The 105,865-nt window shown below is 64.8% G+C and overlaps 5 protein-coding genes across 16 annotated transcripts; 3 read left to right on the forward strand and 2 right to left on the reverse strand.

The window, feature by feature from the left end:
• The first annotated feature begins 564 nt into the window (after positions 1–564).
• On the forward strand, positions 565–29,151 carry ADGRB2 (adhesion G protein-coupled receptor B2). Of its 8 annotated transcripts, none has more exons than XM_055706310.1 (32): positions 565–691; positions 7,935–8,739; positions 12,915–12,998; positions 14,016–14,180; positions 15,454–15,618; positions 16,723–16,887; positions 17,697–17,861; positions 17,951–18,052; positions 18,214–18,320; positions 18,702–18,896; positions 18,987–19,055; positions 19,155–19,263; positions 19,338–19,484; positions 20,332–20,407; positions 20,479–20,581; positions 20,816–20,859; positions 21,903–22,029; positions 22,585–22,688; positions 22,982–23,084; positions 23,360–23,510; positions 23,807–23,876; positions 23,996–24,062; positions 24,175–24,260; positions 24,853–24,951; positions 25,865–26,036; positions 26,110–26,205; positions 26,395–26,434; positions 26,611–27,269; positions 27,644–27,679; positions 27,996–28,100; positions 28,252–28,305; positions 28,448–29,151. In XM_055706310.1, the coding sequence occupies exons 2-32, from the start codon at positions 7,950–7,952 to the stop codon at positions 28,658–28,660; spliced, it is 4,668 nt and encodes a 1,555-aa protein (XP_055562285.1). In that variant the 5' UTR covers positions 565–691; positions 7,935–7,949; the 3' UTR covers positions 28,661–29,151. The 8 variants fall into 8 exon arrangements, 7 of the variants coding, with proteins under 7 accessions (XP_055562285.1, XP_055562279.1, XP_055562280.1 ...); XM_055706304.1 differs by having other exon boundaries at positions 585–691; positions 28,466–29,151; XR_008731584.1 differs by lacking the exon at positions 28,448–29,151 and having other exon boundaries at positions 585–691; positions 27,573–27,679; positions 28,252–28,262.
• A 5,631-nt stretch (positions 29,152–34,782) lies between these two features.
• COL16A1 (collagen type XVI alpha 1 chain) lies at positions 34,783–58,096 on the forward strand. 3 transcript variants are annotated; one of them, XM_055705193.1, is made up of 71 exons: positions 34,783–34,914; positions 36,587–36,698; positions 38,757–38,819; positions 38,965–39,082; positions 40,928–41,051; positions 41,140–41,415; positions 41,506–41,586; positions 41,893–42,024; positions 42,455–42,508; positions 43,520–43,555; positions 44,021–44,047; positions 44,227–44,289; positions 44,471–44,512; positions 44,599–44,643; positions 44,860–44,895; positions 45,043–45,105; positions 45,255–45,299; positions 45,376–45,471; positions 45,639–45,677; positions 45,936–45,980; positions 46,245–46,280; positions 46,457–46,573; positions 46,679–46,714; positions 46,821–46,856; positions 46,945–47,055; positions 47,152–47,196; positions 47,336–47,371; positions 47,466–47,519; positions 47,709–47,825; positions 47,900–47,935; positions 48,054–48,161; positions 48,272–48,394; positions 48,471–48,524; positions 48,595–48,636; positions 48,756–48,791; positions 49,022–49,075; positions 49,145–49,213; positions 49,336–49,389; positions 49,533–49,559; positions 49,637–49,702; positions 49,783–49,836; positions 49,931–49,984; positions 50,086–50,139; positions 50,237–50,281; positions 50,377–50,493; positions 50,894–50,929; positions 51,192–51,272; positions 51,445–51,489; positions 51,839–51,883; positions 53,339–53,392; positions 53,497–53,550; positions 53,925–53,978; positions 54,109–54,153; positions 54,264–54,317; positions 54,423–54,458; positions 54,742–54,804; positions 54,954–55,025; positions 55,216–55,269; positions 55,360–55,404; positions 55,659–55,703; positions 55,803–55,856; positions 55,937–55,990; positions 56,126–56,176; positions 56,341–56,430; positions 56,546–56,581; positions 56,723–56,767; positions 56,874–57,062; positions 57,149–57,215; positions 57,303–57,479; positions 57,567–57,644; positions 57,736–58,096. In XM_055705193.1, exons 2-71 carry the CDS (start codon positions 36,623–36,625, stop codon positions 57,936–57,938), a joined length of 4,869 nt encoding a protein of 1,622 aa, XP_055561168.1. In that variant the 5' UTR covers positions 34,783–34,914; positions 36,587–36,622; the 3' UTR covers positions 57,939–58,096. The 3 variants fall into 3 exon arrangements, with proteins under 3 accessions (XP_055561168.1, XP_055561171.1, XP_055561170.1); XM_055705196.1 differs by lacking the exon at positions 51,839–51,883; XM_055705195.1 differs by lacking the exon at positions 50,894–50,929.
• A 978-nt stretch (positions 58,097–59,074) lies between these two features.
• Positions 59,075–62,427, forward strand: PEF1 (penta-EF-hand domain containing 1). The gene is made up of 5 exons (XM_055705210.1): positions 59,075–59,198; positions 59,333–59,507; positions 60,072–60,227; positions 60,761–60,904; positions 61,441–62,427. Exons 1-5 carry the CDS (start codon positions 59,178–59,180, stop codon positions 61,668–61,670), a joined length of 726 nt encoding a protein of 241 aa, XP_055561185.1. The 5' UTR covers positions 59,075–59,177; the 3' UTR covers positions 61,671–62,427.
• Positions 62,428–67,874: 5,447 nt separating this feature from the next.
• On the reverse strand, positions 67,875–76,529 carry TINAGL1 (tubulointerstitial nephritis antigen like 1). The gene is made up of 12 exons (XM_055705200.1): positions 76,411–76,529; positions 75,431–75,762; positions 74,571–74,634; positions 72,660–72,752; positions 72,452–72,566; positions 71,227–71,350; positions 70,910–71,060; positions 70,477–70,660; positions 70,124–70,169; positions 69,502–69,625; positions 69,020–69,065; positions 67,875–68,858 (listed from the first exon to the last, which is right to left on the reverse strand). The coding sequence occupies exons 2-12, from the start codon at positions 75,729–75,731 to the stop codon at positions 68,718–68,720; spliced, it is 1,389 nt and encodes a 462-aa protein (XP_055561175.1). The 5' UTR covers positions 75,732–75,762; positions 76,411–76,529; the 3' UTR covers positions 67,875–68,717.
• A 2,843-nt stretch (positions 76,530–79,372) lies between these two features.
• Positions 79,373–99,400, reverse strand: KCNQ4 (potassium voltage-gated channel subfamily Q member 4). 3 transcript variants are annotated; one of them, XM_055705199.1, is made up of 15 exons: positions 99,098–99,400; positions 89,150–89,240; positions 88,309–88,435; positions 88,024–88,199; positions 87,816–87,941; positions 87,595–87,705; positions 87,341–87,436; positions 86,998–87,086; positions 85,537–85,692; positions 84,360–84,404; positions 82,571–82,788; positions 82,345–82,447; positions 81,924–82,055; positions 81,593–81,728; positions 79,373–81,474 (listed from the first exon to the last, which is right to left on the reverse strand). In XM_055705199.1, exons 1-15 carry the CDS (start codon positions 99,310–99,312, stop codon positions 81,256–81,258), a joined length of 2,040 nt encoding a protein of 679 aa, XP_055561174.1. In that variant the 5' UTR covers positions 99,313–99,400; the 3' UTR covers positions 79,373–81,255. The 3 variants fall into 3 exon arrangements, with proteins under 3 accessions (XP_055561174.1, XP_055561173.1, XP_055561172.1); XM_055705198.1 differs by lacking the exon at positions 85,537–85,692; XM_055705197.1 differs by lacking the exon at positions 84,360–84,404.
• Between the last annotated feature and the right edge of the window lie 6,465 nt (positions 99,401–105,865).

Here is a 105,865-nt window from a genome sequence, read left to right on the forward strand (position 1 = left end):
CAAGCACGAACCGACTGATTGCGTGCATGCACGCGCAACCCAGCCACGCACACGCGGGCACAGCACGCGGGCATGAACCATTTCATGTGTGTGCGGGCATATGCCTGCACACACATGAGGCCTGCACGCACCGCTCCCCCCCCCCCCGCAGCAGCACAACACCCGTGTGCGTGTGCACACCACAGCCACCCCCGTGCATGCACGGCCCCCCCCCGTGCCGCCTGCACACCCCCCCCACCGCTCCCCCAGCGTTGCAGCATCCCGGGGGTCACCTTCCCCCCCACCCCGTTCTCTGAAGCGAGCGGCACGGTACCGGCAGCCGGGGAGGGGGTGCTCACAACCCCCTCCCCCCGTGCCCCCTCCCCCCCCCCCGCCGCCCCCGGTGTCCGTAAGGCGGCCCCGCCGCCGCGCAGGCTCCCCGCCATGCCCGGTGCTGTCACACCGCCCCGCGCCCGGCGCATGCAGCAAGTGCCCGAGCGGCGCGCGCCGCCGCCGCCCCCGCCCCCCGCCGCCGCCGCCGCCGCCACCGGGGCCCCGCGCGCCGCGCGCCCGCTCCCGGCCCCGCGCGCCGCCGCGCTCCCCCGGGCGCGCCCGGGCACCGGCTGCCGCCGCCGCTGCCGCCGCTCGGGGATGGCCAGCCCGCTGCACGCCGCGCCGCGCCGGGGCTACACGCGCTGCTGACGGAGCGCAGGTAAGGGCGGCGGCGGGGGGGGGGAGCGGGGACCCCTCCCCGGTGCACCGGCACCCCCCCCTCCCTTCTGCCTCTGCCTTGCCGGTGCACCGAGGTGCGGTGCGCTCCCCCCCCGCCTCCCGCCGCGGCGCAGCGGGGGCGGCAGCTCGCCGGGGATGCGGGATGCGGCGGCCGGTGCTGCCGGTTGCCAGAGCCCCGGATCCGCCGTGCGGCCCCCCCCGCCCCCCCCCCCCCCCCCCCCCCGTCTTCCCCGCTGCCTCTCCGGCCCCGGCCAACTTTCCTGCCTCGGCGGGCGGGGAGCTGCAGCCACGTCGCCGTACCGGCGGTGCCCCGTGCCCGGTGCCCGGTGCGGGCAGTGGCATCCCCGGGCCCTGCCTGGAAGTTGCGCGGGGCTGCGGCGGCGGCGGCGGGGCGGGCTTGGCACCGGCTAGCGGCGGCATGCCCGGGGCTGCCGGTCCTCCTCCGGGGCTACCGCCAACCCCCGGGGGCTACCAGTCTCGCTCCACGGCTACGGACACCCCCGGGGCTACCAGTCTCCCTCCATGGCTACCGGCCTCCTCCAGGGCTACCAGTCCTCCTTCGGGGCTACCGGACCCCCCACCCGAGCTACCGGTCTCCCTCCAGTGCTACCGGCCCCCCCACGAGCTACTGGTCCCCCTCCGGGGCGACTCCCCCGCCCCCCCCCAAAGCTACCAGTCTCCCTCCGGGGTTACCGGTCCCTCCCCGCAAGCAGTGCCAGGGCTCCGGCAGCCCCACGCGGAGGTGCTGCACGCATGTCGGTGGGCACATGTGTGTTGCTTGGGCACAGGTATGGCATGGCGGTGCTGTGGTGTGTCATACGGCAAAGGCCACGGGTGGCATCTCTGCCAGCCCTAGCGTGGGCACGCGTGTGCTGCCAGCCCGGCACGCGTGGGTGCTCGGTGGGTCAGTCTCCCCACACCGGGGCTGGTGGCCCCACACCGTCACCCCTAGCCGGGGCTGTGGGGAACCGGCACGCACCGGGGTGCGTGGGCAGGCGTGTTGGCGGAGCCCCGGCAGCAGGAGGGGGGTTTCGCAGCTCTCCCCTGCGTGGGGCTTTGTTCGGTGCCAGCGTGGAGGGGCTGCGGGGACCCTCTGTGCCGCGGCCGTGCCATGGGGGCGAGCGGTACCCGGGGACTGTGGGCGTGTGGCGAGGGCACACGTGGGCGCCCAGCGTGTGCCGGCGCGGGCATGTGGGGCGTGCAGGTGGCAGCCAAATCTGGGGGGTGCGGGGGAGCTGCTTCCCTTCCCGAGGGACCTGCGAGCCCTGGGGTTCGTGGCAGGAGCGATGCCACGTGTGCCCACGCAGGTCACTTGTTGAAGCACGGGGAGATTTTTCCGCAGCCCCAGCCGAGGTGGGGGGTGCGCGTGCACCGCGCCTGCACGGTTGGCGCTGGGGGCCCGTGGCAGTGCAGCGTGTGAACAACCCTTTGCTTTTCTAGGTCATGTCACTGCTGCCTGTGCTGGATGGCGCCTGGCAGCCAGGGCTGCCGGTGACGTGGGGGAGGTGGCCCTGGGGTGGCCGGGCTGGGTCATGGCAGAGCCTCTGGTTGGAGTTTCTTGGCCGGGTGCTGCCGATGGTTTGGATGGCGTGCGTGGGGCTGGTGCTGAGTCGTGCCGCTGTGGGAATGCTGCCAGCGGGGCGGTTATTTGGCACTGACCTCTTCCCCCCCCAAAGGTGGTGGCAGCTGAGCTGAGGGGGGGCTCATGGGGAGGGAGCCGTCTCGCATCGGGCGCCTGTGGGGAGGAGCGGGGTGGCGCGGCTGTCATCACCGTCACCATCACCTGGCTGCTGTCCGGCCACCCTCATCGGGGAGGCTCGGCGCCCCGATTCCCAGCGGCATTCATTACCAGTGGCACAGACGGCGGCGGATGCTGGAATTGGCCATAGGGCAGTGCCAGCCCGTCTGTGCCGGAGCCCGGAGCCTGGTGCCTGGCAGCGGCTTCTCTTCGAGGCCTGCCCAGTTGCTTGTCAAGCCTTGTCAGCAGACCCTGCTTTGATCCAGGGAGTTTGCAAGAAGCTGGGATCCTACAAATTTGATCTGTGCTGGAGAGAAAATGGATACGGAGCCGGCACTGCGGTCAGCTTGCTCCCTGACCGGCAGCCACGTGGCAGAGGTGCTCCAGCGCTGGCTGGGACACACTGTCTGCTCTTCCCGGCTGCCTCCGGCTCTTCTCGACGCCTCTAAGGATCTCTGGCAGCGCAGCTCTCCTGCCCGGTGTGACACCTCTGCCGTGCCAGTGCCGGGCGTTGGGCCGGAGGTGCTGAGCTCAGGCTGTGGAGAGCCCTGCCACGGCACCAACCTCCTGCGCAGAGCAGTGGGAATAGATGAGTCTTCCTTCACTCGGGCTGTTCCCATCGGTACCAACTCCCCATGTCCTGGGCTGGGTGCTCTCCAGGCTGGGTGGGGGCTACAGGACAGGCTCCTCACGTCCCCGTGCTCGGAGGAAGATGATGCTCAGCTGGATGGATGCGTGAACCATGGGATGAGCTGCTAGCCCTGGTCCAGCTCGACACAGCCCTTGGGGCTGGGCTGCTGTGATGCTTTGACACTTCTCCACAGGAATTTGGACCGAGGCCCTGCAAACTCATTTTCTACCACGGAGCCATCCTGTAATGGGGACGGGGCTGGCTCTGGGCCACCCAGCTCAGTTGCCAAACGTCAGAGGTTCTGTAGCTCCTTGGTGCTCGTGAGGGCCATCGCATGCCCCCCCGCTCTCGTCCCGTCTGTTCGTTCTTGATGTCCTCCAAGAGCAGGATGAAGCCAGGGCCCTTCTCCTCGGGGCACCTTGGAGGCTCCTGGCAGATCTGGGTCTGGCTGAGAATGGTGTGTGACAAGGAAAAATCCCCCTCCGGCATGAGCACCCATCCGGGCTGCCATCCTCCTGCTGCCACCCCTGTGACTTGGACCCTGCGTTGGAGCCCTCCTGGGGCTCTCAGCCCCCCTGCCCCATCCCTTTGCAGGATGGAGCTGATGGAGAAGAGGGAGCTGCATCCCAGCGACATGGAAACTACTCGGAAGAGGCCATGGGAGAGTGGCAGGAGCAGCTGTGGCTGCTGCAGCCCCTGCGGGTGGCCTGCTGCGGGGGCGGGGGGGCTTGCCTCCAGGGACCCCCACAGCCGTGGAAGGAGAGGCAGCACACACTGTTCCCTGGCAGAGTGTAATCCCTAATCCCGGTGGAGATTTCAGTGTGCTGTCTCTTGGCCTTGCTTTTGGAGTGGAGTTTTACCAACAGCAGTTAAGTAAAATAAATAAAAAGGCCTTTGCTTGCCAGTGCTAGCGAGGCTGAGCCAGTGATTGGCAAAGCGGCACCATTAATTACAGCTCGGCGCTGCTGCCAGCCTGCCTGCTTCAGGAAAGGTGGTGGCAGCGCGCCGGGGAAGCCAGAGGGAGAGGGGGAGTGTGTGGGGAAGGGCAAGACGTGGGAGCGTGGAATGGGGGGGAAATATGGTCCCAGGTGCCAGGGGGATTGTGCCGTGGTAGGTGGGAGCAGCATGGATACCCCTCTCCCCGCTGAGCGCCCGGGCGGGCACGGGAGCCCATGCATGCAGACATGTGTGCACGCACACACTTTGCAGGAAGCCACGTTTTCGGGGGGGCAAGGGCTGGAGGTGGTGATGTCGGTGGATTTTCTCTGGCACCTTCACCCGGTGATGCTCAGAGCGTTAATTAGTTGGCAGAGCGAGGCTGTGTCAGCGCTGTCGAGGGCCGGGCAGGGGCTTGGTGCTGGGGGTCCCTCGCGCCGGGAGGATGGGCGCAGGGTGGCAAGGGCTAAGCGTGGAGGTGGTGCTTTGAAGGTCCCCGATGCCTTTGAACTGCTAGCGAAGATCCTGGAAATCGGAGGGTTGCAGACGTTCCTGGCGGGAAGAGCTCGTTAGGGCACTTTGTTGGCATCACCTCTGGGCAGGCAGGGATATACTCCCGTGGGATGGAGCCTGTTTTGTGGCCACATGGCCGTGCTGTCGGCTAGCCTGCTCCTCCCTAGATACCGTCGCCTTTTGGCATGGACCAAGGCTGTTCCCACCATGGTTCAACACCCTGGGCTGCCTGGCCCTTCCTTACCCTGCTGCCCTTTTTCCAAGCCATCCTTGTGTTAAGAATTCTCACGGATCGCGTATTTTTTACACCCTATTAAAAGAAGACTGTTGGGTTAAAAAGCGTGTCTCTCAAAACCCAAATCTCCTTTACTTTGCTATTAATCGTTTCTCAGATTATTAATGCCAGCAGGGTTTAGTGCCGCCTGTTTATCACTTTGGGGGCTGGTTGGTTGTTTCTGGCTTTGCCTGGTCGGAGAGGGGTGGCCGCGGCCGAGCAGAAGCGCGGTAGTCGGGAGCTGGCCCCCGCTGTGCCGGGAGGATGGAGCTGGACTGCATCCCTGCTGAAATCTCCATTCGGGGGGAGCATCTTCAGGGAAACAACCTGTTTGTGCGGTGTGAGCAGGGCTGGCGTGGAGTGTTGTCTCCTCCCGTTGTGCCGCGGCTGCTGGTGAGGGAGAGACGAGCCCTTGTTGGATCCTGCCGGTTACCGGAGCCGGGAGGGATGTGATGACAGCGATGGAGAGGGACCGTGCTCTGACTGCCGAGGATGGGGAGCCTGGGATGTCGCTTCCGCATGGTTGCTTCCCGGCTCTGTGATGGCTCTTTAAAAGCTTTAATTAAAAACCCACCCTCTTCCCTGTGTCCGGGCAGGGAACAAAAGGCAAATGGAAGGGGCTGGAGCGGGTGCCTGCGGTGGGTGAGCATGCCAGCCTGTGCCAGCCATGCTCCGGGTGCCATCCCCTTCCCGGGGGAGCAGCACCCGCTCCTGCAGCAGCCCAGCGGGGTGGTTGGGTGCGGTGGGTCCCAGGGGGCAGCAGGCATCCCCCATCAGCCGGCTTCGCCAGCGGTGCCACCATGCAGTCACCGACGGTGGGTGGTTTCTCCTGCATGGACCGAAGCCCTTTTGGAGGTGGGGGGGGCGATGACAGCGGGGCCATGCCCTGGTGCCCCGGCAAGGCTGGGCTCCCCCTTGCCGGAGCACACGGGCAGTGATGCTGCAGGCTGTGAGGTCCTCCCCGCGGTGCCAGGTAGGCTGTGACAGTGGCCCCTCCTCGAGCTGCTCGGTAGCTCCCACTGGGTGACTCGGTGCCCCAGATGTTAAATGTTTTCTTGGGCCCAGCTTGCAGCTCAATGAAATATCTTCACTGCAGCAGCAACAGCAAGCGCTGCGGGGAGCGAGGCTGGTGCTGAACGAGCTGTATCAGATTTGATCTGCTCTTAACGAGCCCCGGTCTTCAGTAGCAGCTACAGCATGGTGCTGGGCTCCCTGGCAGCCGCAGCCCTGGCAGGTTTTGGGGCTCGGGGGAGGCTCCCCACGGTCCAGAGCACCTGGGTCTTGCAGGGTGCCGTGTTTAAAAGGCGAGGAGCCCAGGGAGGTGTGGTAGTGGGCTGCCTGGCCGTGCCCGTCCCCACCGAGCTTTCCAGCAGCCGGTTTGCCTCAGCCGTGCAGGCAGGCTGGGCATTGGCAGGAGCCGGGCAGGAGGGATGGGTGGATGGCAGTGCCGAGCATCCCTCCTCGCTGCTCCCAGGTGAGGGAAGCAAGCACCATCTTGTGTCCCTGCCAGGCTGCGGGAGCCCCAGGAGCTCGCTGCAGAGCAGCAGCGTGTCCCTGCCTGACCTCCTCCTCCTCCTCCTCCTCCCCCCATCCCCGGTTCTCCCGGAGCAATGGAGGGCTTGGACTCTCCGGGAGACCTCAGGACCTTGCTGGGCGCTTGAGGAGCATCAGTGGGGGATGCTCATGGGGCTCCCTGCTCTGGCTGCCCCTTGGCTCCCCATTGCTGCTGCCACAGGTGGGGGGTCTCCTGTTGAATTCCCAGGGGTCTCCCAAGGGTGGAAGTGGCTGCAGAAAGTGGGGGTTTCTTTTGACCTAGATCTCTCTGCTTACACTGGGGGGTCCTGCCCAGATCCGGCCCCAGACCTGGCTGCTCCCACTGGCTCCATCCCAGCCCCTTTCTCCCCATGCCTGCGTGCCACTGACAGACACCGGCTGCCGGCACCGAGCCCCGTCACTGCCGGGGCGGCAGGAGCCAGTGCCAGCCTGTTGCATGAGAGCTGGGTTATTTTTAGCTCTTTAATGTGCCCATTATGGCTTCGGCACATGCTCGGCCGAGGCTCAGGCTCCCTCCCTGATGAGCAGGGGGATGCCCTGGTACCGGGGCCTCCGCCAGGGATGATCTGGGAGCAGGAGATGTTGTTTGGGGGTGGAGAAAAGCATCCCTGTGTCACGCTGAGTGCTCGGCATCCCCCACGCATGGCTGGGATGGAGGGGAGCAGGGACCTTGGTGGTTTTGGAAATCAGCCTCTGGAACAGCACCTGTCACTTGTGGCCACCTCCTGACCATCCCCTGCTGTCCCCAGGGCTGTCCCCTCACTGCCGCTGCCCTGGGTGCAGGCTGGCCTGGCACAGCGGTGCCGACACGTGCGCGGTGGCCTTGGCCTCTGTAGAGCCACGCTCCGGTCCCACTTAATAAGGCCACCACGTGCATTATTTTATTAATGAGTTATTAAAAAGCTATCCATGGCGATGCTGCTGTATACCCAGCCTGTTGTCCAAGAAATATGTACTTTAACGATTGCTTGCCCCGTGCTGGGCTTTCCTGGCAGGTCAGGGGGAGAGCTGTTGGGTATCCCTGTTGGGGTGCCTGTGCACCCCAGCACAGGGGTGCCTGTGCACCCCAGCACATCACCCTGGGCTCCTCTGCTGAGCAGCTGGCCTTTCCCCACAGTGCTCTGGGGCACCAGCAATAGCTATGAGGCTTTTTATAGCCCCATCTGGGCAGAAGCTGTTTGGTGACTCCTTGCCCAGGTTGTGCTTGGCTGGCTGCGGTGGGTGAGCCGAGGGCAGGGGGGGTCCCCGCGGTGGGTGTCTGCTGGCTGCGGAGTGGGAGCTGCATCTCTGCTCTGATGGTTTTGGAGTAGAGTCCCCGGTCTGTGCTGCATGGTCCCCAGCCCAGGGGCTGCCTTGGCAGAGCACAGGGAACCAGGCAGGGGTCTCCAATGGCTGTCCCCTGCTTGCAGGGTGACAGCTGGCGATGTGGACCAGCTGGGATGCTGCTCCTGCAGCGGCTGGGGCTTGGTGCAGGGTTTTGACTCCCCTGGCACAGCGGGGAGCCCGCAGTGACTTGCCTGCTGCTAAGCATCTGTCTGTCTGTCTATCCTGTCTGTCTGTGTCTGCCTCTCCCCCAGGGCAAATGCCATAGGATGACCGCTGCTGGTCCCCTCTTACTGGCTGTGATATCTTCTCTCCTGTGGCTCACACGGGGCTTTGACCCGGCTCCCAGTGCCTGCTCCGCTCTGGCCTCCGGCGTCCTCTACGGCTCCTTCTCCCTCAAGGACCTCTTCCCCACCATCTCCTCCGGCTGCTCCTGGACCCTGGAGAACCCTGACCCCACCAAGTACTCGCTCTACCTCCGCTTCAACCGGGAGGAGCAGGTCTGCACCCACTTCTCGCCCATGGTGCTGCCACTTGACCACTACCTGGCCAACTACACCTGCGACCCCCGCGGCGAGGCCGCCAGCCCCCCGCCCGCTCACCAGCGGCCGGAGGAGGAGGAGGAGGAGGAAGAGGAGGAAGCTGAGCTGGAGCTGTGCGAGGACGCAGGGCCCTTCACCTTCCTCCATTTCGACAAGAACTTTGTGCAACTGTGCCTGGCGGCCGAGCCCGAGGCAGCCCCCCGCCTCCTGGCCCCCCAAGCCCTGGAATTCCGTTTCGTGGAGGTGCTGCTCATCAACAACAACAACTCCAGCCAGTTCACCTGCAGCGTGCTCTGCCGCTGGCTGGAGGAGTGTCTGCAGGCTCCTGGCGCTCGCCGCTGCGGCTTCACCCACGCCGGCTGCAGCTGCCAGGCGGAGAGCCCACCGGCACCGCGGCGCAACGGCACGCGGCACGCCACCCGCACGCCTGCCCCACCGCCCACCGCCGGTGACTGCTGCCCCACTGACCTGCATTCTGCGAATGCCAATGATTTCGACCTGCCCGAGGTCCCACACGGTGAGTGGGGTGTGGGGGGAGCCCCGGGGATGGACCCCCTGCTGCATGCGTGCTTCTTAGCAGTGCTGGGCACCGAGCAGGGAGGCTGTGCAATGGATGGATCCTGCCTGTGCACGCTCTCTGGGGCAGGAGGGGTGCAAATCTGGTGCTGTGCACAGAGCGGGGAAGCCATGCAATGGATGAATCCTGCCCATGCACACTCTCTGGGACAGGAGGGGTGTAAACTGGGTGCTGTGCACTGAACAAGGAAGCTGTGCAATAGATGAATCCTGCATGAGCACACTTTCTGGGGTAGGAGGGGTGCAAATTGGGTGCTGTGTACAGACTGGGGAAGCCTTGCAATGGATGAATCCTGTCTGTGCATGCTCTCTGGGGCAGGAGGGATGTAAACTGGGTGCTGTGCACTGAACAAGGAAGCTGTGCAATAGATGAATCCTGCTTATGCACGCTTTCTGGGGTAGGAGGGGTGCAAATCTGGTGCTGTGCACAGAGCAGGGAAGCCATGCAATGCATGAATCCTGCCTGTGCATGCTCTCTGGGGCAGGAGGGGTGCAAACTGCGTGCTGTGCAGAGCAGGGAGGCCTTGCAAAGTGCAAATCCTGTGCATGCTCCTGGGTCCAGCACACCTCGTCCAAGCGACGGCCAGGCTCAGTGGAGCTGCAGCTTGCTCTGCCCTTGCCGTGGCCTGGCTGACCCTGTCAGTGCTGCTCAGCGCCACGCCGGCTCCGCTGTTTGCCATGGCTGCTCTGGCACAGCCTGCACAGCCGCGGGGCCTCGGTCACGGCCTCCCTGGCACAGGGCTGCTGCTCACCTGCCGGTGTGCCCGGAGCGGCAGCCCTATCACTCTGCATTGGTGGAGATGTGGAAAACAATTTGCAGGTAAAATGACCCTTTCCCGTGGCAAATTACCCTTGACTGCTGCAGCCCAGGCGCTTGTTATTCCAGGCAGGATGTCATGGCATGGTGGCACGGCGTGGCCGGGCTATTAACCAGGCGGAATGAAGCCATTTGCTCGTTACGGAATTGCAGAAACCTCGAGTGAAGATAAAGCAGCCGTGCTTACCCGCGCCCTGGGCGCCAGGGTTGGGCTGCCCATGGCAGGGACCTGCCTTGCCCAAGCACTCCCTTCACCTGTGGGGCACCTCTGCCCAGCCCACCGAGGTGATGCAGGGGTTCTGGGCCACATCTGGCCAGATGTTCCCCCTGCGCCAGCTCTGGGTCATGCACGGGGAGGAGCATTCCCAAACTTAGCTGCGTGGGGCCTTTATCCAGCAGATTAGGTGGTGGTGATGGGCTGTGGGTATATATACAATTTCATTGGGCTTTAGCATTTATTTCAGGAGCTAAATGTCATTACGGGCAGATCCCCTGCTTAAATCCCTGGCCTGTTACAGCTGCAGGGTTACAAATCGCCTCATCCCACGGGGAGTTGCTTGAGCTGATTTTGGTTGGTTGGTTTTTTTCCTTCCTATTTTTTTCCTCTCTAAATGCAACTCTGCATGGACAATTAAGAGCTCAGTGCCAGGTTCAGGTGCCATCCCCAAGGTCAGCCTGGCTGACCCTTTGCCCAGGGCCCTGACACCCGCTGTGTCCCAGGGCTGCCTGGGGAGCAGTGGGTGCTGCGGGCTGCCGGCACGGAGCAGGGCTGCAGGATACCCCATCCCCTCACTTCTGGAGGGGATTCTGCATCTCCTCATGGCTGGTTTGGTGGGGTTTAGTAATGCCAAGCATGGCTCAAAGAGAGGATGCTGAGCTGGGTGCTGGAGATGGAGGTCCCTGCAGAGCTGGCACACTCGGGCGTTGAGCCGCTTGCCACCTCTCCGTGGACTGGCACACAGACCAGCTGCAATGGCGAGAGCGCAAACTCCCGCTCCTTCCCCAAATTACATTTGACATTCAATTAAAACCTGGAGGTGCCTGGAGGTACGACGTTATTGCGGTGCCAGAGCCACAAGGGTAATGCGCTGCCTCGGCCGCACCGTGTGTCACGCTGCTGCCAACCGGTGCAGCCCCCGCACCCCGGTCCCCCCCCTGGGCACTCGTGGCTGAACCCTGGGGCTGCGGGGCTGGAGCACAGAGCGCCCTTCATGGCATCGAGGGGGGGTCCTGGGCTCCCACCTGGCCTCCCCCCAGCACCCCACGGAATGGAGAATGGCTGCCTTTCAGGGTGGCGGTGGCAGGCAGGGCCGGGGGGCTGAATGGCGCCTGTGAGCTGAGCTTTGGCGGGCGCCCAGCACTGATCTCACCCTCCTCCGCCGAGCGCCGCAGCCGCGCAGCGATGCGGGGGCTGGCGCCCACCCAGCCGCCCCCCGGGCCCAGCCGCAGCGGTGACCCCAGGGGTCCCCATCCCCTCCGTGGCATGGCTTTCCCATAGGGATGTGGTTGGGACCAGGGGGATGCAGCCCCAGGGCAACGCAGCGCTGGGTCTGCGTGGGTGGAAGTGCGGGTGGGTGTGGGGATGGGGTTGAAACTTTTGTGGGGTGATGGTAGGCACGTTATAGCCATGCGGTGGGGGGGGGGTCTGTGGAGAGGGGACACCCCCACAGAGCCTGCAGTGCAGAGGCTGAGCTGTTTCAGCTCTGGGGGTTGCTCTGGGCTGTGTTTCCCCTTGCTCCAAACCCATCATCCTTTGGAAACCAGCCCCCTCCCCTCCCCCCGCCCCAGGAGGTGATGCCGGGAGGTGATGCTGGGAGGGGGCCACATCTGTCAGCTTGCAGGGTCACAACCAGCCTTGGAGGACTTGCTGAGGTCCCCAGAAAATCACCTCTGCCCTTGCAGCCCAGCAGCCACAATGCAGGGCTCGGGGAGGGGGGACCCCCACGGCAGGACCGGGTGCAGGTGCCGGGGACGGCCCCAGCTGCCCCGCAGTGGTGGCCGGGGATTTAGTGCTCTCCGAAGAAAATTGAATTTGGTGTCTCTGTCGAACACAGCCGGGGAGAGAGCCCTCGTATATCCTCAGGATTTATGGTTTTCCCCGGGCACTTGCCGTGATGCGCGTAATTCTGCCGTGCCGCTCGCGGGGGCGGGCAGCCCTGTGGGAGCTCAGCCCTGCAGCCAGACAGACCCCCTCAGAGCAGCCCCTTGGCCCCCCTGCACCCCACCAATGCCATGGGGCGGGATGCACGGAGAGAGGAGCCAAGGGTGCTGGGCTGCACCGGCAGTGACGGCCAGGAGCCCGCGCAGGGGATGGGTCCGGGCAGGGGTTACGCTGGGTTGAAGGCAAAAGTCAGTAAATTTGGGTCTGGTTTACAGCACTAATAAGTGTCAGTGCAGGCAGCGCTCCCGGCCCTGGGCTCGTATATCACCTCTGTGTTGATATGGGAGCTGCAGCGTGCCCAAAGCATGGCTGGGAGCTGGCCCTGCAGTGCCAGGTGTCCCTATGTCACCTTCCCGCTGTCCCTTGGGGACATCACTGTGCTTGGCTGGCAATGCCGGCGCAGCTCGGTGAGGTGGTGGTGCCACCCCTGGCTGTTCTCCTGGCTGTCACAGCAGCAGGGTGCCCATGGCACTTTTGGGGGCCACGTGCCCGGCGTGGCATCAGTGGTGCCCAGGGAAGTCACAGCATCTGCGGGCAGCAGCAGCCCCGGTGCTGCCATGCTGTGCCCAGGGTGAGTCCACAGGAACTCACCAGCATCTTGCACCCAGGTGTGGGGACAAGGGATCCTGCTGCAGGACAGCGGGATGGCCTGGGGGGTGTGGGGGAGGCCGGGGAAGTCATCCTCCCCTGCGCCTGCCGCCGCACCTCCCGCCGAGCCCTCCACATGCCAGTTAATTTCACGCCAAGCGCTCTTGATGGATCACTTGTTATTTTTGGTGAGCTGAGCCATAAATTTGTGCCACCTCACTGCAGCAAGCTGTTAAGTGGGGACTGGAGAGCACCTCTGCCCAGCGTGGTGGGGGCACAGGCACCCTGGCTGCACCGGGGACACAGCACCCTAGGCCATGCTCCAGCTGCAGCCCCAGTGATGTGGGATGATATGTCTGGGGGAGCTGTGACACATTTTTGGGGATCCGTGAGTGTGCCCAGCAATGCTCAACCAGCTCTTGCCCTTGGGGATGCCATGTGGGGCCAGGCATCCCTGTATCCCCCTGCAATGTCCCATGGTGGCCCGTCTCCATCCCTGTCCCTGTCCCCGCCCCCTGCCTGCTCTCACAGGAGCACTTCTCTCTTCTAGGCAATGCAGTCGAGGAGAACCAGAAGGTGAAGACCCAGTGGCCACGGTCAGCAGACGAACCGGGTGTCTACATGGCCCAGACAGGTACCAGTGCTGCCCCAGCAGGGGCACAGGCACAGGACACTGGTGTCACTGGCTTGGGTACCAGGCAGCGGTGATGGAGAGGGAGTGACTCCTTTTGCTTCCTGCCCACCAACTGACTTAATTTGCTCCATTTATATATTTTTCCTTTACACCTTCCTCTGAGGGTTGTAAAGCAAAAAAACCCACAACCCCAACAAAATCCATTAATTGTTTTGTTCAAATGTATTTATTTGGCAAATCCATCTGGGTAATTTGAGCATACTGCTCCCCCCTCCGCAGCCCCCCCTGATTTATGGTTGGAGGGCTCGGAGGCGAGCGGGAGATGGATGGGCCCTGGCGCCAGGAGAGGAGCTCCGCTCCGTGTGCCTGGCATGCAGATCTCCTCCTGACCATGTTCGCGTACTCGCGGAGGTCCTGCCCCCCTGGGAGCTGCTGGGCAGAGCAGGGGGTGACCCCAGTGGTGACCAGGTCCAGCCTCGGCATCCCCGTGTGATGCGGAGCAGCCACGGGGCATTGTCACCTCCATGGGAGCCCTACTCCCGAGCCTGCATCCTGCCTGTCTCCAGGACAAATCGTCCCCTTCGGAGCCCTCCTCCGTATATTCCTTTTTAATTTAAACTGATGGCCTTTTCTTCTGGCCTGTCCAATAGCTTCAGAGACATCATCAAGCTTAATAAGAGCAGGGCTGTTGTAAATGTCAGTGCTGTGCCTGGGTGGGGAGAAGGAGCTGTGCCGGGCTGCTTGCGCTGCCTGCGCTGCCCAGCTGGACGCTGTCCCTCGTGCTGGGCACGATCCTGTGCCCCGACCCCTTCTCTAGGTGCAGCCGGTGCTAGGTCTGGAGGGCAGCATGGGCTCCTTCGCCCTGCTTACATCCTCCGTGTCACCCCTGTTGCCCAAGCACCTTGTCCTCATTCCAGGTGCTGCCCGGGCACTTTCCCATCCCCTGTGGGTGCTCCATGGGACCTTCCTGGCCCCCTCAGGGAAGTCGCTGGCTCTCAGGCTCCGTGTTTCCCACAGGGGACCCGGCGGCGGAGGAGTGGTCCCAGTGGAGCGTCTGTTCCCTGACATGCGGGCAGGGCTCCCAGGTGCGGACACGCTCCTGCGTCTCCTCGCCCTACGGGACGCTGTGCAGCGGGCTGCTCCGGGAGACACGGACCTGCAATAACACGGCCACCTGCCCAGGTATGGGGAATGCGGGGACACCGGGGGGGTTTCACTGCTGGCTCGGGGTGCCCGCCGCTGGCTGGGCTCTGGTGGGTGCGCAAAGGGCTGAGCAAGCGAGCGGCTGAGGGGAGTGGAGACCTGTTGCTGAGGGGTCTCTCACAGGTGGGGTATTCTGGGGGGATGGATGAGGAAAGTGGCTCTGCGTGGCGGCTGCTGTCATGGAAGCAGGTATTGCGCATCCTGCGCTGGGCTGCTCCAAGCCCCCTTGGCATCCCCACATCATCTTGCCTTCCTGGTTGGACTAGCTCTTGGGAAGCCACGTGGGGAAGCAGCAAGTGGGGGGAGGCGTCTGGAAGGGGTGCCCTGCGCCCCACCACCCCTGCTCTGCCGGGGGTTTTGCTTTGGGAGCAGCTGGGGCGGTGGCACCTCTCCATCCTCCCTCCTGGCAAACTCAGGGCTTCCCCATGGTGCCTCCGAGGCTTTGTGCTGGGAGAGAGGCAGGCGCTGGAGCCTGCACCGGGGGACTTGGGGACCTGGCGTGGTGGGGGTCCCCGCTCGTGGGGGACAGGAGGGGGCCGAGCTGCTCAGTGCATTGAGGCAGGTTGCGGGCAGGCAGGATGCCGGGCGTCTCGCTGGGCCACGTGCTGGCTCCTTTGTCATGGTGGTGTCCATGTGTCTTGTGTGGGACACTGGGGGTCAGAGGGGCCTCGGTGTGCTGCAGTGGCAGCTGGTTGCCCTGTCTAAGCTTGCGATGTTTCAGAGGTTTTGCACCTCAAAACCACACAGGTGCCCGCTCCCCTCCGTACCAGGGAGCACAGCCCTGTCCTGGCACTGCAGGGACATCGAAGCTCACGGAGGAGCATCCTTTAGGATGCTTGTGTGCTGCACAGGTCCCTGCTCCCTTCCCAGTGGGCTGAGCTCCCGTGGGCGCGATGCGTGCGAGGGGCAGCCGTGCCAGTGTGTCGACATGGGGTTGGGGCGAGCTGGGCCATGTGTAGGTGTGGGGGGACGTGCACCGCCGGTGCCAAGACCCGGAGCAGGGCAGGGAGCAGCAGTGGCACCACTGCCTGCTCAGGGCCCTTGGGGGTTTGGGCTCAGGTGTGATGGCGGGGCAGACGGTGCCAGCAGGATGCAGAGGGGAGCTGGGGACCGTCCCCAGCTCTGCCATGAGCCCCAGCCCAGGGCACGAGGGGTCTGCAATGGGCAGGACCCCTCAGTGCCAGGAGGAGGAGGAGGTTGGAGCCCCGCGAGGGCTGGGAGCGTGTGGCAACGGCACTGTGCTGTGTTGCAGTTCACGGCGCGTGGGAAGAGTGGTCCCCGTGGAGCCTGTGCTCGGTGACCTGCGGGCGAGGGGCCAGGACCAGGACGCGGCGGTGCGTGGCCCCGCGGCGCGGAGGGAAAGCCTGCGAGGGCCCCGAGCTGCAGGCCAAGCCCTGCAATATCGCGAGCTGCCCGGGTCAGTACCTCTCTCTCCCCCTGCTCCTCCTTCCCCCTGGGAATGCCAGGAGACAGCACCGGCCAAGAGCCAGGGCTGTGCTCCCGGCACGGGGCTGCGGTGCGGTGAGGGACGGGTGGCACTGCCATGGGGACCTGGGACAGCCCATGGGCACATGGGTGCTGTGACATGGGGTGCACCCTCCTGTCCCCACTGGAAACCCAGATGGAGAGCCAGCTCCATCAGCCATGCTGGGGGGCTCGAGCCCCCACTGTGGGCAGGGGGGTCCAGCCTGGGGACCACGGAAGAGCCGGCTCCTTCCCTGCCCATCTGCTGTGGCTGACTGTCCCCTGCAGCAGGCACGGCGATGGCACTGGTGTGGCATCGGGATGTTGTGGGGCACTGGGGAGGTGGCGAAGGGGGTCGGCTGCAGGGTCTGTCTGCACATGGGTGGAGCAACATCTCTGTCCCTTCTTGTGTGCCTGGAGTGGCTGTGGTGGCGGCTGTGGGGTTTCTGCGATGATGGCCAGGGATGCCACGTCAGGGCCAGCATCCCTGTGAGGACTTGATGTATGGCATGGGGAGTCCAGTGGCCAGCTGGGAGCAGGATGGAGCGTGGGACCTGAGGGGTGCGCAGGGTGCACCGCCCCTGCAGCAGCTCCGGCAGGGGTGTGCCACCCACGGCACATGGCCTTTGCCACAGCAGCCCCATGGAGATGCTGCCGCAGCGAGGAAAGCTCCCAGAAGCTCTTTCCCTGCTGCCCTGGCCCATGCAGCAGTGCTGGGGCTCACAGGTTCAGCGGGGAGCGGTGCCAGGGCTGCTGGGTTTGGCAGGGAGTGATGCCAGGGTCCGGTGAGCATGGCCATGTGGCAGCATTGGCTGTTGTGGTGCAGCGGGGCTGTAGGAGCCACCGCTCAGGGTGTGGGGGCCAGTCCTGGTGACAGTCCCCCCAGCCAGGGCAGGATTTGGCGCTGGCTGCTGAGGTCGGCGCGGGAGGAGCCGGCACATCCGTAGGTTGGACCCGTTGCACCGAGAGCCTGGCGTGGGTCGCGGGGAGCTGGAGCCGTGCGGCCGAGTGGCCGCCGGCCGGTGGAGGCTGACGCCACTCTCGCTTGTCCCCGCAGTGGAAGGGCAGTGGCTGGAGTGGGGCGCCTGGAGCCGCTGCTCCGTCACCTGCGCCAACGGCACGCAGCAGCGGACGCGCAAGTGCAGCGTCTCGGCCCACGGCTGGGCCGAGTGCCGGGGGGCCCACGCCGACGCCCGGGAGTGCTCCAACCCCACCTGTCCCAGTAAGGCCCCGCGCGCTGGGGGGGAGCGGGGGGGAGGCTGCGTGTGCCGCTGGCACGGCGTGTCGGTGCACGGCACATCAGCGCGCATCAGCCATAAAGCCGCTGCAGTGTCACCACCGGTGACACGAGGATGCTGGCAGCTCCCTCTGCTGCGGACGCGGGCGTAAGGGGATCAAGAGCCGAAGGGTGATGCCAGGGATCAGCAGCTGCCCCGCTCGTGCCGCTTGGTCCCGCCAGGCACATCTTGGCTGATGGAGCCAGGGTTTCATACCGTGTCACGCTGCGGGGACCCGTTGGTGCCCGGTGGCTGCAGGTCCCGATGTGCTTTGGGTGTGCAAGCATGTACGAGCTCTTGTGCATTGCACGTGGTGGGGCTGGGGCCAGCTCTGGCGATGGGGGGGACACTGGGCAGCAGGATAGTCAAGCCAAAGGATGCACCCCATCCTCATCCTGTCCTTCGACCCCATCCTCGTCTTGTCCTTCGACCCCCCGGTGTTGGTTGCAGGCGCGGAGGGTGCCGGTTGCTGTGCCATGGCCGCCACGGCAGCCAAAGGGAGGGAGCAGCTGTGCCACGCACCCCAGGGTGCCCTTGGGTTGCCAGCAGGGAGCAGCCAGGTGGCTGCACGGGGATGCCAGGCTTGTCTAAAAGAGATACAAATCACTGATCCATGGATTTCATACCCCACGGGGCTTTCGATTCATGGCGTGGGGGGGACAGCCATTGATGGTGCCCACCAGCCCTGTCCTGTCCCCTTGGGTGCCATTTGCTGTGCAGAACCAGGTGTCCCACAGTGTTCCCATCCCCACAGCCGACAGCAAGTGGGGTCCCTGGAACCACTGGAGCCTCTGCTCCAAGACCTGCGACACCGGCTGGCAGCGCCGCTTCCGCATGTGCGAGGGCACCGGCGTGCAGGGCTACCCCTGCGAGGGCAGCGGCGAGGAGGTGAAGACCTGCAACGAGAAGAAGTGCCCAGGTATGGGGCACACTTTCCCCCCCCTCACACACCCCACTGCCCATCACCCTGCATCCAGGCTCTGCCTGACCCCCCTTTTCGCCCCCCAGCCTACCACGAGATGTGCAAGGATGAGTACGTGATGCTGATGACCTGGAAGAAAACAGCTGCTGGGGACATCATCTACAACAAATGTCCCCCCAATGCCACGGGTGAGGGGCACAGGGCAAGCACCCCCAACCTCCACACCCCACCCCCACCCCCCCCAAGCTCTAGAGCAGGGCAGGGGGCAGTGGGTGACATCAGGATGCTAGGCAGCATCACCCATCCTCGGCGTTCCCGTGCCAGCACCAAACCCGATTGTCCCACACAGGGTCCGCCAGCCGCCGGTGCCTGCTGAGCCCCCATGGGATCGCCTACTGGGGTGTGCCCAGTTTCGCCCGTTGCGTGTCCCACGAGTACCGATACTTGCATCTCTCAGTAGGTGCACGCTCTGGCGCGGCCCCCCCGCTCCCCAACCCTCCCCTCCCTGGCACAGGGGGTTTGCTCCATCCCTGGGCAGGGAAACCCAGCAGCCGTCTTGCTTCACCGGCTGCCTACTGCATGGGGAAACTGAGGCAGGGCTCCCTGGGCAGGGCTGGGGAAGGGGACCCTGGTCTGAGCTGTGCTCTTGTGTCCTTGGGTAGTGGCTCTTGGGATGGGGAGGACCCCCCCTGCGTGACCCCTGTGTCCTGCTGCTGCCCCAACTAGTGCAGTGAGCTCTGTAGTGTCACCACTGCCTGGGCTCTGGCCGTGGCAGGGGACCTGGGGACACGGAGCACTGCTGGGGTCTGAGTGACACCGGTGTTCCCCCCGTACAAGCTGCGGGAGCACCTGGCCAAGGGGCAGCGGGTGCTGGCGGGTGAGGGGATGTCGCAGGTGGTGCGGAGCCTGCTGGAGCTCATGGCCCGCAAGACCTACTACAGCGGGGACCTGCTCTTCTCCGTGGAGATCCTGCGCAATGTCACCGACACCTTCAAGAGGGCCACCTACACCCCGTCCTCTGAGGACGTGCAGGTAGCGGGCAGGGGACGGCGAGGCACGCCCCTGGGGAGGTGGCGGCGGTTGGTCCCCAGCCCCCAGCCCCGCTGAGCCCCGTCCCCGCAGCGCTTCTTCCAGGTGGTGAGCTACATGGTGGATGCGGAGAACCGGGATAAGTGGGAGGATGCCCAGCAGGTGAGTGGCACAGGACACGGGCGGGTGGTGGGGGCAGCTGGGATGTCCCCACCATGGGCACACGTCCCAGCGGCTGCGGAGCTGGTTGCTCGCTTGCAGGTCTCGCCCGGCTCCGTGCACCTGATGAAGGTGGTGGAGGACTTCATCCACCTGGTGGGTGATGCGCTGAAGGCCTTCCAGAGCTCCCTCATTGTCACCGACAACCTGGGTGAGCGGCGGGGTGGGCGCAGAGCCTCGGCAGGCACAGGGAGCTGGCTGGTGACACCCGTTCTGCCCTGCCAGTGATCAGCATCCAGAGGGAACCTGTCTCCGCCGTCTCCAGTGACATCAACTTCCCTATGAAGGGGCGCCGGGGCATGAAGGATTGGGCCCGCAGCTCTGAGGACAAGCTCTTCATCCCCAGGGAGGTGCTCAGCCTCGCCTCGGCTGGTGAGGCAGGGCTGGGGCTGCAGGAGCCAGCACACTCTGCATGTGTGCACACGTGTGGGCATGAGTGTGCTCCTATGGCTGTGCAGGCATGTGCACATGTGTGAGCGTGCACATGGGAGTGCACATGTGTGAGCGTGCACACCTGGGAGTGCGCATGTATGGGCACGTGTGAGCCGGCACATGGGAGTGTGCATCTTCTGTTGTGCACGTGTCAGCATGTCCATCTGGGAGCGTGCATGCATGTGTGTACATGTGTGTGCACATGTGTGAGTGCACATCTGGTGCTATGCACGTGGAGCATGCACATGAGCAGTGCACATTTGCACACATGTATGAGTATGCATATTGGGGAGTGTGCGTGTGTCTGCATGTGAACATGTGTGAGCATACACATCTGGGAGTGTGCATGTGTGTACACGTGTATGAGCATGCACATGTGTGAGTGCACATCTGGTGCTGTGCACATGGAGCATGCACGTACGGTGCAGTACACATTTGTGCACACGTATGAGCATGCATATTGGAGAGTGTGCATGTGTATGCACGTGACGTGTGAGCTTGCATGTCTGAGGCTGTGCATGTGTAAGAGTGCACATCTGGGAGCACAGGTGTGTGTGCATGCACGTCTGGGAGTCCACGTGTGTGGGCGTGAAGGCAGCCTCCTGCCAGCCCACGTGCCTGCATGTGTCAGCGTGTGCTGTGCCTGTGTTGGAGAGGGGATGCATGTTCCCTCACGCGTGTCGGGCGCAGGCTCGTGGGCTCTCACGTGTGCCTATGTGCTTGCTGAGCCCACGCGGGTGCCGGGCGCTGGATCATGGCACTGCTCTCCCTTCCCCTCTCTCTGCAGAAACAGATGAGTCGTCCCACTTCGTCATCGGGGCTGTGCTGTACCGCACGCTGGGGCTGATCCTGCCCCCACCCAGGTGAGTGGGGCTGCCCACTGTCCCCTGCGCCATGTCCCCATCCCTGTGACAGCCAGCACCCCTCCCTGCAGGACCCCCCTGGCCGTCACCTCCAAGGTGCTGACGGTGACAGTGCGCCCGCCAACCAAGCCCGCGGAGCCCCTTGTCCTGGTGGAGCTCTCCCACATCATCAACGTGAGTGTCCCCATCCCGTCACCGTGTCACCTCCCGGTCCCGTGTGGGTCCCAGGCTCTGAGAGCTGGGCAGGGGCCAGCAGCTCCCAGCTGGTAGCCACAAGTACTGGGCTCCATGCCCGTGGTGGGGATGTGCCAGTGCTGGGGAGCCAGGCAGGTCCCCATGGACCCCCCAGTCCCCTGGGGCTGGGAGCAGGGCAGGGCGTGAAGCACTAACCCATCCCTCTGTCCGCAGGGCACATCCCACCCGCAGTGTGTCACCTGGGACTACTCGAGGACGTGAGTGAAGGACAGGGGAATGGGGACACCCCTGGCCATGTCCTTGCTGGCCGATGGGGCTGGGCTGTCCCAACACCCCAGTGGGTCTCTGGGGAGCTGGCAGGAGGGACGGGGAGTGGGGCCAGTCCCTTGCTGTGGCTGAGTGCCTCTGACTGTGGGTGAATCGTGCTGCCACAGGATCGATCTGCCTCTGCGTGACGCTGGGGACGGATGCCGCCAGCCTGCCAGATGCAATTTGTTAGTGTGGAGCCCGCTGCTCTGGCAGGAGCAAGGGAAAGTAGGGCACGGTGGGGGGACAGCAGGGCCAGGTCCCCCCTGCCCTGGTACCTGTGGCTGCTCTGCATCTCGGGGTCACTGGTTCCAGTACAGCTCCTGTGCTGATGGGGAGGTGTGTGGCTGTGATGAGTGTGGCAGGTCTCAGCCTGCCCCCAGGGGAGCGGTGTCCCCAGCTGTCCCACAGACCCAGTTCCCAGTTTTGTCACTTTGCTGGGAGCTGTGGCTGCTCTCCCAGCGTCACCATGGGGCTCTCCCTCCCAGCTCCCTCCCGGGGGAGTCCCCGTGGCAGGAGGGGAGCGTCACCCGCTCCCGGGCAGGTCTGCCTTTGGGGTAGCACAGCTCTGCTGCATGAGCTATGGCTCATGCTGGAGGGGCCACAGGTGCCAGGGTGTCCTGGGACTGCTGCTGCCTGCCCTGGCGCTGCCTTGGTCCCCTCCATCCCTGCCACCCCTCTTCCCAGGCCTGGCCCCCTCCCTCTGTGGTTTGTGCTCCCCCAGACCTGGGTGGGATGGTTAAATTTCGTGTTGCACCGCTCCCCAGCACGATGGGCACCAGGGCGGGCGGGGGCAGCTGGGGGCAGGGATGGCGTCAACCCCCCACGCTGGGCTCAGGGGATTAACCCATCCCCTGGCAGCGCTCCCCCATCTGCCTCCCCCCAGGCAGCGGCCAGCAACGGGTTAACTCAGGAGAGGCGCGAGGGGCTGTGTGTGTGTGTGTGCGTTTGATCATTTCAAATTGCTCTCCCTCGCTTTCGTCCCATTAATCAGGGATGCTGGCTTGGGAAACTGGGACACGGAGAGCTGCCAAACCCTGGAGACCCTCCCAGCACACACCAAATGCCAGTGCCGCCAGCTCGCCACCTTCGCCGTCCTCTCCCAGCTGCCCAGAGACCTGGTAGGGGACAGGATGGGGACAGGGACCAGCCTGCTGGGGAACATGGGTCATGGATGGGGGGGGATCCCCGGGCTGCAGGCCTGGGTAAGGCGGGGGTCCCGAGGGAGGATGAGGAGGGGCGGGGGCTGCATAGCCTGCAGGCACCCTAGTAGGATGGGATGGGCACTGGCGGATAGGGGGGTGTCTCCCACCAGCCAAAGGAAGGGCCCTGGCACCCTGAGGGTGGGCTCGTGCGGGCAGGGGGCTGCTGTAGTCTGTAGGGCTCGATATGGGGCATTGCTGTATGCCAGGAGGGGAGGGGGCAGCCCTGGCCCCAGGCATTCCCCCCACCCCATTGCTATTCCGCCCGCATCCCCCGTCGGCATGGAGATAGGCACGGGTCCCCAGGAAGGCGCCTTGGCTGTGCCACCGCCTCCACCGACCCCCTCCGGCGCCCGGGGGTCCCCAGCCAGGGGGGTGGAGAGGCCCAGTGGGGGGCAGGGGGCGGGCAGGGAGCGGTGATGGGGGTTGAGGAGGGGGGGGCAGGCTCAGCCGCTACCCCCCACTGCTCACCAGGCCATGGACCCCTCGGGCACTCCATCAGTGCCACTGATGATCGGCTGTGCCGTCTCCTGCATGGCCCTGCTGACCCTGCTGGTGATCTACGCGGCCTTCTGGAGGTGACCTGGGGACAACTGGGGACCCGGGGGGCACCTGAGGTGTGAGACTGTGTGGGGAGGGGGCGGCGAAGTGGGGCATGGCACGAGTAAAGTCTCAGCATCAATGTGATTAAATGCAACGTGGCAGGAACAGAATGACCCCCGTGGGAGCCGGGCGGGTGGGAGAGGTGCCCAGGCTGCCTGGCACTGTCCCCAGCCAAGGACAGTGCCCACCCGCCGGCAGCATGCAGGGGACACGGGACAGGGACACTGCACGGGCTGGCGCCCTGGTCCCATGCTGCTCCTGCCCGCAGGTTCATCAAGTCGGAGCGCTCCATCATCCTGCTCAACTTCTGCATCTCCATCCTGGCCTCCAACGTCCTCATCCTCGTGGGCCAGTCCCACATGCTCAGCAAGGTGGGTGCCACCACCCTGCCCCCTCACGGGGTCCCCGGGTGGGCACGGGGGCTGCAGTGGGGTCTGAGCCCTCTTTTCCCAGCTGGTCACCTCGTCCCTGCTGGCTCCCTGCAGCAGATTGGATTTGGATTAACTCGATCTCGGGATTAAATCCTTTGTGCTGGTGGCTTTGACACAAACCTTGCCCGGGTGTGGGAGTTTAACCACGGCGGTGCCGGGCGTGTGGCTGCGGTGGTGCCACGATGTCCCCCCTTGAGGTGCCCACGTCCCCGCAGGGTGTGTGCACCATGACGGCTGCCTTCCTCCACTTCTTCTTCCTCTCGTCCTTCTGCTGGGTGCTGACGGAGGCCTGGCAGTCCTACCTGGCGGTGATCGGCCGGATCCGGACACGCCTGGTCAGGAAACGCTTCCTGTGCTTGGGATGGGGTAAGAGCCCAGCAGGGCTGGTCCCGGGATGGGGTGGAAGGGAGGCACCACACCCCCCTCCCTGGTACCCCCCAGGGTTATCAGAAGGGGAAACTGAGGCACGATGGAGGAAAGCAGACCCAGGTGTCTTGGTCCCTTTGACGTGGCGCACTCTGACCAGCCAGACCATGGGGAGCTGCCAGAAAGGCTCCATCCCAGTCCCCATCCATGGGGGCTGGCAGAGGGGTGGTGCTGGGGTGGGGGGACGGACAGCAATGCCACCCCCCTGCAACCCTGGCCTTATCTCCTCTTTCCAGGGTTGCCAGCCCTCGTGGTCGCAGTCTCCGTTGGCTTCACACGGACTAAAGGCTACGGGACGGCGAGCTAGTATGTGGGGACATGGGGACACAGGGCTGGGCCTGGGGACCGCCCCGGCTGGCCACAGGGGATGGGGACAGGGGCTGTCCCCTCTCCCTCAGCCCCTGACATGCCATGGTCCCCCGCAGCTGCTGGCTCTCGCTGGAGGGCGGTTTGCTCTACGCCTTCGTGGGACCTGCTGCTGTCATTGTGCTGGTGAGCTGACCCCAAGCCCCAAAGGCCACCCCGGTGGTGGCAGCTCCTGGAGCCCCGGCTCGTGGAGGGGCTCTGTGCGCAGCCCCTAACCCCGGCGCCGCTCTCGCCCAAGGTGAACATGCTGGTCGGCATCATCGTGTTCAACAAGCTCATGTCCCGCGATGGCATTTCAGATAAGTCCAAAAAGCAGCGAGCTGGGTAAGTGCCCTGCGCCCCACGGGGCTGTCCCTGGGGCTGGCACGGAGCACCCTGCCCTGCCGCACCGCGGGGCATGGCACGGGGCAGGGGGGCTCCTCCGGGAGCGGGCTGAGGACGGGGCACACTTCACCTCATCAGTGGGCGGCAGGGGCCAAGCCCGGGGCAACCGCAGCCCCTTCTTGGGGGCGGCTGGAAGGGCAGTAGCTGGTGGGGACGGTCACCCCACACCTTCCCCTGGGGAAGGGGGAGCCACACACTGCGGACCCCCCCTCCCTGCCACCAGCGGAGGGGACTGAGCCCTGCCCGCCCCATCCCGCTGCCGCTTGGCCACCCCTGCTCGCCATTAACAACTGCTGCTGCCCTCGACTAACCCGGCTCTCTCTCTCTCTCTCTCTTTCTCTTTCTCTTTTCCTTCTCCCATTTGCTTTTTGCCTGTGTCTGTCCATCCGTCCATCCATCTGTCCATCCATCTGTCCACCCCACCCTTCTCCATCCCCACCATCCTGCTCTCCCACGGCCTTGCTCCCCTCGCCTGCATCCCCGCGTGGCCCGGTCCTGGCCGCGGGGCACCGGGGGGGTGGTGGGCATGTAGCTCCAAGCCCCCGCCCTGCGGCAGCCTGCTGCTGAAATGCACCAAGTGCGGCGTGGTGTCCAGCGCGGCCATGACCTCCGCCACCGCCAGCAGTGCCATGTTAGTGCCCGCCACGCGCCCGCCTCGCCCCCCCACCCCGAGCACAGCCTTGGAGCCCGGGCAGCTGGGCCGGGGGGGGGGGGGAGTCTGGGCATCACCCTGGGTGGGGAGCGGGTTCTGGGTTGGGGGTCCCGTGGGCAGGGCGAAGGCTGTGTGCTCGGGGCGGTCCGGGGCGCGGGGGGCGCGTGCCCCACCGCGGCCATCACGTCTGCATGGCATGGCTTCCCACAGGTCACGTCATCGCTGGGGTTGGGGCGTGGGGGGGCTCAGCTCCTCTTCACCGGGGTGACTTGGGAGCAGGGAGGGCATGAAGGGCACCACGCTGTGGGGCACGGGCCAGTCCTGGCCTTGGGAGTGTCCTCGGGACCCTCTGCCCAGCACCTGAGCCCCCACGGTTGCTGGCTGGGACCACTGCCACCCTGGTCAGCCAAGGTCCCTGCTCCCAGAGGTTTAGTTGCAATAGAAGCAGCCCCCAAACTCACTGTTAAAAAAGAAAGAAATCCCCTTTCTGCTCTTCTTGCGGCTGTGGGAGGGTGACAGTGGCCCCACATGCCCCCAGCACCCTCACTGCCAGCTGTGTTGCCTGTGCGGGGACAGGGACACGTGCAGCTGTGCCCTGCCTGGGCTAGCTGGGCAGTGCCAGTGGCTCAGCCTGGGGGGGGCACAAGGAGCCCACGGGCCCCCTCGCCCTAAGGCAGGCAGTACCCCAAGCGCCTAGCTGGTGCCAGCTTGGAGACACTGAGGAAGAGGGGGGACAACAGGGGGCATGGCATCTGCGCTCGGGTCTCCGTGCCGCGCTGTGCACGCAGTCAGCTCCAGCCAGACTTGCGGGGCTGGGGGCAGTGCTGGGGGGCCTGTTGCGGGGCAGCCCCAGCGCAGCAGGCTCACCCCGGCCCCTCTCTCCCTGCCCCAGGGCATCGCTGTGGAGCTCCTGCGTGGTCCTGCCTCTGCTGGCGCTGACCTGGATGTCGGCCGTGCTCGCCATGACCGACCGGCGCTCCATCCTCTTCCAGGTCCTCTTCGCCGTCTTCAACTCCGTCCAGGGCTTCGTCATCATCACCGTGCACGGGTTCCTGCGCCGAGAGGTGGGGTGGCCCCGGAGGGGTGCCAGTGGGGGGACGCCTGGCCACGGGGCCGTGACCGGCTCTGTTCCCACAGGTCCAGGATGTGGTGAAGTGTCAGATGGGGGGGTGCAGGAGCGAGGAGAATGAAAACTCGCCCGACTCCTGCAAGAATGGGCAGGTGCAGATCCTGGTGAGTGCGGCAGTGCCAGCACGAGCTGCAGTGGGCACTGGCAGGGCTGCTCGCCCCGGCTGGGGCAGGGTCCCCCTTGCAAACCCTGCTGCTCCCCGTGCTGGCCAAGATGCATTCATTTCCCCATCTCTCTCCCTTTCTTTCTCTCTTCTCTCTCTCTCTCTTCCCCCTCTTTCTGTATTTTTATAGACAGATTTTGAAAAGGATGTTGACCTGGCGTGTCAGACAGGTGAGGTCTCCCCTGCCCCCTGCGCTGGGGACGGGGATGTCACTGTGCCACACCTGGGAGGGACAGGCAGCGTGTGCCAGGGCGGGCGCGATGCCAGTGCGCAGGGGGTCAGTCCAGTCCCCCTGCCCTCCTGCGGGATCCCCAGGGCCGGCTCTGACCCCCCTCCCCACCCACAGTGCTGTTCAAGGAGGTGAACACCTGCAACCCTGCCACCATCACGGGCACCTTGTCCCGCATCTCCCTGGATGGGGATGAAGACCCCAAGCTCAACACCACCTCGGAGGGTGGCCTGGGCTTCTCCAGCCTGCCAGGAAACATCCCTCCCTCCAGCATCCTGGTCCAGGTCCCCAAAATGACACCCAATGTGGTGGCGGGCTTGAGCGAGCTGGGAGACCCGCCGGCACAGCAGCTCAGCCTGGAGGCACCGGGTCCCGTCTACCTGTGCACGGAGAGCAGCCTGCGGCCCCTGGAGTACGGCTGGCTGCGGGCCCCCGAGCCCCCGCGGGAGAGCGACTACATGATGCTGCCCCGCCGGACCGGCAGCCTCAAGCCCTTCCCACGGGAGGAGGGCACCCTGGGTCCCAGTGCTGAGGAAGGGGTGCCCGGTGGGACGGGGCGCCCGGTGGCTGAGGGAGACACCTACCCTGGCTTCGTCGCAGTGGACCACATCAACATGAACTTGAACCAGCCCTACGGGACGGTGAAGGCGCCCTACGGCCTCCAGTTCAAGCAGCACCCCACCGTGCGGCAGATCCTGGCCTCGGAGCTGTCGGAGCGCAGCCGCACCATGCCCCGCACTGTCCCCGGCTCCGCCATGAAAGTGGGGTCCCTGGAGGTGAGCCAGGGGGGCTGGCGTGTGTGCCCATGGACGCAGACATGGGGAGGGAGATGCGTGGGTTTGGACAAGTGTGCAAGAGCGTGCACAAGCCCGCATGCACATGCAGGGCTGCATGATTTGCCCCTGTGCTCGCTGCTCGGCATCCCACCCTTTGCTTGGTGCTGCCTTCACCCAGCAGCACGGTGGATAAGCTGCATGTCCTGCAGCTCGGCCGGGACCCCCGCGTCTCCAGCCGGGCTCTCCCCCATGCCAACGGGCATCCCCCCATTTCCCCCCCACCGTGCTCACCCCACATCTCAGCCGTGCAAAGACCTTTCCCTTTTCTTCTCCATCTCCTCCCCCTGCTCTGGGCCCTGTGCGTCCCCTGCTAGAGGAAGAGGTTGCGATACTCTGACCTGGACTTCGAGGTAAGCGCGGCCACGGCAGCCGGTGCCACCGGTGCCTGCTGTGGGGTTGGGTGCCACCCAGGGACTGGACCACCTTGTCCCTGGTCCCCTCTGGCTCGCTGTTGGCAAAGCAGCAGCCGAATTTGGAGGAGTTTTCTACCAGGCAGGAACGAGCGTTGGCTCGTAATTAAAACACCGAGTGGGAGCATTGCAGTGGGCTCAGCCACCCGTCTGGGATGCCCCAAAAAGCAGGGGAGGGTGGGCAAGAGGGGATGATGGGGGTGGGAGCAGGGCTGTGCCGCATCCGACGGCCGCAGGCTCTGCTATTGCCCCGCAGAAGGTGATGCACACGCGGAAACGCCACTCTGAGCTCTACCACGAGCTCAACCAGAAGTTTCACACGCTGGACCGGTACCGGGCCCCAGCTGCCGGCTCCTCCAAGGTGAGGTCTTGGGGGCCCCATCCTGCCCTGGATATGCTCTCCTGCACCCCTCCCACCTCTCCCCTGCATGGACTGGGGCATCCCGGGGAGGATGGGGGAGATGGGGGATCCCCAGGATGATGCTGGGGCTGAGCACTGTTTTTTTCCACAGCGAGAAAAGCGGTGGAGCGTCTCGTCAGGTGGTGGGGAGAAGAGCACGGCCAATGTAAGTGCCTGAGCCCCCCCCGGGGGCTGATCCACCCTCTCTTGGATGGGGCTGGAGGGTGGAGGTGGGTGGCTGTGCCCCAGGGCTGGGTGCCGATGGGACAGAACCACACATCGCCATGCACCCTGGCCATTTGCTGCAGCTCCTCCTCGCCCGGCAGGATGCGGCCAACCCCGAGGAGCAGCAGCCACAGGCGCCGGCTGCGCCACCAAAGCCGTGGAGCACGTTCAAGGCGATGACGCTGGGCGCCCTGCCCAGCGCCCAGCGGGACCGGCTGGAGCTGCGCTGCGCGGACTGGGAGGGCCCCTGCACTGGGCTGGATGCGGCCGATGGCGACTTTCAGACGGAGGTGTGAGCCCCGCGCCCGCTGCCGCTGCCTTCACCCTGGCGCAGGATGAGCCGAGATGCTGGGATTGCTCCGTCCTCCTCAGCTGCTGGGGGGGTCCCTGCCTGGCTGGAGCCGTCCTCGTAGGAGAGACCACGCTCCCCCCTGGCCACAGCCGCCTCCCACCCGTCCTCGCGTGGTTTTCTCCTCCCTGCCACCCTCCGGACGCGGGTGTGGAGGGGACACGCGCACCCCCCCATGCTCACCCACCGATCACACCTGCACCCCCCGGGGCAGGACCGGCCGTTGAGGCCGTCAGATCTTTGTTCTTTTCTACCGGGATGTTTCTTCACGCCGTGCACCGTGTGCACGCGAGCGGCCGTCCCCGGGGCCAGGCTGCCCTCGCCCCCCCCCCCGGGGTCCCATGGCTGCCCCCTCCCAGCCCTCCCCACCGTCCCCACCCCACGGGGCAGGTGCTGTTGTTGTTGGAAATAAAAGTTCACTCTCTGTGGTGCCGTGGGGCCGCGGCCACCGCTTCGTGCTTCGTGTCAAGGGGTCCAGCTGGGTAGAGGGGGGCTGTCACCCAGCGGGGACTCCTGGTCTGTCTGCTCCCCCCGGCCCCCTCCCTGCTCAGAGCCCACAGGGTGCTGCTGGCTGGGGCTGAGCCCACACCCGCGTGCTGCCTCGAAAATGAGCGTCTTATCGCGGGAGCCAAGAGCACTGAATTACATGGTAATTAATCTATAAGCAAATTAGTAACTTCGGAGGCAATTACCATGCAGTCTGCAGAGGCGTGTAACGTGGGGTGCCTCGCACTGCTGGAGCATCCCTGGCGTCAGCACAGCCGGAGCTGGGTGTTGCAGGGTCAGTGTGCTGCCCACGGCATCGGTGCGAGTGGCCCCGGTGCAGGGGGGGCTGGCAGTGCCACCGTGAAGCCAGCAGCCGTGGCCGTGGGTGCCAGGCTCGTGCCGGACCAGGAGCTGCGTTGGGAGAGCAGGGGCAGGTCGGTGCTGGAGAAGAGGATGCCTCTGTCTCGTGGCTCTCAGCACCTCCGGGACTAATGAGGTCTGCGCTAAGCGTTAATCCATGGTGTTGATGAGGTGCCAGGGCAGACCATGGCACTGAAACCCTCCTGCTGCGGCGTGGCGTGGTGTAACGCACCGGTGAGGGCTGTGCAGCCGCTGCGATGTGGGGGAGCGTGCCCTGGTCACGGCTGTCACTCCTCTCTGGGAGAAGCTGCCAGAGCTTCCCCAAGGGCTCGTTTTGGCAAAGGCAGGCTCAGCACGGGCTGTGGACGAGCAGGCAGCACCCTCCAGCACCCACATTTCAGGCAGGCAGCTTCCCACAAGGATGAAGCTGGTGGGAGCTGTGGGGCTGGCAATGACCCCTTGCTCCCGGGGGATGCCAGCGCTGCCGAGACCTCCACGTAAAGGATGCTGCCCAGTTTGGACCAGTGACCTCCAAGGTACTGGTTTGCTCCTCGTCTGCACTGCAGTGCTGTGCAAGGTGCTCAGCACTCTGCAAGCATCGAGCCCACTGGGTGCTGGGGGTCGGGGGCACTGCCAGCCCCCATCAGCTCAGGCAGCTGTGCCTTCCACTGCCACAGCAGCAATTAGTCCTCATCAGTGCAGGCCTGGGGCCACAGAGATGTGATTGCGAGATGAGGCATGAAATTAGGCAGGCTAAAGGGGAGCGTCATTAACCAAACCTGCCTGGGGTGTGCACGGAGCTGCCAGCACCCGCAACGACTCACTCAGCACCGGTGCGGCCAGGAGGGACCGAGCATCCTCACTGGGGGGGTCCCTGGACAGGGAAGAGCCGTGCCTGTGCCCATGGGAGAGGGGACCACCATGGGAGCCAGAAAGGGGCATGGGAAGGTCCTGGTCCAGGGTGCTGCAGGTGAGGACCATGCATTTAGGGATGCTACATCTGGTGGGGGGATGCTACATCTGGTGAGGGGTGGCAAAGCTGAGCTGAGGGAGGGGGGCAGACCCACCCAGGGTCCCGGCTCAGCCTGGCTGGGCTGTCGGTGCCGTGTGGTGATTCCCTCCCTGCTCCCGACGCTCTGCCCGTGCCCAGCAGCGCCAGCCTCGTGGTTTCCCACTGGCTCCCTTGGTCTCCCAGCGTCTTGCCAGAAGCTCACTGGTTCCCACCGGCATGGGGCCCGTGGCAGAGCCGTGGTGGGGGTGGTGCTCATAAGCCCCCACCGGACAGGACAGGAGATGCTGCTCCCAGCCCCAGTGCTGCGTTGCAATGCAATGCTGCATTAGACCATGCTCCCAGCCCCATGCTGGAGCACTGGGACAGGATGCGGCCCCTGGAGTGGGGGGGTCTCTCCCTGCCCCCCTGGGCAGTCCAGTTAAGGCTGAAGTGCTAATTGCATAACCCAGTTCATCCCAGCACTGCCCAGTTTGGTTTTGGGGTGACGGGAGAAGCAGGCTGGCTGCTGCAGCACAGCAATGGGAGTGGGGAGGGGACAACTGCCCTTGGAGCAGGCAAGGGAAGGGGCCAAATTCTTCCTCCCCCCCCATTAGAGCCTTCTCAAACAAAGCAGAAAGGGGAGATGGGGGGTCCTGGGCCCAGCACAGCCGCCCCCAGGTTTGCCACCAGTTGTGCCACGAATGCTGGAGCCGTGGCATGGGGAGGGGGCCAGGCCCGAGCATGGGGGCTTCGGCTGCCCCCCCTGTGGTGGGGACGGGGCTGCAGGAGAGGCTGCGGGCAGGTGGCAGGGTCTGGCACAGCGAGAGGCGGCGGTGGGGCACAGCCAGGGCTCCCCAGCCCCATGCAGGGTGTGGGGTGGGAAGCTGGGCAGTGCTCTGCGGGCGATGCTGTGAGCAGGGGGCACCGTCCCCTCCCCGGGGAGGGTCACCCCACTGCTTTGGCCTGGCTGCTAATTTTGCTGTTAATAGCAGCCGTGTCCTCTCGCTCCAGTTGCTGGGAGCTGCTGCACACTGGGATACCCCCACCCCACATTTTGGGGGACCTGGGGCCGGCTCCAGCTCCCTTCCTGACTCCCTTCCCAGCCAAATGCAGCCGCGAGAAGCAGCGTCAGGGTTTCCTGAGGCATCTGTTGGCAATTAGCAGCTTTTATTACTCATGGAGACGCCATATGCGGTGAGGGAATGGAGCCCAGGCAAGAGGCACCGTGCGGCTTGTGGCATGCCCCAGCATGGGGGGACGAGGGTCCAGCCCCCAATCCTGCTGGTCTGGGCAGCAGCTGGGGGGTAAGGGGCGGGTTGGAGCAGGTTGGAGAGCTTTGGAGCCATTTTCCATCTGCAGCTTCCATCCGAGCCAAGCTGCCCCCCCTCTCCCGTGCCAAAAATGTTCCGTTTGGGGGGCGGAAATGATGGAGAAGCCACTCTGAGGCTGCGCAGCCCGCAGCGGCGTGGGGGGATGGCTTGGCTCCCCGGCTGCTTCTCCCTTTGCTCTTCGGCAAAGTATTTCCTCCAAAAGAGGCAAAACTGTTGTTTAAACACCCACAGAAACAAACGGGTCCCATCAAGCTGGAAAGAATCCCCGCAGGCTCTTTCCTTCCCGGCGAATGCTGGAATTGGCAGGTTTTCACCCAAATTGGTGCAGAAATAAATGCTGAACCACCAAAATCCTTGCCACAGGAATTCCCTCCTGTGTGCTGCCCAGGCCAGCGTGCCGGCAGCTGCCTGCAAGCTGCCAGGGTCCAGCCGGCATTGCCCCAGCCCTCACCCCCCCAGCAGTGGGGGGCTTTTGGGGGGCCCGTGCCGGCAGTGCCCTGGCTGAGCTCCCACGGGAGGTGGGGAGCCCCACAGTAATGCAGCCGCCGCATGACGCTTGAGGTCGGAGGCAAATTGTCTCCAGCCCCAAAATTGCCGTCTCTGCTCCGGCTCGTGTTTCTTGGCAGCCGGAGCGGCTGTTTCTTGGAAGAGCAGCTTGCCTCCGCTTTTTCCGTGCTGGGTTGGTGGGCAGGGGCTGGAGGATCCTGCCTTCCATCCCCCAGCTCAGCATCACTCCAGGGGATGCCGACAGACTGCCCCCCCCATCCCTTAGCAGAGTGCTGGGGGAGCAGGATCTGGCCTCTTCCCCCCCCCCCCCCCCCGAGACACCGATCCCATGCTCTGGCAGAGCAAAGGGAAGCAGGAGCTGCATGGAGCGGTGGTTTCCATGCTGTGGCCGTCCCCATGCTCCTGGGGCCAGCGGGGTCCCTTTGTGCCACTGGGCTGGGGACAACCTGCCCAGGGAATTGTCCTGGCAAATGAGGGAAACTGAGGCACGGGAAGAGCAGCAGGAGGGATAGGTGAAACCCCCCAAAAGTTGGGGGACTTTGCACCCCCAATTCATTCACAGCCAAATTTGAGGGCCCTGGGAGCTGCTGGCCGTGCCAGTGTTAACGAGGGGTCAGGGCTGAGAGGAAGGGACCAGGCTGCACTTTGTCCCTGCTCTGCTGTGGGGTGGCTGGTGGGGCCAGGCTGGGCTAAGGGGCCAGGTTGTGGGGTTGTGCCTCGTGCTGGGGGCAAGGGCAGGTCCCACTCAGCCCAGCTCCCCCCACCTACGAGATGCCAACCCCCCCTCGCGCTCATGCACAGGGTTCGCTGCTGCTGAGTGGCCACAAACAACAGCTTGGGGTGAATAATAAACAGGATATTATCCTGTCCAATAAACAGGAATTATAAAAATAAAAGTTTCGTTATATTTTGTACCCACTTGCTTTAATTACCCTTAATTACTACAGTAGGCAACTCACAGGGGAATCGAGTGCTCTGTCACTGCATCTCGGGGGCTGTCGACTGAATAAATGGCAGAGTCGAGCCGCTCTTCAAAAGCAGTGTCGCTTGGTTTGCCTGCGACAGCTTATTTACTGTGGGCTGAATAAATATCAGTTGTTAATTAGAGCGCGTTTATTGAGATGCATGTGTCCCTAACACACATTTGTAAAGCTTCAGTGTAAATAGATTCATCACAATTTGGGAGAAAAGTGGTTGAACAGGGGCCCGGTAGTGCCGTGCTGTGCTGAGCATCCCTCAGAGAGGGGATGCAGGGGTGGGGAGGCAGAGATACCTGTCGCTGCTTGGCATCCCCCAGACCCACACTTGTAAGGGTCAGCTGCTGCCCTGGGTGGGGGTGCTCGCTGCCTGCTCCCTGCCGCGGGGGGGGTGGGGGTTGGGGTGGCCCAGCTGGCGTGGGCAAAGGATGCTGGAGCAGAGCCAGGCAGCCAGGCCCTGGGGGCAGCAGGGCAGTGTTCAGGGCTGGCACGTCTCCGCAGCGCAGAGGCGGTGTGAGCCAGGATGGGTGCTGGATCCCTCCAGGGCTTGGTGGGGTTGGCAGGACCCTGGCACTGCCGGAGAGGCTGGTTTAGCTCTGGAAAGTCAGCAGCTTTGCTGCTGGGGATGAGGGGGGAGCCCTGCCTGGTGCAGGCAGCGTTCCGTTGCCAGCAGCAGTGCCAGTGGGAGGGATGGCGGCAGAGACCCCACCCCAGGGCTCTGACCCCAGGCACTTCGTCCTGAGCCAGATTGTCCCCAAGCCACCAGGCACCAGGGATGGTGGATCAGCTGTGCGGTGCAGTGGGGTCTGTCCTGCCCAGGGAGGTGGTGGAGTCACCATCCCTGGAGATGTTTAAAAAACAAGCAGATGTGGTGCTTAGGGACAGGGTGTAGTGGTGGCCTTGGTGGTCCTGGGTTAAAGGTTGGACTTGATGACCTCAAAGGTCTTCTCCAAGCTAAACGATGCTGTGATTCTATGTCCCAATGCCACGGGGTCTTGCCACGGGGTCTGCCACAGGGCTGCTCCCACCTCGGCTGGGTGCTGGGCCGGGTGCTGTGCCGGTGCAGGAGCATCCGTGGAGGCACTTACTCCACCCCACAGCGGCAACCATTCTGGCCAAGCACCAGTGCCAGCACCCGGGTCCCCTCCGGTCCCTGGGTGGGGGACAGAGCTCCACGGGGTCGGCAGCCAGGGGCTGGGGTTCAGCCCCATCGCGGGGACAGGGGGTCCCCGCCTCTGGGGGGGGTCCGGGGGGGGGGGTAGGAGGCGAGGGGGGACGGCGCCCGGGGTGTGTTGGGGAGAGGAGGGGGAGGGCGGGATGCGAAGGCGGGCAGTGGCCCGGGCCCCCCCGGGGGCGGGGAGGCGGAGGGCGGGCAGCCGCTGGGGGGCGGCGGGGCCCCCCCGGAGGGAGGCGGGGAAGGCGGCGGGGGCGGCGCGGCGGAGCTCCCGGTGTCCCGCGGCTGCCCCAGCGCCCGGACCGGCCGGACCCGCGGCACCGTCCGCTCCCCGCCAGCCCCGGCCAGCCCCAGGCTCCGCCGAGCCCCGCGCAGGTGAGTCCCGGCCGGCCCCGCCGCCCCCGGCCCCGCCGCCCCCCGCCCCGGGCCCCGGAGCGGGGCACAGCCCGGCCCCGCCGGGGCGGGCGCGGAGTGCGGGATTCCCCGTAAATAATCGTCGTGAACCACCGCCCGCCCGGCCGGGACCGGCGAGCCGGGGCCGGGGGGACCCGCCGGTGCCGAGGGTGCGGGGGTCGGAGAGCCGGGGGGCAGCCGGGGGCCAGAGGGAGCAGGGCAGGGGCGGGAGGGGGAGGGCAGGAGGAGCACGGCGGGGGGCGGGGGGTGCAGGGGAGCAGAGTGGGTGCAGGAGTGGGCACAGGGTGGGTGCAAGGCGGGCGCAGGAGGAGCGGGGTGGGTGCAGGGGAGCAGAGTGGGTGCAGGAGTGGGCACAGAGTGGGTGCAAGGCGGGCGCAGGAGGAGCGGGGTGGGTGCAGGGGGAGCAGAGTGGGTGCAAGGTGGGTGCAGGGGGAGCGGGCTGGGTGCAAGGCGGGCGCAGGAGGAGCGGGGTGGGTGCAGGGGGAGCAGAGTGGGTGCAAGGTGGGTGCAGGGGGAGCGGGCTGGGTACAAGGTGGGCGCAGGGGGAGCGGGGTGGGTGCAAGGTGGGTGCAGGGGGAGCAGAGTGACTGCAGGAGTGGGCACAGGGTGGGTGCAAGGCGGGCACAGGAGGAGCGGGGTGAGTGCAGGGGCAGCAGAGTGGGTGCATGGTGGGTGCAGCGGGAGCAGGGTGGGTGCAGGGGCAGCAGAGTGAGTGCAGAAGTGGGCACAGGGGGAGCGGGGTGGGTGCAAGGTGGGTGCAGGGGGAGTGGGCTGGGTGCAGGAGGAGCAGAGGGGGTGCAGGGGGTGCAGGAGTGGGTGCAGGGGTGGGTGCAGGCGGTGCCGGGCCAGAGCAGCCCAGAGGCAGCAGTGGGGAGCCGGGAGGTGCAGGGGTTGTGCAGGAGGTTCAGGGCAGGGAAGCTGGGGTGCAGGCAGGGAAGAGGTGGAGGGTGCATGAGAGCTGAGCACAGGCAGGGCAGGAGCAGGGCTGCTGGTGACAGGGGTCCCTAATTGCGGGGCGCGGGGATGGAGGCGTGGGATGGAGGCTGGGGTTGGATGGAGGCGTGGGATGGAGGCTGGGGTTGGATGGAGGCGCGGGATGGAGGCTGGGGTTGGATGGAGGCGCAGGGATGCATGTCCCGGAGCTCTGTCCCAGCCTGGCTGTGGCTGCCTGCAGCCCTGTCTTGCCTCGTGGCAGGAAGCAGGCAGGAGGGGGGCCAGGTCGGGGTGACCCGCAGGGCACCCGCAAGGCCTGGATCACCCCTGCATCCACATGGGACCAGGAGATAAAACAGGAGGGATGGAGACCTTCCCGGGGGGCTCTGCACAGGAGGCACCCCGTTCTGCTTGGGGGCACCTCTGCCGCCGTGTTTCCGGATGTTTGGAGTAAATCTGGGTTGTAAATCCCGGGATGCTGGGGCTTGCCCTGTGTACTGTGTGGAGCAGACGTGGATCCAGCAGTGGAGGGGGGCCATGCTGACCCCCAAAACCTTCCCAAGCCATGGCTGAGCCGGTCAGCATCAGCTCTGTGCTGGTGGTTTTGCTGGCAGTGTCCCAGCTTGGGCGAGCTGGTGGGATGCAGGCCGGTGCCCACCATGTGCCTGTCCCACTGCTGCCCGATCTCTCTCCCTTGCAGGCAGCTGCACTGCCCCGAGCCACTGCCGTGGGCACCATGAGGGGTCCCTGGGCCCTCACGCTTGCAGGGCTCATCAGTGTCTGCGGGGGGAAGGAGCTGCTGGCGGTAGAAGGTAAGGGGCACCGGGAGCGAGGGCTTGGGGTCCGCCCAGGAGTGGCCACCTCTTTGCCTGTCCCTGGGTTCCTGGAGAGAGGAGGGGAGGGCTAGGGATTGCCGGACAGAGGTGGCCAGGGGACACCGGGAGCTGTGCTGGGTCCCCACGTGCCAGCACCGCACGCAAGGGCACGCTGGTGGCCCGAGGAGTGGCTGTGGACATCTGCTGCCTGCTGAGCGCCGGCCGCCCAGGCTGTGGGGCTTCACTCAGCATCCCGTGCGGGCAGGGGGCCAGGGAGAGCTGAGCAAGCCCTGCCACGGGGAGCCAGCCCGGGGACACCCCACCATCGCCCCCGCAGCCGCCGAGCGCCGGGAATGCCCCGCAGCCCAGCCTCTGCTCATGGAGGGAGCAGGCTTGGCCGCGCTCCGGCCGCAGGGTGCTGGCTGCCAGCTGGCAGCGAAGGCAGCGCCGTTTGGCAGCGCCGGCGGGAGCAAGCTGTAGGTGAGCTGGGACCACTGGGGCAGCGGCGAGGATGCACGGAGCTCCCCCAAGGGGGTTTTGGCCTCTGCTGTGGGGTGAGAAGAGGTTTGGCCATGGTGCACGCCAACAGTGGACAACAGTGGAGGGCTCGGGGCTGTCCGCTGGCAGCTGGGGCTGGGGGGCCGATGGCTGAGCCCATGAGGGTCTCTGCTGAGGCGCCCCTGGCTGCAGGGCTGCTGTGCGTGGATGGCGGCATGGGGCCAGCGGCAGCTCAGGGTGAGCTCCAGGCGGATGGTGGGGAGGAGCTGCTGGCAGTGAAACCACGGTTGCATCAGTCTGTGCGGGGGTGGAGCGGTGGCTTGTCCCGGGGGGGCCCGGGGAGTGCCTGGCTTTGCCCATGCAAGGGACCCCGCAGCCGGCACCGGTGCCTGCTGCCCTGCACGGCATGGCCTCCTGGCTCGCAGCCCTTCGTTAGGGGAACGAGGGTTGGGGAGGTGAGGTTTTCCCTTGGGCGCAGCACTGAGGCCAGGAGAGGCTTCAAAGCAGATTGCACCCAGGGTGATTTATGCTTTGCTTTCCCCCCCTGCCCCGCTGTGGATGATCTCACCGCCGGGTGGGAGGGAGCTCTGCCCCTGGCCGCAACATGCGCCTGTGGGGCTGGCTGCAGCACTGCAGCCCCTGCTTCTGCTGCTGCAGCCGTGCCGGGGGTCCTGAGGGCAAGGGGCAGCTCCCTGCGCTGCTGCTGGCACTGTGCGAGCGAGCGGTCAGCCTCGGGGAGAAGCGCTGTGGTGGTGCCGAGGCAGAGGGGGGCAGCGGGGCTGAGGGGGGCAGAGCCACCACCTGGGAATGGCCAAGGGCTGGGGAAGAGGCAGGTGAATTGTCAAGGGCCATCCCTGCTCCAGGGCTGGTGTGCATGGAGACAAAACAAATTCCTCTTTCAATACCCCCTTGTTTCCTCTCTGTGTCACACCTCCCAACATCTGGTAGCATCCAGCGGAGGTGGATTGATGCTGCTAAAGCAATAATATATCAGCGCGGTTGCAAACAACACCAGCATCCCTGTGATCGCGACTGACATAGCTCAGCCTCTCGCCATCCCCTGGCCAGGCTCTCACACCTGTCCCCTGGGGCCACCAGGCCTGGGGATGTCACCGGGATGGGACAGGAAGGCCAGTGGGCAGCTCTGGGTGCCACCTCCCCGCCTTGGGTGTCCATGGCATCCATCCAAGTCTACTGATGCAGATTCCAGCCATGGGGCTGTTTTGAGGCAAAACACGCAGCAACTGGGAAAAGCATTTCACCTGGTGAACTTACTGTGGGAGGCGGCTAGGGCCAGCTCTGAGCTCACCGCCCGTCCTTTCCAAACCTGCTGCTTCGCTCCTAGCGGGCTGTTTGCAAGGAGCCAGCGCTGCCGTGGGAGCGGGATTTGCTGGATCCATGCCGCCCTGCAGCTGCCAGCAGCCTTGGTGTGCTGGGGGGCTGGGGCAAGCACCTGGCAGCACCCCAAGACCCGCTTGGGCTTGGGGAGCTCTGCATGGTCCGACCCTGCTTGCACAGCCTGGGGACACTGCGGTGATGTGCTGATTTGCCTTGCAGGGGAGCTGTGCCCGCAGCTCTGGGACGAGGATCTGGTTGGGGACAAGTATGAGAACATAACGGGTAAGGAAAGCCCTTGTTGCCCTGCAGACGGGGTCGCCACACAGCCCTGACTCCTCAGGGATGGGCTCTGTGCCCTGCCTGGAGAGCATCAACCCTCAGTACCTGTGCCAAGGCCAGGTTTCACCTCCTCCGCTCTGTCCTGCAGGTTTTAACCTGATTAAAAGGTTCGACCTGCTGAAGATCTCCTCCATCAAGAAAGTCCACAACCCGAGGGGGCCGGTGGTGCTGCGGCTGGGCGCCGTGCCGCTGGTCCAGCCCACACAGTGAGTGCGGGTGGCTTGTCGGGTGGCCCTCGGTGGCCAAAGCGCTGCCGAGCACCGTCCCCACGTGTTTTAAGGATGGGGCTTGGGCAAATTTGCTGGACTTTGCCTTTAGCTCGTGCTGGGGAAGCCAGGCAGCTCTGCAGCACTGGGGGGATGCAGAGGTGCTGGTGCTGCAGCCCTGGTGCTGCCCAAGCCACCGTCCTCCTAGAAAGTAAATCATGGGCTGCAGCAGCTCGGCTGGGTGGTGGCCAGCCCTTACGCAAGCACGTCTCTGTGGCTGCTCTGTGTCTGCTCTCCTCACTTGGCAGGCGCTTGCTGGGGTCTAGACAAGCTCAAAATGCTGCACAGCCCCGAGCAGGCACCGCTGGGTTTGCTGGGGCCACGGGGGTCTGCTGGGGGAGGCACACTGAGACCAGCCCTCAGCCCCACCGTCTCCGGCATGTCCTGCCCAGCTGTGCCCAGTGCCGTGCTCCACACCGTGCCGCCCTGCAGGGCTGGGGCTGGCAGGGATGCTGCAGCGTGGCAAGGTGGGAGCGGGTCCACGTCCTTGGGAGCTGTTCCTGGAGGAAGCTGCTGTGGTTTGCACGCCTGCCTCCTTCAGCCCGCCTGTCCCCACATTGCCTCGGGGCTGGCACGCAGCTACGCCGGGCATGGGGCTCTCCCCAGGGCGAAGGAGACCCAGCCTTGGCTCCTGACCTGGGCAGCCAAGTCCTTAGATGGCTTCGAGATGGCAGATGCTCCAGGCTGGTGTTGCTCTTGGCTGGGTGCCTGTGGCAGCCCAGAGCCAGCCCTGGGGAGTGCTCAGTGCAGGGATAACCCCGACAGCCAGGTCACGAGCTCCAGGTGGTCACCCATGGGTGCCCCTCCACCCTGGCCCCACTCCTCGGTGCCCAGCAAGGACATCCCTGTGCCCCATGGAGAGCAGAGGGGAGCGCTGGGTCTGGCCTGTTCCCCATGCCTTGGTCCAGCTCCAGAGCGGTGGCTTGGAAAATCGCTGGTGTGGTGGAGCTGTGGCTGGAGCAGAGCAGAGCTCAAAGCAAATATTTCCAGCGGTTGAGTGGGCTGCGAGCGAGCTGGGCACGGTCCTGCCAGTGATCGGCTGCCGTGCTCCCTGCCGCGCAAGGGGGGACCAGGCTGCCCGCTGCTCACCGCCTGCGTGAGAGCATCTGTCCCATGGAGCCTGTGGGGTCAGGGCCATGGAGCCTGTGGGGTCAGGGCCATGTTTCCCAGCTGCCCAGGGACAAAATTCGATACTGTGGTGATAAGTGTGTGGCTCCAGGTACTGCAGCCATCCCAGGAGGGCTGTGTTTGGGTGTGTGGTGGAGACAGTGGCTGTGCTGTGGGGCAGGGATGGGGATGGCGGCTGGGAGTGCCTGAAGCAGGCAGGGCTGGCCGGCTGCGCAGGGATGCTTGGTCCCCTCCACCGTGTGCATGTCCAGCCAGTGCGAGGGATGCAGGGCTGAGCTTTGGGGGGATGGTCTGAGCTCCCTGTGCTGTGCCAGGACGGGAGGAAGCGTCTCTGCTGTCTGCCTCCTCTTCAACTCCCGTTGCATAAGTGCTGGCGTCTCCAGCAGCCGCAGCCCATGCGGCCGGCCAGGACACAAACAGCTCCAGGTCCAGGCGCTGCTGCGTGAGGCTGGGGCTGGATCCACCCCCATGGCATCTGCAGTGCCACCGATGGGGACAGACCCTGACGGGACCCACGGGGGTGATGTTGGGGTGATGCTGCCAGTGGGTGCCATGCGGATGGGGGTGTTGGGGCTGGTGCTGCTTCCAGCCTCGGTGCAAACGCTGGCATCAGAGCTCAGTGCAGGGTCCGGCCACCCCTGAGGACTGTCCCTGCAGGCAGGTGTTTCCCCGTGGGCTGCCCCCCGCCTTCACCCTCGTCCTCACCTTGCTGCTGAAGAAGAACAGCACCGGGGAGCACTGGTACCTCTTCCAGGTCACCGATCGGCAGGGCTACCCCCAGGTGCGGCCCCGGGGTGGCAGGATGTGCCAGCGGTGAGGGGACAGCTGGAGGCCGTCCCCAAGCATGGTGTTGTCCCCTCTCTGCTCAGCTCTCTCTGGCCGTGCATGGCCCCGAGAAGAGCCTGGAGTTTCAGGCCAGGGCACCAGGGGCCACGTTCGTCAGTGCCACCTTCGCAGGGAAGGCTGTGGTGTCCCTCTTCGACGGGCGGTGGCACAAGGTGGTGGTGGCTGTGCAGAGCCGAGCCGTCTCCATCCACCTTGACTGCGCGTCCATCTCCTCCAAGCCTCTGGCACCCCGGCGGGCGCTGGCCCTGGAGGGCAATGCCTTCCTGGGGCTGGATGCCACGCGTGGCACCCCGGTCCGGGTGAGTCCCCGTGGAGTGCGGGCATGCTCTGCCTGCAGTGTGGGGCCTGTCCCTGCCTGCCCCTGACCTGCCGCCCCATTCCCGCTGCAGTTTGACATCCAGCAAGCTCAGATCTACTGTGACGCTGAGCTGGCCAGGCAGGAGGGGTGCTGCGAGATCTCGGCCAGCGGGGTGAGTCCCCACCAAACTCCCACCCCAGTCCCAGCCAGACCCTGGCACTGCCCTGCATGGTCCCCCCCCCCGAGGGGAAACTGAGGCCCGGTGAGGGCAGGTCTCTTAGCCAGAGCTGCTCTGTGGGCTACCCCCTGCTTGTGGTGGCTGGGGACATCCACCAGCCCTGGGATGTCTTGGTGCCTCGTGGCCAGCACAGGGGATGGTGCAGGATGCACCCCTCTCCTGAATCGCATGGGGTGCCCAGGCAGGGGTCTCCCAGCTCTCACCCCAGCAGCTCCCCACGACCCCACTCTTTCCCAGCAGTGCCTCACAGAAGTGCCCAAGACGCGTCGGCAAGCAGAGCTGATGCAGAGCAGCAACCTGATCGAGATCTCACCGCAGCCCGAGGGCCGAGTGTACACCCGCTGCTTCTGCCTGGAGGAGCCGCTGGGCGCGGTGAGCTTCTGCATCCCTCCGGCAGCCTGGCACGGGCCCCATCCTGGCATAGGATGCTCCCAGCCCCACGGGGTGGGCAGTGCTCAGCCACCGTGCTGGGTGCCTGATGCTGCCGAGCCAGCAGCCGCGTTGATTCAGCCCCTGGAAAAGCCCTGCCTCACTTTTTCCACCACGCCAGGCTCTGTGCAAGGGGAGGGAGGGAGCTGGTGGTGGCCAGGCGCCTGGGAGCGAGGGAGGGGAGGGCTCCTGCAGCCCCACCACTGGCTGAGCCACCAGCTCAGGGCTCAGCCCGAGGCAAGTCTCACCCATGGGTGCCCCAGGCAGGATAACCCAGGGGTGCACAGGCAGGATAACCCAGGGGTACCTGGAGAGGGAGAACCCAGGGGTGCACAGGCAGGTAGCACCCATGGGTGCTCTTCTCTCTTCACAGGAGCCGGTGAGGACCTCGGGGAGGACTGGCCTGAAGGGAGATCAGAAGGAGAAGGTGAGGGAGGGTGTCCCAGCCCGGCTGCTGTGGTCCTGGCATGCCCGCTCCGCTCCCCTTCCTCCCACTGGTGCCGGTGCCATGCAGGGGGCCCAGCCGTGCCCCGGGCTGGCTCTGTCCCCGCTGCATTCGGGAACTTTCTGCTCCTGCCAGAGCTGCAGGGATGCCCGCAGAAGCGGCTGCTCTGCTCCCCCGAGCAGGAATTGAGGCCCCACTTGCTCTCTGCTGCTGCTGGAGCGATCCCAGCCGTGGCCAAGGGCCTCTTTGTTCCCTCTGAGCGGCTGCGGAGCACTGCCAGAGCTGGGAAGTGTCTCCACTGCACCCTGTGCCCCATCCCTCTGTGGCCCTGTCCCCCCAGGGCTGCTGCATCCCCATGGTGGGATCCTGTCGGGGATACCCAGGGTGTAGACCAGGTCCAGGATCATGGCTTGGGGTCCATGGGGTCCCTCAGCCTGCCCGGCTTTTCTTCCCACCCTCCATGTCACTTCCCCGCCGGGTGAGAGGAGCCCACCCAGGCAGCTGGGGACACCCAACGAGGGGGTGAGGTGTGGGGCTGGTCCCGGCTGGGGGACAGGAGCCTGGGGGGCTGCACTGAGCGCTGCCAGTACCAGCACCTGGGCATGGGGCACGGGCAGCCCCATCCTTCCTGGCCCCAGTCCCATGGGAGCAGGCTGGAGCGGCTGGTTTGGCCCAGCAGAGCTGTGGTCAAGCCACAAAGCCACAGGGAGAGCCGGGTGCCAGGGCAGCACTCGCCTCCCTGGGGACACAGCCGGGGGAAACGCTCTCCTGGATTTTCCTTTCTTCATCCCAGGCATCCCCCTGTGCCCGTGGGCACCCTGGGGCTGGTGGGGAGTGATGCTGCTGGGTGAGCCCTGTGGGTTTGGGGTGCCCAGGGGAGCGCGGCGGTGGCTGCAGGGTTGCGGGTGCCACAGGGTTGTGGGTGCCACGGGGTTGTGGGTGCCACGGGCAGTGCCTGGAGCTGGTGTGAGCTGCCATCCCTGTCTCTTGCAGTGCCCGCCCTGCTCGCCCCAGATGGCCTCGGCAAATGTGAGTGTGCCGCCGCGCAGCGCCGGGCTGTGCTGGCAAGAGATGGGGATGCCGACCCGACCGCTGCTGGGGCTGGGCTGGGCTGTGAGCTGGGGGTGGCAAAAGCCGCTGGGGTTGGTGTCACCCAGTGCTCTGTCATCGTCACCAGCCCTCCACGACCCACGGCTCCACCTGGCCCAGGGCCCAGCAACATCTGGCTGCGGGGAAGGTCTCTGATCCTTTCCAGATGTGGCCTCATTCCTATGGCAACCTCTGGCTGGAGGCGTGGGACTGATGGCGGGGGGGTGGGGGTGGGGGTGTCTGGGACCCCACGTGCCCCATGGGGTTCCTGGGGTGGCACTTGGGGACAGGGTGTTGGGAGGATGGGGACCGTGGGGGGGACAGGGCTCTCCTGCTGCTGCTTGGAGGCAGCTGCACTCGCGGGGGCTCCGGGCACTGCAGGACACCGTTCTCCTCTCTCCCTAGGTCACGCTCGGTCCCCCAGGTCCAAAGGTAGGTTTGTCACCCCCCAGCACACACAGAGCTCAGCTCCAGCAGGATTGTGGCCATGCAGACCCTCGGCTCTGCCTGGAGCATCCCTAGCAGGAGCTGTGGGCTACACTGTGGGCACACGCGTGGCCGTGGGGACACTCGTGGCCCATCTCGTCACCTACCCCTTCTCTCTCTTGCAGGGTGGGAAGGGCGAGCGTGGCCTGCCTGGCATCACCGGTGGCAAGGGGGAGAAAGGCGACCGTGTGAGTGTCCCTGGCCATGTCCTGGGCAGGGACCCCTCTGCTGTGGGGCTGCTGCCTGCGGGGGTCCCTGGCACACGGGGGTCCCACTGCCCTGGGGAGGGCTCCTGCCTGCCATGGCCATCCGTCCTCGGCCACGGCCGGCGCAGGCAGAGCCGCTGAGCTGCCTTCCCCCCTCCCGCAGGGCACTGACTGCGTGCGCACCCACCCCGGTGGTCCCATGCAGGTGAGACTCCCGCACCCTCTGCGTACCCCCCTCCCGGCTCTGCTGCCCCCTCCCTTACCCCACTCCCTCTTCCTCCTCCTCCTCAGTGTGCCGAGGGGCCGCAGGGCGAGAAGGGGCAGCGAGGAGAGGTGGTAAGTGATGCTCAGTGGATGGGGCTGCGGCGCGGGGACCCAGCGGTGCTCCCCACCCACGTCTCGTGCGTACCCCGGGCTGGGACACAGGGTCTGGCCCCAAGGAGACAGCTCAGTGGGTGGCGGGGGGATGAAGGGAGTGGTGGTGTGCGCGGGAGGGAAGGCCTGCATGAGCCCACCCGTGGGCACCCACTTTGCCCTGCTGTTCCCACCCAGGGGCTCCCAGGGACAGCCGGTGCTGATGGGCAGAAGGTAAGTCCATCCCACCCGTGGGTCCCACCACTGCAGTGGGGATGACTGTGCCGTGGGTCCTGGTATGGCGGCAGTGGTGCCAGGACCTGCCGGTGCTGACCCCAGTATCATGGGAGATGGCATCGGTGACATCCATTTGTCCCACAGGGCCAGAAGGGTGAAAAGGGCGACGGGGGACTGCAGGGCAAGCCGGGGCGCCCAGGGCGTGATGTGAGTAGTGCTGGGTGGTACCTGGGCATCCCCTGGGCATCCCCGGGGCCACACCCCGGGCAGTGGGGTCCAGCTGCTGGAGCAGCCCCCCCATGGCGTGCGTGGTGCTGTGCATGCGGAGCCTTCATATCCTGCTCCCTTCCCGGCAGGGCCGACCCGGGGAGATTTGCGTGGTGGGCCCCAAGGGCCAGAAGGTAGGTGGGGGCTTGAGGGTGAGTGGGTGGGAGCCAGTGGCAGCACTGGCACTGACACCCACTCTGTGCCTTCCAGGGTGACCCTGGCCTCGTGGGACCTGAGGGGCTGGCTGGTGAGCCGGGGCCCCCAGGGAAGCCAGGTTCTCCAGGCATTGGCTTTCCAGGGAAGCCGGTAAGGACCCCTGTGCCATGGGCCTGGGTGATGTCCCCAGCTTGGCATATGGTGGCTGCAGGTGGACATTGCCATGGGAGGGGGTGAGGTGCCCCCCAGGGCTCCATGGTGGAGCTGGCGGGCCGGGGTGCCCAGGCAAGGCTAACACTGTCCTTTCTCCCTTTCAGGGTGACCCTGGTGGCCCCCCTGGTCCGAAGGGAGAAAAGGTGAGTGGGGGGCAAAGGGGTCCGGGTCCCAGCCGCCCCCCCCCACTGCCCGAGGGCTGCTCGGCATGGCAGGCAGTGGGCTGTGCCAGGGATCCAGGGATCTGCCGCGGCTGAGTCAGTGCTGACTTGTTGGGTGGCCCAGGTCTTTGCCTGGGGGGCAGGAACCCCTCCCTGGGGGGAGAAGGGTAGCATGGAGGTTCTGGGGGGGCCAAGGCTTTCTCCCTTGCTGGGCTCAGGCTCTCCCATCTCTGGCTCCAGGGCAGCTCGGGAGCTCCTGGACCCGGAGGATCACCTGGGACACCCGTGAGTACCGTGAGCCTGGAGCCAAAGCCCGGGGTCAGGGATCGGTCTCTTGGCTCGGGCTTGGGGCTGCTGGCCGGAGCGGCGGTGGGATCCGAGCCCAGGCATGGGAAGGGGTTTGGGAAAGACGGCAGCCTCCTTTGGGGCTGGGAATGTCCCGTGCCACGGCTGGTGGCAGGGATTGGGGGGGTTCTGGGTGACATTGCCAGTGCAAAGCTTGGCCTCGGGCCTCCCTGAAGCAGCCCCGATCCCTGCCTTCCTCCACAGGGTCCCCCCGGCATCCTGGGGCCAAAAGGAGACAAGGTGGGTGCAGCGGCAGGGTGGCCTGGCAGAGGCTGTGCCACAGGCACGGCAGCTCTTGCTGGTACAGCTCCACCGCAGTGCCCATCCCCTGGGCTTGGGGTTGCTCGGGGCATCTCGGGGGGCTGCTCCAAGGACCCCCTGGGCTGGGGCTGCGTCTCATTGTCCCCACTGGGCAGGGCGAGCCGTGTGAGGTGTGTCCCACTGTTTCTGAAGGGATGCTCGGTGCCACCGGGCTGCCCGGCAAACCGGGACCCAGGGGAGCGCCCGGAGCACCCGGCAAGGACGGGGTCTCGGTGAGTCTGAACCCGGGGGCTTGCAGGCAAGTGCATGTGGTGGAGGTCAGAGCAGGGTCTTATCTCAGCATCCCTAACGTTCCCTCTTTGCTTCTCCCTCCCCAGGACAGACCTGGCCCTGCAGGACCCAAAGGGGACAGGGTAGGTGACGTGGGACCGAGATGTGGACTGGTTTGTCCCCAGCCAGAGGCGGGGGACACCGAGCACCACCCAGCCCCTGCTGGCAGCTCTTGTGTTTCCTTCCCAGGGAGATCCTGGCATCCAGGGGATGAAAGGGGAGAAGGTGAGTGACTATTCCTCCATCCCACCCACCCACTTAGCAGGCAGCCCCTGTGGTCCCCCTAAGCTGTGCCCTCTCCCTGCCCCCCCAGGGGGACTCTTGCCTGTCCTGCGATGCCCGCGTCCTTGCTGCGCTGCTGCGGGGTCCCACCGAGGGGCTCCAGGGTGAGCTGGCACCAGCGCCGCTGCAGCCGGGGCTGCCAGTGAGTACGTGGGGCTGAGCCCCGCTCTCCCGTGCCAGAGGGGCACCCTGGGGCTGCATGGGTGCTGGGTGTGTAACCGCATGGGGTGTTTGGCAGGGCGAAGCGGGGCTCCCCAGGCTGGCTGGCATCAAGGGGGAGAAGGTGAGTGACCCCGAAACCCACCTCCCTCTCTGCATCCCCTGAGGTAGCGGGAATGGCTGCAGCACCCCATGGGGTTGGGGCAGCCCAGCTTTCTCTGGGGCCTGACCCTGACCCTGACCCTGACTGTGTTCTCTTGCAGGGGGATGGTGGCCAGCAGGGACCCACAGGCAGACCGGTGAGTGGCTGCACAGGTGGGCAGCGTGGGTGTGGGGGCTCAGGGTGGGTGCTGGGGGCTGCAGTCTCACCTCTGCGGTGGCTTCTCGGTGCAGGGGCTCCCGGGAGACAAGGGGGATCCGGGTCTGCAGGGGCTCAAAGGAGAGAAGGTGAGCCCTGTGACAGGGACCCCCTGGACCCTGCTCCCTGCCCCGTCCGTGAATCCTTCCCCGCTGAGACCCTTGCAACTTGTTGCATGGGACAGCCCTGCGATGGGCTGCGGGGGCTACGAGCCGCCCGCCCCACCGCAGTGCTCCGGTCCCTGAAGCCACGCTCCAAGCGGGATGTCCCCTCTGCAGGGCGAGCCATGCGGGCAGTGCCCCCCCACGCCGCAAGCCCTTGAAGGGGCAGCGACGGTGCTGGCCGTGCCTGGACCGCCGGGGCAGAGGGGCCAGGGTGGCCCCCCAGGCAAAGCGGTGAGTGCTCCCCAATGCTCGCGGGTGCCCGTTCTGGGGGTGCTCTGGCCTGACCCATTGCTCTGTTTCCCCAGGGCAGACCTGGTGATGCTGGCCAGAAGGGACAGAAGGTAAGAGGGGCTGGGGAGGGGGTTCTGGCAGGGCTGGCAGTGGCAGAGGGGGCTGTGACCCCCCCGGGCTGTGAGGCTGGGGGAATGCTGTGCCAGCCTTGTCCCCTCTATTTCCCAGGGGGATGCAGGGAGCCCCGGGGACCCGGGCACCCCGGGAATGGCTGGTCTCCCAGGGCTGTCAGGTGAGCCTGGCATCAGGGGTCCGGCTGGCCCCAAGGGCGAGAAGGTGAGACCCCTGCACTTGTACGGAGACCTGCATCCCGTCACCGTGGTGTCACCCACCCCCTCCATCCTTTTTCCATCCTGATTTCTCCTCCTGTGCTCCCTCCTCTGCAGGGAGACGCCTGCGAGCCCAGTCCCGCTCCGCATGGGGACTTCTCGGACATGGTTGGCATCCCGGGAAAACCGGGGGCCAAAGGGGACCAGGGGGCCCCAGGCATCGGCCAGCCGGGCAGACCGGTGAGTGCCCCCTCCCCAGGGCACCGTGGGTGCCCGGTGGCATCATGCCCTTGGGGCTGACCCTGGTGTGTTTTAGGGGAAGCCGGGACTGCCAGGGATTCAGGGCCCTGCTGGGCTGAAGGGGCGGCAGGTGAGCGGGGCCACAGGGGGCTAGGCATGGGGGGGCTTTGGGGCTGCTCACTGCCCCTCTGTCTCCCTAGGGTGAGCCAGGACCGCCGGGGATCGGCCAGCCAGGACCGCAGGTGGGTGTGCGGGGTGCCTGTGCTGTGCCGTGCCATGTCATGCCATGCCGTGCCACGCTGTGCCGTGTTGTGCCGTGCCGGGTGGCTCTGCCAGGTCTCACACACTCTGGTTTTCCCAGGGAGAGCCTGGGAGCACCGGACCACCCGGGACACCTGTAAGTAGCATTTTGGGCTGCCCAGCCCTGGAGATGCGGCAGCCCCCAGCCCCCCGACTCCTGCAGGTGGGAGGTTTGCACCGTGGCAGCATCAGCCCCCGGGGCAGACAGTGGCAGCAGGGTCCGAGCCAGACCACCCTGGGGACAGTGGTGTCACTGCAGCTCACTGGGTGGGCAGGGGGGGCTGCCTGGTGTGGTTGGGAGGAGTTAATGCCCTCTCCTGTCCCCAGGGCCCCCCTGGACCCCAGGGCCCCCCTGGAATGGCAGCAGAGAAAGGTGCCAAGGTAAGGGAGCATCCCCCAGCCCTCCCTGTCCCCCTTGCCCCCCCCACTCCTGCTGTCCTTCCTCTGCAGGGATCTCCGGGGCCCAAAGGTGCCATGGGACCCCCTGGACCACCAGGAACTAGCGCCACAGGGCCACCGGTAAGCCCTGCCCTCCAGGGCGGGCATCGCCATCCTCCCCCAGCCCCTCGACGGTGGCTAAAAACTGCTGTGCCGTGGTCTGAGCCCAGAGCTGAGCTTCCTCACCCTCCTCTTCCTCACAGGGCCCCGAAGGGCAGCGGGGGCTCCCCGGGGTGCCGGGGTCCAGCGGGGAGCCGGTGCGTATGGGGGGCTGGCGGGGGGGCTGCACGTGCAAGCATGGGCAGTGTGGTGCTGAGCCGCTGTGCCCCGGTGCTGGTGGGCGGCACGAGGGGGCTGGGGGCTGCCTGCTAATGCACATCTCCGGCTTTCCTCCTCGCAGGGGGAGAAGGGTGCCCAGGGTGAGAAGGTGAGTTGGGATCGGGGTTGAGCCGGACCCCCACGCCACCCTGCTGCCCTCCCTGCCCCCACCTCCTCTCTCTGCAGGGAGACCCCGGGGAGTGCGCCTGCCCGCCCAGCCCCCGCCAGGACCCCAACTACACTGGGATGCCGGTAAGCACTGCAAGCCCCCCCGGGCACCCCCGGCTCTGCTTCACCCCTGCTGAACGCTCTCCCCCTTCTCTCGGCCCCAGGGAGCCCCAGGACTGTGGACCGGGATGTCCTGGCAGCCGCAGCCGGGCCCGCAGGTGGGTGCTGCCCCCGCTGCGCTGCGCCCACTGGCCCCCCACCCCCCACTGCCTCACTCCCCGCCTCTCTCTGATTGTGTTTGGGGTGTTGCAGGGTCCCCCTGGAGCCCCCGGTCCCCCCGGCCCCCCCGGTGCCCCGGGCCGCCAGGTGAGTGATGGGAGACAGGAGCAGCAGTGGGCGAGTGGGGTCTGATCCTGCCCAACTTTTAGCGCAGGGTTGAAATATTCAAGCTCTCTCCTCGGCTTTAGGGGATGCCAGGACACAACGGTTTGCCAGGACTGCCTGGACCGGCTGGAGACCTGGTAGGTAGCGGCTGTGCCGGTGGCAGCTTCCCCCAGGGCCACCCATCCTGCTTCCCCGGTGTGGGGACCGTCCCCTTCCCCCCTGCATCTCTTCCAGGGACCACTGGCTGTCATGGCTGAGAGGAACATCGAGGTGCTGAAGGTGAGAGTGTGGGGATGGGGCACCTGCTCGCTGTGGGTCATGCCCAGGGGACCCCCAGCACCCTGGGGCACCCCTGACTCCCCACCTCCTCCCAGACCCTCTGTGGGGACTGCGCCCAGCTGCAGGCAGCCTTCAGTGTGCCCAGCAGTGCCAAGGGAGAGAAGGGGGACGGGGGCATGCCGGGTGCTCCTGGCAGCGAGAGCTGCGCCCAGGTGAGTATTTGCCCACCTCAGGGTGGGAATCCCAGTGCCCAAAACCCCCAGTCTTGCTGGGGCTTGGGGTGAAGTGCAGCGGTGGTGCTGAGCACCTGGGCATTGGCTCGCGCCTTCGGGGCTGGCACACTGTGGGCACGCTCTGGGCACGCTCTGGGCACGCGCTGGGCATGCTCTGGGCACACGCTGGGCACGTGCTGGGCACGCAGGTCCTGGCAGCCACGCAGGCAGGCTCCCACGCGCAGCTCCTGCCTGCCCTGATGATGGTGGGGTCCCCGGGGAGGGTGATGGGCTTGTCCTGCGCAGGGGCCGGTGCTCAGCACCCAAGTGGTGCAGGGTGCAGCGTTCTCCAGTGCAACCCTGCAGGGGATCCCTGGGTGACTCCTGGGTTTTCTTCCAGTGCTTTGCCCAGTTCCCGAGAGCAGAGGAGGCTCGGGTGAGTAAACCGTGCCACCCAGCACCCTCCCCCTGCCGCGGGGCTGAGCTGCTGCCCTGCTCTGACTCCCCAGTCCCCAGGGTGCTGCAGGGACGGTCCTCGCTGGGGCAGGACCTGGCACCGTACCCCGCTGTGGGAGCAGCCAGGGCTTTGGGGAGCTGCACAGTTGCTTCGGGGGGCACTTGGTGGGGCTTGGCAGGGCTTGGCTGTGGGCAACGGGCAGAGCTGGCCCTGGCTCCTGATGCATCCCCGCTCCCTGCAGGGTGACAGCCCTGACCCAGACTGTGTGGGTGACCCCGGGCTGCCGGGCGCCCCGGGCATCCCTGGTGAGAGAGGCGAGCAGGTGGGTGCGCTCCCCATCTGCAGTGCTGTCCCACTCTGCCCCCCTCCAGCATCCCAGCCCTTCCCCGTGGCCGTGGGGCCGTGGCTGGTCCCTCGGTGCCCCTTGGAGCTGGAGTGGGGCCAGGTCCCTGTCCCCCACCGTGGTCACACCTAATGCACCTGTCTCTCCCCAGGGCTCACCAGGACTGCGGGGACCCCCAGGGCCACCCGGGCCCATCGTAAGTAGCCCTGCCTAGGGTGGGGGGCTGCCGGGCTGCGTGGGCATCATGGTACGGTCCTGGGGGGCTTGGAGCCCCCCACTGCAGGTTGCCGAGGGGGCCTGGTGCCCTGCCCTGAGGCCATGGTGATGGGCAGAGGGCTAGGGCCGTGGTGAGGTGGAGGTGCCACACGGCATGGCTGTCCCCGGCAAGTCTGGAGATGGAGGCGAAGGCGCTACCAGCCCGGAGATGGAGCAGGAGCCGGCTCGGAGGGAGGCTGAGCTGGCCCCCACCCAGCAGCACCCCCAGGGCTCAGCCCAGGCTCCTGGGTGCCATTTCCAGGCTGTGACCTCCCCATTTCTCCCCTCAGGGCCCCCCAGGCTTTCCTGGAACGCCTGGCGCACCCGGACTGCCCGTAAGGACCCAGCACGGCTCTGCTCTGTGCTCTCTGTCGCTGCCGCTTGGTTTGGCTGTGTCCCCTGTCCCCCCTGGGAGCAGCCACAGCCCAGCTGCCCCCCTCCCCTTCCACCCCATCTCCATCTTCCCATTTCCACCTCCATCCCCATGCAGGGGGGCTCGGCGGACCCGGGGTCTGCAGGCTCAGGAATGATTTTCCTGAGCTCAGGGACTTGCTGCTGGCACTTGCCAGCCCCAGTGCAGCTGCCCCTGGTGCCCCACGTTGGGGACCTTCGCTGTGGGACCCGGCTGTGCCGGGGGTGGCCGCAGCTGCTCTCTGTGTGCTGGGGACCCACTGCCCTGGCTTGGTGCCCACAGCTCATAGTAGCTCCCGCGGGGTGGGCTGGGTGCACCACATGGCACCTGGCTGCTGCCCCTTTCCCTGGCTGCCCCCGGGGACTCCCCTCCTGGGGGTCCGGAGGATCCCCCCGTGTGGCCACAGTGCTGCCTGGGCTCCTCCTCCTCTTACCCTGGTCCCTGGCTCCACTGGGGTCAGCCAGCCTCCGCCACCATCTCCATCTTGATCTTCATCTCCATCTTCATCTCCATCTTCATCTTCATCTTCCTGCTCCCACCCGTGTTCCCACCTAGCACGAGGTGGCCGTGGGGCTGTGCCGGCGGCTCTTGGAGGATCCTGCTCTCCCTCGCCTGTGCCGGCCATGTCCTGCTCCTGTCCCCTCGTCCACTAATGTCACCGTAACACCATGGTCTGTGTGGGTCTCCGTGGGTCTCTGTGGGTCTGTGTGGGTCGTTGCTCTGCGGTGTGCCAGCGTGTCCTGTCCAGCCTCCACCACCTCGTCACCACGTCACCCCACTAACCCACCCCAGCGGTTCCGTGACACAGAGCCAGGGGGCTCCTGGTGCTCACCCGTGTCACCGGTGCCTGGTGTGCCCTGGGAGGACCTCCTGGCTGTCACCCGTGTCACCCGTGCCTGGGGCGCCCTGGGAGGACGGGGAGGCAGCGGGTGGCACCAGGCTGGAGCTGTGGCCTCAAGCATGTCCTGGGCAGTGGCCGGGGTGCTGGGAGCTGAGCACCCCACGCAGCCCCTGCCCAGGGCTGAGCTTTCCACGGCACTGGGGCTGCCCGTGGGTCCTGCCCACGGGCCACAGCGTGGGGGGCACAGGCAGCGGTGACCTGTGTCTGGGTGCAAGCGTGCTCAGCCATGCTTGGGCATTGAGCCCGGCGCACGTGGCTGGTGCTGCGGGTGGAGGGAGCCCAGCCAGGTGCCGAGCGGGTCCTCCCCGGTGCCCGGAGGTGCTGGGCAGGCTGGGGCCGGCACGGGATGATGGACATCACGGGCCCCATGGGCCGTGCCTGGGTCCTTGGCCCCCGCGCTCTGCCGGGGCAGGTGGGCACAGTCCTGGGAAGGGGCCACAGGAGAGCCCCTGCAGCTCCTCTCTTCTCCCTCCAAAGGGTCTCCAGGGGGAACGTGGCCCTGCTGGGCTTGCTGGAGCCAAAGGGGAGCCGGTGAGTAGTGTGGGAGGAGGGGACGGGGGGGACACCGGTGCCCCGTGGGCTTTGGGAACTGGGCTGGGGCATTGCAGGTGGCTCAACATCCTTCTCCTGCACAGGGACCTCCAGGGCAGCCTGGCTACCCCGGCGCGACAGGCCCCCCTGGCCTTCCCGTGAGTACTAGGGGGGGGGGGGGGGGGCTAGGCAGTGTCTGCCAGCCCCCAGCCCCCTCGTGTGTCCCAGCGTCCCTCCCTGGTGCCTGCAGGGACCCCTTGTGCTGCCTGAGCAGGCAGTTGGGGGACCCCAGCAGGCACTGAGCCCCATGTCCTCACGGTCATCCCTGTCCCATCCATCCCGTCCCACACGTTCCCGGTTCTCTATCCATTGCCTGTCTGTTGACTCCATCTGTGCCCCTTCCATGTCCCATCCTTCCCCATCCGTCCCTGTACCACATCCATGCCCCATCTGTCCCACACCTCCCGTCCATGCCCCATGTCCCAGCTTGTCCCCTGTCCTGTCCTGTGCTTTCATCTCCTTCCTTCCCCAGGGCATCAAAGGCGAGAGAGGCTATGTGGGCCCCCCTGGGGAGAAGGGGGAACTGGTGAGTCCCATGGGGCCATGCTCCAGGGGCAGAGGGGTGGGGGGCTCTCCCAGGTGCCCCCCTCGCTGTGGGCACTGGGGCTGAGGTCCTTCCAGCCACATCCATCTGACCCGGTTCCTCCCCTTCCCAGGGACCCCCTGGCTTGGACGGCCTCCCCGGTCCCACGGGGCCAGCGGTAGGTGCCTGCTCTGATCGGCTCCTGGGGGGCTGTGGGGAGGGGGGGGGCTGCAGTGACTCCAGGTACAGTGAGGTGCTCCCCACCCACCTCACCCCCTCTCTTCGCAGGGACCGAGGGGCGAGCGCGGGCTCCCGGGCAGTGCTGGTGAGAAGGGGGACCAGGTGAGCATCCCCGAGGAACCAGCAGGGATGGGGGGCCATGGGACCCCCCCATTGAGTAGGATGCGGCTGTTGGGGGGGTGCACCTCAGCTCTTGTCTCTCCACAGGGTTTCCAGGGCCAGCCTGGCTTCCCGGGACCACCGGTGAGTACATCCCACTGGGAGCAATGCTCCGGTACAGCACAGTGTCCCTGAGAGATATGGCTGGCCCCGGCTGTGTGTCCCCATGTCCCCATGGGGCCAGGTGGCCAGCCAGGGACGAGGATGGGGGTTTCTACCAGGGGGATGCAGGCAGATCCCACAGGACAAGGTGCAGAGAGCAGCCCCAGAGCGTATCCAATAAATGAGTTTGGAGATGGTGGCTGTGCCTGGCTGGGCTCTCCCACCACGATGCCCCCCCCGCACTCAACACCCCCCTTCTCTTTAGGGGCCCCCCGGCTTCCCAGGGAAGGTCGGTCCGGCTGGGCCACCGGGGCCTGCAGCTGAGAAGGTGAGTGCCACGGGTGAGTGCCACCGGGACGTGGCTTCGTGGTGGCACCACTCCTGCCTGGGGCTGGTGGCTGGGTTTGGCCCTGCTCTGTGGGGTGCTGAGCGGAACCCAGCCCCAGCCCCTCTTGTGACCTCCTGTGGCTCTCGCAGGGCAGCGAGGGCATGCGTGGCCCCACGGGGATGCCAGGGCCCCCCGGACCCCCTGGACCCCCAGGCATCCAGGTAAGACCCCCCCCTCCTATGCCACCCTTGGGGGCAGAGCGGGCAGGACCACCAGTATCACGGTGCTCCTGGGGAGCCATTCCCTAGGGATCTGTTCCCATGGCCTGGGGTGCCTGGAGCAGGTTCCTGGGGGACCTCCAGAGCCCCTTGGTGCAGACCACCCTCTGACACCCTCACCTTGTCCCTGCAGGGCCCTGCTGGCTTGGAAGGACTGGACGGCAAGGACGGCAAGCCAGGGCTGCGGGTGAGGCTCCGGGGTGCTGGCAGCGGGCAGCCCCCCCCCAGCCCCCCCAGGACACCTCCAAACCATGTCTCTCTCTCTCTCTCTCTCCAGGGTGACCCTGGTCCCCCCGGGCCACCAGGGATGATGGGTCCTCCGGTGAGTGACAGCCTTCCTTGTCACCCCTCCCCGGTGCTCAGTGCCTGGCAAGTCCCGGCAGCCTGGGCTGGGTGTCCCCTGAGCTGGGACTGTCCATCGTGCTCCTGTGGATGCTGAGCCCAAGGGGGTGGGCAGCCACCCCCCCTGGCCCAGCACTGCAGGACGAGGTCCCCAGCATGGACTGGGGTTGGGGTCACCTGCTTCCATCTGCTCGCAGGAGCCAGGACCCCCACCCAGCTCTTTTCTCTCCCCAGGGTTTCAAGGGGAAGACGGGGCACCCGGGTCTGCCGGGACCGAAGGTGAGGGATGGTGGCACTGGGGGACGCTCAGCGGTGACAGCCCCAGGGACCTCAGTCCCCACATGTCATGCCGCCCATGATGTCCCTTCCTCCTTTTAGGGTGACTGCGGCAAACCCGGCCCCCCGGGGAGCACGGGCCGGCCGGGAGCGGAGGTGAGTGATGGGGTGGGTGGGCGCAGGAGCCCTGAGCTGGGTGGGCTCCGTGCCACCCGTCATCATGCTGCCTTCCTTAGGGTGACCCCGGACCCATGGGACCCCAAGGCCGGCAGGGACCCCCAGGGCTTATTGTAAGTTGACCCTGCTCCCCACGGCACACCGGGATGGTGCCTGTGGCGGGGAGCATGGTGGGGTCTCCCTCTGGTGCAGGGAGCGGGGGCATTGCCCACGGCCCCCCGAGCTGACGCCCCTCTCTCTGCCCCCAGGGCCCCCCCGGCAGCCCGGGGCAGCCGGGTCCTGCTGGCCTCGCTGGAGTGGTGAGTAGTGCCTGGGGCCGGATCCTGCCCCACCACAGCCCCAGCTGTGGGTGCGGGGGCCGGCCTGGGACCGGTGGGTGCCACAGAGAGCGGGCTGGGGGATCACCATCCCCACCCTGCGCTGACTCCCACGCCCCCGGCCCCCTCCTCCTGCCTCCCTGCAGGGGCTGAAGGGCGAGCGCGGCTCCGCGGGGGAGCGAGGGCTGCCAGGGATGCCAGGACAGCCGGGACCCCCGGGCCACCCAGGACCACCGGTGAGTGCAGCGGGGCATGAGGTGTGGCGCAGACCCCTGCACCCCAGTGCAGTGGGGACCTTGAGGACACCACCATGCTGGTTGCCATCTCACTCTGCCCTGCTTTAATTTCCAGGGGGAGCAGGGACCAGACGGACCCGTTGGGAAAGAGGTACGAGCGCAGGCTCTGCGCTGTCCTGCCCAGCGGGACCCGGGGCTGGACCGTGGCATCCTCCGGCCTGGCTACGGTGTCTCCAAGGGTGCTGGTGTGGAGGACACCCCTGCCACCCTGTGCTCCTCTATATCTCCCCAGGGCCCCCCAGGAAAACCTGGCATCATGGGACCGGCTGGCCAGAAGGTGAGGGGAGAGCTCAGCTGTGCCGCTTCGGCCATCCCGGCACCCCGCAGCCCACCTCGGTGCTGGGGGTGCCGGGGCTGAGCCCTTCGTCTCCGCATCTCGGCAGGGTGAAGCTGGATCCCCCGGCGAGAGAGGCTACCCCGGGGAGAAGGGCAGAGCCGGCATGCCTGGGGGGCCAGGGAAGAGCGGCTCCATGGGCCTCGTGGGGCCACGGGGGCCAGCGGGAGAGAGGGGTCCCCCTGGCTCACCAGGACCTGCGGGCAGCCCCGGGCTGCCAGGACCCCCAGGAATGATGGTAAGGCCATGCTGGCCGGGGTGCAGGACCCCATCCCCCCCCCCGCAGGGCCCGGTGGCGAATACCCTTTGTGTGTGTCCCCTCAGGGAGATGTAGTGAATTACGATGAGATCAAGAGGTTCATCCAGCAGGAGCTGAGCAAGATGTTTGACGGTAACGGGGTGGTGGGGATAAAGGCTGGTGACACCCCGGCATCGCCTCGTCCCCACCAGCGCTGAGTGCGGCTGCCTCTTCCCGCAGAGCGGATGGCATACTACACCTCCCGGCTGCACTTCCCGGTGGAGATGGTGGCAGCCCCGGGGAGACCCGGTCCCCCAGGGAAGGACGGGCTGCCCGGCCGGCCGGGACCCCCCGGCTCCCCAGGGTTGCCGGGGCAGATCGGCAGAGAGGGGCGGCAGGGCGTGCCGGGCATGCGGGGTAGGTGCTGCTCCACGGGGTCCCCGAGTGCCGGGGCATGGCGGTTGTGCTGGGGGTCTCACCTCTCTCCACCCACCTCTCCTCCAGGTGAGCCGGGCGCCAAAGGAGAGAAAGGCGAGAAAGGCGTGGGGCTGATGGGGGACAGCGGCCCCCCGGGACCCCCAGGTGAGCCCCCTCCCTCCGTGTGGCCACCAGCCCCACCATGGGGCTTGCTGCCAGCCCCGCACCCTGTCCCCTCCCTCTTTGTCTCTTCCAGGTCCCCAGGGGCCACCAGGCTACGGGAAGATGGGTCCCCCAGGCCCAGTGGGACAGCAGGGCATCCCTGGCATCCCCGGCCCCCCCGGTGCCACGGGGCAGCCGGGCAAGACGGGGCACTGCAGCCCGGCGGAGTGCCTGGGCGCCATGCCCCTGGAGCAGCCCCTCTTCCAGCCCAAAAACGTCAAGGGCCCCTTCGGCTGAGGGGACCCCCGTGCCCCCCGCCTTTGCTGTTAATATTGTTTCCCCGCTGTGCCGGGGGCTGTGCCTGTCCCGCGGCGGGGGCCGGTGGGTGTTGTACAGCTCCGTCGGGATCGTGAGGGCAGGTGGATCCTGCCTGGTCAAATACACCCGTGCTGGTGCCCCCGCGCCTCCGCCTCCTCCATCGGCCACGGGCCAGATCCCCGCCTCGTCCCCAGCTCTGTCCCCATGTCCCTAGCCCTGACCCCAGCCATATCCCCAGCCCTGATCCCATGTCCCCACTCCTGTCCCCATTCCTGTCCCCAGCCCTGTCCATGCAGCCAGCCATGCTCCCAGCCCTGACCCCATCTGCCCAGCCCTGTCCCCAGCCCTGATCCCATGTCCCCACTCCTGTCCCCAGCCCTGTCCATGTAGCCAGCCATGTTCCCAGCCCTGACCCCATCTCCCTAGCCCTGACCCCAGCCATCTCCCCAGCCCTGTCCATGTCCCCAGCCCTAGTCCCATGTCCCCAGCCCTAGTCCCATGTCCCCACTCCTGTCCCCAGCCCTAGTCCCATGTCCCCACTCCTGTCTCCAGCCCTGTCCATGTCCCCAGCCCTAGTCCCATGTCCCCACTCCTGTCCCCAGCCCTGTCCCCGAGGGACACTGCTCTGCCCAGCCCTGCAGCCCCCACCCAGCACACAGGGCCGAGGCCACCTTGACCGGGGGGATGGTGCCCTCGAGCCCCCTGCGGCCTTGGGCCTGATGGGGGGGGGTGTTCCTGGGGGATCTCAGCCCTGATCCTGGGGAGATCCCAGCCATGATTTGGGGGGATCCTAGACCAGTCGCTGGGAAGATCCCGGCCCTGATCCCAGGGGATCCCAGAGCAGCTCCTGGGAAGACCCCAGCTCTGATGCTGGGAGGATCGCAGCCCTGCTCTTGGGCTGATCCCAGCCCTGCCTCTGGGGAGATCCCGGACCAGCTCCCGGGGAGATCCCAGTCCCACTCCTAGCGGGATGCCGGTCCTGATCTTGGGGGGTTCCCGGCCCCGCTCCCGGGGGGATCCCGGCCCCTCCCGAGCGGCCGCTGCGTGACACACGGCGCCCGACCACGCTCCGAGCTCGGTGCTCCCTCAGCGCTTCCGGACACGCCCTTCCGGCGCGACACTGCGCCCTTCCTGCCGCCCCGCCCACCCGCGCTCCGCAGCCAATGAGCGCGCGAGGCGACAGTGACGGGGGCGGGGCCGGCGGGCGGTAGCTGTGCGATGGCGGCGTACCCGGGGCAGGTGGGGCCGCGGTGGGGCCGGGGCGGCGGGGCCGGGGGGCGGGCCGGGGGGCGCGGATTGCGGAGCGGGGGCCGGGGTGAGGGGCGGCGCACGGGCCGGTACCGGTGGCACACCGGGCTCTGTCCCGTCCCCAGGGCTTCCCCGGCGCAGGACAGGCCCCCGGCGCGCCCCCGGCCGGCCCCTACCCCGGGGGTCCCTACGGACAGCCCCCCCCCGGGGGTCCCTACGGACAGCCCCCCCCCGGGGGTCCCTACGGACAGCCCTACGGCGGCCCCCAACCCGGGCCCTACGGAGGGGCGGCTCCCGCAGGTGAGTGGGGGGGTCCTTGTGGGGTGTACCCGCCCCCCTGGGTGACCCCGGGACGGGGGTGCGGGGTCGGGGGTGCGGAAGGGTCCCCCGGCCCGGCCCCACCGGTGTGCCGGCCCCGGTCCGTGCCAGGAGGGCTTGGCCTGGCACCCCTCGCTCGGCTGAATTCAGCGTGTAAGTGAAACCGAAAAGTCCCGGTTTATTATTTGGAAATCCCGAGGAGGAGCAGGAGGAGGAGGAGGAGCAGGAGGAAGGTGCGGAAGAGACCGCACCCCGGCGCGCCAGCAAAGAAACTTCTCAGCCACGCACCTGCCTCCAGGCCCGGGCCGGGGCTGGTGGGGCGCTCCCCGGTCCCACGCTGCACCCGCAGCCTGACTCACGCCTCCCCCTTCCCCGGGCCCTGTAACCCGTTCTCCCGGCATCACCCGGCTGGAAAAGCTCCTTAGCACAGAGGTGCTGACAGGCTCCTGGGTGTTGGCTGCGTCCCTGTGAGCCGTCCCCAGGGCCGGAGCAGCCAGCAGCCTCTCTGAGGGAGGTGGCAGCTGCTGATGGCCTCCCCCCGCACAGGTAATGCCCCCCCGGGTGTGGACCCGGAGGCCTTCACCTGGTTCCAGGCGGTCGATGCCGATCACAGCGGGTACATCTCCGTGAAGGAGCTGAAGCAGGCACTGCTCAACTCCAACTGGTCGACATTCAACGATGAGACCTGCCTGCTGATGATAAGTGAGTCTGGGCGCTCCTTGCCCTCCTGCTCTTTAAGCTGATCTGTTTGAGACGTGCCTCTGTCGGGGTGAAGCCCGGGCTGCGTTCCCCTGTTACCTGGGCATCCCTTGCCTGAGCAGCTCTCTGGAGCGAGAGCTGAGCAACAGAGCAGCTCCGAGCACCCTTTTGGTGGAGAAGATGAGGCAGGGGGGTAAAATGCTGCTTGGGAAAGGGAATCCAGCTCTGCATGAGGCCGAGTGAGCCCCTGCTCCCGGAGAGGTAGGGAGGAAAGGGAGGGAGAGCTTCGGTAGAGAGCCAGAGTCACCCCGTTCGCCTGCTGGCCCCAGCATTGGGGTTTGGTGCCATTTCCTACCAGCCTGCTGGGGATGGTGTGGTCCTTGTTGATCGCAGTCCTGGTGAGGGAGGGCTTTTGGGGCCAGAGCAGGGTGCCAGGGAGCCATGGCACAGATCATGGGCTCTCTCAGAGTTTCTACAGCATGTCCTTGCTCTACTCCTTACTGCCCTGCTGCTGCTCTTCGCTCCTTCCTCCCCAGACATGTTCGATAAGACCAGGTCGGGACGCATAGATGTGTATGGCTTCTCAGCTTTGCTGCGCTTCATCCAGCAGTGGAAGAACCTCTTCCAGCAGTACGACAGGGACCAGTCAGGCTCCATCAGCTTCAACGAGCTCCAGCAAGGTGGGCAAGGGGCAGAGACACCAACCTGGCCCTTACCGAGCTCCCCGGGGATTGCTGTCTGGCTCTGCTTGGTGTTTATTTCCAGCCTGGTCTGGTGACTCCTGGCACCGTCCCTGCAGCAGGGTTGGGGGTGTCTGAGCTCCTCCCTTGCAGCCTGGGCTGCGGTCCATGCCTGTTGCTGTGCTGGTACCTGCTGTGCTGGCTAAACCGGCTGTGGCAGAGCTGGTGCTGAGTCTTCCCATGGGACAGTTCCTTCCTTAAGGAAACCTAAGATGCCCCCTCAAATGGCGTGTGGGTAGAGCCTGTTTTTCGGGAGGAGCTCTTGGGTGTGTGTGTCTGATGAAGGGGAGAAATGTCTGGAATTCGTGCCTTGGTTTGGTTCCTCCCTCTGGAGAGCCCTGCCCGTGCACACCCACAGCTGAAGTGAACACCGTGAGGCGGTGGGAGATGGGGGGTGTGCCAGCGCAGGGGAGAGAGGGCACAGCCTCTCTCCCTCCTGTCAGGAGAGTTTAATCTTGAGTGTTTCTTGCTCCCAGCTTTCTCCCAGATGGGCTATAACCTGAGCCCCCAGTTTAGCCAGCTGCTGATGGCCCGCTACGCCCAGCGATCCTCCAACCCCAGCATCCAGCTCGACCGCTTCATTCAGGTCTGCATGCAGCTCCAGAGCATGACCGATGCTTTCCGCGAGAAGGACACGGGGCTGGTGGGCAACGTGCGGCTGAGCTATGAGGACTTCCTCACAATGGTTGTGACTCGCATGATGTGATGCTCTCGGCGGAGGGCTGGGAGCTGGCTGGGAGCTCTGCGGGGCTCTCTGGAAGCAGCAGCCGTCCTCAGCCTCATGCTGGGATGTGGCTGAGCCTCCCAAAGAGTGAGCTGTTTGCCCGGCCAGCTTTCCAGCCTGCTCCTGAGTAGCCCACAGTGCTGCTGGGGCCCTCCCAGCTTCAGTTCCCTGTCCCCACTCAACGGCAGTGGGTGTCTCCACGCCAAACTGGAACCCGGTTCTGGGGCCATGCCACAGGGTGGGACAGCCAAACCAGTTGCCTGTGCCATGCCTCCCAGGGAGTGCTTCGATCCCTTGCCAGACACAAAATGATATTTCAATCCCACCTGGCCTGTCCCTCTGCTTGGCGGGATGTCTGCAGTGGAACAGCCCTGTCTCAGCACACTTCTGGAGGTTCTCTGGTGACCAAGAGCTGAGCCTTCATTAGGAAAGCAGAAGGAAGGGCACAAGTGATGGCAGAGCTCATCCTTCCTTGCCTCGCAGACTGCCCCTCCTCGCTGGGAGCACGTCCAGTCCCTCGGCCGTGCTGGAAATGCTCCGGCTTTCCCGGGGTCTGAGCCCTGTTTCTCTCCGGGCTGCTGGAATGGGCCACATTGCTGCTGCAGTCCCACACAGATCGTCAACCTCCCTCTTGTTGCCAATCTCTGTTTTGATTCACATCTTGCCTGCTGGAGCCAAACTCAGAAACAGTTTAGAGCTTATTTTTACAGCGTTTGAATTAAAGGCAATGTGCACTGGCTGTGGAGTGGTTTGTGTTCACAGAGCGGCTGGTGGGGACACTGCCCTGCCTCCCGTCACCCCCCGGGGCCAGCAGCCGCGCTGGGTGCGGGGTGGGGACATGTCCTGTGCCTGTACCCCTGCTCTGGGTGCTGCTCTCAGGGCTCGATACACTTTCCTGGAGTTAATTCTTACACATTTTGTGTCAGCTTACAGAAAATAAGGTGCTGGCGTCTCTTGCTGAGCTACGACCAGGAATGTAAAGATTTGACCAATGCAAAAGTTTTTTTTTCCTTTGGTTTTAGAATGAAGTCCAGGTGATTATCCTTTAATTGGCCTCACTGAGAAATCTCTGAGATGCTTTTTGAGAGACACGTTGCTATATTTGAAGGAATTTTTAGGTAGGAAAGTAGTTAAAAGACCCAGTAACTTACCGGCTGCTTTTAGAAGCAACAACCAGATGTGTTTTCCTCCACTTCAGCCAAAGGCAGGACTTTTTGTTCTGGAGCATCACTCGTCGTTCCAGCAATACTTCTCATCGTCTTCTGTTGAGTCAGAGCTGCCCAGCCTCTCGAGAGGAGAGGTTTAAAGCGGAGGCGGTGGGGGCTGGCCCCCCCTCTCCCGTACTGTCACCCATGCTGTGGCTGTCAGCACCCGTGCAGGCTGTCACCCCTCCTGGGCAGGGCTGTTGTGCAGCTGCAGGGATGACGGTGGGGTTGTGACCCCCGCCAGTGAGTCTGTGTATAGGCGTATATGTGTGTAGATATATATATATAAATACCCAGAGAAGTGTCTCTGTAGGGACAGACACCCCTGTATACACCCACCCACCCTTGTGCATATATAAATATAATAATCCACACCCTGTGTGTATGCATCTGTACACAAACACCACACGCACACACGCGCTTACTGACACTGTGTGTATATGGTGTGTGAACATGTATATACACACGTATAGAGAAAGGTGTGTGTATATATACACACTGTGTATATATACACTCTGTGTGTGTGTATATATATATATACGGGGTGTGTGTATACACACAGTGTGTATATATGCACTCTGTGTGTGTGTGTATATATATATACACGGGGTGTGTGTATACATACACTCTGTGTATCTATATACTCTGTGTGTATATACACACACACAGTAACAGATACCCCTGATTGTATATATATATGTATAGATACACACGCAGCATGCACACACACACGCTAACAGGCACTCCTGTATATATACATGTTTACTGACACCCACGTACACATATACACACACTGACACTGATGCTTATATAAACACACCCCACAGTGCCTGCATTAGACACCCCTAGGTGTGTATGTATATATCCAGGGTAAGACACCCCTGTGTGCCTATAGATATACTCACTAATAGACACCCCCATGTAGACACGTGCACACACTAACAGACACCCCAAATACATAGTAACAGCTACCATGTGTGTGTGTTTGGACACAGACTCTAAGATACCCTTGTGCGTGCCTGTACACACAGTAACACTTCATATACATACATATATACACCTCCAACAACTTTGCACACACACATGTATTCACACCCCGGCACTAACAGCCACCCCGTGCGTACACAGATACACACAGCCCTTGGGTACACACGTGTGGCCACCCTGTGCCTGTACCTAGAGAGACGGGGGTGGGTGTGTGTGTACCTGTGCACACTCTGTGTGTGAGTGCACACCTGTGTGTGCGTGCCCATGCACACTGTGCATGCCTGTACATACCATGTGTGTGTGTGTATACCTGTGCATGTCTGTGTCTGCACATACCCTGTGTGTGTGTGTGTGTGTGTGTGTGTGTGTGCACCTGTGCACACTGTGCGTGCCTGTACATACGGGCTCTGTGTGTGTGTGTGTGTGTACCTGTGCACACTCTGTGTGAGTGCACACCTCTGTGTGTGTGTGTGTGTGTGTGCACCTGTGCACACTGTGCGTGCCTGTACATACTGTGTGTGTGTGTGTACCTGTGCATGTCTGTGTCTGCACATACCCTCTGTGTGTGTGTATCTGTGCACACTGTGCGTGCCTGTACATACGGGGTGTATGTGCACACAGGCAATGCTTTTGTACACACACACTAGCAGACACTGCTGGTTGTGAATTTTTGAGGGTGATATATATACATACACACCCCAACAGGCACTGCTGGTTGTGTTTTTTAGATATATATACATGCACATATAGTAACAGGCACTGCTGGCTGTGGTTTTTAGATATATACACACACCAACAGGAACTGCTGGTTGTGTCTTTTAGGTATATATGCACACACATACAGTAATAGACACTGCTGGTTGTATTTTTTTAGAGCTATATATACACACACACACTCTCTAACAGACACTGCTAGTTGTGGGTTTTTTATGCATATATATATATATACACACACACACACAAAGACACTTTTTACAAAATTATGGATATAGTGCACACACACACACAAACAGCCATTGTGTGTGTCTGTGTACCTTTGCACACTCTGTGTGTGTGGCTGTGCACTGTGTGTGCATGTGTGCCTGTACATACCCTCTGTGTGTATGTGCGTGTGTACCTGTGCACACTCTGTGTGTGTGCGCGCACACCTGTGTGTGGGTGCCTGTGCACACTGTGCATGTCTGTACACACCGTGTGTGTCTGTGTGTGTGTGTACCTGTGCATGTCTGTGTCTGCACATACCCTCTGTGTGTGTGCATCTGTGCAAACTGTGCGTGCCTGTACATACGGGGGTGGGTGTGTGTGTACCTGTGCACACTCTGTGTGTGAGTGCACACCTGTGTGTGCGCGCCCATGCACACTGTGCATGCCTGTACATACCGTGTGTGTGTGTGTGTGTACCTGTGCATGTCTGTGTCTGCACATACCCTGTGTGTGTGTGTGTGTGTGTGTGTGCACCTGTGCACACTGTGCATGCCTGTACATACTCTGTGTGTGTGTGTGTGTGTACCTGTGCATGTCTGTGCCTGCACATACCCTCTGTGTGTGTGTGTGTGCATCTGTGCAAACTGTGCGTGCCTGTACATACGGGGGTGGGTGTGTGTGTACCTGTGCACACTCTGTGTGTGAGTGCACACCTGTGTGTGCGTGCCCATGCACACTGTGCATGCCTGTACATACCGTGTGTGTGTGTGTGTACCTGTACATGTCTGTGTCTGCACATACCCTGTGTGTGTGTGTGTGTGTGCACCTGTGCACACTGTGCGTGCCTGTACATACGGGCTCTGTGTGTGTGTGTGTGTGTGTACCTGTGCACACTCTGTGTGAGTGCACACCTGTGTGTGCGTGCCCATGCACACTGTGCGTGCCTGTACATACCGTGTGTGTGTGTGTATACCTGTGCATGTCTGTGTCTGCACATACCCTGTGTGTGTGTGTGTGTGTGTACCTGTGCACACTGTGCGTGCCTGTACATACGGGCTCTGTGTGTGTGTGTGTGTGTGTGTACCTGTGCACACTCTGTGTGAGTGCACACCTGTGTGTGTGTGTGTGTACCTGTGCACACTGTGCGTGCCTGTACATACTGTGTGTGTGTGTGTACCTGTGCATGTCTGTGTCTGCACATACCCTCTGTGTGTGTGTATCTGTGCACACTGTCCGTGCCTGTACATACGGGGTGTGTGTGTGTGTACCTGTGCACACCTGTGTGTGTGTGCCTGTGCACACTGTGCATGCCTGTACATACTCTCTGTGTGTGTACCTGTGTACCTGTGCACACTCTGTGTGTGAGTGCACACCTGTGTGTGGGTGCCTGTGCACAATGTGCGTGCCTGTACATACTGTGTGTGTGTGTATACCTGTGCATGTCTGTGTCTGCACATACCCTCTGTGTGTGTGTATCTGTGCACACTGTGCGTGCCTGTACATACGGGGTGTGTGTGTGTACCTGTGCACACCTGTGTGTGTGTGCCTGTGCACACTGTGCGTGCCTGTACATACTCTCTGTGTGTGTACCTGTGCACACTGTGCGTGCCTGTACATACTCTCTGTGTGTGTACCTGTGTACCTGTGCACACTCTGTGTGTGAGTGCACACCTGTGTGTGCGTGCCCATGCACACTGTGCATGCCTGTACATACCGTGTGTGTGTGTGTATACCTGTGCATGTCTGTGTCTGCACATACCCTGTGTGTGTGTGTGTGTGTGCAGCTGTGCACACTGTGCGTGCCTGTACATACAGGCTCTGTGTGTGTGTGTGTGTGTGTGTACCTGTGCACACTCTGTGTGAGTGCACACCTCTGTGTGTGTGTGTGTGTGCCTGTGCACACTGTGCGTGCCTGTACATACTGTGTGTGTGTGTGTACCTCTGCATGTCTGTGTCTGCACATACCCTCTGTGTGTGTGTGTCTGTGCACACTGTGCGTGCCTGTACATACGGGGTGTGTGTGTGTACCTGTGCACACTCTGTGTGTGAGTGCACACCTGTGTGTGTGTGCCTGTGCACACTGTGCGTGCCTGTACATACTGTGTGTGTGTGTACCTGTGTACCTGTGCACACTCTGTGTGTGAGTGCACACCTGTGTGTGTGCCTGTGCACACTGTGCGTGCCTGTACATACTGTGTGTGTGTGTACCTGTGCATGTCTGTGTCTGCACATACCCTGTGTGTGTGTGTGTGTGCATCTGTGCACACTGTGCGTGCCTGTACATACGGGGGTGTGTGTGTACCTGTGCACACTCTGTGTGTGAGTGCACACCTGTGTGTGTGTGCCTGTGCACACTGTGCGTGTCTGTACATACTGTGTGTGTGTACCTGTGCATGTCTGTGTCTGCACATACCCTCTGTGTGTGTGTGTATGTGCATCTGTGCACACTGTGCGTGCCTGTAAATACTCTGTGTGTGTGTGCGTGTGTGCGTGTGTGTGTGTGTGTGTGTGTGTACACCTGTGCACACTCCGTGTGTGCGTGCCTCTGCACGCTGTCCGTGCTTGTACACACCGTGTGTGGTGCAGGTGCAGGCCGCCACCACCAGGTGGCGCCCCACTCCGCAGTGTGGGTGCCCCGGGGCGGGGGGCGCAGGGAGCGCGAGCCCGCGCAGCACATACCTCCGAGAGAAGCAGCCGCGGTGGCACACCTGGCAGTGGTGGCATCCTTGGCTGTGTGGTGGCACTCCTGGCACGCCTGGCCGTGGGTGTCTGTGGTGGCACACAGGCTGTGGTGGCACTCCTGGCTGCCAGGTGGCTGTGGTGGCACTGCTGACTATGGGATGGCTGCGTGGTGGCACTGCTGGCCCCGGTGGCCTGTGTGGCTGCACGTGTCCACGGCGCGTCCAGCGCTGGCCGCGGTCACGGCGATGCCGGAAGGTGCACAATGAGCGGGGCCTTATCTCACCCCACAGCCCTTCCCGGGGCCACGGCTGGGCCCCCCCGGGCCAGGGCAGGCAGGGGGCAGCGGGGCCACGTGCCCCCACCCCCAAGGAGCACACCCTCCTGGCAGTCAGGCTTCAATAAGTTTATTTACAAATAATAAAAAGCAAAATAAATACGAAGTCTTAAAAGTACAGCCCTGGGGGAGGTCGGGGGCGGGGGGGGGGTCAGACTCTGCTGATGTGTGGTCCCAAGTTGTGGCCCCACCAGGATGGGGACACTGCAGGGCTGAGCCCCGCGCCCCCCCCCCCATCCCCACAGTCCCCAGAGGGGGTGGTAGGGGCCATAGCACCATAGGAAGGGGCAGGGGGGACAGTGGGGGCACCCTCCTGACCCCCAGCGCCAACACCCAGCCCTGGAGGGCACCGGTGAACCCCCCCGGCACCGCTGGGTTATTTCACTCCTCTGGCTCCAGGGCGGCCGGGGGGGGGGGGGGCAGCAGCTCAGGGGGGGGAGGATCCCTGGGGGTCCCAGCAGTGTGCCCCCAGCCCCACACACGTGCCAGCAGCAGGGGGGGGAGGGGGGGTGAAGCCCCCAGTGCTGGCTGGGGCCGGGGGGGAGCAGCCAGCTTTGAAGAGCCCCCGGCAGCCACCGAAGCCGAGCCGAGCCCGGGGCAGGGGGATTAGCGGGTAAATCCCACGGGCACCCCCGGCCACATGCCCCATGCACGCACCGCTGCACCCAGCCGCCACGTCAGCACAGGGGGGGCACGCAGCCCCCAGGGATGGGGACCCAGGGGACAGTCCCATGCCCTTGGCTGGCGGCACAGGGCTGCGTGGCAGGGGAGGGGGTGTCCCACCCCACGGGTACCCCCAGGAGGGGACGGAGGGGCTGCGGTGCTGGGCAGGGCCATCGTGGGGACAAGGACATCTGCAGGGCTGGGGGGCCCCGGGGTGGGAGGGCTGTGGGGGGGTCACTTGTGGGGCATGTCCTCCATGCTGACGCGGCCCCAGACGCCCACCACAAAGGTCTCCACCTCGCACTCGTTGACGCCGCGGGCGATGCGAAAGTGGCCGCCCTCGCCCCACGCTGTGCCCCAGGAGTTGGCTGCGGTCTGTGGAAGGGACAGGGGACACAGCTCAGTGTTGGGGTGCCCGGCTGGACCTCCCCTCCAACCCCGAGCTGGATCCCACCCGGGCACGGGAAAGCAGCCCTGGCACCCACCCACCTCCATAAACGAGTCCCGACGAACTCGTGACACCCACCAATACTCACCCAGTATTTTTGGATCTGGCCATCAGGCAACTGCTCTTCTCCCCACCTGCAGCAGGAGAGAAGGCTAGTGAGGGGGGGGTCCCCAGGCACCCCTCGGGCTGCACCCCCATCCTGCCCAGCACCAGGTGCTGTGTGGACCCCACTCACTTCCCAGCCCCGGCACCTCCCCGAGGGCCAGGCTGAGAGATTTACACCCACTCCCAAAACACAGGCAGGTACGTCCAGCCGTGGGGCAGAGGAAGGAGCACAGGGCAGCTGGCCCTGCTCCCCTCCTCGGGCTCTGCCCCTCCAGCCCCCCTCCCTCCCCTGATGGGGCTGAGCACCACACACTCATGTCACTTGTGGCCACAGCCCTGGCACGAGCATCAGCCCCCTCCTTCCCTCCCTGCTTCCTCTCTCTGCCTAGAGGAAAGGGACGCCTTTCCTTCCCCACTTCTCCCACCCAGAGCGGGACCCCCCACAGCCCCCCACCCCCCACCTACCCGGTGATTTTGACCGAATGGGTCCCATGTCTCTGGTGCTTCGGCCCCTTCCCCTCAGCCACTGGTGTGTGCCGATAGATCCCGCTTTTGTACATGAAGAAATCCTCGTGCACCTCCAGGATGGCTGCAGGAAGAGGGGAGAGGGTCTGGGGATGCTGCCTGTGTCCCCAGGGATGGGGTGCTGAGCCCCCGGGGCCCCACGTCCCCCAGGGTGGAGGATACAGGCACCAGGGACACAGGGCATCGCCTGGGAGGAGGGAAGGCAGCGGCCGGATCCTCCCACAGGCAATGTGACAAGACTCAGCAGAGGATTAAAAAAATAATCATAAAGTAAAATAAAACCAACTGCCGAGACGGAGATTAAATCTCAGGAGTTAATGAGCAACAAGTGCCCACTGGTGTGGGCAGCTGACGGGCACCCCGGGGCCGGCGAGAGCACGGCGCTGCCCGGGCACGCAGCTAAACATTAAGCAGGGAGAGCAGCTGAGGTGGGGGGTCCTGTCCCCCACGCTGTCCCCCAGCCCCAGGCAGGGTGGCTTCACCCCCCCCACCTTGTCCCCCTCCAGCCATTGCAGCACTCAGCTTTGGGGTCTGCGGGTGGGTGCCCACGCCGGCTCCCTACCTTGCACGGGGCCATTCTCCAGCAGCTCCTTCATGATCTCCTTCTCCTGCAAGCACAGAGCTGGGTGGTACCAGGGCTGGGACCCCCGGCACTGTGCCCCCCCCCCCCCCACGCCCGGGGATGCAGGCAGAGGCCGCTTTGGCACCCACGGGTGGGTGTTGTGGAGATGCTGGGTGGAGTGCAGCTCCCCTGCGAGCTCCACAGCAGGTTTTTCCCAGCTTCGTTTCCAAACTTGGCTTTTCCAGGCAAACCCACGCCGAGCCAAGCCCCTTCCCGCTCCCCACACCAAACGGCTCCCGCTTCGCCCACGCCGGCGGCTCGGCCCATCCCGGCCCCATCCCACGGGCACTCACGCTGGAGGAGAGGCGGTAGGCAGGGGTGGACTGGTAAATCTCGTTGGCGTGGGTCTGGGGGTTGGGGCAGCGCGCGGTCGCCTGCCGCTTGCCCCTGCCCGTGGAGCGGCTGTGCATCATGCAGGGCTGTGCCGCCGGCTGGCTCTCCTGGCTGGTGAAGGGGTAGCACTCATCCGTCACCACCCTGGGCAGAGGGACAAGGACATGAGGAAGGACCATCCCCATCCCTACCCTGACCCCCACTCCCATCCCTGAACCCCACTCTCCATCCTGCCTGGGCTGGCCCCCCTCAGTGCCCACCTGCCCAAGGGACAGCCCTGGGGGCAGCATGTGCACGGGGCACCCCAGGCTCTTGCCCCCCAGGGAAGAAGGACTTTGAACCCCCTTATCCCACCCCATCCCGCCTCTGCCCCCCTGCCCCATCCCCGCTCACCCTCGCCGGCGGAGGTACCACCAGGCGCCGTCCAGCCGCCCTCCGCTGCAGCCCCGCTGGTTGCGCGTGTCGCAGGACAGGAGGTTTTGGGGTGACAGGGCGGGTGTCATGTGTCCCATGGAGTGGATAGAGATGCGGTCCGAGGCGACAGCTAGGAGCGAGCAGGGTGTCAGGGAGGGGCGGCTGCTCCCCCAGGTCCTGTCCCGCTCCCCAGCCCCACAGCGACAGGTTTAGTCTCTGTCCCCACCAGCCATCCCACCCCACCCACACCCCCCACACCCCATCCCATCCCACCCCATCCCCCCACCCCATCTCACCTGCCGTAGAAAAGGCCCAGGAACCAGCGCAGTTGCCCTGGTCCAAGGGCTCGTGGATCATCCCCGGCCACTTCGCGGCTGCATCGAAGTGGCGAGGCAGCACCTCGTTGGAGTCCATGTTCATCTGCGGAGGCAGAGCCGAGGGGTGCTCAGTGCACAGGGACCCCGTCTCCTTCCCCCTGCCCACCACAGCCCACCCACAGCATTTCCCACCCTCCGAGCAGGGTCCCAGCCGGCATTAGCATCCCCCAGCCCCACTGCAGGACCCTCAGGACAGGGACACCCATATGCAGCACCTCCCACCCTCCAAGCAGGGTCCCAGCTGGCCTTAGCGTCCCCCAGCCCCGCTGCAGGATCCTTCAGGACAGGGACACCCGTAGTCCTCGGCAAGTACGATGAGGATTTGGTTGCCCCCTTGTCCCAGAGGAGCCAGATCCCTCAACTTTCACTAAATTTGGGCTCCTCAACCCCAGTAGCTCCTCATGCAACAACAGCACCCAGTGCCCTGTCTCTGCCCCACCGCAGGTGGCACGGCGCTGGGCGCCTCAAGCCCCTCATTGTGGCCTCTGGTCAGCTCTCGCCCAGCCACTGGCTTATGCGCAGCCTTTCCACCCTTCGAGGGGGGACAGTGCCCCCCACGCCTTCCTGGCGAGGACGTGGCCATGACACCCGCCTTATCCTACTGCAGGAAGCGTCTCTAAAATTAAACCTCACTGGGAGTCAACGTCACAGCACTGGGAGTCAAGGTCACGGCACCGGGTGTGCACTGCGTGCGATGCTCGCTCCCCGCCAGCACCCATGGGACCCCCAGCCGCTGCCCACCCCGAAGGGGGGCTGGTTTTGGGGGCAGCCCGGGGGCAGGAGGAGGCACCCCACTCGCAAAGCGCTGGCGCTGCCGGCTCTGCCGACTCAGCAGCTGTGGGGCTGGCTTTCCGATGGGAAACCGGCACGGAGGAGCGGGGGAAAAAACAACACTGGCAGCCTGGGGATTGTCAGGGGGAATTTGCTGAGCTGCTGTCTCCAAACACAAGGGCTGCCCGCGACACCCACCCAGCATGGCCCCTTCCCTGCCTCCCCCCCCCAGTACAGAGCCCCCTCCCAGGGACGAGGACAGGGCGGGGACATCACTAGCTAAGGCGATGGTGAATCATTGGGTCAAGCCATAGGACAGGCAGGCTCAGCCCTTGGCGTGCCTCAGTTTCCCCTTGCATCTGTGGTGACTCACCTGCATCTCGTTCATGTTCATGACGGTGGGAGAGGGCCGGAACGTGCCCAGGCGGTGCCGGATCCCATCCTCCAGCGTCATGCCCCAAAACTGGCTGTAGTTGGCGGCTCTCCAGCTGCATGGGAGGAGGGGGACAGGTCAGGGGTGCCCCAGAAAGCACCAAGGGGTGAAGCGTCCCTTCCCCATCCTCCCAGTGCCTGGTCCTTACCCATAATTGCCCTTGTTGATGGCGTCGATCAGCTCCCCATCCATCAGGCAGGCATGGTCTTCACACTGCCACTGCCCGTTGGGGCTGCAGGTGCTGCAGAAGGGACAGCACCGAAGAGAACCGTCAGCCGCGGAGGGACGGTGTCCCTTGGGGTGACCAGGGGGATCCCAGGTGCCAGGGTCCTGCTGCCATTGCGGCCAGCCAGCAAGGGGCCAGGGCTACTCCTGCACCAGGGTCTGGGGGTCACACTGTGGCTTGGCACCGCGGGATGGGGTGTAGCTGGGCCAGGAGCGGGTGGGCAGCCCTCTGCGTGGGCCTGGGGGCTGTCGTGTCCCCCCAGCCCGGGTCCCCACAGGAGCCCAGAGGGTAGATAGAGCACGGGACAGAAAATCAGCTGAAAAGCAGCCAGGCCTGCAGACAGCAGAGCAGGGCTTGGACGCCAGCCTGGGGAGGGGATTCGGGGCTGGCTGTCCCCCAGCCAGGGGCGAGCTGCTCTGACCAGGTTAGCTGGGAGCCCTGCAGCACCCACAGGGAGAACCGGGGCAGGGGGTGGCTGGAGGGGATGTGCCGGGTCTGGGTCCCCCTGGGAAGCCCTGGGCTGTGCTCCCCTCTGGGAGCTGAGCAATGCTTGGCACGCTCCCTCCTGCCCGCTGAGCTCCGGCACACTCTTCCCTTTTAAGGAGCCGTGCAAGGCCGGAGCTGTGTCCTGCCAGCCTGGCCCCGATCCTGCCAGCGGCACCTGCACCCCCACACTCACCCCCTCCCCATCCCCAAGCGCTGCCGGCGCTGTGCTGGTGACCCCACACCTGGCTGTTAAAACCCTGGGGACTCCCACGGGAGCACCTTGGGGTGCAGCCAGCTGGGTGCCCATGGTAGCCCCCTCCACTTCACCCTGGCAATGCATTTGCCCCCTGCCAACCCCCCCAAGACCCCACGGGAGCCAAGCAGGGACAAGATCTGGGGTGAAGAGCTGCAGAAATTGCTGCTTTGCAGGCGCCAAGTGCGGGGGAAGGTTTTGGCAAGAAGAGCCTCAGCCCCCAAGGGCCAGCACTGCTGGGGAAGGGATGCTTTCCCAGCAGCTGGGACCAGTCATGCCAGTGCAGGGCTTGGGGACATCGACCTCCCCTCAGGGTTCGGGGTCATCCGCCAGCCCAGTGTGTCTTGGCGCCACGGTCCCAGAGAAACGCTGGGCAGCACTGGGGCTTCGGGGAGGGCTTGAGCTGGCTTTGCAAGCGCACACGCCTGCACACACATGCACACACACGTGCTTATGCCCTCACACATGCCCCAGACGGAGCCTTTGATTTCCCTTATCTACCGCATCGCTGCGAGGCAGCCAGCCCTGCTGTGTTTGCTCCTTGTCTACGGGCAGATCTGCACCCGCAGGTTCCCCGATCCCCCACCTCCAGGATGCCATTAATACCACCACGTTCCGGATAAACCCTGCACTGCTCGCTAACACAGACGGACGGGTTGCTTGCACCCAAGCAAGCAGCAGGGCTGGACTCTTGCTGCCTGGCACCGAGCCACCGTGGCTGCCAGGTGCAAACACATGCCGTCAGGCTTGGGCAAGCTGGGCTCGGACCAATGGGGCCAGAAAATCCGCGGCAGCGCCAGGGTCATAGAGGCAGCCCGCAGCCAGCCTGGCCGCACGCTAACCTGGTGGAGCCAGCGGCTCCCACAAAGGCATGCACTGAAATTTGGGAGTGGCTCAAGGCCCCGGGCTCTTTGCTTGGAATATGCCGGAACAAAGGCACCTGGCACCAGCCCTTGCCACCCAGCTCGGGCCCTGCGCTCCCGCCGTGCCGGCTGAGGGTAGCCCTGGTGTCTGTGGCCCCCCAGCACCCTTCTGCTGGGCAAGCAGCGTGCCCGGCTGTGCCCGCATGGCACGGGGAGCATGGCGGCACTCACCACAGGTTGCAGTTCTCCTGGTAGGTGGCTCCAGTAGGGTAGCTGCGGCTGGCGCGGGCACAGCCTGGGTGGGAGACAGGAGAGCCTTGGTCAGCGCCTGGGGTCTTACCAGCATCCCCATGGTTCCAGGGGGGGAAACATGGGGAAAATAAATGTGGTTCTTAAAGCCAGGCAGGTGCCCAGCTGCATCTTGGTCATGTTCAAGTTCATGACCAGCTCGCACCCCACAGCGCAGGGTGGGAGCAGGGCTGGCTCGGCACCGGGAGGGTTAACCATGGGGTTGTGTGTGGGGCTGCTGAGCAGAGCCAGGCTCGCACACCCAGCCTGGCGGGACGGGGATAAAGGGGCCAGTTGTACCCAGGAGCTGGCTCTGCTCTGCAGGGACTTCTTAGAGAGCCTTGTGCTGTGCGGCGGGGGCTGCCCGTGCCCCCTTCTCGCCCCCGTCGGCCCTGCCTGTCCCAGCTGCCAGGCGGGTTGAGTCAGGGCCAGCATCTGCCTGCCCCAGACATGACATGGGAAGCTGGGATGGAGTCCCCCCCACGCTCCTGCTCTGCCCCACAGGTATGCACCGCTGGAGCTGCCCCTCCGCCCCACACAGCCCTGCCCGTGGGGAGGCACAGAGGATGGGCTGTGGGGCTCCGGGCTGCTCCCAGCCCCATTCCTGGCAGCCCAGCCACTTTCTAGGAGTTTCCGCAGCTCCGAAGCAGCTCTGCAGCGAAAGCAGGGCTGTGGGGTGCTACACCCAGCTGCGTTCACCCCCCTGAGGGGCACCAGTGGCATTACCCAGCACCTTGGACACCCCAGAGCTGGCCTCTGGCACCGCAAAGACCCCTGCCCGGCTGGGCTGGGGGCTGCCTCACCTGGGGCTTTAGGGAAGGGGGCTGGGATGCCCAGGCAGTATTCCCAGAAGTCAGGGCAGCAGTCGGAGACGGTGCGGTTGCAGAAAAGGTCGCAGTAGCAGAGGGTGTCGTGGTAGGGCACGGTGCAGCCGTCGTCGCGGCCGTGGCAGCAGACGTCCCCTTGCTGGCAGTAGGACCCACCGGCATCGTAGACCCCATGCTCGTACAAGCCGGGGGCCAGCTCCCGGCGGGTGCGTACCCGGGAAGCCAGGGCCACCTGGGCCAGCAGCCAGAGGCACAGCAGGGCCCGCAGCAGGCGCATGCTGCCACCAATGTCCCCAGACCTGCAGCCGCTGCAGGGAGGGCAGTGAGCGGGTGGGGGGGCAGCTGGGGGTCCTGCGGGCACCCTACGCCAGTCCCATCTCGTGGGGTCGCCCACCCTGACCGGCCCATGGAGCCCCCACCTTGCCCTCCCGCCGGGATGCTCAAAATCTTCACGTTTTTTAACTCCCTTTGCGACCACCCTGGCTCTGGGGACCCTCAGCGCGATGCTCCAAAACACCGGCTTCCCCCCAGGTGCCCACTCCCCGGGTGGCCGAGCGGCCCCGTGCCCACCCACACCTGAACCCCCACCTCCAACTGGAAAACCCCAGTGGGATGGGGCTCCCCATGGCACCCAGGGGGGCTGCCTGGACCCCCTGCTTCCAGCCCCGGTGCCGGTCCCCGCCGGGGCTCCCCATGGCACCCAGGGGGGTTGCCCGGACCCCCCTCTCCCAGCCCCGGTGACCGTCCCTGCCGAGGCTCCCCATGACACCCGAGGGGGGCTGCCCGGACCCCCGCTCAGTCCCCGGCGCCGCCAAGGCGCAGGCGGTGCGATTTGCTGCCCGGTCTCAGCCCGCGGGGTCGGGGCGGGGGGTGATGGTGGTGCTGGGGGCTCGGGGTGGGGTGGGGGGTGGGGATGCCAGGGGGCACGACCCTCGCCCATCCCCGCTGCCCCGTACCTGCCGCGCCCGCCGCTCCGCGCCGCCGCCGAGCGCCTCCTCCGCGCCCGCCGCTCCTTATAGCCGCGCCCCGGCCGGGGGGGCGTGGGGAGGTGCCGGGGGCAGCCGCGGGCGGAGCGGAGCCCAGCGGGGCGGGGGTCGAGCCCCGGGGCGGGGGGTGGGTTTGTGCTGGGAGACCGCGGCCCGGACGCCCCGTGCCCGAGGACCCCGGCGGCACCTGGTCCCCCGTGGGGCCGGGGGTCCCCCCGGCTCCTACACGTGCTGGGGGGTCCCGGCAGTGCTGCTCCATCCGGGGGCTCCCTCCGCTGGCTGGGGCAGGGTGTGGGGAGGGGGGCTGCGTGCCCACCCCCTTCCAGCACCCCAGCTGCCATGTGGACAGCTGGATGCCAGCGAGACGGGGGCATCCCGTCACAGCCCAGGGCACGGAGTCGGTGCCACTTGGAGCCCCCCCTGCCAGCATCCAGCCAGCTGCTCGTAGGCCGGGGAGGGGGGGTCTTGGCTGCCCCACAGGCTCCGGTTCCCTCTGCAGCACCGGTACTTGCTGTGGGGCTCCAGCTGCCCACGCCAGGGCTCCAGCTGCCCACCCCGAGGCTCTGCCCACCCCCCCGGAGCTCCGGCTGCCCACCCCAAGGCTCTGCCCACACCCTGGGGCTCCAGCTGCCCACCCCGAGGCTCTGCCCCCCCCGTGGGGCTCCGGCTGCCCACCCCAGGGCACCCGCCTGCCTGTGGCCGGTGAGGAGCATCTCCCAGCTGATGCCAAAGGATTCCTCGAAGATGCCTCACTGCAGCCAGGACGGGAGGTGCGGGGGGGGTGCCGGGTTCCCTGGGTGGCCGCGGGAACCAGCTGAGGGGCTGAGCTGGGGGCTGCGGGCTGGAGGGCTCCTGGCTCCTGGCTGCAGTCCCTGGGGGGGATGCTGTGGCTGGTCAGGGTGGGCTTGCACCCCGGGTGCCCATGCATGGGGAGCACCACATCCCACTGGGCACAAGGGTTGACTGCTCCCTGGGATCACAGGGTGCTCTGGGTGCCCAAACGAGGGTCCTGTAAGAGCCCTGGCTGCTGGGACCCCCGCTTGGCTGCTCGGCTGGTGCTCTCAGAAGGGCCTTTTCCTGCAAGCGTGGCCTTGGGCAGAGCACACCGAGCCGCAGTGCTGCTGAGCACCTCAGGAAGGAACCGAGTCCAGCCCGGAGTCCGACTGTCTCCGGCCACACGTACTTTCTCCATGACTGGACTGACAGGAATCCAGAGTGAGTCATGAATTCCCCAAGACCCTCAGGGGACAACGCAAAACCAGTGGCAAAAAGGACATCTCCAGGTCCTTGTGTCCTGCCAGGCAGCTCCCTGGTGGCAGCTGAGGATGCTATGGGGTGCTGTCAGCAGAGCTGGCCCCTTCCCATTCCCGTTGCAGCTTCTGGCCTCCCCCCCTGCAGCCGATAAGGGCTCGTGTGCGGAAGCGAGACTGGCAACAGCCCAAGTCCTTCGAGCCCCCTCCCACCTCCTTCCTGAAACTCCGCTCGGCGTGCCAAGTGTTGCTCTCAGCACTGCGGGGTCACAGCTCACTGCGTCCCTCTGAAGTTGGCATCTCCCCCCTCCCAGCATGTCCTCACCAGCTAGTGCTGCCCCTGCTCCGGGAAGTGCCAGGCTCTCGCATACGTGGGGGGGAGTCAAGGTGGAGGGGGGCAAAGTCCAGCTGGGGCACCTTGGGCCCACGTGGCTGCGGGCGGCAGCGCCAGGGGCTGGCACGCATGCCTGCCCTGCCCTTGCCACTGCTGCCTACGGCTGCTCTGCTGGGGGGGGAACAGTTCCCAGCACCCAGGTCCTACTGCACGGAGTCGTGGGAAGAGCCCGGAGCCTGGTGGACTGTCCCTGGATGCCCCACGCACGGGTTCTACTGAGCTGCACCCATTGCACCATGCCGCCATCCTGGTGGGGTGCAGAGGGAGCACCCCCGGTGATGTGCAACCCCGTGGCAAGGTGAAGACACCGCTGTTGCAGAGATGCATCCTCCAAACCCACCCTGGAAGTCTGCCCGGCCGGCTGGGAGAGCTGGGGCAGCACTGTGATGGCACAGCTCACCCATGCGCGGCTTTCCGGGTGCTGCCGTGTCCTGGCTCCCCCTTCAAAGCAGCCCTGGGACCATATCCAAGCTGGATGTGCTTGGCACTGGGGGCAGCTGAGGTTCCCCAGGAATCACATGCCAGGCAATCGGTGGGGCCGAGGGACTGGAGTCACCCCAAGACCCCCGTCCCAGCAGGCTGGGACAATTCTGGAGGCAGTGGGGCCGGTGCAGCTGGGCAGTGGGGTGCTGGCCCGGCAGAGCCCAGAGCTCCGGGAAGAGCCAGGAGCCGGTTTGCTGGCAAGATGCAGCCAGGAAAGGCAGGGACTGACCTGCGGTGAGCCCTGGCTTCCTCCTCAGCCAGCACCAGGCAGGGCGGCGCGGAAAGGGCCCCCCCCCCACCCCCCTGATGTTTGCAGACTGGGGGACGTGTCCCCATGGGGTGCCAGCAAGCAGGGATGGGGTGAAGGCTTTACTGTCCCTTGAGGGGGTTGTGGTCTCTTGGGGAAGGGGGCTCACAGCCTCCCCTCCCCTCGGATGGCCCTGGGACCATCACAGTGTCATCCCCGTTTGGGGACACATCGTGACACTTCTGAAGAAGCAGATGGGACATGACACCCCCCTCCCCCCTGCCAGCCCTGGGCTCTAAAAGCAGGGCACGGGCCCCTCCGCAGTGGCATCAGGCCTGAAGCCCCCAGGCTGGGGAGGGCAATCGAGCCAGAGCTGGGGTCCTGCTCACACTCTGGGGGGCTGCTATGGCTCAAGGGGAGCCTGAGGGGGACACACACAGGGAGGTGGCCGGACGCCCATGTCCCCTGGCCGGACGCCCATGTCCCCTGGCTGGCGGCAGGGCTGGAGTGCCACCTCTCGGGAGAGCCGGGAGAGAGACAGCAGGCAGGCAGGCAGCCTCTACTCCAAATTTTAATGAAACAAATAAGTTAATAATTTAATCAAGTGAGGTAACTAACGCTGGCTGGGCAGGTCTGCGGGGACCAGCCAGCTCCGGGGAGGGTCCTATGGGTTAGTTCTTGTGCGTGGCTGCGGGCAAAGCTGTCGCATGCACCCTCGCCCCACAGCCGGGCACCCACGGCACCCACACACCAACCCACCACCTGCCCACCCACGGCACCCAGCCATCCCCTTGCTGCCCCACGGCCGAGCCGGGGGGGGCAGGCACCCCTGGGGCGAGGAGAGGGGACCAGGGTGGTGCAGGAGCAGCAGGGAGGCTGCAAGCGGCTCCGGCATGGCCCGCGCTGGCCACATGCACTAACGAGGCAAGAAAAACGAGCACGACTGGGGGTACCCGCTGCCAGGAGCAGAGGCACAGGGGGGCTTGGGAAAGGGGGTTGCAAATCCCACGATCCGAAGCCCAGAGAGGGGCTGCACTGGCAGTGAGGGGATCAGTGGGTCCCTGCCAGCCCAGGTCAGATCCCGGGGCTGTGACGATGCAGGTGTCACCGCCAAGCCCCACAGGGCACCGGGACCCCCAGGACCCCCGGCTGTGCGGGAGCAGGAGCCAGCCCCAGCTCAGCAAACTTTGGCACTACCACAGTTGCTTCCAGCCTGGCTCAGCCCAGCGCTGTGGGACTGGAAACCAGTTGCAGGGCTGGGGTTGGGGCAGCGAAGGGGAGTGGGACAGCACAGGAGCTGCCATGGCTCTGCTGCAAGTGGCATGCAATCAGGCATGGCCAACACCACTCCGTCCCCACCGGGCAGTCACCCCCTCAAGCCCGGCCCGTGCTCCCTGGACCAGAGAGGGGATGGGGAGATGGGGAGGGACAAACTGAGCACCACAGGACCCAGCAGGGAAGAAATCCTCTAAGCAAAAGCGGAGCCTGGGACACAAGAGGGATGCACCTTGGGGACCGCTGTCCCCATTGCCCGTGCCTGCATCCCTCCCTCCTCCACAGCCCCAGCCCAGCCCCTGGGCCACCCTCGTGCAGAGGTTTGTCACCCAGCCCCAAGCTCCCAGGGCACCCAGGTGGGCCCCCATGGGCAGCAGGATCCAGCCCTCGGTGCTGGTAGGGGGGTTTGCTTATTGCCTAAGTCCCCACGGGTTGCTCTTCCCGGGGGTGTTGCATATTAAGACATTATTGCATAAATATATATATATATATTCTATATATATATTGCCCTGGGAGCATGCACGGGCAGGCAGAAGGCTCTGCTGTGCTTCTAGAAGTGCAGGTGCAGCAGCAGCGCTGCGAGCAGGGAAAAAACCCAGGCAGAGGACGGTGAGGGGGGACAGACCCCCCCACTCCCCAGCCTGGGGGGCGCCTGCCGCTGCCCTGACCCAGTGCTGCAGCTGAAACCGCACTGGGTCATGCCCCAATGCCCCTGCTCGGCACTGGCAGCGGAGGGGAGATGGAGCCTTGCATAGCTGGCGGTGGCCCCGGCTCGGCTCCGGGGGACCAGGCAGGACCCCACTGGGGAGCTGGACAGGTCCTGAGGGCTGGGGCTGGGGGTACGACCCAAACCCCAGGGGATGGGGCCAGCCTGGAGCATCCCCACCATGGCTGGGGAGCACGCAAGGCCCCAGGAATTGGGGGGCTTTCACCCCCCCGGAAGGGCAGGAGCATGGTCTGGCCATGCCGCAGTGCCACGGGCTCCCACCCCAGCCCCAGAGCTGGCATTTCGCTGCAGCCGTGCCCCCCGCAAAGGAAGACTTGGTTCAAGTAACACGGTGAAGGACGTGGCTAGACAGGGCTGGGTGATGCCCTGCTGCCCCCTCATCCCAGCATCCCGTCCCACCGGCTGCACGCTGGCAGGATCCGTCCCGCTGCCTCCCCACTCAGTCCATGTTGGCGCTGGCCGACCTGGAGATGTTGAGGGTCTGGGCAGAGACCGAGATGTCCTCGTGGTCCACGGGGCTGTGGTAGTCGGAGGTGATGTCGGGCTCACAGGGCGGCACCTGCACGGCAGCCAGGCTGAAGGAGTTTGTGGAGCCCTTGCGGAGGCACTGGGAGTAGAGCCCGAGCAGCAGGTCCAGCTTGTGCTCGATGGACTGCACCTGCAACGGCGGGCAGGGCTGAGCGGGTCCCCCCCCCCCCCCCGGACCCGGGGGTCCCCGCTCCCCCATCCCGCAGATGGGACAGTGACACGCTCCCCGAGGGCCGTCCCCTCCTGACCTGCCTCTCCACTTTGACCACACGCCCCATCATGCTGAGCTCGTCCACCAGCTCTGTCTCCAGCGCCGGCTTCTCCCCCTTCTCCCGTATCTTCCTGTCCACAGTCAGGGCCCCCCTGCCCACGATCTGGTCCACGCTGGCAGGGAGGGAAGGGACACAACCTGTCACTCCCAGTGGACCAGACAGCGTGTGAGACCACAAGGGATGGGGACGGGGCTCTGGGAACGTGTCCCACCCATCGTGATGGGCCAGCACCCGTCCCCATAGGCATGGCTAGCAGTGGAAGACCCAGGGTGGCCCAGAGCCCCCCATCACCATCAGGGCAGCTCACCGTGTCTGCAGGCTCTTGATCCTGCCCAGCATGTCCAGGTGGCCAGCTGAGTACTGCTCAATGACATCCTTGACATCGTAGGGTCGCAAGGTCTCCTTGAACTTCCTCTTGGCCACCAGGAACTTCAAGATCCTGCAGGGACACCTGGGCTGGCTGCAGGGCACTGGGAAGACCGGGGTGCCCAGGGGGCTATGCACCCGCAGGGTGAGCAGGGGGTGCGTGCAAAGCACCAGGGTCCGGATCACTGTCCCCATGGGTGGCTGACCCAGGAGCTGTCCCTTCTCCCTGCCTGGCTCGGCCACCACCATGGGCTGGACTGGGGCTCTCCAGACACATCCACTCATCCCCAAGGGCCAAGAGCTGCAGAGGAGCTGGGGATGGCAGGATGTATGCTGGGGGATGCAGGAGGGGATGATCTCACCTGACAGCTCGGATTAGGGTCTTCACCGGTGGCATGATGTCCTCAAAGGTCAGGTCACAGTGGGAACTCTTCTCCTCACCACTGTCCTCCAGCGGGCAGTCAGCTGTGGGTGCCAAGAGTGGGTAGGTGGCAGAGACTGAGGGCTGTCCCCCCGTGCCCTGCAAAACACCTGCAGCCCCCCAGCATGACCCCCCAGCCAGACCCAGACCCCGCCGACAGGGCTTACCTTCAACCGGGGTCCGTGGCTTGAGCCTCAGGGATGCGCGGAAGCGGGTCCGGTCATTGAAGCTCCAGCTCTTCTGCACCTTGGTGGGGCTGGAGGCCTCGGGGATGTCCTCGGTGCTGGGGGAGCGGTGCAGGGGGGGGCCCAGGTGCTGCCGGCCCCGGCTGCCCTGCCGCTGCGAGCTGCTCAGCCGGATGCGCTCCTTGATGCCCATCTTGTTGCTGTGCGGGAGAGCAGGGTGGGCAGCATCAGAGGCAAGCAGGCTCTGGGGGGGACAGGGCAGGGAGCAGACCCCCAGCGCGGGCACACACTGTGCCCACCGCAGTGGGGATGAGGACGGGGCTGGCTGTGCCGAGCTCACGGAGAGCCACTGGCATGCAACGGGCATGAGCCAGGCCAGCAGCAGGCGGTACCACGAGCCCCTGCAGGAGCAGCTCTGGGGTTACTCCTTTAAACATCTTTCCCCCACCCCCTAAGGGCAGAGAAAAGAGGAGACAGACAAGGAGAGCAGGGAGGCAGGTACGGCGGCAGGGAGGACACAGGGTAGAGCCACCGGCACAGCAACCACTGGCCCCACAGGGAACATGGGGCATCCTGGGGCACTCAGACACGTCCCTTCATCCTCCTCCTCCTCCTCCAGGCTGCACCACCTAACTCAGGCTCACGGAGCAGCCCCCCTCCTGCCCTAACACAAGCTCTGCTCCTGACACCAGCTGCTCCACTGGGTTGGAGGGGGAAACAACAGGCATCGTTTATGTAGGACCTACACAAACCCACCATTTGGTGCTGCCTAACGTGGGGCCACAGCATCCCCGGGACACGCAAGGAGGCCAAGCAGACACACAGCACCACAAGCAGAGGAAGCCGAAGCGGCAGAGGACACGGAGCAAACCCCACACCTGATGCACAATAGGGTCCCTGAGCCCCCAGTGCTGGGGGGACTCCCCAGCTTTCCTGGGCCAGGAGTCACAGGGCAAGGCAGGGGCACAGGCAGGGCACCAGGTGAGGGGGTCCCGGGCAGGCAGGGCTGCCACAAGCCCCTGCAGCAGGCACCAGGACGGGGAGGGCTGCATCCCAGGGGATCAGGCTGCAGGACAGACATGGGATGGGGTTTATCCAGGTGCCTCGGTTTGCCGTTGTTGGATTTGCCAAGCCTAGCACGGCCAGCGGGCTGGGCTCATCCATGCTGCACAGAGGGGGAAACTGAGGCAGGGGACAGCTGGCTCAGCCCAGGCCATGCGGACCCCCTTGCCCTGTGGGAGGATCACCCTCCAGCCTTCACCCCCTCTGCCCCACAGGCAGCAGGCAGGGACAGGCAGGCGGCCAGGACGCAGTACCTCCGTCTCCACGTGCCCCACATCCGCAAGAGCCTCCTCTTACCACTAAAGATCGGGCTGGAGGGTCAGGGCAGAGACACAGGAGAAAACGAGAGTTAGCCCATAGCTGGGAGGGAGAGGAGCATCCCGGGCCACCATGTCCCCGACCCCCCGGGCATGCCCACACCCCCGTGCATGGGTGCAGGGTCCCTGCCCGCGGCCGGTGAGCATCTCCCGCTGCACCAGCCCTGGCCACGGTCCCCACTTTCGCTGTGGAGGCAAAAAGCACAAGTAAAGTTGTTTGTGTAGGTCCTGCATAAACACTAACACCTGCCCTGTGGAGGGAAGTCCGGTTTCTCAGCGATGGAGCTCCGGAAAAAGCAATTTGGTGATGGCACAGTGCCCAGCAGCTGTGTGCTCTGCAGACCCCCGGCCCCTGCCCGCTCGCTGCGGCCACTGCCGGGGGCGAACGTTACCTGAGGCGTAAGCACTTGTGGGGTGGTACGTCCTCCTCCTTCCAGCTTGGGGGTGAATGGGGGGCACAGAAGGTTTGGGGGTAGGTTGGAAGGATGGAGAGGAGGAGGGTGAGCAGGAGGTAGGTTGGAGGGATGGAGAGGAGGAGGGTGAGCAGGAGAAGGGAGAAGAGAGAGAAGATGAGATGTTATGAGAGCTGATGCTTGTGGAGAAGATGAGGGGAGGCTCAGGCTCCCCATCAGGGTGGGATGGACAGGGGGTTGCAGTCCCTCCCCTGCCAGCTCCTGGCTGTTTACCAGGAAACCAAGCCCAGGCTGGTGCTGCCGCAGGGAGGAGCCCCCCCACGCTCATACTCACCTCGGGGCTGGTGGGGGGAGCAGGTCCCCCTTAGCCTCGCGCCCGCAGCAGGGCAGCCGCAGCCCCACGGCTCGGCACATCCCCTCGCAGCGCCAGACCTCCTGCAGCCCTTTCTCCGGCATCACAGGGGAAACTGAGGCACGATGCCCCGGAGCAGCAGTGCCGCCACTCCCCACCTAACCCTGACGCTGGGGCCCCTGGGCGGCAGACCAGCAGCTGTGTGTGGTGGCATGCTGGCATCTCCAGGATGCTCTTCAGCCAGAGGGACCGGGGACGTGGTGCAGAGCAGCTGCCGCCAGCGGCACAGCAGCCTCGAACCCTCTTGTCTCTTCTCGTTGGCACTTGGGCAGCTCAGCATCTCCACTTCCCACTGCAGGCACGGGAAGCCTGTCTCAGAGTGCAGGAACCGGGTTTTGCTCCTTGCCTGGCTCTCCAGCAGGGCCACACAGCTCCAGCCCCACCGGGCTTGCAGCGCTGCTTTTGCAGGGCCACTTTCAGCCACGCTTGGCTACCCCAGGCAAGGTCCCGGCGCTGTGGCCGCATCAAAAAGGGCAGCAAGGTGGAGCTGCATGTTGCAAGAGGCTTCAGGATGGTACCACAGACCAGAATCCGTCCACAGGGACCAGGCGGGCCAGCAGCCAGCAGCAGAGCAGGATCAGTGCCCTGGCACAGTGCTGAGTGGGGAGAGGAGCTGGGGGCTGCCCCACTGGGGTCCAGTCTGGTGGTGACGGGCACCACGGTGGCATCGCAGGTGGACACAGATGAGCAGAGAGAGGACAGAGAGGAGGGAGAATGTGGGGCTGTGGGGCTGCACCCTCCTACCTTTCCCCTGAACAAGCGGCGGGGCTGATGCTTTTCTGGCCAGGGGTGAAGGAGTGATAAGGCGGTGGGGCTCCGTCAGGCAATTTTTTCACCTCTGAATTCCTAAATCCTCCGTTGCGGACTCGGTGTAAATGCTCAAACATTAGGACCAGCTCTCTGAGGTTGGGGTTAAATAAAAACATGGATAAATTAAGCTTTCCAAAGCAAATGAGATGAGCAAACCAAGGCTGAGCAGAGCTGTGTCCTCCTCTGTGCAACCAAAGCAAAACAAGAAGGAAAAACCAGCAGGTTTCTTTCAAAAGACAGCTTAACAGCTCCAGCCAGCGCTGCCGGCAGCGGGTGCTGCTGACACCCGGGAGTGATGGTGCTGGGGGCCGCGGTGCTGGGAAAGGGTCCCACAGAAGCTGGCCACCAGTAGAGGGGTTAGACCGTGCTGGGAAGGATGGGTCAGGCCAGGGACAGGCAGGACAACCACCCTTGCCACGGGGTGGGGACAGGGGGACCTGCCACCATCTGGTCTGAGGGCCTGGGCACAGCTGGAGCAGCCAGGAGGGGAAAGCTCAGACCCAGCAGGGATGGAGCCTGGCCCTATCTCAGCTCCCTGCTGCAGAAGAGATGGCTCCTAGCACAGCAGGAGGGGTCGGCAGAGCCCCCCCCCCCGCGATGCCCATGCTGGGGGAGCCCAGCACTGCACTCGGTGACACATGAGCAGCCAGATCTCCTCAGCCAGGGACCAGAGGGACCCGCTGTTAAGAGCCCTGTCTTTGAAAAAATAAAGAGTGAAAGAGAACAATGAGTTTGTCACTGCAAAGGAAGACATGGCTGCAGCAGGGGCAGGACACGCAGGCAGAGGCAGGCAGGAGGGCAGGACTGTGGCACACCGTGCCACCGGCAGGAGGACCACATGGCAAACCCTGGTGTGATGGGAACCAACAAGGCATCCAGAAAAGCTTCCGAGAATCTTCGATCCACCTGTAGCGGCAACATCCCAGAGGCCACAGGAGGGGAAAGCGCTGCAGGGATGGGGCATGGGGCTCCCCACTGGACCCCCCCGCCCGGGTCCATCCTGCCACCGTGCTCAGAGCCGGCTCCTGGCCAGCTGCAGTGCCATCGCCCCAGGCACGAGGTCCCTGCAGCTGGTGGCACCATCATCCTCTTCCCTGCGGCGGTGCTGGAGGAAGGCTATGGATGGGGCGAGAGGGGACAGGGTGGTATGGGTGCCCGGTGCTGTGGGCTGGGGTGATGGTGAGGATGGAGGAGGGTGTTGGGCATTTTGGCAGATGCTGTGCTGGCGCTCCAGCGTCCCAGGGCTGAGCAGGGCATCCAGGATGCTCAACCCCACTGAGCCCTCAGCGGCTTCACGTGGACCCCCATGGCAGGGGCTGCCCAGACTGCTCGTCAGCCCAGGGCCCCACAAGGACCCCCCTGGACCCCCACAGCCCTCGCCTGCACCTTGCCTACCTGAAGGCGGGCAGGAGGCTGTCGTAGTAACACCACGTGGCTGTCAGGTACGAACGGCTGATGTCCGTCGAGTACAGGCGCCAGGCAGCCTGCAGGGCAGCGAGAGCCCGGAGACATCAGGATTAGCCCCTGGGGGGTCAGGAGGCAAGACAACCCCCCCCACACGCTGGCCCTCTCCACCCCCCTTGGCCACCATGGGCAGAGTGTGGCCCAAAGGAGCCAGCTGCCAGATGTGGGGTCAGGCGTTTGGGTCCTGCCCGCAGCAGGCAGGGGCAGGCAGGCAGGGGGGACAGCGGAGCATCCCTGGGAAGGGATGGGGCAGGACACGCCAGCCCTGCACTACCTGGATCAGGTTTGCTGCTGGAGTCCGTCTCTTCTCAAAGTGTTTCTGCCGATGCTGCTCTTGCACTTTGAGGGCGAAGCCAGAGCCCAGGATGCCCTGGGGACAGGAGGGGACGGGGTCTGTGAGTGCTGGCCACACTGCCACCACCAGCCAGCAGAGACAAGGACCGCCCCACCACAGGGGTGGATTTGGCCCCTTTGCCCCCATTTCCACAGGGCAGGAGGAGCAGGGAGACCCTCCCGGGTCCTACTCACGGCGGGCAGTGCGAAGAAGGAGATGCCGAGCAGGGCGAAGCCAGCCGCCAGCATCCGTCCCAGCCATGTCTGCGGTGTCTTGTCCCCGTAGCCGATGGTGGTGAGGGTGACCTGCCCAGGGGCAGAGCAGGGAGAGGCCTGGAGGGAGCTCCCCCCCCGTGGCCCCATCTCACCCTCCTCGTCCCCTCCCGGGGCTGGGGGGCCACGGTGGCCAAGCTTACCGTGCCCCACCATAGGGAGTCGGCGTAGGTGGCGAACTGGGCATTGGCATCCTTCTCAGCCAGGTAGACAAGGAAGGAGGCGAAGATGAGCACCAGGAAGCCAATGTACCAGGCGGTGATGAGCTCCTGATGGGGCACGGGGGGTGAGAGGGGCTTTGGGGAGCAGGGGGAGGGGGTGGGGGGCCAAGCCAGGACCCCGCATCCTCACCTTGCTGTGGGCATAGACAACAGAGCCCAGCAGCTTCCAGGTGCCACCGCGACGGTCCATGCGCACCATGCGCAGGATCTGCAGGAAGCGCATGCTGCGCAGTGCCGAGGTGGCGAAGATGTTGCCCTGGGTGCCGGCAGCGATGACAGCCACCGAAGCGATGAAGACGATGAAATCTAGGGGACAGCGAGGGTGAGGGGTATGGGCTTTTCTTTAAGATCTGCGGCATGGGTGACACGGCAAGTCCCCAATCTCCGTGCTCCCCGCAACCGCCCCCTCCCATACCTATAACGCAGAAGGGTTTCCTGGCAAAGCGGAAGCGTCCCCTCCAGCCCCGGTAGCGGCAGCAGCAGCCGGCCGCCCAGACGCGGATGATGTACTCCATGCCGAACACCACGATCATGACAAACTCCTGCCGGGGGGGAGAGAAGGGGCAGGAGGGTGAGGTGGGGAGGACAGGGGCAGGACAGCGCGGGGGACTCAGCTGGGTGGACGGCTTTGGGGTGGGGGTGCGACATGACATTCTGGTGCTGATGATGGTGCAAGGGGGAGCATGGTGTCCCCCCAGGGCCACCGCCCCAACACAGCCCTGGCTGAAGTCAGCCATCCTGGGGGAATCAGGGCAGCGAGACAGGAGCCACAGTCGTCGAGCCTGTCTGAGCAGCCCGGCTCTCCTACCTGTGCCAAGCTCACACCGAGCTGGGTCCTTTTCCTCCGCCGTCAGCATTGTCCTCCTACCTCTCGCACAAACAAGCCCCCGTTCCGCTTACTTGCGGGAAAGTCACAAGGACCTTCCCAAATTAGTCTCCATCACTCGGAAGAACTCCAGCATCAGCTGTTTCTGACAGTTTGGGGGAAAGTTGCCTTTTTTAGCCCCTCCTGCCCTGCCTTTTCCAGTGGCTGCGGTGACGGGCCACCCCGTGCTACGAGGACACCTGCAGCTGCGGGGCCACCCTGAAGCTTCTCCCCAAGGTGCTGGAGAGGCTGCCATCGTTAACACCGACCATCGATAGTGACATCTGGGCTGGGGAAGGGGTCAGAAGGGTTTTTCCCATTATCTTGTCCGAGTTTCTTAAGGTGTAATGTGGGAGGGGGAGTCCCAGTAACAGCCCTGCTCCCCGCTTACCAGGATGAAGAGGCACTCGTTGGCCAGTTTCTGGTGCTCCTGGATGGTGGAGAAGACCGACAGCACCAGGCAGCTGAAGACGAGGAGGAATCTGGAACAAGAGTGTGCTGGCATGGGCACTGGGGCTAGCTGTGGGGGGAGCCCAGCCTGCAGTGGGGGTAGCCGGGGGGGAGCCCAGCCTGCAGTGCTGTCTCCCACTCGCAGCCTGACCCCCGCCTGCTGTGGCTGAGCCGCTGGGGACACACTTTGCCCCTAGATGGTGGCATGGAGCAGCGTGGGAGCGCAGGAGCTGCTGCCCGTGGGTGTGGGGGCAGGGCTGTCCCCAAAGCCTGCCTGCCCCGAGGCTGCCCATGGCACTGGGATGCCCAGCGCTGGTAGCACCTCCCTGGGCCGGGGCACCGAGCCCACGTGGGACCCCTCCGTTCCCTGCACATCCCTCTGGGCTTTCTGCCCAGCCTCAGGCAGGGCCCGGGGTCACATATTGCCCCCCAAGCCCCGTGCCCAGAGGGCACATCACTCCCACTGGTCCCCTCAGTGATGGGGACCAGCCCCGCGTGGCACCCATGTGCCAGCCCAGGCTGGTGGCACAGCACGTTCCCGGGCTGCCCACAGGCACTGAGGAGGAGGACCAGGCTCCAGCGGCCACGGGGCTCAGTGCCAGGCTCTGCTGCAGCCCTGCAGCCTCTGCCCGGGTAAAACAACTGCTAATTAAAGGCAGGGAGCGAGACAGAGGGTCCCATACTGCAGCAGGGTGCTGCTCCTGCTGCAGAAAGGGGACCAGAACTTCTCCTGAGTGTCCCCAGCATCACCGCCACCGTGGGGACCTGCTGGGGACACAGGGGCCACCTGGGAACAGCCGACCCGGGGGAGAGTTAACAGGGAGATGCTCTGGGGCTACTTGTCCCCAGAGATGGATTAAAACACGAGGGGCTTTGGCCCATTTAAAATAAGGAGGGGGGGAAAAAAATAGAAGCTGAAGCAAATGAAACTCCAAAAATACATTTTTTCCCCTGATCCAGCGATTCTAAAAATGGAAAGCGGAGGGCTTGTGCCACTGGCCCACGTGATGGTGTGCAAAGGGCCACTGCTCCGCCAGAGCCAGCTCTGTACCAGCACAGGGGGTCCGGGCACCCACAGCCCCACGGGCACTGCGGCCCCACCGCGCCGCGGGGAGGCACCACGGGGGCAGCCAGGCTGAGGCCAGCAGTGTGAGCGAGGTGGCCCAGGCACCCTGTCCCTGAGCTGGTGGGCACCCATCTGGCTCCCCCAGCACCATCCCCCCATGGGGAGCAATGCCTGAGGGACCTGTCAGTGATGCTCCAGAGAGCCGGGGGGGCTCAGCTTGGGAGATGCTGCCTGATACCTGCTTGGAAGGACTTTCCCGTCTCTTCTTGTGGCTGATGCAGAACTGTACAGCCGAACCGACTGTTCAGGCTGGCCGAGGAGTGAAACCAGAGCTGACCCGCAGGGAGGCACTGGGTGATGCAGGGCAGAGGGGATGATGCTCTGTGCCCTCTGCAGAACCACCCGGCACAGACCCTGAGTGCTGGGGGTGGGGGGAGCTGAGGGTCCCCACAAGGCTGAGCATGGCCCAGGGCCACACGAACCCACCCACCGAACCCACCCACCAAACCCACAGTTTGTGCTGTGTAGGGCTGGGGGCTCTGCAGCCCTGATCATGGCATGGGGGGACTGCCAAGTCCCACAGTGGGGCAAGGCAGATAGCACCCAGCCTAAAGGGTACAGGTAGGTCCCCTTCCCCAAAACTGCTGGGAGGGGAAACTGGACATGGGACTGATGGCAGAGAAACCCCAGGGAACGGGAGAAGGGCTGGATCCAGTGCAGGGAGAAGGGAGAACCGGAGCCACACACCACATGCCAGCTACAAGAATGAAGGGGCCGGGGGTGCTGCAGCCTCGCCACAGCCGTGCCCTCGCTGCGGAGGATGATGCTCCTCTCCCAGGCACTCCCCATCTTCGAGGCAGAAGGCTGGAGCCAGTTCCTTCTCCCTCTGAATTATTAATCAAGCCCCTTTCCTCCAACACAGCAGTTCTGCCATTAACTCCTCCAGCACAGCTGGCAGCACAGCCGGGCACAGCAGTACCCCCATCCTGCCCGTACCAGTACGGAGCAGGCACCGAGCAGGTCGCCGGCCCCCTGGCCACAGCCTTGGTCTGAGGAGCAAAACAAGACCTGGTGGAGCAGCCCAGGGCAGAGCCCTTCTGCTTCGTGCATCATCGGCAATAAAGATTATACAATCAGGATTTAGCAGGCAATTACACGGGCAGTGAAGCACAAAGCAGAGGAGAAGGCAGAAACCTCCCAGCCTGCTAAGATTTGTGCCTCTCGCTCCGTCCAAGGAGCAGGGAGGGGGATCTGTGGTGCCTGGGCACACACTGTTCCCGTGGGGACACGCTGTGGGTGGCCCTGCCTCGAGCAGCAACAAGTCTCGGTGCCTCTGCACCCAGCCGGAGCCCCACTCGTCACCCGTCCCCACAGCAGCACCGCCAGCAACGTCGCTAGTCAGTAAAGCTGTGCCACTGGGGCGGCGATGGAAACCTGCACCCTTGGGGTGGGTACGCCTCCCGCCAGGAATCCCACAGGATTCGGTGAAGGATATGGGCATGCGAGGCCCCATAGGGCTGGCTGGGAGAGAAACTTTCTGGGAACACATCACCTGCTAGGAATTAACTTGTAAAGCCTTGGGCAAATGCCCCGTCCCGCTGCCGGCAGTGCCTAAGCGGCTTAGGGAAAGGGTCAGATGCCTGAAGGCAGCTCAACCAGCCAGGATCCAGCCATCCCCCCCCCCCCCCCCCCCAGTCCTCCCTCTGGGGCACAAATACTGCTCTCAGCAGCTCTGCCCCGCACCAAGGGCTCAGCCACCCTCCATCACACACTGCCTGGTGCTGGCAGTGCCAGGCTCCCCACCGGCGCACTCCCCCCAGAATCACTGTGCTTCCCACCCACCAAGTGGGGCCAATAAAAAAAAAAGGGGGGGGGGGGAGTGCTGTCAGGGAAAATGGGGATTGGGCGGAGATGGTGGGGCAGGAGCCTTGCTGCCCCCCCGCTCCCCTGCACCAGGGTCCTGCAGGATGGAGGGAGCAGATGCTGTTGTTGCTGAGCTGGTGCATCAGCTCTCCCCAAGAAACTTGCCATCGCCAGCCCCCACCAGCTGGCAGCCCCCTCCCCGAGGGGCTGCCACCGTGGCCCACACACCTCGCTGCCTACACACATCCCTGCGCCAGAGGGGACGTGCCACTGGCAGCCTGGGCACAGGGACGGGACCCCTCTGGCTGCTCTCACCCCTCCAGAAGCAAAGCCTGCCCGCAGGAACACGCCTCCCCCCAATGATAATTAAAACCCGGCGGGGGGTCCGGCTCGGAGAAGGCAAATCTCCTCACATTAATCTTCATTAGAGCGGACTTTGCCATATGCTCCTGCCCGCACCGGCAGCACGGTGCCGGTGGAGGAACAGGTGAGCCGGGAAAGCTGCTGAGCTTGGGGAAAGTGGGGCCAGGTCAGTGAGGAGTGGTGCTGGGCAAGGGGGCACCAGACAGCACCCAGTGCCCACCTGAACACCCCTGGGCAAACGGGCTGCACCCCGGTATAGCCCGGGCAAAGCCGCGGCATCCCGGAGCAGACGGGACAGTGATGCTCAGAGCCCGCGCGGTGGGGTGGCTGCGTCCCCCAGCCCCAGCAAGCAGCCGGTGTCCAGGGTCCAAAGTGGGGGTGACGTTGGGCACCCCCGTGCCCTGGCAGGGCTAGCCCCTCACTCGCTTTGCTCCCCCCCTGCAAGGAAGCCCCAGGCTGGGGGCGCAGCCTTGCGCTGCCAGTCCGGCAATAACTCAGCGGAAGGAAAATAGCACACGCTGTACGATAAACAGCTGAGCCAGGGGACGAGCGAGCAAACAGCCTCTGCCGAGTGGCACGGCTGCCTTCCCCTGCCAAGGCTGGCCCCAGCATGGCGCTGGGCAGCGCTGGGTGCCCAGCCAGGCTGTACCCCCAAGCTGTGCCACCGTGGGAAATGGCTGTTTGGACCAAAACTGCCCAAGCCCAGCTCTGGTGGGGATGGGGACAGGGATGGGGACAGTGCTTCGCTCTCCAGCAGCGAGGTTCAGCTCCTCGAGCGCTGTCTGCAGCTGTATAAACAGCATGTCTTATAAATCCCCTGTCCCTCGCCCCAGCAACCCTTTAGGAGAGGTGGAGCAGGCAGCCTGTCTGCTCCGGGGGATATAAATAACCGGGGTGTAGTGGGCCTGTTTGCGTCCGTAACCATGGCAGGGTCCATCCCGCGCTGTGCTTCTGCCCGCAGCGCAAAAGAGCAGAGAAGCAGAAAAGCACCCAGCGTTTCCCCACGGTCAGGGAAACCAGATCTGGAGCCAGGAGCCAGCCAAGCCCCACCGGCACCGCAGACCCCAGCATGCGCTCAGAGCCCGGCCACGACCTGGTTGTCAGCACCAGGAGAGGAAAGGTGCTGCTGTGAGAGCCCTCCTCGCCCTCAGACCCGGGGGTCCTGGGGGGATGAAGGCAGGACAGGGTGTTCCCGGCACCTTGGCACAGGCTAAAAGCAGGGCTGGGATGAGGAGCCTGCCTGCAGGCTGCACACCTCCTCGGTGGCACCCATGGCACGGACCCAGCAGCACCCACTGCAGCAGCTCCAGATGACGTGCCGCAGCGCACAGGAGCCGATGGCCCCAACAGCTTTGTGCTTCGGTGAGCAGGAGCCAAAACCTGCAGCCAGCATCACCCATCACCCTTGTGCTGCACGTGCCCACACCCCCGTGCCACCCACTGCCCCCCAGCACCCTGGCCCCGCAGTCCCCATGGGGAGCACGGTCACAAGGCTCCTGCGGAGGCTGCCAAGACGCTCACACGGAGCTGCCGAGATAGTTTTGCTCTTGAATCATCTGGCAAAGAGCTGGCTTAAGGGAGTGGGAAAAGAAAACCAGTGTGTTTTCAGATGGACCCGATGGGCCTTGCACCCCAGGAGAGGGATCAGGGCTGTCCCCACCCTCCAGCACTTGGGGACTCCCCGGGGGACCAGGGATCTTTGGGGCACAGGGACACAAGTGGCCTCAAGAAGCTGAGGCAGGCTGAGACCCCAAATGCGTTGCACGGGGGGCAGAAGCACCCACAGGCAGAGGGGACAGGTCTGGGTGCTCACTCGGCCCCACTCCAGCCCTCGCCCCCAGGATTGCTGCTTGGAGGGAACAAATAACCGAAATCTCTCCAGGGTGACCGAGCATCACCCCTGCACCCCCCAGCAGTGGGGCTTCCCCCCATCCTCACCATCGGGGCTGGCCAGTCTCAGGCACTCAAACTGGCACCTCCTGCTCTGGGCTGGGGTGGGGGTCCAATGGGACCAGCAAGAGAGGAGAGGAGGATAAAAAAAAAAAAAAAAAAGAAAAATCAATGTACAGTTTCATGTTGCGCCAAAGTTGCTTAATTTTATGCCCCGGTGACACCACATCAGACTGGGGAAACTGCTGTGCCGGCTTCTCTTCCCACTGGCATTTCCCCCAAATGCAGCTCCCGTTTCAAGCCTGGGCAAGGTGAGGGGGGCAGCCCCGTGAGCAGAGCCCCCCTGCTCGAAGGGCACGGCTCCAGCGGGCACAGGCTCCCCGGCCCTTTTTATCCTGGCCATGTAGATAGGAAGCCACCCCAGCCCCTGTGGGAGATGCCAGCGACAGCAAATTAAGACTCCGGAGCTTAATAGAAGAGGTTTTTCCCAAGCAAGGGTAATGCAGGGGATGAAGCAATTTCCCTGCAAACCCTCCGGGGCTCCAGCCCATCGAATGGCCCCGGTGGGATGGCCAGGGCTTGGGCTGGAGCTGCTGCAGGCGCTGACCCCAGCACGGCGGGGAAAGCGCTTTCCCGCTTGCCAAGTGGTGATGGAGGGATGCGGGGAGATCGGGGAGCACAGGAGAGCCACCTGCGCCACAGCAGGGCCGGGATGCAGCAGGGGTCCTGAGCCATCCTGCCCACCACCTGAACAGGACCTGAGCACAGAGGAGTGCCGGGAGAGCCCAGCTGTCAGCAGCCTGGTCCCTGGCCAGCAGCTGGCCGGTGCATGGGGGGGGACCCGCCAACTACTGCCCTGTGCCCATCACCCCCCCAGCATCCCACTGCCCCGAGCCAGCAGGGATTTCCCACGGCCCTGCGGCGCCTGGCCAGAGCCAGGGAGAGCCCGTCCCTGGCATCGCTCACCCAGTGCCAGGGCTGCTGCGGGGCACTGCCGGGAGCTGCCACCCCTCTGCCCCCACAACGGACACGGGGACCCAACGCATGGCAAGGGATGGGCACCCCCCCGAGCCCTGCACTCCCCTCTCCGCCTCACCCCAGGCAGGTGGAGGGTGATACTTTCACAAGGCAAATAAAACCTCAGCAGCACCTAACGGGGTGCTGCCAACGGCAGCAGGCAGGGGAGGCAGCTGGCTGGCCCGGCACGGGGACTGCTGGTTCAGGGAGGGGGTTGTAGGATGCTACCGGTGCTGTCAGCTCAGTCTTCCCTAATTTGCTCCAGGTCAGACTGTTCCTTATTAAAGCGTTCCTCTAGGAAATGGAAAAGAGCTGAGCTGAGCTTCTGGCGCACCCAGGAGCTCCATAACCACTGACACGAGGTCCCGGAGCCCGGCTTCCATGGAGGCAGCAGCACCGAGAGCCACTGGCCATGTGCGACGGGGGGGCTGGCAGATGGGGAGAGGGTGCCAGCGAGCCCGGCTGCAGGGACAAGCCGCAAAGAAGCCGGGAACAGCTGGAACTGGGAGCCTGGCCGGTGGAGCTCCAGGCTGCAGGAGACCCCTCAGGTGACAGGGAACGTGGCCACAGGGCCAGGCTGGCAGCGATGCCCACGCCAAGGGCAGAAGCCCACAGCAGCTCTGCCCAGAGCGCGGCTATCACCGACAGCTGCACACGACAAAAAGCAGGAGCTGGGTATGAGAGCAGCCTTCCCATTTGCTTAAGGGGAGATGGGAAAATGAAATATTTATTTTGCCTTCTGGTTCTAAAGCCTTTAAGTTAACACTCTGGTCACACTCCCAGATTTGCTCTGTAAGCTCCAGGGCTAGAAATTCTCATTTCAAGAGGGCAAGGCAGAGCTTTGCAAGCCCGGCGAGCCAGCTGAGCCCAAGCGCGTGCCTCCACGGCCCAGCCACGGTCAGCGCGGGGTTGGAGAGGACGGGGACGGCCAGCCACCACCGCACAGCTCAGCCCCAGCTTTACACCCACACAGGCACCCACCCTCACACCGTCCCCCTCCTGCAAACGGGAGCTGGAGCACGGGATCCTGCAGGGACACCCAGCACAGGGGGCTCGAGGGATCTTGGCAGAGCCCAGCGGCAGCCCCGAGCCCCCCCAGCCCATCGGGCAGGGCTGCAGGCAGATGCCTGGCACGGCTCAGGGTCAGTGGTGCAGCCACCAAAGCATCCTGCAAGGTGGAACAGCACCAGCCCAGCCCGGAGCAGGCGTGGGGGGCAGGATGCTATTTGGGATAAATTTGCCGACAGAAAGAGATTGAACTTGTCCAATAAACGGTATCAGCTCAGCCCAGCTACATGCTCCCCGACACCGACTGCTCAGGGGAGGGAAGCGCCTCGCTTCTCAGCGGGTATTTCCATTTTAGCAGTTTTCAGCCCTGTCTCGGAGCCAGGGCTGCTCAGGGGGAGGCAGCACGCAGCCGTGACTCAGTCCTGTGACCAGCACTGCCCCAACCTTGGGTCATGGGCTCCATATCCCCCCTGCCTCCATCTCCCCCCCAAACAGGGGTAACACCTTCCTCCTCTTTTTTTTTTGAAACCCCCTCAGGTATTGAGGCACATGAATCATCCCCAAGAACTTCACTACCCCAGCACTGCAACAGCTTAGCGGCTCCCATCTGCTGCAGGAGAGCAAAATAAAACCCACCAAACGCAACTTGGAAGAAGCCAGAAATTCGCAATATTTACAGGAAAGTCCGCACAGAACAGCCATCCACACCTTGCACCCACTGCAGCATCTCCCCACAGGATGCAGGGGGTCCCTGGCAGGACTGCCTGCCTTGTAGCACACCTCAGCCGTCAAACTAAGCCAGCAAGCGAACATTAAACGCTTAATTAAGATGATTTGCTCCTGCTATCGACTGCTGTGCATCTTGCCCACGCAGGGCAAAGCCCAGGTCCTGAGAGCTGGGGAGGGAACTGGGGCTCGGTGGGCTCCGCAAGGGGAGCTGCTTGGTCCGATGCGGTTGTTTCTGGGGCAAAACATGCGCAGGTCTGGAGGAAGAATTGGTGGAGGACACTCGGGCGCACGCGTCTCAGCCGTTGGACGAGTAGGGGCATCTCTCTTCCAGCGCCTGGCTAGTGCCTATGCAAAAAAGCCTGATCCCCCTCCCCTAGCAGGAGGTTTTGGCTGCCATCACCAATTCCTTGCAGGAAAAGCTCTTTCGAGGGCAGTATTTGCAGCGTAGGTATTATTGCCGAAGCACACTGCGGAGGTGTCGCAGGCGTTACAAATGGGCCTCGGGCTCCTCTCCCAGCTCCCCCGGGAGCTCAGGTGCCCTCTTATCCAGTGACAAATTCATCCTGCCACCTCAATGTGCTAACTTAGGCAAGACCCACTTTCCTGCCTCTTAACGAGCTCTAGCTCACACACCCCACTAACAACTCAGCACCGCATTACCGCTCCCGAGTGCGGAGAGAGAGGCAGGTTTTTGGCTCACGCTCTCGGTGAGGGTCTGTGCCCAGCACGGTGGGGCACGGTGCACACGCCTGGCACACACGGGGCAGAAAAAAGAACCTCCTTCCCCATGGCTGCAGCCGGCCAGGGAGCGGTGGTGTCCCAGCTGTCCCAGCCGCACAGCTGGAGCAGAGTGGGGGTCCTGGGTTGGGGTACCCAGAACAACCCCCCAGCACGGAGCCTCCCTCCCTCCCTGCAGCTCAGCCTCCAGCTGAGCCCGCACGTCTTGGAGAAGCTTCCGCTTTGCAGAAGCCATGGGATGCCCAGGTCTGGCGAGGAGAGCCGGAGCAGCACCGCGCTGCCTAGAGAACCGCAGTGAGCCAGGGCAGGGAGCAGACATGCACCTGGGAGCATCCCCAGCTCCATCGCTGGAGAGGGATGTGGTAGAGCTGGGCATCGACAGCAGCCGTGACCCAGGAACGGGCACAGCTCCCAGGGTACAGCTGCCGGCTTGCACAAGAACACCCACTCCCCACTTTCTTTCCCCCATCCCATCCAGGTGTGGCTCCGGGGGTGCTGGGCTGGCACTCCTGCTGCGTCCCACCACTGCTACATGTACAGCACAGGATAGGGTCCCCGTCACCCCTGCAGGGCTCCCCACAGGCTCTCAGAGACCCCCGCTGCACCCCAGGCCCACACAGTGAGGGGCTGTGCCATGTCCTGTGCCAGGCTCCTTGCCGGTGCCCTGGGCAAGGGCTCACTGGCCCTGGGCCACCCCGGGACCCTGTCCCATCCCCCGGGGACACGCTCAGCCTCCTCGCACCGCAGCCTGGCGCGAATCCGCCACCGGACTCAGCCCCCGACGCTCGCCAGCCCCCCGCCACTCGCCAGATGGGAGCTCCCTGCTTGCCAGCCGCCCGGGGTCACTTGCCAGCCCCGGGCTCCGCCGCTCGCCAGCCCCCCGGGGCTCCCCACTCGCCGGCCACTGGTCCCGCCGGTCGCCAGCCCCCCGGGGCCGGTCGCCAGCCCCGGGCTCCGCCGCTCGCCCCCGCAACGCGCTGCTCCTATCGCACCGGCCCCGCTGCCGGGACCGGCCCCGCCGCAACCGCCCCCCGCCAACCCCTCAGGGAGAAACTTCCCCGGTGGAGCCCGGGCTCGCCCCGAGGGGGGCTGCCCCGCGGGTCCCCGCTGCTCCCCGCGCCCTCCCCCCGCTCCGGCGGGCACCGGCAGCGCCCGGCCCCCGCCCGTCCCCCCGGGCCCCCCGGAGCAGCCGCCCCCCGCGCCCCCGGTACTCACATGAAGACGTGGTAGACGAAGGCCCACCCGCGGGGCCGCTCCAGCACGTTGTAGAGGCAGTTCTGCAGGCGGCGGCGGCAGCAGCGCGGCGGCCCGGCGGGGCGGGCGGCGGCCCCGGGACGCGGCCCCGCCAGCAGCCCCCGGCGACGGGGCGGGGGGGTCCCGCCGGGCGGCTCCGCGCCCTCGGTGCGCACCGCCGTCAGCGCCGCCGCCATGGCCCGGCGCCCCCCTCAGCGCTCCGCCGCCCGCCGCATGGCCCCGCCGCCGCGGGACCCCCGGGCCCGCTCCCCGCTGCCACCTGCCTTTAGCTGCCCGCCGCCGCCGCCGGGCCCTCCCCCGCCGCCGCCCCGCCGGGGCCGGCCCGCCCCGCCGTACCTGGCCCCCGCCCCCGGGGCTCCGCCGGGGTGGGAGCCGGGCACGCACACGCGCCCGTAGCAGCCCCCGGGGGGTGGAGGGGCAGGAGTGCCGGCTGCCCCGCCGTCAGCCCCCGGCCCGGCTCGGGGGGTCTTCCCCACCAGGTCCCTGGGGACCGGGAGCTCCCGCTGCGCACAGCAGCGGGCAGAGAGTGCCCGGACCATGGGCTGTGCAGCATCCCACAGGCGAGCATCCCGGGTCACGGGGTGTGCAGCATCCCACAGGTGAGCATCCTGGACCACGGGGTGTGGAGCATCCTGCAAGCCAGCATCCCAAACCACGGGTACAGAGCATCCCACGAGCAAGCATCTCAAACCATGGGGTACAGAGCATCCTGCCAGTGAGCATCCCGAACCACAGACAGGGCATCCCGCCAGTGAGCATCCCAAACCACAGACAGGGCATCCCGCCAGCAAGCATCCCAAACCACAGAGTATGGAGCATCCCACGAGTGAGCATCTCAAACCATGGGGTACAGAGCATCCCACCAGTGAGCATCTGGAACCATAGACAGGGCATCCCGCCAGCAAGCATCCCAAACCATAGACAGGGCATCCCACAAGTGAGCATCCCGAACCACAGAGTACGGAGCATCCCGCGAACGAGCACCCCAAACCACAGACGGAGCATCCCATGAGTGAGCATCCTGAACCGCGGGGTGTGGAGCATCCTGGGCACAAGCCTCCCAGACCTCACAGGATCGAGCATCTCTGGAGCTGCCCCCGGCCACCAGGCTCGCAGCATCCCAGGCACGAGCTTCCCAAGGCAGCCAGCACCAAGCCTGCCAGGCTGCCTGGCAGCGAGCACCGCAGGGCAGGGCATCCCCCCTTCCCCTCCCTTGCTCTAGGTCTAGGAACTGCTGGAGGCACCGAGGTGTAGAGGAACACCAAATACCTACAGAGAGGCTTCACGTTGCTTGGGAAGGACATATCCTCATCCTCCCCATCCCAGGCCAGGAGCCTGTTCCCCCTGGTGTCCCTGCAGCAGCCAGAGCTCACCCCACCCGCACCTATCCATCCTTTGCAGACTCAGCTTCGAGCCAGGCTCCAAGTGTTTCCCAACCAACACCCACAGCCATTTGCTCTTCCACCTTATTGCCCTGGGCTCCCACTAACAGATGGGGAAACTGAGGCACGCTGCTGGGCATCCCCTTTCCAAGCAAGCCAGGGGCAGCGGTTCCCCGTCCCAGCTGTATCCACGCGGTCTCCACAGCTTTGCAGAAGCTGGGTCCCCCCACCCCACACAGGTGCCCAGGGCCTGTGTTCACGGAGAGGAGAGCAAGTTAAAGGCTTTGGCCAGTGAATTATTTAACGTGGTGGTTGGAGATCCTGGCACCGGCGCGGGCCCTCGTGAGCACTGCGGTATTTGGTAGGTCTCAGGAAACACACTCAATAAATAGACGATCGTAGTTACTGGGGCACGGGGGAAATGGTGCTGGTAAAACCCACCCCAGGAACGAGCCTGCAAACCCCCGCTCCGAGGATGCCTCTCCCTCCCACCCCCACGCAGACCTCATGGCAGCGAGATGGGGCCGAGAGCCGTGTCCGTGGAGGCTGAAATCCTCTAAACCCAAACCAAATTCTCCCCAGTGAATCCGCGGTGTCTCCTCCACGCTCCCCTCCAGCTCTCACCCCTTTGGGTCCCTTTGACCGCACTCCCCAGGGGGATGCAGCCCCTGGAGCATGGCCCCAGCTGTGCACAGGGTCCCCCCCGCACATCTCGCCCCCCCGACAGATGCTCCCTGCAGCCGAGGCGCTGCGGCCTCGACCTTCATCTGGCTGCCCTTTGGTTCGGCGTATTCCCCTCGGTTGCATGGTTTAGGTTTCACCTGGCGATTGATTAAAGCCTCCGAGCTGCGGAGGGGGGCAGGGTTAAGGTGACCTGGAAAGGACTTTGCCCAAGGTGGGCGCTGGCTGGAGAGGAGCTGGGGGAGGTGGGCAGTTGTCTTATTCCTGCTGCTGCTTCGCAGCTGGATGGGCAACATCCAGCCTGATGTCCTGGGTTTGCCAAGGAAGCATCGGCTGAGCTGTTTGTAAGTGAAGAACTGCTGATTTTTTTAAAACAAAGATGTCACTCCTCTAAATTGTTTGCTGGAATCAGCGAGCTGCTAATAAATTAGGGGAGAAGGTGTGCTCCCCCCCACCCCCCCCCCCCACCCCCCACCCAGTTGCTCTCACTTTCTGGCCTCCTGCAGTTTTGCTGGTGCAGGTTGGACCCCCAGCAGCCCCCCGGTATCATGTAAGATTTTGCAAGGCTGCAGGCACAGACCAGTGATGCTGGTTGCTCCAGGCTGGGCTGAATGCCCAGGGGTGGCTTAACTGGGACAGGGAGCTGGCACCGAGCTGGCGTTGTGGGTCACCACATGTTGGGAAGGGGCAGGTCCCATCACCTGCCCCCCTCCCCCCAGACACTGGGAACCTCTATCGATCCTGGAGTTGGGAGGTTTTGGGATGGAGCCAGGGAGTCTGAATCAACACGGTACCGACCCACCCGTCAGAACCAGCGGAGGTTTATGGGAAGTCGTGCCGGGTTCTGCTGGCTTTGCCCCCCACCTGCCTGGCCATGGGGGTCCCGCAGAGCCGCTCGTGTCCTCCAGCCCTGATTTTTTTTTATCCTTTAAAGATATTCCTTTAAAGAGGATTTCCAAGGCTGGGTGATGGTGAGGCCTGTGTGCTTGGAGCCGGCTGCCCTCCTGGGATTGCAGCTCAAGTTCCTGGCACGGATGGGAGGCTGGGATTTGCATCTACAGGATTTCCAGTAAGTTTTGCAGCCCTGGTATGCAGCCCAGGGCTGGGGGCTGAGGAGAGGGGCAGGCAGGACCGGGGGGAGCCAACACTCCTCCCCGGGCACCAGGACCGGAGCAAAATCCCAGCCTGGCTGCCTGGATGGGGGGATGCTGGGGAGTCCTGGGCAGAACTAAGGGTGGCATTGGTCAGGGAAGATGCAACCAGCCCCCTCTGTGCGAGGGAGCCTGGGTGGCCAGGACAGGCAAAGCTAGGGGCCGGTGGCCTCAGTGGACCCAGGGCTGGCATTACCCCAGTAGCAGGGCAAGCGCTGGGGACAGCCAGCAGCGCCGGCAGCGGAGCAGGGAGCGGGCAGCATCGCGGGGAACAGTTTCCTTGGCTCAGAAAGCAGGTAGCCCAAGCTTTGTTGCAGCAGGTCCGTGGCTGCCAAGGGGTGGTGAGGGCCAGCAACATAATTCATGCTTGGCACCTTCTGTGTGGGAGCAGAGGCCAGACATTTCCATTTGCAGCCGGTGGGCGACCTTAGAGTTGAGAAAGCGTCGGGGCCATTTCCTTGGCTCAGAAAGCAGGTAGCCCAAGCTTTGTTGCAGCAGGTCCGTGGCTGCCAAAGGCTGGTGAGGGCCAGCAGCAGAACTCCTGGCGCCTTCTGCATAGGAGCAGAGGCTGGACGTTTGCATTTGCAACCACTGGCATCTGTCAGAGCTCAGAAAGTGCTGGAGCCATTTCCTCGGCTTGGCAAGCAGGTAGCCCAAGCCCTGTTGAGGTCGATCTGTGGTGGCCAAGGGCTGGTGAGGGCCAGCAGCAAAAGTCCTGCCTGGTTCTTTCCCTGCGGGAGCAGAGGTCAAACACTTGCATTTGCTGCTGAGGGCCTGAGAGAGCCGGGAACACACGGGAGAGTGCTGCGGAGCACCTGCTTCTGCTGGAGGGTTGGCCTTGGCCCAGGGCAATTAGCATCTGGCGTCGCTGCTCACAAACAAGTGGCTGGGACACCCCGTCCTGGCTTCGGAGGGCTGGCTCCCTCCCTCCTGCTGCGATGGGGAACCCTCCGGGCCAGGGTCTGGGGGGCTGTTCAGCCCCAAAGCCAGGGCAAGCCCCCTGCCCGGGTCCCAGCGCTGCTGCGTGGCTGTGTCGGCGCTGGCCTGCCCGAAGCCTGAGCTCGGAGCTGGGGCGCATCCCAGAGCAGCCCCCCGGGAGGAACAGGAGTGCTTCCACCTCGCTCTGCCGTGACGCTGCTTGTTGCAGGGAGTGCGACGGGGCAGGGACTCGGCTCCTTTTCCCAGCTCCAAAGGTGAGGAATAAAGAACAGACGAAGACTTCAAGAGAGCTTTGCACCCCTGGGCTCTCCAGCGCTGGCTCGGCAGCCTCAGGGCGGTTGGCAGCCACATCCCTCCAGCAGTGTGGGGTCCCTGTGAAGATGGAGAGTCCCGCAGGGGCGGCAGCTTTTCCCTGAGGAAACACGGTTTGCTGGGGCTGGCTGCGGGCAGCGGACACAGAGCCCACGCGAGGAGAGGCTGCTTCACCTGAGCCCCTTTCCCTACGTGCCCAGTGGCTCCCACACCCGGTGACCCTCAGGGCTCCTGGTCCCCACGACAGCAGCATGACCTTCAGTGCAGCCAGTTTTTCCTTGCAGGAGGGGGGCTGGATGCAGCAGCCCCCCGGGAAGGGCAGCTGTCAGCAGCAAAACCCACAGTGACTGAGCATCAGCAGCCACCGCTCGCCCAAACGGGAGGAGAAACGGGATCTCCAACCGCTCCTTGGGAGGAAAGCGCTGCTTCGCCATCACCCCTCATCCCCCGGGTCCCCGAAGGTGTGATGGGCTCTATCACCTTCGTACATCGTACAAAGCCTGGGGGCACTCGCTGAGCTGCCCAGAGGGTCCGGTGCCCCCCCCCCAGTGGGTGCCATGGCTCACCCAGCCTCTCGGGGAATGTGGCACCGCTCGGTTTGTCCTCACGCTCCCTTGGAAGATCAAATGAAGGTGCGTGTCTTTATCCGGAGGATTTGGCTCTCATTAACACCCCAGGTTTATCGCACCTGTGACCAACAAACTTCAGCTCTTCAAAACAGCCTTCCTGTTCGCGGCAGCTAGGGTGCTCCTCTGGCACCGCAGGCAGCGTCTTATCTCCATTATTAGTTAAATATTAACACAATCAGCTTCAGTATTAATGTCTGTTACATTCCCACACTCCTGGACGAGATCAGGCTTTGGGCGACCATCAAGACAACAGCGAGCGTGGCGAAACCAGCTTCCCCTTCGACAGAGGCTTTTGCTGGAAACTCCTTTCAGGAGCAGCATCCCACGTGTTCCTCCTATTTTCTGTCTTTTAAGCAATTTATTCCCATTCAAATTTAAACTATTTCAAGCAAACACAACTGCTTTGGGTAAAGAGCTTTCCTTCAGAAAAGCCTGGCTTGCTACCCCTGCTCCCGATTCCAGGAGCCGGCACGTCTCTCTCCATCCTTCCGAGCCAATTCCCCAGCTCCGCTCCTCGGCGCAAGGAAAAACGCCGTTCGGCCACCGAGCTGCGGGGGAGGCAGCGCATCCCTTCCCGCCGTGCTGCTGAGGGCGGGTGGGAAGCACCAGCACCGGCCACAGCACCTCGGCTCGGGTGGGACCCAGCTGCTGGCACCGACGGCAGCTTGGGCAGGGGGCAGCGAGGGTCGGAGCCTCGGTGGCCCCGCGCTCCTCCGGGGTATCCCCGCCCCCCCCCCCCCAGCCCTCCCCGGGCAGTACCGCCCACGGGCGCCCTCTCGTGGCCGCTCCCACCTTCCACGCAAAGTGTTTTTTCCCCGCAAGGTGCTTTTCCCCGCCACGAGGTTCTTTTTCCCCTCCGCCACTTCCACCTTTTCCCTGCACGGGAGGAGATGCTGCTCCAGGGCACATCCCCAGCCCTGCCAAGGACCCCCGCCCCGGGCCGGTGGGCTGCAGCCACAAGGGCTGGGCAATGCCCGCAGGCACGGCCGCTTGCTGGGTGGGTAGAGTTGCTGGCAGAGACAGCAGTGGGAGAAAGAAACAAGCGTGCGTTCCCATCGCACCCAACCCCAGCTCCCACCCAGCCCCACGCCGCCCATTAACTCCACAACTTTCCTGGTGGCGTTACCAGCAACTCACAGGTCCAAGTAAAATCCGCCCCCCCTTCAAAAAGCAACCCAACCCACAAACGGCTGCTAGACACGTGCTGCTAAATCCTAACAAAGTGATTTGGTGGGTTTTGATGTTCCAGGCTACTTACGCACGAGGCTGTGGTACCACGGGGGTGATGCTTGGGAAGGTGCTGGGCTGCAGTGCCGCTGCAGGACACTGCTGGCTCCCAGGAACTACAGGATGGGGAAAATTTTAAAAAAAGGAGAAAATTGACATTTATGTAGCCCAGGAGACGCAGGTAATGCAGCAAGCTCCCTTGCCCGACTGGAACAACCATGCCCTCATTTAGCAGCTTGCACCAGCCAAGTGCTGAGGCAGCGTTTTCCTTCCCCAGCAGCAGCTCCCCGCACCAGGGCCAGCTTCGCGCCTGCATCCTGCATGGCCGGGCAGGATGCTGCCAGGGAAAGCACTTCCAGGGGCGAAGCAGCCGGCACCTGGGCACCGGGTTCCACGCCACGTGCAGGA

The sequence above is a fragment of the Falco cherrug genome, chromosome 3 (assembly GCF_023634085.1).
Source record: "Falco cherrug isolate bFalChe1 chromosome 3, bFalChe1.pri, whole genome shotgun sequence".
In the NCBI taxonomy this organism is placed as follows: domain Eukaryota; kingdom Metazoa; phylum Chordata; class Aves; order Falconiformes; family Falconidae; genus Falco; species Falco cherrug.

What these genes read in the sequence shown, in the direction of transcription:
- ADGRB2 (XM_055706310.1), top strand. Translation starts at nt 7,950, where the DNA reads ATGACCGCTGCTGGTCCCCTCTTACTGGCTGTGATATCTTCTCTCCTG. An exon ending in CAACGAGAAGAAGTGCCCAG is followed by an intron (nt 17,862 to 17,950) that starts GTATGGGGCACA and finishes TTCGCCCCCCAG; the next exon opens with CCTACCACGAGATGTGCAAG. An exon ending in AGCTCTCCCACATCATCAAC is followed by an intron (nt 20,582 to 20,815) that starts GTGAGTGTCCCC and finishes CTCTGTCCGCAG; the next exon opens with GGCACATCCCACCCGCAGTG.
- COL16A1 (XM_055705193.1), top strand. Translation starts at nt 36,623, where the DNA reads ATGAGGGGTCCCTGGGCCCTCACGCTTGCAGGGCTCATCAGTGTCTGC. An exon ending in CAGGGCCACCCGGGCCCATC is followed by an intron (nt 51,490 to 51,838) that starts GTAAGTAGCCCT and finishes TTCTCCCCTCAG; the next exon opens with GGCCCCCCAGGCTTTCCTGG. An exon ending in GCTGAGCAAGATGTTTGACG is followed by an intron (nt 57,216 to 57,302) that starts GTAACGGGGTGG and finishes CTCTTCCCGCAG; the next exon opens with AGCGGATGGCATACTACACC.
- PEF1 (XM_055705210.1), top strand. Translation starts at nt 59,178, where the DNA reads ATGGCGGCGTACCCGGGGCAG. An exon ending in TGGCGGCGTACCCGGGGCAG is followed by an intron (nt 59,199 to 59,332) that starts GTGGGGCCGCGG and finishes TCCCGTCCCCAG; the next exon opens with GGCTTCCCCGGCGCAGGACA. An exon ending in CGGAGGGGCGGCTCCCGCAG is followed by an intron (nt 59,508 to 60,071) that starts GTGAGTGGGGGG and finishes CCCCCCGCACAG; the next exon opens with GTAATGCCCCCCCGGGTGTG.
- TINAGL1 (XM_055705200.1), bottom strand. Translation starts at nt 75,731, where the DNA reads ATGCGCCTGCTGCGGGCCCTGCTGTGCCTCTGGCTGCTGGCCCAGGTG. An exon ending in CCCCTTCCCTAAAGCCCCAG is followed by an intron (nt 74,635 to 75,430) that starts GTGAGGCAGCCC and finishes TCTCCCACCCAG; the next exon opens with GCTGTGCCCGCGCCAGCCGC. An exon ending in CCTACCGCCTCTCCTCCAGC is followed by an intron (nt 70,170 to 70,476) that starts GTGAGTGCCCGT and finishes CTGTGCTTGCAG; the next exon opens with GAGAAGGAGATCATGAAGGA.
- KCNQ4 (XM_055705199.1), bottom strand. Translation starts at nt 99,312, where the DNA reads ATGGCGGCGGCGCTGACGGCGGTGCGCACCGAGGGCGCGGAGCCGCCC. An exon ending in GCCGCTTGTTCAGGGGAAAG is followed by an intron (nt 84,405 to 85,536) that starts GTAGGAGGGTGC and finishes TTCACCCCCAAG; the next exon opens with CTGGAAGGAGGAGGACGTAC. An exon ending in GCCACGGACCCCGGTTGAAG is followed by an intron (nt 82,448 to 82,570) that starts GTAAGCCCTGTC and finishes TGGCACCCACAG; the next exon opens with CTGACTGCCCGCTGGAGGAC.